General features: G+C 40.3%; 1 protein-coding gene across 1 annotated transcript; it reads left to right on the top strand.

The window, feature by feature from the left end:
- The first annotated feature begins 25,385 nt into the window (after positions 1–25,385).
- LOC127102719 (uncharacterized) lies at positions 25,386–125,284 on the top strand. The gene is made up of 5 exons (XM_051040063.1): positions 25,386–25,476; positions 119,846–119,905; positions 122,357–122,413; positions 124,824–125,047; positions 125,227–125,284. Exons 2-5 carry the CDS (start codon positions 119,891–119,893, stop codon positions 125,282–125,284), a joined length of 354 nt encoding a protein of 117 aa, XP_050896020.1. The 5' UTR covers positions 25,386–25,476; positions 119,846–119,890.
- The last annotated feature ends 3,442 nt before the right edge of the window (positions 125,285–128,726 follow it).

The following is a 128,726-nucleotide window of genomic DNA, read 5'->3' as shown; positions in this document are numbered from 1 at the left end:
CTCAAGTCCTCTCATCATGACGGTAAGAGTCACTTAATCACTGATTCTCTTACTCTCTTGAGTAGTGTATATGAAGACCTTGAAGACCTTCAAGGAAGGTTTGTTCTAAGGAGGTGGAACCAATGTTCTATGTGATGTTAGAACATGTTGTTCAACAAGTATGCAGCTACTGGTTGAAGAGCAGATGTATTAGGATTCAAACAAAGGGATAATTCTGTTTGGAACCTACTCCTGACCTGGAAGAGGAGACATCTGTGTGTGCTAAGTTGACAAGAGCAGGGTCAACTGGGTGTGTGCTCAAGAAGGTCATCCCTAGAAGTTGAGCTGGTTGAGATGTGACATTGTGCAATCTCCTGCTGTTAGGCATCTTCCTGCAATTTGATCAGGATTGAATAGTTGTTCCCTGAAGTACTATGATGTGTTGGAAGACAAGCCTCCTGGATGTTAGCAGTCAATAATGGGGTAACCTGATTGTGATATCATTTAAGGGGATTGGAACCATGAATCTTGTTATTCAAACACCACGTTCAGAAGTGGCAGTTCTTACTAGGAGTGAGAATATGAAGATTCAGAGGTTGGTTGAGGTAATATGCTCTGGCAATGCATATCTACTATTGACTGGTGTGTGTCTCACAAGTACTTATGATCAGCTGAAGCCTGATTGGTGTGATTGGAGGAGTTAGTTGCCACTGGTAAGGGATGGTGGATGTCATGTTGAGACATTTGTGTACAATGCATGGATATTGGTGTGGAGTTTCCATGATTGTTGATTTGAGGGGGAGTTTTGGTCAACCCCCTCACGTTTGGTCAGCCTAGGGTCAGGTTGGCTGTTGACCTGTGTCACATGGGTTCTGGTTGATGTGTGACACATTTGCAAGGAAGGATTCATCTCTCTCATTCCTAAGGGTGAATCTAATCTGAAAAGAGTCTCAAGACTGTTGAGGTGCTTGCAAGCAGAAGATGTTGACACTAGAAGAGTATTTTCAAAGTATTCTTATGGTGGAAGTATCTGAAAGGATAATTGGGAAAGGATTTAAGATCAATGTCTACTTGTGTCTAGTACAAGTATTTAATTGATTATCCTTGGAGCTCAAGACAACTGATGTTCTTAAAGATGTTGGAACATCTCTTCTTCAAGACCCTGTGAAGAATCACAGGAAGGATAGTACATTGAGTTATGATCTATCTCTTTGGTGGCAGCAAAAGCGTATGATCTCTGAAAAGGTCTCCTGGCAAGAAACATGTTCAGCCTTGGCATGTCCAAGAAGAAGAAGACATCAGAGCCTTGATGGTGGTTACTTGGATCAGTTTATTTCTGATCTAGGTAAGGAAGTGCATTGGCTAATGCACACTGTGGAGTCAAGAACAAGTGACAGCATTCTTGACATCATGGAAACAGCCTTGCTTTAGGAAGTGGAATCCTTGGCAGAGCTGAAGGGTTAGTTTCCAACTGGTCCTTCTGAAGACTCATACATCAGAGTGTCTGATGTCTTTGGAGAAGAAGCAGGGATTCATCAAGGTGTGAGCTTGGATGACTTAACTGCAAATCTACAGGATGGAGGTTGTTTGCTCAAACTTGGTTCCACAATCAAGTCTATGAGAACATTGAACTCTTGTTCTGTGAAGGGAGGAAGTTCTTTCAAGTGGCAGAAGAAGGAGCTGAATTCAACAGCTGGATGTCAAGCACAATGTTGTGACATTCGGTTCTGCATCAGATTCTTAGTTGATGAAGTGGCACATCAACTTGAGATAGAAGGATCTACAGGGCTGTAGATTGGACACTTCAAGTTCAAATCTCACTTGAAAGGTCAGAATATATTTGGGAGAAGTCTGATAAACTTGGGAAGGTCAAAAGGCAGCATTTGACCTTGGCATATGAGAATTCATGAAGGAGGTAATCAACCAGTGGCATTTGGTCTATCTCAGAAGTGAGTTCGAAGAATCAAGATAATCAACATAAGGCAGCAGATTATTCTTGAGGAAAGTCTAAGACAAATTACTTTTGGGCAGAAAAGTATTAAGTTGAAGACAAAAGGAGGTGGTTCCCATTCATCCCTTGGAGCTTGTGGTAGGAGTTCTGAGCTATCTATGGAAGACTGTCTCTGGTAGTGGGATGAGAGTGTATATATCCCAATGTATGTCTGGGTTCCTCTGGCCCAAGCTGAGGACTCAGTAATATCTGAAGTCTATCAGATAGTGCTCCCTGTGATGCTGTGAAGGAAGTCTCAGCTGATGTTCAAACATCTTGTGAAGTGGTCTTCTGTTCTGGTTAGAAGAGAAATTGACACAGAGTGTGGATGTGTTCAGCCAAGAGGGTTGGACAGAGGGTGCGCTCTTGAAAACATGAAGATGCGTCTTATGTTTTCCTTTCATCAAGTGGTCTGGAATCTCTTTGAATCAGGAAGTATGTGAAGGTCCAACCTTGGGATGTTGGATATGATCATGAGTGACCTCCAAGAGAGTAGGTTGTCCATGACAGGGGGAGTTGTGCCTTTGTGCTGCAAGCAATCACCAAGCTTGTGGTCTAGGTGTTCCCAGATGACTAGGTAGTTATCAGGATGCTGTGATGTGCAGCAAGGCTGAGTGAGCAGAAGAATGTCTGACCGGATGTCATGACATTGCCCTGGACAGTGCTGTTAATTCCTTCTGAATCTTAAAGTCATTAGGAATTATAAGGGTGATGTGGCTAAGTCTGATAAACCAGAATAAGCCTGTTGGCTACAGCTGTGTGGTACAGGGGGAGTAACCATCAACTGAAGTGTGAAAAGTTGGCTGTAGCAGTGCTAGGTGTCAAGTATCTACTGGAGGGATGACAGAGGTCTTGTTGAATACTGGCTGAATGCAGGAATGTTAAGACATCGCGTGCAACGTGTCTGACTGCATATATGGAATGGTCTCCATGCACTGGAACGGCTGTTTTGGAAAAGAAACAGTCAAGAGCTATAAAAGGTATTCAAAGATAGTCTGAGATTTTGTTGGTGATTCTCTGACTGTTTCTCAGCAAAAATAAATGCATCTTGACCAAGCATTTATTTCTACCGGAAATTCCTAGGCACGGGCTGGACTATTTAAAGGATGCAATAGCCCTCTTCCTCTCACAAGAAAAACACTCCATTCTCAGAATCATGGGGTATGTTAAGGTTTGGGCAAGCTGCGCCTGGATCTGGTTTTGTGAAGGGTGCCTTTACAAATGTTTAGCTAAAAAGGGGGAGAGAAAATATAGTCCTAGGGTTGAGAATGTACCAGAAGAAAGCCAACTGTGGATGTGGCAGCAAACAGAAGTTGGCATCAGGCACAAAATCCACCAACTGGGTTTACCACTTGTGTCTTGTGATCTGAGTTAAGAAGACAGTTGTGCCTTGTGATCTGAGTTACATTGTCTATGTACTCAGCATTACATATTCTTCTGGAAGCTCTCCGGTTGAGGGGAAGGGTTCTGGTACAACTGAGTATTGTCTCCCTTCTTCCCCATGTACACCAACTTTGGTGTTTGTGGTGGTGGAGCCAATGACGGAGATGAAGAGCATTCCCAAATTGGGATGTTTTGTCCAGTGTATTGTTTATTTGTTTTAGCTAAAATTTGCCAAAGGGGGAGATTGTTGATTCCTTAGGATTGGCATTAATTTTAGAAAACAAATAATGTAATCATCTCTGTTGTTTTAATATGTTGGGTTGAAGAAATTCAACATCTGGACCAACATGTCATGTACGATGTCACGACATCAGGTCTGTGACATCGCACATGTGTAGGAAACTGAATTAATTAATTCAGTATATGTCATGGGATCAGCAAGGATATCTGGTGAATATCCTAACTCCCATGTGGAGGTCTTGAAGACTAAATCAGAATATATATAGGCTCTAAACATGGAGATATATATGGAGAGAGTTTAGGAACTTGAAGACCTTGTTTGTAGCAGAATTTTTCTGCTGAAGTTGCAACAGCAAGGAACAAGTCTGCTGCAACTTTCTGAAGGCCCAAATCCAGTTGGGTGATTAGGTTATAAATAGCTGATTGTAATCTAGTTTTTGTAAGCCTCTTAGAATGAATTTTTAAGGGTGTGTGTAAGGTAAACCTCCCAATCTGTGGGAAGGTTACCATGTGTCTCTCAGTGGTAAACCTGAGAGTGTTTGTCACTCAAAGCCTGTAGGCAAGAGTGATTATGTTCTTGAATGAAGCTGTGAAGCAAGTTCAAGGTGTTTGCACATTACATTGTATTTGTAGTGATAGGAATGGAAACTGGAGGTTTCTATCTAGGAGTTCCTAGGTATAGATTGCATTGGGTAGGGATTAAGTGATGAGTTGTAAACGGGGGAGTTTAACTCTGAATTGATACTACTAATAGTGGATCTTCTTCCTGGCTTGGTAGCCCCCAGATGTAGGTCATGTTGGACTGAACTGGGTTAACAATTTCCTGTGTTTGTTTACCTACTGCATGTTATAATCATGTCTGCCATAATTCAGGTTGTGTTACAGTCTGCCAATCAAATTAATAACAAACCTGATACATAGCCTTCTGTTGGAATGTCAATCAGAATGTTTTGACATTCATCAACAACAGCACATACTGTTTATTAAGCTGATGAATTCAGTTCAGTATGTAGTGAAGTCTGGTTTTAAAAAGCATATCAGACCTGGCCAACAGAGCAGTGTGAAACTGTCAAACTGGATGTCTTGACAGTTCTTCCAGTAAGCTGATACGGAAGTAGAGACTGGTTGGTCTTTTACAGTACAGCAAATTTAGCAGTCTGTGTTCAAGAACTAAACAGACTGAGCATATGGTTCTGGGCTTGGATGTCAGACGGAATGTTGTGACATTCATTCCTGACAGCATATGCTATATTGTTGGATGGTTAGTTTTTCTGTTTCAGGATTTTTCTCAGGCTATTCTTCAGGAATCCACCAGCTGATCTAAAATCTAGGAAACTAACAACTAAGCTGCAATTAATGAACCTAACAAATAATCTATTTGTTAGCTCCTTAATAAGTGGAGATTAGTTTAACTTGTTACAACCTTAATCTAGGAAATACAAGTACAAGACCAACAAACTGGAACAAAGTAACAGATGATGTCCAAAACAGGATTGAGACATCGTGCTGACAACTGTGTAGGAAAACAACAGTAGTGAATGTTATGGTGCACATAACTAAGTGTTCCTCCTTTCTAGGATGACATAGAAGGAGAGGTCGTGACACTGTGATAAGGTGCTCATTAGTACAGAGTGTAATAACTGTCTTGCTGTAATAAGTACAATGTTAGATCAGATGTCATGACTTGGAGTAGAACATCTGAATACTGACTACGCCAGAATTTCAAAGAAGATGATGATGCTTCGCTCATTCTGGGTCGACCGTTCATGAAAACCGCGCGCATGATGATAGACGTTGATGACGGTTTGATGAAGGTGAGAGTCCAAAATGAAGAAGTTACATTCGATCTATTCGAAGCAATGAAGCATTCAAAAGATAGAAGTGATAGCTTTCGCATCGATGTGATCGAAGAGGCAATTTTGGAGGTTTCTAAGCATATTCATGAGATATCTCCTATGGAGTTAGCTCTTGACGACTCATTTGAAGTTTTCACAGCTGAAGAAGAGAAAGCTCTTGATGAATGCTTAAGGGAACTTGATGGTTTAAACGAACTACAACTGTAGGAAGTTGAGGAGGAAGACTTGAAGAAGGAGGTTAATGACGAAAAAGCGCCCATTGAATTGAAAATGTTACCTTCTACTTTGAAGTATGTATTCCTAGATGAGACCGAAGCAAAGCCGGTCATCATAAGCAACCTTTTGTCAAATGATGAAGAAGCCCGTTTGATCAATGTGCTAAAAAAAATCAAGAAGCCATGGGTTGGACTCTTTCCGATCTCAAAAGAATTAGTCCTTCCTATTGCATGCACAAGATCTTAATGGAAGAGGATTTTAAGCCGGTAGCTCAACCACAATGCCGCTTAAGTCCTATTATGAAGGAGGTTGCTAGAAAGGAAGTTGTCAAGTTGTTGGATGCGGGAATGATTTACCCGATTTCGGATAGTCCATGGGTTAGTCCTGTGCATGTGGTTCCGAAGAAAGGTGGAATTACCGTGATCCGAAATGACAAGGATGAGTTGATCCCTACTAAAGTTGCAACGGGGTGGCGAATGTGTATTGATTATAGGCGGTTGAATACCGCAACTTGAAAAGATCATTTTCCACTCCCGTTCATGGATCAAATGCTCGAAAGACTCTCGGGGCAACAATACTATTGTTTCTTGGATGGCTATTCCGGGTATAACCAAATTGCGGTTGACCCGGCCGATCATGAAAAGACGGCTTTCACATGTCTGTTTGGAGTTTTCGCATACCGAAAAATGCCCTTTGGGTTGTGCAATGCACCGGCGACTTTCCAAAGATGTGTGCAAGCCATTTTTGTCGACCTTATTGAGAAAACAATGGAAGTCTTCATGGATGACTTCTCGGTATTTGGTGGTTCCTTTAGTCTATGCTTGGCAAACTTGAAAACGGTGCTTGAAAGATGTGTGAAGACCAATCTTGTGCTTAATTGGGAGAAGTGCCACTTCATGGTGACCGAGGGGATAGTGCTTGGCCATAAAGTCTCTTCAAGAGGGCTTGAAGTTGATCGTGCTAAGGTTGAAGTGATTGAAAAGTTACCTCCTCCGGTGAATGTGAAGGGAATCCGAAGCTTTTTTGGGCACGCCGGGTTCTATCGGCGCTTTATCAAAGACTTCTCAAAGGTAGCTAAGCCTTTGAGTAATTTGCTAGCTAAGGACCAGGTATTTCTCTTAATCGATGAATGTTTGCAAGCTTTTGAAACTTTGAAAGAAAAATTGGTTACCGCTCCAATTATAGTCGCTCCAAATTGGAATTTAAATTTTGAGCTAATGTGTGATGCGAGCGACTATGCAATCGGAGCGGTATTAGGCCAAAGAAAAGAGAAAAAATTTCATGCGATACATTATGCAAGTAAAGTTCTTAATGAGGCTCAAATTAACTATGCCACCACTGAAAAAGAATTACTTGCGATAGTGTATGCGCTTGAAAAGTTTAGGTCTTATCTTATAGGGTCTAAAGTCGTAGTGTATACCGACCACTCGGCGATTAAATATTTGCTCACAAACCGGATTCGAAGCAAAGGCTCATCCATTGGATCCTCTTGTTGCAAGAATTTGATGTTGAAATCAAAGACAAGAAAGGATCGGAAAATTTGGTGGCGGATCATTTATCTCGCTTAGTTAATGTGGAGGTTACAGCTTCAGAGAAGGAAATCCGGGAAGAGTTTCCTGATGAAAAACTTTTCAAAATTCAAGTTAGGCCGTGGTTTGCAGACTTTGCGAACCACAAGGCTAGTGGTTTTGTGCCTCCCGACCTAACTTCGAACCAAAAAAGGAAGTTTCTTTCGGATGCCAAGTATTACGTATGGGATGACCCGTACTTGTTTAAGTTGGGTAGTGATAACCTTTTAAGGAGATACGTTACTGGCGATGAAGCACAGAGCATCCTTTGGCATTGTCACAACTCGCCTTACGGAGGACACTATAATGGGGTGAGAACGGCCACTAAAATCCTTCAGTCAGGATTTTATTGGCCCACTATTTTCAAAGGCGCACATACCCATGCGCAAAGTTGTGATAGTTTCCAGAGAAGCGGTGGGATTGGTAAGAGAGACGAAATACCTCTCCAAAACATCCAAGAGGTCGAAGTATTTGATTGTTGGGGCATCGATTTTGTAGGACCATTCCCACCCTCTTATGGTAACGAGTATATGCTTGTCGCAGTTGATTACATTTCTAAGTGGGTTGAGGCGATTGCCTCACCTCGGGCGGATGCGAAAACGGTAATAATTTTTTTGAAGAAAAACATATTTTCCCGTTTCGGAACCCCCTGAGTGTTGATAAGTGACGGAGGGTCACACTTTTGTAATGCACCGTTGGAAAGCATTTTAAAACATTACGGTGTATCACACAGAGTGGCAGCTCCGTATCACCCACAGGCTAATGGGCAAGCCGAGGTCTCTAATCGTGAGATTAAGAGAATTCTCGAAAAAACTGTGTCAAATTCGAAAAAAGAGTGGTCACAAAAATTGGATGAAGCGTTATGGGCATACCGTACCGCCTTTAAAGCGCCAATTGGGCTCACTCCTTTTCAATTGGTGTTTGGTAAAACTTGCCATTTGCCGGTCGAATTGGAGCACAAAGCCTTGTGGGCTCTGAAATTTTTAAATTTTGAAAAGGATTTGGCAGGTGAGAAAAGGAAGGTGCAACTGCTTGAGTTGGAAGAGATGCGCAATGCCGCATATCACTCAAGTTGGTTGTACAAAGAGAAGGTAAAAAAATATCATGACAAAAAGCTTCGAAAGAAAGAATTTGTGCCCGAACAGTTGGTCCTATTGTTCAATTCCAGGTTGAAGTTATTCCCCGGAAAGTTGAAATCAAAATGGTCTGGGTCATTTCGGGTCAAAGAAGTGAAGGAGTACGGAGCTATTGTCATTGAGGACATGGAAAAGAAGGAGAGTTGGACCGTTAATGGCCAACGTTTGAAGGTTTATCTCGGCGGTCATGTGGATCGCGAGAGCTGTGCTATTTCGTTGGATGCTCCTCTGTGAGCATCGCACCGTCGAGCTTATCCGACGTTAAACAAGCGCTTGTTGGGAGGCACCCCAACATTGTAAGTATTTACAGTTTTTCTGTGGTGTCGTATTGGGATTCCAATTGTTAAACCTTGCTGAATGTACCAGGAATGCTATTTTTGAAAAAGCAAATGTTGTCATGCTCGCTAGATGCTCGCTAGGCGAAGCAGTAGCGAGCGGATTCGCTAGCTGCTCGCTAGGCGAAGCAGCAGCGAGCGCTGCGTGGCAGCACTCACTTAATTATCAGCAGGCCACTCTTTTGGGCCCAAATGCACTTTTCTTTTTACAACTCTGAACTGAAGCACTAACACAACTCTCACAAACACTCTGTCACTTTTCATCTCATTCACAAACAACTCTCACAAACACTCAAACCCTAAACTGAAGCATTGCAAACTTCACTGCACTTCAAATCCAATCAATCTCTTTCACTAAGGTTTGCCCTAATTCCATTTCTTTATGTTTGAACTTTGTAAATTTCTGATTTGCATGTCATTTAGGGTGAATTTGGGGGAATGGGGTATATTAGGTTTTGCATGTGGGTGTAGATTTGCATGTACATTATAACGATGCTTTTCTTGATAGATCATTGTGTTCTGAAATAGATACCATGAGAACTTGGGTTTTGCCAAAATTTCACTGTAAACATTGTAGAACCCAAAAACCCGTAAGATTCGCTAGCAACTCGCTAGGCGAATCAGTGGCGAGCTTTCGCTGCCACTTCGCTAGGCGAACCTGTAGCGAAGCTTCGCTAGGTTCTCGCTAGGCGAAGCAGCAGCGACCATAACAGTAGTTGGAATTCTGGTTTTGCTTTCTAATCTGTTTTGTGTTTGTGTTGTTTCCTCTCTATGTCTGTGCAGATGGAATCCAGATCCGGAGCTTTAAAAAAGAGAAAGGGCGGGAACACTTCTCGTACCGTACCAATACAATTCGACACCGACAAGTTTGTCGGGCCAAAGCAAGCCACAAGATATATTGCTTTGGAAAAGCGAAAGATTTTGCCGGAAAAGAGATTTTTAATCAACCCTGAAGGCACGAACCGAACATTCGCCGGGTTGATTAACAACAAAAAATGGGACCGGTTAATTTCCCCTCTGGAGCATTACGATATCGCAACAGTGCGTGAGTTCTATGCGAACGCACTGCCGAACGATGACGAGCCATTCACATGGACGTCTAGAGTGTCCGGCCGTCCTGTTGCGTTCGATAGGGATGCAATTAACCGTGTCCTGGGTGAACCGCTCCATCTGGGAGCCGAGGAGAGAGACACCTACCACCAAGATTTAAGGCTTCACCGGGATACTTATGCGATCTCTGCTGCCCTGCTTCTGAGAGGGAAATCAGTTGAGCTGAACCCATCTGGGGTTCCCATGAGATACCATAGGGAGGACATGACTCCCTTGGCTCAACTGATTCTTTTGTTGGTTCTTACAAACATTGCACCCAAGTCTCATACTTCTACCGTGCCGATCCCAGTGGCACACTTGGTACACTGCATCCTCACGAACGTCCAGATTGATGTGGCGAGGATTATTGCTTTTGAGCTGAAGTCCGTGATTGAAAGCGGGCTAAAGTCGGGGGCACGAGTGAATTGTCCCCTGGCTTTCCCTTGCCTAATCATGGCTTTGTGCCTGCAAGCGAGGGTGAGGTTACCCTCTAGGGGTCAAGTAAGGATCCCGCCACCCATTGATGACCGGTACGTGGCCAAGTATTGCAAACCGAAGAATGTAAGAAGTAGTTCAGTTGCTGAGGTTACCGGGGCTTCTGATGGTCCTGGTACTTCTACCATAGGATCTGATCCTTTCCAGCAGGTGTCGCATCCGCGAAAAACAACCGGCGGGCTAAAACAAAACAACACAGAGCCGCCACCGTGCGTTATTTATCCCAAAAGAGGGAAAGGAAACGCTCGAAGTAAACCTGGGAAAAGCATGGTCTCGCGACCAAAGAGAACGGGATCGGGAGTCGGTTACGCGAGGGGAAGGTATTAGCACCCCTCACGTCCGTCGTACTCGACGGGATCCACGCTCAAAAGATAGAACAAGGTTGCTAAAACAAACATCACACACACACACTGAAGACAACACAGGTGGGGAAAAAGGGGAGAGCTCGATAAGATATCGCGTCCTATGCCTACGTATCTCGTCTGGAACGAGAATCAGAGCCATCGTAGTTCGGCCCACGCACGCCGAAACAAACACACGCACAAAAAGGCAAATATGGAACCCGAACGCCAATAGCTGGACTTACATTAGCTTCCAAACCAAACAAACCCACACTGGAAACCAGATGCCACTTGATGGACTTATACCGGACTCCAAGCACACAACAAGAGGATACGGAATGCCAATTGCTGGGCTTACATCCATCTCCTACACACACAAGAAGAAACAAGCAACAAGTTACTAAGGAGTCGGGAACTCGAGCCTAGCAACTGTCAAGCAAACACACACAAAAAAAAGAAAGGGTTTGCCCGGAGAGATCTCGTGCGATCTCCTGCCTACGTACCTCATCTGGTATGAGGATCAGGGCGACGTAGTTCCCCTTAACAGGGGAGATACTTTCTCCTAACCAGAGACCGGGAAATGACAAACTAAAAGGGAGACTGACTCGAGCCTAATAGTTATCATGTATTCCACAATGGTCCTAGGTTGAGTTTTCTATCTACTTGCACAGGCTGCAACCTAATCCTAACCAGGCAAAGCAAAGCATGCAAGCACAATCAAAACAAAGCAAACATTCACAGGTAGCACACACTATATACAGACAGATGTGGCTCAATCAAGGGTTAGGCTGCAAAAGCAAGCCACTGTATCAGGGTGAGGTTAGCTCTTAACCCTGACATTGAGAGTCAGGGTGAAGCTGATGAAAGGTGAGTGAAGATTAGACTTCACAGCTCTTATCCCTGGCCAGGGAGAGCTTCAGACAATGAAGTGTGGGTTCAGAAAGTGGGAACCCTTCTACACTTATGACACTGACTCAACTGTACAACTGTACAAGGATCTTGGGTTTCTATCCTCAAGGCATCAACATGTAATGTGAGCCAAGGGATGACTCAACAGAAGAGCAGGAGATGGATTGCACATCTCTTGTGTCTGCCAATTGCCTTATTCAAGGACTTTTCCTGCTTGGGGACAAAGATAAACAAGCACAATCATTGCCTCTTAAGGAGGACTTCAGACAGGTGCCTGGCCAAGTAACAGGCCAGGTCTTCCAGACTACATGGAGAAAAGAAATTCTACCTCAATTGGTTAACACAACCAAGCAACAGCACAAGCAAGTTCAAAATGAACTAGAGCAACTAAGGTACCTGAAATCAATCTAGCATGATCAGTACACAGCTCAAACAGTTAAACAGACAAACTCAAAGTCAACAGTTAACTGTACACAAGCAATGCATCAAGCAAAGCATAAGCCAATGCTCAACACAAATGAATTAGAAACCACCTACAAAACAGAATTAATGTTAATCAACATCATTCAAATGAGCAACTCAAGCCAAGTGAATTAATTCCTCCATGCCATTTGCCTTTTGTCCTGAAAACATAACTCAACCATGAGAAGCAAACCCCTAGGACAAAGCCTAGGGTCCAATAGGGATCAAAAATTCAAAACAGAACATGAAAATTATCAAAAATAAAGTTCAATCAATTAAGAATCATGTCCAATTGGTCTCATGTTCATATCATCAACCATTATCATTTCATGAAGCAAATAGTGCAAAACATGTCATTTCAAAGCTCATTGGACCAAACAGAATGAATCAATTCAAACTCAATCCAAAACAATTCAATAAATCTCCAAAAAATTCACAGCTAAACAGAATTCATTACATGTCAATCACACCAAATTTCAAGCCAATTGGACAATTGGAAGCAAGTCAATTAAATTCATCAAGTCAAGTCATGCTCATACAAGTCCAAACAAAGCACAATTTCATGTATCAACTTCAAGCAAGCATAAAACAGTGTAGGAACATGATAAATGCACCAAACCAAAACCATGACAAACTTTAATGTGTCTATAATCACTCCACAAAATTTCAAGTCCATCCAATACATATTAAGAATTTCACAAAACATTTAAAAACATGACTCACAAAAGGTCCACATTTGGTCAAATAGAAAGGAAATTCTCAATCAAATTGGAAACACATCCAAAAATTCCAGAAAAATTCACATGTGAACCTAACATCCAGAAGTATCAACATGCAAAATTTCAGCTCATTTCAAGTTCATATGGCATGGTAACAAAAATCATGAAGTTGCACAAGAAATGGTGTGACACAAATTGTCACACCTCTAATGATTAGGTCATATCTCACAATCCAGGAACTCAAAAATCACAAACTCAAAGCCAAAATGTCCATTAAGGTCTCTAGAATAAGCATGCAAAATTTCAGGAATTTCCAATTAAGCATCATCATTTCATGATCAAAACACCAAGCAATGTGCAACAAATGACACATCCAAACAAACCCTAGGCCATTCCAAAATTTACACGTTCACAATTTTATTAAAAATTTTCAAAAAAAAAGTAGAGATCACAAGGATCATTCCACAAAAAATCTCACATTATTTGGACAAAAATTGAATGAGATATGGATTTTCTAATGTTGAGAAAAAATAAAAAAATGTGAAATGGAGGCATGTGAATCATGTAAGCATGTGAAAATAAATGGAAAAGGCAAATTGAGAAATTGCTGTAGCACGGGATCGAAGCCTGTACAGGCTTGAAAACTAACGCGCGAACACCAATAATCATGTACAGTAAGCAAATTTTGGATCTAGCTCAAGTTTCTAGAAAATTTTAAAGTGTTCTTCATGTTCTTCATACACTCATAGGCTCAAGAACAAATCTCCACCAAATTGGACAAACCATATATCAATGGAAAGGTCTTTCCAAGCACATCATGAATCTCAAATTATTTTGTCCTAATTCTTCCTAAATTAAGAGAATCGAAGCCAAACATAATCATGCATGAAAGTTCAAATCAACATAACTCTCTCATTTCTCAACCAAATTTAGTGAAACAAATTGCAGAATTCTCTACTAAGAAAGACCTATCCAAATCATCAATCAATTTCAAGAATCATTGAATTCGAAAAATCACCTTCAATTTGAAGACAGTTGTGAATTGCGTGTTTTAGGCTTTGAAATGTGAAAACAGAACTTCTATGATGCTTGTAGAAGTGAATGGAACAAAGATTGGATGTTGATTGTACACGAACTTGATGAAATCTCAAATTTCCATGGATGAACCTCACTTTAACAGTCCAAAATCCAGCTTGAATTCCAATGGTTCTTGCTCCAATTAGCTTCAATAATGATTGTAGATGATGAAACAATGAAGATCTAAGCAAGGTCTTTGAAGAAAATTGCAAAAAAGTGAAGATGAAAAGTTGAGAGAATTGTGCAATTTTGGATCTAGATCTGAAATTCTGTTATGATTATGGTGAAAACAGTTACAATTATCCTTTTATATGTGATGTTAATCATGATTCTAATCCTAATTAGTGCTAATGAAATGGATTAGTGAAAATGCATTTTCATGCTAAATGCCAATTTGGTCAATTCACCCACACATGTGCAATGCAATGTAACAGTGAAATTTTCTGGTTTGAGCAAGTTTCAAATGGCATTTGTGAGCTGTTGCAAAAGGAATGGAGTGAAAACAATGCTTATTTTGCAAAATGCACTTTTTCCCTCCCTTTTTCAAAATTGGTCCACTTGAAAAATGGACTTTTTGTGTGATGAGTTTTCATGAAATGTAATGATGGATCATGATAGCTCATGTCAAATGAATTTTTCTCAAAGAAACCTCACTCAATTTGGCCTTGTGAATCAAAAGTTATGCCACTTTGAAATTCAACTTTTTTGGACAATGATCAATCCATAACTTGCCAACCATAAATGAGAAATTCATGTTCTTGGACTTTTTGGAAAGGTGAGAGCAAGATCTACAACGTTCATGTTGGACAAAATTTCATTTGAAGCATTTTTGGACATGTAATTTTGTGGAGAAAAACTTTCCATTTTTGGCAGTTTTCAATTACAAGTCACTTTCTATTTTTGGAAAGTTTCCATCTGACTTTATTTTCTTCATTCTTGATGTTTGAAATGTCAAATGAAACTTATTTAGACATGAACGAAGTGTCTCTAACCCTCTCCCACCTCCAAATCCATGAATTCAGGCACAGTTGACCACAATTGACTTTTCTGACTGATAGATGAATTTCAGCTTGACTGATCCACTTGAGCCTCAAATCCCTGATGAAATGGCTCAATGATGTAACCCTAGCTTCCATAAGCTCAAAATAATCATATGATGATCCCCATATCCATTGAAAACCTCATCTCCTTGCTAAGCCCTGATTGGCCCAATGCAGATGATTAGGGTTGACCAGAGGTCAAAACCCTAATCTCAAGGTATCTGATCAAGCATGATGAATCTCTTGGTGATGATAAAACCATGATGATGATGATGTATCATTTCAACCAAGATAAAGCTCAACCCTCCTTGAGGAACCATGAAACCCTAATTTGAATCACACATCCTCAGATGGTTAGTGATCAATTCAATTAAACCTTCAACTTGCATCTCAACCTCTTTATCTTCTGACCAAGATTTTGGAGAATGGCTTGCTTGTTGCCACATGATATGCAAATATGCAATGCCTAATGACCTAAGAAATGCAATGCAATATGTTAAGCTAATCCCAAGAGAGGAGGGCAAATTTTGAGGTGTTACAGCAGGCTGTCTGCAACTACAACTGGGACTGGATGGCGGCAACTCAGCGCGCCATGCTCGATATGCACGATACTATGCAGCTGTTACAGCTGCAGATGCGCGACCCCTCCGGAGAGCATTCTATGATGACACGTGAGCAGTTTCTGCAGCACGCGAGCTAGCCTGTGGACAGGCCTGTGTTTGGAGAGGGGGCGAGTGCTGGTGCTGGTTCTTCTGGTGCTGCTGCTGATGGAGATGATGATGATGATGATGATGATGATGAGGCTACCGGTTCTGAAGCCGGTACTGATGAGGGTTATGAGTCCGTGGAGGGCTAAGTTATTTTATTTTTCATATTATGTTTTATTTCTATTGTATTTTCAGACTTGTGTATTTTGATGTTGGTTATGTACTTTTGGGGTGTTTTGTCCCCCATGAACAATTTTAATTTTTGAAGTAATGTATTATTTATGTTTTAAATTTCGTTTGTTTTAATAAATTTTTGGTTGGTTAAGTGTCAAACCTTCTAGATTGGTTGCTCCTCAAAGAAGTATCCAATGAAGGTGCATCCGAGCTTGGATGGCAATGATAAAAATAAACAAGTGAATAATGCTAAGGTACATGGTTACCTCCGGCTAGAATTTTAGAATGCATTAAGAACTTTACTCTTTTTTGTAATTGAATATTGTCTTTTTGCAACACAATTGAATGAATGTTTCATCTAGGACTTAAAACCACAAATTATGAGGAAACCTCCATTGTACACTTAAATGCTGGATTCTAATAAGCCTTGTTGATTCATTTGATTCATGCTTTGTCTTTTATTATTGTGAATATGTGGAAGCAATTAGAAATGATCAAGGCACTTGTTTTCTATCGAGCACAACCAGTTCCAAATACAACTTACCTGTGAGCAGAGAGAGTATTCGTTAACCCCTTTGAGCTTAAACAGTTGAATCTCAGCTTGAAATAAAGCGAGATTTCAAAAATCTTTTTTTACAACCCGGAAAATTTTGATAATTGTTCTTTTGCCGTAAAAAGTCAAGAGCATTCACTTAGGGTGAGTAAGAAATAAGTTGGGGAGAACGAAAATGAGAATCGGTAAGTGCCACAACTCTTGAAAAACCGAGCAAGCATAAAAAAATATATATATAAAATATAGAAAAGAGAAACATCTGTTTTGTAAATAATGTGAAAGAAAAGAAAAAATAGAGAAAATGAAAATGAATGCTTGCTTGGAAGAAAAATAGTGAAAAACAAAAATTGAGTGGTGAAATAAGAGTTGTGAAGGTTTCAAATGAGAAATAAATGGAACGAAGTTGAGATGTGTGAATAATGTACAGTGAATGTCTCTTTTGCATCGGCAATTTCGTTTTCAATGGCCTTAAAAATGACCCTTGTTTGTTAACCTAACCAAGCTTCAACCGAAAAGTCCTTAGTGATCTTCGTGCTTCCACATTACCATTTATAATTGTTAGACATTGTATGAATTGAATTGATTTCTTCATTACTGTTGGAGAGTGAGATTATTCCCGCGGTTGCAAACGCGTAATTTCTTCAATCCTTATTCGAAGAGGAGAGATAGGATGATTCATTCAAGATAATATTGTTGTGGATAGATACATATTTCGCATTGCTACTAAGTTTAGTTCTTGTGTATTATTTTATTCTAACCGTTGGAAATTTGTATCTGCTGATTCGCTTGTGTTTGAGTCGTTTTATCCGATTTCGGAGAAACCTTTTTCTTAATGCAAATCCTCTTGTCCTTCAAGAGGCATACTTTGCTTGAGGACAAGCAAGAATCTAGTTGGGGAGAGTTGTTAGATACCCAAAAGTGCTTATTTGAGCTATCAAATATGGGCATCTTTCACTCCATTTCCTTGCTAAAGTGTTCGAAACCACCTTTGTTTTTTATGAATTGCAATACAATGATACACGATCTTGGTACCTTTGATTTGTGTGTTATTGTGCAGGAATTAGGCATGAAATAATAGAAAATGAAGGCACAAGAAAATGGCAAGGGACCAAGAAAAATAATGCATTCATCAGCTTGCTCGCTAGGCGAGGGCTGTGGCGAAGAGCTCGCTAGGCGAGCGCCCAGCGAGTACCCAGCGAAGAGCTCCAGTATTTTACAGTAGCAAACATCAACAAACTCGCTAGGCGAGCTGCCAGCGAAGGGTGTAACGAACACGTCCAGACTTGGCCAAAAGCGTAGCCAGCACTCACTCGCTAGGCGAGCCATTAGCGATCTCCCAGGGAGCAATTACAGTAGCAAAACCTCCTAAGCTCGCTGGAGCGAAAGGTGAAGCATGGGCTTCGCCTAGCGAAGGTTTTGTTCGCCTAGCGAACATGCCAATCTGGCAAAGGTCATTTCTTTGGGCGCAGGTGCCACAGGTGCCTCATTTTGGGGCTCGCTAGGCGAGTCATTCTGCTCGCCTAGCGAGCATGACAGCTCAGTAGCAGCTCTATAAGTAGCAAGGGCTACTTTTTGGAGCCATACTTTTACACCTCCATACTTTTGTACTTTTTAGATATTTTCCAGCATTGCTCTAGAGATCTTTTGTGACCTAGAAATCATTTCTCTTCATCTCTTAACAATCTTTCATAAAAAGAAGGTGGATTCCCATCCAATCTCGATTATTCGACTCGGATGTTGATCAACCTTCTTCCGAAACTTGTTGACCAAGCTACCATGAAAATGAGTAGCTAAGTTCTTCATTTTGTCAAGGTTAGATGTAGATGATCATTAGCTTTGTGTGTAAATGGGATGATCTTCATTTGTAAACTCTTTAATGGTGAATATATGGTGAAAACTTTGTTCTTATTGAAAACTCTTTGTGTTGGTTTATGATCGAGAGATGTTTACCAACTCTTTACCTAGGTTTTCATCCAATCTTGTTTGTTAGCTAGAGATAGTAATGAATGATTTTGTTCACCATAAGGTTGAACCAAAAAGTTGTCATTTTGATAGATTGTGTTAGAGATAAACAATGGATCAAAATGGGAAAACTCACAATGTGTGTTAGAGATAAACACATTGGGAGGACTTTGTGAAATAGTTTATCAACTAAAGGAGTTTATAAGTTTTGCTGATCGAACATATACATGCAAAGTGATTGTCGAACCCTAACTTTGGCAATATTTCTCAAATATTAAAACTAAATCTTTTACCGCATTTTATCACACTTTTATGCAAGATACTGTGACTAAAACCAAAAACCATTGTTACCTTAAGCTAAGAGTTAAAACAACTGTCGAAAGGCGGTGATATCTCACAATCCCTGTGGAGACGATAACAAAAACCCGACACTTAAAATTACACTCAACAAAGAACTGTATGAAAGGTTTTAAATAATCGTTTGCATCGTGTTCTCTTTAAGACTCTCACGATTTTGGTCAGTAATGTGTTCTCTTTGAAGCTCTTGTGATTTTGGTCTGTACGAATTGTAAATATGTAGATGCACTATTTTCTTTGTTTTGAATGACTTATAAGTTTTTAGATTTGTGTCTTAATAGTTTTTTTTACATATCTTATATCTTATACCTGTTGCTATAGATTTGTGTATTAAGGGTTCATGTATTGGTTACATTTGTTGAAGCTTATGAGAAACAAATTGATCTTGTTTGAATATGACAATTACTAAGTTTGTTGAATAGAAGATGGACAATGAGAGTAGATTTAAGGGGAAGAAGTCAAGACCAAAGTTTGTCTCAGTCTCCGAATTCCATTGAGTGCCAAAACATTGTTGGTGTTTATTCCGAAAAGAGAAAGACATCGATGGTGATGACTCTGGTATAAAAAGATTTAAGCCGGGAACTTTTATTCGATTGGGCTACTGATTTATTTAGAAATTTTCACAACATTTTTCTACCCCGCTAACAACACTATTCTTCGTTACAAACCTTATTATAAGGAGCATGTTGCTTTTAAATAAGGGTAATGCTAATCAGGATTCTCTTGGCCCAAGTTATATATATATATATATATATATATATATATATATATATATATATATATATATATATATATATATATATATATATATATATATATATATATATATATATATATATATATATATATATATAATTAAAAAATTTAATTAATTTTTTCAATACAAATTTTTTATAAATGAATTTCTTAATTTGTGTCCGCATAAGGTAGGAGCAAAAGTGGTTTGAAAATCTTAATACATGACAAAAAAGAATACATCATATTCGACCACTACAAATAGTTGTTAAACTTTGTTAGTTAGGATACTTGATTGATATCAAATGAATATCGTTGATCATTGGTATGAAAATCAAATGGTTTGATTTTATAAAATATTTTAGTTTATGCTTCATAGTACATTTTGCATATTCGAAAAAATACTATACAATTTAACATATTTCTTCGTGCTGTTGTAGGATGGAAAAAGATGTTATGAACTTTAGTATTGTTTCAATGATGATGTTCAATGTTTTACAGTTTAATTTAAGAGATAGTATTGGATAAGTTGACATGTTATCTTTTGAGTTTTATAATAATTACGTACTATTATATGTTTTATTTATGTTACTTTTCTTTTTATAAATGAATCACAATTGTAAGATTATATTAGTGTATGTTTGTAGTTCTCTATGTATTAACGGTCTTAAAATATAAATTCAAAGTTCGGGTTTGTTACAAGTATGTATAAAACGGTGTGCAAATAACCACTCCCTAGAAAAATTCCATACCATTGGGCCACAATCCACACGAGCAAGCCCAAATTATCATCCGTAACAAAAAAAAGCTCCTATCGCATTAAAAAAAAGCGATTCTTCTTCGTCGATACGAAGAGAAGCATGCATTCTCTGTTTTTCCACAGCGCAAACTCTGTCAACTTAACTTCTTCACTTCTTTTCCCAAATAATCACAAACTCTGCTCAAAACCCCGTTTCCAATCCTCCATCAAAATCAATACACCAATACCCAAACACGTCCCTAACAAAAAGGTTATAATCCTCTGGGACCTCGACAACAAACCTCCACGTGGACCTCCATATGATGCCGCACTCTCTCTCAAAACCCTCGCTGAACGCTTCGGCGACGTCGTTTCAATCTCCGCTTACACAAAACGACACTCCTTCTTCAATCTCCCTCAATGGAATACCAACCAAAACCCTAACCCTAATTCGATTCCCTGTCGTGTCTGCGGTCACGAATGTAAATCAATTTTCGATCTCAAAATTCATTTCAAGAGAGTTCATCTGTACCAGCGTAAGAAGTTAAGGGAAAATTGAAATCCATTAAGTTGAACCGGTCGAAGGTCTGGTTCGTTCGGAGAATCCATACTTATAATGAAGCTGCGGGGAATGTTGTTGCACCTAGGGTTGGATTTGGTTTGGGTTCGGAGTTGCGGCGCGCAGGGGTTTTCGTTAAAGTTGAGAAGGTCGGTGAGAAAGGGAATGCGGTGGAATTGTGGTTGAAGAGGGAGATGATGAGTGGAGAGGTTGGTTGGTTGGTTTTGGTTTCGGATGATCGGGAATTTGCGGAGATGTTGAGGAAGGTTAGGGAAGTGAATTTGAAGACTGTTGTTGTTGGAGATTATTGGGATAGGGATTTGGGGAAGAATGCTGATTTGTGGCTTCCTTGGAATGTTGTTGAGAATGGAAAGCTTAAGGAAATGGGTTTAATGGGAAAAACAAAGGGTTTGGATGATGAACTGGAAGGAGATCAGGATTTGGACTATGGTGAATATGTAACAGAGGAAGAACTGTATGAAAGGTTTTAAATAATTGTCTGCATCGTGTTCTCTTTAAGACTCTCACGATTTTGGTCAGTAATGTGTTCTCTTTGAAGCTCTTGCGATTTTGGTCTGTACGAATTGTAAATATGTAGATGCACTATTTTCTTTGTTTTGAATGACTTATAAGTTTTTAGATTTGTGTCTTAATAGTTTTTTTTTACATATCTTATATCTTATACCTGTTGCTATAGATTTGTGTATTAAGGGTTCATGTATTGGTTACATTTGTTGAAGCTTATGAGAAACAAATTGATCTTGTTTGAATATGACAATCACTAAGTTTGTTGAATTGAAGATGGACAATGAGAGTAGATTTAAAGGGAAGAAGTCAAGACCAAAGTTTGTCTCAGTCTCCGAATTCCATTAAGTGCCAAAACATTGTTGGTGTTGATTCCGAAAAGAGAAAGACATCGATGGTGATGACTCTGGTATAAAAAGATTTAAGCCGGGAACTTTTATTCGATTGGGCTACTGATTTATTTAGAAATTTTCACAACATTTTTCTTCCCCGCTAACAATACTATTCTTCGTTACAAACCTTATTATAAGGAGCATGTTGCTTTTAAATAAGGGTAATGCTAATCAGGATTCTCTTGGCCCAAGTTATATATATATAATTAAAAAATTTAATTAATTTTTTCAATACAAAATTTTTATAAATGAATTTCTTAATTTGTGTCCGCATAAGGTAGGAGCAAAAGTGGTTTGGAAATCTTAATACATGACAAAAAAGAATACATCATATTCGACTACTACAAATAGTTGTTAAACTTTGTTAGTTAGGATACTTGATTGATATCAAATGAATATCGTTGATCATTGGTATGAAATTCAAATGGTTTGATTTTACAAAATATTTTAGTTTATGCTTCATAGTACATTTTGCATATTCGAAAAAATACTATACAATTTAACCTATTTCTTCGTGCTGTTGTAGGATGGAAAAAGATGTTATGAACTTTTGTATTGTTTCACTGATGATGTTCAATGTTTTACAGTTTAATTTAAGAGATACTATTGGATAAGTTGACATGTTATCTTTTGAGTTTTATAATAATTACGTACTATTATATGTTTTATTTATGTTACTTTTCTTTTTATAAATGAATCACAATTGTAAGATTAAATTAGTGTATGTTTGTAGTTCTCTATGTATTAACGGTCTTAAAATATAAATTCAAAGTTCGGGTTTGTTACTAGTATGTATAAAACGGTGTGCAAATAACCACTCCCTAGAAAAATTCCACACCATTGGGCCACAATCCACACGAGCAAGCCCAAATTATCATCCGTAACAAAAAAAGAAGAAGCTCATATCGCATTAAAAAAAAGTGACTCTTCTTCGTCGATACGAAGAGAAGCATGCATTCTCTGTTTTTCCACAGTGCAAACTCTGTCAACTTAACTTCTTCACTTCTTTTCCCAAATAATCACAAACTCTGCTCAAAACCCCGTTTCCAATCCTCCATCAAAATCAATACACCAATCCCCAAACACGTCCCTAACAAAAAGGTTATAATCCTCTGGGACCTCGACAACAAACCTCCACGTGGACCTCCATACGACGCCGCACTCTCTCTCAAAACCCTCGCCGAACGCTTCGGCGACGTCGTTTCAATCTCCGCTTACTCAAAACGACACTCCTTCTTCAATCTCCCTCAATGGAATACCAACCAAAACCCTAACCCTAATTCGATTCCCTGTCGTGTCTACGGTCACGAATGTAAATCAATTTTCGATCTCAAAATTCATTTCAAGAGAGTTCATATGTACCAGCGTAAGAAGTTAAGGGAAAAATTGAAATCCATTAAGTTGAGCCGGTCGAAGGTCTGGTTCGTTTGGAGAATCCATACTTATAATGAAGCTGCGGGGAATGTTGTTGCACCTAGGGTTGAATTTGGTTTGGGTTCGGAGTTGCGGCGCGCAGGGTTTTCGTTAAAGTTGTGAAGGTCGGTGAGAAGGGGAATGCGGCGGAATTATGGTTGAAGAGGGAGATGATGAGTGGAGAGGTTGGTTGGTTGGTTTTGGTTTCGGATGATCGGGAATTTGCGAAGATGTTGAGGAAGGTTAGGAAAGTGAATTTGAAGACTGTTGTTGTTGGAGATTATTGGGATAGGGATTTGGGGAAGAATGTTGATTTGTGGCTTCCATGGAATGTTGTTGAGAATGGAAAGCTTGAGGGAATGAGTTTAATGGGAAAAACAGAAGGTTTGGATGATGAACTGGAAGGAGATCAGGATTTGGACTATGGTGAATATGTAACAGAGGAAGAACTGTATGAAAGGTTTTAAATAATTATCTGCATCGTGTTCTCTTTAAGACTCTCACGATTTTGGTCAGTAATGTGTTCTCTTTGAAGCTCTTGCGATTTTGGTCTGTACGAATTGTAAATATGTAGATGCACTATTTTCTTTGTTTTGAATGACTTATAAGTTTTTAGATTTGTGTCTTAATAGTTTTTTTTTACATATCTTATATCTTATACCTGTTGCTATAGATTTGTGTATTAAGGGTTCATGTATTGGTTACATTTGTTGAAGCTTATGAGAAACAAATTGATCTTGTTTGAATATGACAATCACTAAGTTTGTTGAATTGAAGATGGACAATGAGAGTAGATTTAATGGGAAGAAGTCAAGACCAAAGTTTGTCTCAGTCTCCGAATTCCATTGAGTGCCAAAACATTGTTGGTGTTGATTCCGAAAAGAGAAAGACATCGATGGTGATGACTCTGGTATAAAAAGATTTAAGTCGGGAACTTTTATTCGATTGGGCTACAGATTTATTTAGAAATTTTCACAACATTTTTCTACCCCGCTAACAATATTATTCTTCGTTACAAACCTTATTATAAGGAGCATGTTGCTTTTAAATAAGGGTAATGCTAATCAGGACTCTCTTGGCCCAAGTTATATATATATATATATATATATATATATATATATATATATATATATATATATATATATATATAATATATATATATATATATATATATATATATATATATATATATATAATTAAAAATTTTAATTAATGTTTTCAATACAAAATTTTTATAAATGAATTTCTTAATTTGTGTCCGCATAAGGTAGGAGCATAAGTGGTTTGAAAATCTTAATACATGACAAAAAAGAATACATCATATTCGACTACTACAAATAGTTGTTAAACTTTGTTAGTTAGGATACTTGATTGATATCAAATGAATATCGTTGATCATTGGTATGAAAATCAAATGGTTTGATTTTACAAAATATTTTAGTTTATGCTTCATAGTACATTTTGCATATTCGAAAAAATACTATACAATTTAACATATTTCTTCGTGCTGTTGTAGGATGGAAAAAGATGTTATGAACTTTAGTATTGTTTCAATGATGATGTTCAATGTTTTACAGTTTAATTTAAGAGATACTATTGGATAAGTTGACATGTTATCTTTTGAGTTTTATAATAATTACGTACTATTATATGCTTTATTTATGTTACTTTTCTTTTTATAAATGAATCACAATTGTAAGATTATATTAGTGTATGTTTGTAGTTCTCTATGTATTAACGGTCTTAAAATATAAATTCAAAGTTCGGGTTTGTTACAAGTATGTATAAAACGGTGTGCAAATAACCACTCCCTAGAAAAATTCCATACCATTGGGCCACAATCCACACGAGCAAGCCCATATTATCATCCGTAACAAAAAAAAAGCTCCTATCGCATTAAAAAAAAGCGATTCTTCTTCGTCGATACGAAGAGAAGCATGCATTCTCTGTTTTTCCACAGCGCAAACTCTGTCAACTTAACTTCTTCACTTCTTTTCCCAAATAATCACAAACTCTGCTCAAAACCCCGTTTCCAATCCTCCATCAAAATCAATACACCAATCCCCAAACACGTCCCTAACAAAAAGGTTATAATCCTCTGGGACCTCGACAACAAACCTCCACGTGGACCTCCATACGACGTCGCACTCTCTCTCAAAACCCTCGCCGAACGCTTTGGCGACGTCGTTTCAATCTCCGATTACACAAAACGACACTCCTTCTTCAATCTCCCTCAATGGAATACCAACCAAAACCCTAACCCTAATTCGATTCCCTGCCGTGTCTGTGGTCACGAATGTAAATCAACTTTCGATCTCAAAATTCATTTCAAGAGAGTTCATCTGTACCAGCGTAAGAAGTTAAGGGAAAAATTGAAATCCATTAAGTTGAGTCGTTCGAAGGTCTGGTTCGTTCGGAGAATCCATACTTATAATGAAGTTGCGGGGAATATTGTTGCACCTAGGGTTGGATTTGGTTTGGGTTCGGAGTTGCGGCGCGCAGGGGTTTTCGTTAAAGTTGTGAAGGTCGGTGAGAAGGGGAATGCGGCGGATTTGTGCTTGGAGAGGGAGATGATGAGCGGAGAGGTTGGTTGGTTTGTTATGGTTTCGGATGATCGGGAATTTGCAGAGATGTTGAGGAAGGTTAGGGAGGTCAATTTGAAGACTGTTGTTGTTGGAGATTATTGGGATAGGGATTTGGGGAAGAATGCTGATTTGTGGCTTCCTTGGAATGTTGTTGAGAATGGAAAGCTTGGGGGAATGGGTTTAATGGGAAGAACAGAGGGTTTGGATGATGAACTGGAAGGAGATCAGGATTTGGACTATGGTGAATATGTAATAGAGGAAGAACTATATGAAAGGTTTTAAATAATTGTCTGCATCGTGTTCTCTTTAAGACTCTCACGATTTTGGTCAGTAATGTGTTCTCTTTGAAGCTCTTGCGATTTTGGTCTGTACGAATTGTAAATATGTAGATGCACTATATTCTTTGTTTTGAATGACTTATAAGTATTTAGATTTGTGTCTTAATAGTTTTTTTTTACATATCTTATATCTTATACCTGTTGTTATAGATTTGTGTATTAAGGGTTCATGTATTGGTTACATTTGTTGAAGCTTATGAGAAACAAATTGATCTTGTTTGAATATGACAATCACTAAGTTTGTTGAATTGAAGATGGACAATGAGAGTAGATTTAAGGGGAAGAAGTCAAGACCAAAGTTTGTCTCAGTCTCCGAATTCCATTGAGTGCCAAAACATTGTTGGTGTTGATTCCGAAAAGAGAAAGACATCGATGGTGATGACTCTGGTATAAAAAGATTTAAGCCGGGAACTTTCATTCGATTGGGCTACTGATTTATTTAGAAATTTTCACAACATTTTCTACCCCGCTAACAATACTATTCTTCGTTACAAACCTTATTATAAGGAGCATGTTGCTTTTAAATAAGGGTAATGCTAATCAGGATTCTCTTGGCCCAAGTTATATATATATATATATATATATATATATATATATAATTAAAAATTTTAATTAATTTTTTCATTACAAATTTTTTATAAATGAATTTCTTAATTTGTGTCCACATAAGGTAGGAGCAAAAGTGGTTTGAAAATCTTAATACATGACAAAAAAGAATACATCATATTCGACTACTACAAATAGTTGTTAAACTTTGTTAGTTAGGATACTTGATTGATATCAAATGAATATCGTTGATCATTGGTATGAAAATCAAATGGTTTGATTTTACAAAATATTTTAGTTTATGTTTCATAGTACATTTTGCATATTCGAAAAAATACTATACAATTTAACATATTTCTTTGTGCTGTTGTAGGATGGAAAAAGATGTTATGAATTTTAGTATTGTTTCAATGATGATGTTCAATGTTTTACAGTTTAATTTAAGAGATACTATTGGATAAGTTGACATGTTATCTTTTGAGTTTTATAATAATTACGTACTATTATATGTTTTATTTATGTTACTTTTCTTTTTATAAATGAATCACAATTGTAAGATTATATTAGTGTATGTTTGTAGTTCTCTATGTATTAACGGTCTTAAAATATAAATTCAAAGTTCGGGTTTGTTACAAGTATGTATAAAACGGTGTGCAAATAGGAAAATTCCATACCATTGGGCCACAATCCACATGAGTGTCGCATCGCGCGAAAAACCGACGGGAAAAGAAAGAACAACAGAGCCGCCACCGTGCGTTATTTATCCCAAAAGAGGGAAAGGAAACGCTCAGAGTAAACCTAGGAAAGAACATGGTCTCGCGACCAAAGAGTATGGGTTCGGGAGTCGGTTATGCGAAGGGAAGGTATTAGCACCCCTACGCATCCGTCGTACTCGACGGGATCCACGCACAAAAGGAAGGAAAATGGTTGCTAAAACACTGCTCAAACACACACACGCACTGGCTGAAAGAGACACAAGAAAAACAGACAAGACTGACTCGGCAGGATGTCGCATCCTGGGCCTACTTAGTCTATCAGGCATAGACATCAGAGTCGAAGTAGTTCGGACTGGGGAGACGACACATGCTCGCTAGGATATCGCATCCTATGCATACGTATCTTCTCGGACGAGAGAAGAATCAGAGCATTCGTAGCTCGGCTGACACGCGCACAAACAAACACAGGCATAGGCAAACGTGGAGCCCGACTACCAATCACTGGACTTACATCAGCATCCGAACCAAAACGCACTCAAGAAGGCAAACGTGGAGCCTGAACGCCAATCACTGGACTTACATCAGCATCCGAACCAACAAACCCACACTGGAACCCAAATGCCACTCGATGGACTTACATCAGCTTCTAAGCATACAACAACACAACAAGTTAATAGGGAGTCGGGGACTCGAGCCTATAACTGTCAAACACGCACTCAAACAGACAGACAACAGATTGCTAAGGAGTCAGGCACTCGAGCCTAGCAACTGTCAGACAACTCACACAAAAAAGAAAAGGGCGCCCGGAGAGATCAGCTCAATCTCCTGCCTACATACTTCATCTGGTATGAAGATCAGGGCGATGTAGTTCCCCTACGGAGGGATAAAGGACTAGCCTAATCAGATAACAGAGGGAGACACAACTAGGGAGACTACGACTCGAGCCTAGATGTTATCATGCAAATCAACCCTAAGTTAAGGTTTCTAGCTAAATGGCACAAGGGCCAACCTATCCTAAGTATGGCTCACACAGGAAGCAAGCCACACACACTTAACTTGCCCAGGAAGCAAGCCAAGCAAAACCTAACTTGCACAGGAAGCAAGTCTAAACTGATCCTAACTTGCACAGGAAGCAAGTCAAAACAATCCTATCTTGCACAGGAAGCAAGTCAAACAAACCTAACTTGCACAGGAAGCAAGTCAAACAATCCTACAAGCACAGATAGCACACACTATACACAAACAAGTGGCTCAAACAAGGGTTAGGTTTTAGTCGAGGGGTCATGTCAACCTCAACAAACAAACCTCTGGAACTGGGTGAATATTGCTCTTAACCTTGCCATTGAGAGACTAAGGTGAAGCAGATGAAAGGATGAGTGAAGATAAGACTTCACAGCTCTTATCCCTGGCCTGGGAGAGCTCAAGACAAGAATGTGTGGGTTCAGAAAGTAGGAACCCTTCTACACATTAAGACTGACTCAACTGTACAATTGTACAAGATCTTGGGTTTTTATCTGTAATGCATCAACACAGTGGTGTGAGCAAAGCAGATGACACACTGAATAGTGGGGGATAGATTGCATATCCCTACCTTCCACCAATTGCCTCTTCACTTAGGAGGACTTTGACTCTATGCAAGGACAAAATTAAACAATCACAAACATTGCCTCTTAAGGAGGACTTCAGACAGTTGCCTGGCCAAGTAACAGGCCAGGTCTTCCAGACTACATGAAGTAAAAGAGACATACCTCAATGCAAATTGCTTATACAAGCAAAGCAAAGCAAAAAGTTCACAAGGAACTAAGCAACTAAAGCACCTGAAACAGTCAAGCAGATGTTAGTATGCAACCTCAAACAAAACAAACAGAAACAGACAACAACTGTCCATTAGAGGCACATGGATGTGCAAGGCACAAGGCTTAGGGCATGTGAGCCAAGCCACCTACAAAACAAAGAGGTTAGACAATGATACTTGAGTAAGCTCAATCAAAAGAATTGGTCTTAATGGCCATTTGATGGTCAACCTGAAAACACAAGCTCAAAGGTGAGTAACAAGACCACTAGGGCAAGCCTAGGGTCAAAAGTGAATGAGAAAGTTAAGACAGCAAAGGGCAAGCATCCCAAATCATGTTCAAACAATTAGGAAACACAAACAATTGGATTCACACTCATATCAATCATCATCATCATTTCATGAACCATTCAGGTCAAAACATGGCAAACAGAAGCTCATAGAAGTCAACAGCAAGACTTGCATCAAAAGCAATCTTAGACATTTCCAAAAATCACCAAATAAATCATGATCAAACCTAACACATAGAATGGTATACATGTCAAATTTCATCTCATTTGGACAAGTGGAAGACAGTCAATGAAAATCAGAAAGTCAAGGCAATTTTGAACATGCTTAAGGAAGTCAACCAAACATGCATCAACTTAGAAAAATCATAAGTCAAGAATGGTGTATGATAAATGAGTGGGATCAAAACCATGGCAAAGATGAGGATGTCTAGTTATCTCATGCAAAATTTCATGTCCATCCAATAGAGTATGAGAATTTCACAAATGAAATGGGAACATGTGTCACACAAAGTCAACATTTGTCTAGGCAGGGAAGAAAAATCTCAAACAAATGGAAAATTGTTCAAATAAATCCAAGAAAAATTCACAAGTCAACTAGACATACAAGAGTATGCTCATGCAAAATTTCAATCCATTTGGAGGTCAAGAAGCATGGTAATGAAAATCATGAAGTTGGACATCAATGGTGTGACACAAATTGTCACACCCTAATTCAAAAAATCATAACTCACAAACCACAAATGATAAATTCACAAACTCTACACCAAAATCACCATGAATGTGTCTAGTTTAAGCACAAAAAATTTGGGAGCCATTGGATACATTCTCATCATTTCACAATTGATTTGGCAAAGTGTACAAAATTTGGTCACATGTCACAAACCCTAAGGCCATTTAAAAACCATTCATCCAAAAATTCTGGAAAAATAATGATAAAAAAGTAGAGATCATGATGAACACAACACAAAAAATCCCATTCAATTTGGATCAAAAATGAGCAAGTTATGAATTTTGGAAGATTGATGAAATAATTGAAGAAATAAATTGGAATAAAATTGAAAGAATGGCATTTTTGTAAATAACCCTGTCACTTATCAAAACGACCGTGTTTTGGTCCAGAAAATGAAATATTTTCATTGGCTCTGGGGCGCGGGTACAGTAACACGTGAGACAAAGGAAAATCCTGGAAAATGCATTGGAAGGCTAGGGTTTCTGCTACAGGAAACAACACTCATCCCTCTCAAATTCGACCCAATCAATTCTTCTCCAAACAAAGCAATGGCATATACTAAAATGATCATCAAACAACAAGCAGTATGAATCCCACCATGGTTTTCATTAAATCGAGCTAGGCAATAAGAAATGATCAAGGACATATTCAAACATGAAGTTTAAGAATCAAAATTCTCACTCAATACAAGACCATTTCACACGATTCAAATATCAACAGAATCAGCATACAAGGAACTACAATAAGCATAGCATGGATTTTAGAATGGTGAAAATCGAATTTTACCAATTTTGAAGCAGAATGAGAAACAGTGTGGTTTTGGTCCTCTTAGCCTGAAACTGATGCTTTAGAAACTCCCCAATGATGAATGATGAAGGTTGTTTTGCTTGAGATGGCTTGTTTTGGCATCAATCTTGGACTGTCATGGATGAGTTTTTTGTGTTTTTGATGAATGATGAAGTTGGCCTTGAGTGAGTTTTTGTGTTTTTCTCTTGACCAAGTGACTGCTAGCAGTGTTTGGTAATGGTGAATGGATGGTCAAAGCAGTGCAAGGCTTAAGTCTTATGAAGTTTGGACAGGTTTGGAGAAATGCCAAAAGCTCAATGAAAGCAGTTTTGGGATTGGCTTTTCTTGATGGGCAAAAGCAAAGTCTTTTGGGAATGTGAAGTTGGTTGGGACTGTTTCATGTGACAGTACAAGGCCTGGCCATAGTGATGCTTGAGAGAATGTCCATTCCTTGTTATGTTGGTTTTGTGTTTGTTATGTTGGAAAATGCTGGAACAAAGTGCCTCAAACCAAGCCAACTTTTGTCCCCCTTCTGTTGGATATTGCTAGCAGGGTTTTGAAAATGCAAGTGGGAGGGTTTGAATGAGTGAGTGAGATTGGTTTTGAGTTTGACAGGTTTTTTGGAGTTTGGCCAAAGCAAGGTGAATGGTTGATCTTGGTTGGTCTGTTTTGTTTTTGACAGGATCCTTGGAATGCAAATAGCAGGGCCAGTTTTGAATGAGTGTTGTTATGCAGTGTGTTGGAACTGTGGAGTTTTTGGCAGAATTTTCAAATGCAAATAGCAGGTTGTGTTATGTTGGCAAAGTTTGGAAATGATGAAAAATAGAGATGAACCCAAACTGTCATGGTTGGCAAGGCAATGTTTGGAGTTGGACAGGAAAATGGGAATGCAGGGCAAGGCAAGGTTGGGTTTGGTGTTCTTATGTTGGACAGGGAATTTGAGATGCAAAGCCAATAGCTAGGTTAGTTTTTGAGAGAAGGTGTTGGTTTGTTGTGTTTGTACAGAAAAATAGCAAAATGAAGGCAAGGAGAAATCATGATTTTTCTGCTGCAGTGGCTTGTTCTTTTGTTATTTGATGACAGGAAAATGCAAATGGCAAGGTGGGATGCCTTTTTGAGAATGAATGAAGAGTGTTTGGTCTGTGGTCTTGTGCAGCCATTGTGCTTTTGACAGAGGAAATCCAATGCCAATAGCAGGGTTCCTTTTCTTTTTGATCTCAGCAGAATGAAAAATAAATGCCAATGTATCTTGTTTTCTTCATGGATGCTGTTGTCTTGTAATGTCTTGACAGCCTTAGTTTTGTTGTGTTGTATCTTGGATGCTTTTTGACAGCAAAAGAAATGCAAAGCAAGGGTTTTTTGTTGGAAAAATGAGTGAAGGTCCCCTTTGGTATGCTGCTTTGACAGTCCCCTTGAAATGCACAGCAGGGTGAGGTTTTGAGAGAGTCAGTGGTCTGCTGCTATGTGTGTGTCCAAACAGAAAATGATGGCCAAAAATTCTGCTATGTGTGAGTGGTACAAGGCAAGGTGGCAAGAGGTATGGTTGTTCTTGGCAGAAAATTAGGAATGCCAGTAGGAGAGATTCAACATGAGTGAGTTGTATGCCATGCTGCTGCTAATGCTCTTGTCCTTGACAGCAGAAAGGTGGATGAAAAATCTGCTATGGACAGTACAAATTATTGTTGGAAGTATGGTGAACACATGTACTTTTGCCCAATTTTTAGCAACTAAGCATGGCCTTCTATTGTTGTTGGGTTTAGGCTGCAAGATGAGGCTCTAATGACAGAAAAAATGTTGCATAATGCTGCTAGTACAAGGCATGGTTGTGGAAGCATGGACAAGTATGGTGAATTTGTACCTTTCTTACAATTCAAGCAACCAAGCAATGGCCTTATATACTGCATATTTTGACTTTGCAAACACATTCTAAATGACATTTATGAGCTGTTCCAATTGGCCAAATGTTGAAAAAATGTTTAAATCAAAAAGTCAACTCTTGGTCAAACTTACATTTAAATGAAAAAGGTCAAAATATGCCATTTTGACTGGTGAAGTTTTGGCACATGAAATTTATATTTTTGGAAAGAGGGGATCAAATGTGACTTGTAGGAAAAAACCCCACCAAAATTGGCCAAACGGTTTGGGAGATATGGCCCTCTGAAGTTCAAGATTTTCTGAAATCGATTCGATCATAACTTGCCAACCACACATGGGAATTGAGAGTTCTAGGACTTTTTGGAAATGGGAGAACAAGATCTTCAACTTTCATGTTGGGCAAAAATTCATTTGAGGCTTGTATCAAGATGTAAGTTTGAGGATCAAGACTTTCCATTTTTGGTAAGTTTCAGTTACAGGCCCAGTTTCCATTTTGGGAAGTTCATGATCTGGCTTCAAATTCTTCCATGATGGTGTTTGGCATGATACATGATGACTATTTGGACATGAATGAACTCTCACAACCCAATTCCAATCATCAAATCACTGATTAAATGGACAGTTGACCAACAGTTGACTTTTAGGGTTTCTGACTGATTATGCATTGACTGATGACTTCCAAACCCTAATTCTTTGAGGACTTGACTTCAAATGATGTCCCAAGTTGTATGAACTCTTGATTATTGACCATGGTGCCCAAATTCCACAAGAATGACCACCATCCACTGCTTTGACTGACAGTTGACTTTTTTAGGGTTTTTGACTGTCTGTGTATGAACTGATGATTTCCAAGTCTTCAACCCTTGACCAAAATACTTCAAATAGACCTCCAAGCCATGTGAACTTGTTGGACAAACCCCAAGGCCTTGGTTCAATGAGAAATTCCTTTGCTTGCTTGGTTGACTGATCAGGAGATTAGTTTGACCTAATTCTTGATTGCTTGCTCTTGAGGCAACTGAGGGACAATGCAAATGCTATGCAATGGATCATGATATGCCATGACCTAATATGAAAATGTATGCATAATGATAGGTGCAAATTTGAGGTGCTACAGCTGCCCCTATTCAATCAGCTGGGAACCCGAATGGATGAGAGCAACGGCTGTCAGACTTTCAGGGTAAACAGGGATTGAATACCAAGAACCGTAGAATTTGCACAATACAGGGATCCACCAATGGAAACGTCTACTGGGATTTGATATTTATTGCTGGGTATTTTGTTTTGTTTTTTTGGTTTTCAAAGGGTATGGCCACATCCAGACATCACAACGATGGGGAATGGGAACAAAAATCACAACTAGATGCCAACGGACAACTAGGAAAAACTCGACGTTTATCGGGACCAACGGAGAGGTAACCAAACATTAATGAATGAATGGAAGGGACACAACCATACGTCAACGGACGAAATGGGAAAAACTCAACGTTTACCAAGACCAACGGAGAGGTAACCAAACATTAATGAATGAATGGAAGGGATACAACCATACGTCAACGGACGAAATGGGAAAAACTCAACGTTTACCAAGACCAACGGAGAGGTAAATCCACATGGGGACAGGTACAACTAGACGTCATAGGACGAATAGGAAAAACTCGACGTTTATCGACACCAACGGAGAGGAGACTACTTCACTTGGGAAGGAGGACACAACCAAATCATCAACGGATGATCGGGAAAAACTCGACGTTTATCGACACCAACGGAGAGGAGAAAACTCTACTGGGGAGAGTGAACACAACCAAATCATCAACGGATGATCGGGAAAAACTCGACGTTTATCGACACCAACGGAGAGGAGGAAACTCTACTGGGGAGAGTGAACACAACCAAATCATCAACGGATGATCGGGAAAAACTCGACGTTTATCGACACCAACGGAGAGGAGGATACTTCTTCGGTCTGAATACCGGAAAATTGGCCTTGTGCCATGAGTACATCGACCTGATCGTCGGAAACTCCTTCGGTCTGAATACCGGAAAATTGGCCTTGTGCCATGAGTACATCGACCTGATCGTCGGAAACTCCTTCGGTCTGAATACTGGAAAATTGGCCTTGTGCCATGAGTACATCGACCTGATCGTCGGAAACTCCTTCGGTCTGAATACCGGAAAATTGGCCTTGTGCCATGAGTACATCGACCTGATCGTCGGAAACTCCTTCGGTCTGAATACCGGAAAATTGGCCTTGTGCCATGAGTACATCGACCTGATCGTCGGAAACTCCTTCGGTCTGAATACCGGGAAATCATAAGTACATATTATCTATAGCCGTCGAAACATAGATAATACACTCGCATGGAAGATTATCCATAACCGGGTTGTAGGTTGTTAAATGAATAATCGACCAAAAAGAAAGGCATCTGGGTACCAGACTAGGTATGCAAAAGATGACCAATCAACAGGGGATAAAGCTGCTAACTCGGAGCAAGTATCCAAAAGGAAGGGGAAGACCCAATGGGGACAATACTGCTTGATCAAAGCAAGTATCCAAAGGGGACAAGACCATTAATACCACAAAGAGGGGATGACATCTACCGGTTTGTAGGCAGAAAACCACGGAAAAGTAACCAGTCACCAATAGGATGAGCACAAACGGTCAACTCCAACAAGGGGATGAAAGTGGGATTTTACAACTACCAGCTAGTAGGTAGAAAACCACAAAGATAGGACTTACAACTACCGGTTTGGTGGTAGAAGCCACAAATTCCGCTGAGGATGAAATGAATGAGTGCCGGTTAGTGAGCGACTATTCATTTATGCCCCAGGGCAATACAAGAGATAGTCAACAAGAAGCCAATTTAGGATCGATCCAAAAAGGCAGACTGAATCAAGACTCATCCTAATGAGGAAAGAACTCAATAGGGAAAACCCATCCCATTAGGGAGGGAACGGAAGCAACCGTCATCCACGAGGATGTATCTCAGTGGGGAAATGGCAGGAAAAGATTGACACTTTCTGCTTAAGGGGTAGACTCTACATGGAGAGATCAGACACACCCATATCTGCTTAAGGAAAAAAGACCCAAGCTGGCAAGACGCTAACAATTGGGGAGTAACACTGCTGGGGATACCCACTCGACTGAGGAATCACTTGTTGGGAAAACACCAACCTCTCAACCATGCTGATGAACCCAATCCTGAAGCCGATCCAATGGCGCAATGCTAAACTCTTTCCAACAACCCAACCTCGGCTGGTCGCCACGGCCTAGGGTTAATGGATATGCTTGCAATGTTGATGCATGAGTTTTTTTCTTGCTTTACACAATGCCCCATGATCATGGAAATGCTATGCACTAATGATGCAATATGCTATGCTTATCTAAATGATGCATGCATAAACACACGTCTCCTTCAGAGACAACATCGGGGAACTCCGGGAACTGTGCTGGGGATCCTATAACCAAGTCAACTTCCATTCTGCTGGGGAAAGACAAACCTTGCTGGGGAAAAACCATCAACACAACCTCTGCTGGGAAGACAGCTTCAGACTTGGAAAATAGTCACAACTCCGCTGGGGATACAGATATCAGTCTACTACAGAAACTCGTCCAATCCACTGGTAGGATGAACTCTGCTGGAGAAATAAATGCTACTCCATTAGGGACGACCCAACCAATCCATATGTAGGAGAATCACTGCTGGAGATGTATTTCAGGAGACCTGCTCCACTCGGGGAACTTGCTGAGGAAAAACCACACCATTCTGCTGAGGAGAACGATCCTAGTGGAGAGAACAACAACCGTAGCAGTGAGAGTAACAACTCTGTTGAGGATGATAACACGTCATATCATACTGGAGATGAATTCCCACAAACCTGCTTGGGATGAACACTCACGGCCTTACTGGAGATAACAGCATCATAAACCCAATTGTTGAGGAACACACAAACAGTCTACTGATAAACTCCACTAGGGGACTCCCGGGGAAAATAGCTGCCAGGCGCTCAGCGGGGATTCTCAACTGGGGAAATTTGCAAGCATAAGCCTGCTGGGGATGAACAATCCTCAGATCTGCTGGGGAAAGAAGGTACTGTCTACAGGTATCTCTGCAGGGGAAATAACTCTGATAGCTTCAATACTGGCTTGGGCTGGGGACGTGATGACCTTCAGGCTTGCTGAGGAGACAACGATCTCGAATCTACCAGGGAGATCAAACTCTCAATCCACTAGTATCCATCATTCACCCATAGTGTTGACTTTCCACTTTTAAGAACTCCCAGACTCTTCTGGACTTTTCTGCTCCATCATCTTGTATTCCCAACTCGTCCGTACTTCACGGAGACCGAACCCTTGGGCTCATACATACTTTCCAATCATCAGACTTTGAAGGGTCTTCTTGATTAACTTTTCAGGATCGTTGTCGTAATCCTTCACCGTCTTTTCACGGTTCATCTATCCCTTGCCCCTGATTTGGCTCTGCACGAGAGATCGTCAGATAAAAACGTGCCCCAGGTATACCCCAGGTGTTCTGATATTTCAACACTTAGGTCATTCAAACTTTCAAGTAAGATTTCCAGATTTCAATCTCACAAGCATGCATCAGAAGGGACCTCTATGTTTCAAAAGGCAAATATTCTTATCAAAATGAATAGATGTTTTCGTAATCAAAACAGTAATGACACAAAAAACAAAATTTATTTGACCGGACATACGCTTTATTTGACTGAAATAAAAGATGGCTCACAATTGAGCAACACACAGGAAGCAAACCCTGGAAAGAGGTGATTGCACATAAAAGAAAAATCTATCCTAGTGGCAACGTGAAACTGCGATCTCGTCGGGTTCCAACTCAGTTACACCTCATATGTCCTCAGGACTTTCCGCACCTTCTGTCTTCTGAACAAGACGCTTCCGATCGGTCTCTGTCGGAGATTATCCAAGTCATCATGAGCACAAATGATCACGCTGGACGCAGTTGTTCGTTTCAATCCCTCTTTTGCCTGGACCGCCCTTTCGGGTTTCAGTCCACCGGGATACCCTTTTTTGCCCAAGTCGCCCTTGCGGGTTTTCAACTTGCCGGGTGTACAGTTCTTTTCTTTTATTTTTATCCCCAACTTTTGCCCGAACCTTTCTCTTTTTCTTGGTTCGCCGGGATGCCCATTTTTTGCCTGGACTCTTTATTCTTTTTTTTTGTCCAGCGGGTTTCTTTCACGAAGTATTTTCTAACTGCGTCCGCATTCACAGGGAATGGAAAATCGTCGTCATCCGTGGTCATAAATAACAAGGTTCTGTCAGATGGGAAACCTTCTTGACCACAAATGGACATTCATAACTGTTTGTCCATTTGCCCCACAATCGTCTTGAGGAGGAAGGATCCTTTTCAACCAATTCTTCCACGTGGTACGCGCGAGGTCACACTTCTTGGTTAACAACATGCTTCGTTCACTGGGTACAAATGCCCCATGCCAGGTAACTGTCAACGCTTTTTCCTCAATTGGACTTGACATGTCATTCCGAGTCCTTATCCATTCAGTCTTCTCTGATTTCTCATATATCTGTGAGGAAGCCACTGCCCCAAGTAGATGCACATCCCAAGGTTCAATATCCAGGATACAGACTTTATGTTCAGCCACCATTGTTGGTGTAACCAACTGTGATCCGGGAAGCACTAACTTATTCACCTCATCTCATTCCCCCTCAGACATCGGAATCCGTTCGGATTCGGGGTCAGACCCCTCCTCCGGGATCGGTCACTCTCAATCTTTCGATTTGAGTACCTCGAGATGTCCTCATCAGGGACCTCAAACTTCCTTGGTTGACAACCTTTCCATGGGTTGCTACTAGCTTCTCAAACACATATCTGATCAGATCCATTTTGGACATCCACAAAGTGGTATGAATCAACATATACTGTCTCAGTCGGCGAGCAGCCTATGCCGAAGTACATCAAGTTTTTTCGAACAATGAGTGTATTGTTTCACAGTCGATAAACTTTTTGCTTAGGTAAATTGCATACTCTTTTCGACAAGACTAGTCATGCTGACTCAATACGCACCTCGTAGACCCCTCGAGGGTTATCAAGTACCGGATTAACAGTTATTTCTTTCACTGAGGTATCGGAATCAGAGGTTCCTACAACTTACCCTCTTTTTTTTTTTTTTTTTTTTTTTTTTTTTTTTTTTTAGCAGGATCGACCTCGATTCCTCTGATTCGCTCTCAACAAGCCTCGGTAGCTTGATGGGCAACACTCCATAAGTGCACTGCTTCAGACTCAACAGTATGAGTTATCTCAAACGGTCAAACAACTTGCCTCAAGTCTACCGGATGCCCCTGTTCTGCTTGGGACTTTGCCATCATGTCATCAACATGGCATTTGCTTTCACCGTAGACCTCTGATACGTGGCACCGGCCTCATGTGACGGAACGACATCAACTTAGAACAAGAAGGTGCCCCTTGTGTGATGGATCTGGTTTACTTCATATCATCTGGAAACAATTCAATCTGGTCTTGGCCAAGAAGCCATCCATGAAGATAAACACTGAGACCTGAGCCATATAATCAACCAATACCTCATCGTGATGTACCGGGAATGCATCTTTCTGATTAGCTCTGCTCGCATCTTGATAGTCTATTCACACCTTCTCTCTTTCTCATCCTTTGTCGGCCTCAGCTTTTGCTTTCTAACCTCGGCGGAGCTTGGAGTAACAATCTTGAATCGCTCCTCGTGTGGTTGAATCACCTTCTCCTCTTGTTTCAATGACCTGGCTAATTCCAACAAAACACCATCTTCTTCGCCTTTTTCTCTGGCATGATAGGTCGAATTATCGAAGTCATACAGAGGTGTAACCAAATCGTTATCGGTGAGATCAGGAGAGTAATCACTTCGGAACGAAACAGAACCAAAAGGAAAGAGAAATGAAAAAAATGTTGCCATTTTTATTTGTTTTTTCTTCTTTTTTTTTTTTTTAAATTGCAAAATTAAATGAAAAACAGGGAACACCGCTTTTAACTACAAAAACATCCATTCATTACTGATGCAAAATGTTGCATAATGAAACACATGAGATGGCCCTTACAATGGACCATTACGTTTCGGGCAAAACGTATGGCTTTCATGCAAACAAAAATTGAAAAACAGAAATACTACTCTTCAGAATGAGTGACAGTGATGCTTTTGGAGGCCTTCCAGCTTCCTGGTACGCACGACTTTATCCACGCCTCAAGCTCGCGGTTGCTGTCGACATCTTCACCCACTGAACGGGTATGACCGGGATCCAACATTCCTGCACTGACGAAGGCGTATAGTGGACGACATCCTCTGTCTGGTCTAGACGACTCTAAATCCGGACGATAACCGACTCCAAACATGTCTGCTTTTGCCACGATATCGATGATCCTTCCCCAGCCTGGGGCCTCTTGGTTCTTCACCACCTCCAGAGCTTGTTTATAAGAAGAAATGGACAACTTCTTCTTTTTCTCAGCAGCAAGGGCATTCTCTACCTGGATGGTTTCAACTGTCAGACTGGGTGCTTTACATCTTTCATTGTCCATTTCTACTTTCTTTATCTTCTGGGTCGGGTCTTTCATCAATACACACCCTTTGGTAGTGACAGTCGCACAAGCATTATCAACAGCAGGGAAGGCTACATCCCGTAGCAGAAGTTTCGGGACCACAGACTTTGGAATCTTTAACTGACTCTCCTCAGCCACTTCCATTCCTCTCTTGTTCTTCTTCACCATCTTGACTTTTACTGGTCCTCTTCTGGGCGCAGGGCTGACATCCCCCTTCATAATCTGGGCCAAGTTAATGGTCTCGGAGTCCACCATGTCCTGGACGACATGCTTAAAAGCTCTACAGCCCTCAATGTTGTGTCCGGGTGCCCCAGAGTGAAACTCGCACTTGGCATTCTCATTATAGTTTGGTGGCCTCTTCTGCTGTTCTATGGGAATCAATATCCTTGGCCGTACTAAAGCAAGATCCATCAACCTTTGGAACAGAAGGGCGTAAGTCACGGGTGGTTCCTCAAACTGACGATCCTCTTTCTTCTTCTTTACCTGACTCTTAGCTCTCGGTGTCTTCTGTTGAGGTGGCTGTTGTTGCTGTTGAGCAGGCGGATTGTTGACAGGAGTGGTTACAGTGACAGCATAAGGATGATAACGATCTTTGCTACGTTCTTTCTTTGCAGGCACACCAACTGGCTCAACCTTCTTCTTGAATGGACCACTGTCGGAGGGTTTCTCTGCTACAGTACCAGAAGGTTTGTTCACTTCGGAGGACAGAGCCTTCTCCTGAACTTTCTCCACTATCAGCCATTTCTCAATCCTTTCCAATCTTTCAGACATGGCTTTCTGTCCCAAGGCAAGCCCTTGCACAACACTGAACAACTCCCTCATCATCTCTTTCAGCTCAAGGATGTCGGCGTTGGGAAGATCCATCAGCTTGGATTTGTTGACCCCCAGCAGGTTATCTGAACAGACGAGCTATGCGTACCGGTTGAATACTGAAACCTACAAAACAGCAAACGGGTTAGTATGACTCACACATGCAATGTCTGTCCATACTAGGAACATTCAGTCCTCTTTTTTTTTTGGTTTCATTGAGACAGGTAAAATTTAATCAACAACATTTTGACATCTGGATGTCTCTCAACCTGAGTCTTTAATTTAAAAATAACGGACCCTGAGTACGGACAGACATGAGTTGAATGCAGATGAATGCAAAATGGGATGATGCAAATGCATGAATGCAGGTCACTGCGCCACCAAGTCAACTGTAGACCCTCTGCTTTTCTGAATCAGTCAATCTGTGGGATCAAGTCACCATAAATCCAACTTGGGGGGTTCCGAAATAAACGGAACCGGAGATTATATCACTACCTTCACAGGAACAACCACTGAACGGGTGACAAACGGATCCTCTGAACAAGTACTCTCAACTCAGCCCGGGGATCCGAAATAAACGGAACCCGCTCATAAACCACGGACAGAACTCTGGCGTCCCAGAAATAAATGCCCCATAATTCACAGTCACCATCAGTACCAAGAGTCACCAACAAATCACCAATCAATCAGCAACTGTACCTGTAATGATCAAACCCTCCCCACTCACGGGTGTTATCTAGGCCAGGGTAAGGTCGAGAGAAACGCAGCATAAATAACCTTTCGTGGAATATCATCCTGTGCACACCCGATGTATGCACCGATAATATCCCACCAGGGTCTGAACTGCTCGTGATATCAATGTTCCGCTAAGTGGCGCCATACCACCCGCTTCCCATGAATCACTCTATTCCTAGGTTTCCTAGATTTCACTCATAGCCTGGGTATTGGGCCTTTTACCTCGAGTAACTCCCACCCCAAACAGAGAAACACAGCACAACCAGCAGATGAATATGAATAAATGCAAACATTAATGCAAACAATAAATGCAAACAGTAAATGCAAATATATACAAATGAATGCAATAAATAAACACAACACAAAGCAACCAAACCCTAACCTAGAGAGCGCTAGGAGAGACTCGCTCAGGGAAGATGGACCAGCACAGGTCAACTTCTCGGATTTCCCCAGCAGAGTCGCCAGCTGTCGCATCGCGCGAAAAACCGGCGGGAAAAGAAAGAACAACAGAGCCGCCACCGTGCGTTATTTATCCCAAAAGAGGGAAAGGAAACGCTCAGAGTAAACCTAGGAAAGAACATGGTCTCGCGACCAAAGAGTATGGGTTCGGGAGTCGGTTATGCGAAGGGAAGGTATTAGCACCCCTACGCATCCGTCGTACTCGACGGGATCCACGCACAAAAGGAAGGAAAATGGTTGCTAAAACACTGCTCAAACACACACACGCACTGGCTGAAAGAGACACAAGAAAAACAGACAAGACTGACTCGGCAGGATGTCGCATCCTGGGCCTACTTAGTCTATCAGGCATAGACATCAGAGTCGAAGTAGTTCGGACTGGGGAGACGACACATGCTCGCTAGGATATCGCATCCTATGCATACGTATCTTCTCGGACGAGAGAAGAATCAGAGCATTCGTAGCTCGGCTGACACGCGCACAAACAAACACAGGCATAGGCAAACGTGGAGCCCGACTACCAATCACTGGACTTACATCAGCATCCGAACCAAAACGCACTCAAGAAGGCAAACGTGGAGCCTGAACGCCAATCACTGGACTTACATCAGCATCCGAACCAACAAACCCACACTGGAACCCAAATGCCACTCGATGGACTTACATCAGCTTCCAAGCACACAACAACACAACAAGTTAATAGGGAGTCGGGGACTCGAGCCTATAACTGTCAAACACGCACTCAAACAGACAGACAACAGATTGCTAAGGAGTCAGGCACTCGAGCCTAGCAACTGTCAGACAACTCACACAAAAAAGAAAAGGGCGCCCGGAGAGATCAGCTCAATCTCCTGCCTACATACTTCATCTGGTATGAAGATCAGGGCGATGTAGTTCCCCTACGGAGGGATAAAGGACTAGCCTAATCAGATAACAGAGGGAGACACAACTAGGGAGACTACGACTCGAGCCTAGATGTTATCATGCAAATCAACCCTAAGTTAAGGTTTCTAGCTAAATGGCACAAGGGCCAACCTATCCTAAGTATGGCTCACACAGGAAGCAAGCCACACACACTTAACTTGCCCAGGAAGCAAGCCAAGCAAAACCTAACTTGCACAGGAAGCAAGTCTAAACTGATCCTAACTTGCACAGGAAGCAAGTCAAAACAATCCTATCTTGCACAGGAAGCAAGTCAAACAAACCTAACTTGCACAGGAAGCAAGTCAAACAATCCTACAAGCACAGATAGCACACACTATACACAAACAAGTGGCTCAAACAAGGGTTAGGTTTTAGTCGAGGGGTCATGTCAACCTCAACAAACAAACCTCTGGAACTGGGTGAATATTGCTCTTAACCTTGCCATTGAGAGACTAAGGTGAAGCAGATGAAAGGATGAGTGAAGATAAGACTTCACAGCTCTTATCCCTGGCCTGGGAGAGCTCAAGACAAGAATGTGTGGGTTCAGAAAGTAGGAACCCTTCTACACATTAAGACTGACTCAACTGTACAATTGTACAAGATCTTGGGTTTTTATCTGTAATGCATCAACACAGTGGTGTGAGCAAAGCAGATGACACACTGAATAGTGGGGGATAGATTGCATATCCCTACCTTCCACCAATTGCCTCTTCACTTAGGAGGACTTTGACTCTATGCAAGGACAAAATTAAACAATCACAAACATTGCCTCTTAAGGAGGACTTCAGACAGTTGCCTGGCCAAGTAACAGGCCAGGTCTTCCAGACTACATGAAGTAAAAGAGACATACCTCAATGCAAATTGCTTATACAAGCAAAGCAAAGCAAAAAGTTCACAAGGAACTAAGCAACTAAAGCACCTGAAACAGTCAAGCAGATGTTAGTATGCAACCTCAAACAAAACAAACAGAAACAGACAACAACTGTCCATTAGAGGCACATGGATGTGCAAGGCACAAGGCTTAGGGCATGTGAGCCAAGCCACCTACAAAACAAAGAGGTTAGACAATGATACTTGAGTAAGCTCAATCAAAAGAATTGGTCTTAATGGCCATTTGATGGTCAACCTGAAAACACAAGCTCAAAGGTGAGTAACAAGACCACTAGGGCAAGCCTAGGGTCAAAAGTGAATGAGAAAGTTAAGACAGCAAAGGGCAAGCATCCCAAATCATGTTCAAACAATTAGGAAACACAAACAATTGGATTCACACTCATATCAATCATCATCATCATTTCATGAACCATTCAGGTCAAAACATGGCAAACAGAAGCTCATAGAAGTCAACAGCAAGACTTGCATCAAAAGCAATCTTAGACATTTCCAAAAATCACCAAATAAATCATGATCAAACCTAACACATAGAATGGTATACATGTCAAATTTCATCTCATTTGGACAAGTGGAAGACAGTCAATGAAAATCAGAAAGTCAAGGCAATTTTGAACATGCTTAAGGAAGTCAACCAAACATGCATCAACTTAGAAAAATCATAAGTCAAGAATGGTGTATGATAAATGAGTGGGATCAAAACCATGGCAAAGATGAGGATGTCTAGTTATCTCATGCAAAATTTCATGTCCATCCAATAGAGTATGAGAATTTCACAAATGAAATGGGAACATGTGTCACACAAAGTCAACATTTGTCTAGGCAGGGAAGAAAAATCTCAAACAAATGGAAAATTGTTCAAATAAATCCAAGAAAAATTCACAAGTCAACTAGACATACAAGAGTATGCTCATGCAAAATTTCAATCCATTTGGAGGTCAAGAAGCATGGTAATGAAAATCATGAAGTTGGACATCAATGGTGTGACACAAATTGTCACACCCTAATTCAAAAAATCATAACTCACAAACCACAAATGATAAATTCACAAACTCTACACCAAAATCACCATGAATGTGTCTAGTTTAAGCACAAAAAATTTGGGAGCCATTGGATACATTCTCATCATTTCACAATTGATTTGGCAAAGTGTACAAAATTTGGTCACATGTCACAAACCCTAAGGCCATTTAAAAACCATTCATCCAAAAATTCTGGAAAAATAATGATAAAAAAGTAGAGATCATGATGAACACAACACAAAAAATCCCATTCAATTTGGATCAAAAATGAGCAAGTTATGAATTTTGGAAGATTGATGAAATAATTGAAGAAATAAATTGGAATAAAATTGAAAGAATGGCATTTTTGTAAATAACCCTGTCACTTATCAAAACGACCGTGTTTTGGTCCAGAAAATGAAATATTTTCATTGGCTCTGGGGCGCGGGTACAGTAACACGTGAGACAAAGGAAAATCCTGGAAAATGCATTGGAAGGCTAGGGTTTCTGCTACAGGAAACAACACTCATCCCTCTCAAATTCGACCCAATCAATTCTTCTCCAAACAAAGCAATGGCATATACTAAAATGATCATCAAACAACAAGCAGTATGAATCCCACCATGGTTTTCATTAAATCGAGCTAGGCAATAAGAAATGATCAAGGACATATTCAAACATGAAGTTTAAGAATCAAAATTCTCACTCAATACAAGACCATTTCACACGATTCAAATATCAACAGAATCAGCATACAAGGAACTACAATAAGCATAGCATGGATTTTAGAATGGTGAAAATCGAATTTTACCAATTTTGAAGCAGAATGAGAAACAGTGTGGTTTTGGTCCTCTTAGCCTGAAACTGATGCTTTAGAAACTCCCCAATGATGAATGATGAAGGTTGTTTTGCTTGAGATGGCTTGTTTTGGCATCAATCTTGGACTGTCATGGATGAGTTTTTTGTGTTTTTGATGAATGATGAAGTTGGCCTTGAGTGAGTTTTTGTGTTTTTCTCTTGACCAAGTGACTGCTAGCAGTGTTTGGTAATGGTGAATGGATGGTCAAAGCAGTGCAAGGCTTAAGTCTTATGAAGTTTGGACAGGTTTGGAGAAATGCCAAAAGCTCAATGAAAGCAGTTTTGGGATTGGCTTTTCTTGATGGGCAAAAGCAAAGTCTTTTGGGAATGTGAAGTTGGTTGGGACTGTTTCATGTGACAGTACAAGGCCTGGCCATAGTGATGCTTGAGAGAATGTCCATTCCTTGTTATGTTGGTTTTGTGTTTGTTATGTTGGAAAATGCTGGAACAAAGTGCCTCAAACCAAGCCAACTTTTGTCCCCCTTCTGTTGGATATTGCTAGCAGGGTTTTGAAAATGCAAGTGGGAGGGTTTGAATGAGTGAGTGAGATTGGTTTTGAGTTTGACAGGTTTTTTGGAGTTTGGCCAAAGCAAGGTGAATGGTTGATCTTGGTTGGTCTGTTTTGTTTTTGACAGGATCCTTGGAATGCAAATAGCAGGGCCAGTTTTGAATGAGTGTTGTTATGCAGTGTGTTGGAACTGTGGAGTTTTTGGCAGAATTTTCAAATGCAAATAGCAGGTTGTGTTATGTTGGCAAAGTTTGGAAATGATGAAAAATAGAGATGAACCCAAACTGTCATGGTTGGCAAGGCAATGTTTGGAGTTGGACAGGAAAATGGGAATGCAGGGCAAGGCAAGGTTGGGTTTGGTGTTCTTATGTTGGACAGGGAATTTGAGATGCAAAGCCAATAGCTAGGTTAGTTTTTGAGAGAAGGTGTTGGTTTGTTGTGTTTGTACAGAAAAATAGCAAAATGAAGGCAAGGAGAAATCATGATTTTTCTGCTGCAGTGGCTTGTTCTTTTGTTATTTGATGACAGGAAAATGCAAATGGCAAGGTGGGATGCCTTTTGAGAATGAATGAAGAGTGTTTGGTCTGTGGTCTTGTGCAGCCATTGTGCTTTTGACAGAGGAAATCCAATGCCAATAGCAGGGTTCCTTTTCTTTTTGATCTCAGCAGAATGAAAAATAAATGCCAATGTATCTTGTTTTCTTCATGGATGCTGTTGTCTTGTAATGTCTTGACAGCCTTAGTTTTGTTGTGTTGTATCTTGGATGCTTTTTGACAGCAAAAGAAATGCAAAGCAAGGGTTTTTTGTTGGAAAAATGAGTGAAGGTCCCCTTTGGTATGCTGCTTTGACAGTCCCCTTGAAATGCACAGCAGGGTGAGGTTTTGAGAGAGTCAGTGGTCTGCTGCTATGTGTGTGTCCAAACAGAAAATGATGGCCAAAAATTCTGCTATGTGTGAGTGGTACAAGGCAAGGTGGCAAGAGGTATGGTTGTTCTTGGCAGAAAATTAGGAATGCCAGTAGGAGAGATTCAACATGAGTGAGTTGTATGCCATGCTGCTGCTAATGCTCTTGTCCTTGACAGCAGAAAGGTGGATGAAAAATCTGCTATGGACAGTACAAATTATTGTTGGAAGTATGGTGAACACATGTACTTTTGCCCAATTTTTAGCAACTAAGCATGGCCTTCTATTGTTGTTGGGTTTAGGCTGCAAGATGAGGCTCTAATGACAGAAAAAATGTTGCATAATGCTGCTAGTACAAGGCATGGTTGTGGAAGCATGGACAAGTATGGTGAATTTGTACCTTTCTTACAATTCAAGCAACCAAGCAATGGCCTTATATACTGCATATTTTGACTTTGCAAACACATTCTAAATGACATTTATGAGCTGTTCCAATTGGCCAAATGTTGAAAAAATGTTTAAATCAAAAAGTCAACTCTTGGTCAAACTTACATTTAAATGAAAAAGGTCAAAATATGCCATTTTGACTGGTGAAGTTTTGGCACATGAAATTTATATTTTTGGAAAGAGGGGATCAAATGTGACTTGTAGGAAAAAACCCCACCAAAATTGGCCAAACGGTTTGGGAGATATGGCCCTCTGAAGTTCAAGATTTTCTGAAATCGATTCGATCATAACTTGCCAACCACACATGGGAATTGAGAGTTCTAGGACTTTTTGGAAATGGGAGAACAAGATCTTCAACTTTCATGTTGGGCAAAAATTCATTTGAGGCTTGTATCAAGATGTAAGTTTGAGGATCAAGACTTTCCATTTTTGGTAAGTTTCAGTTACAGGCCCAGTTTCCATTTTGGGAAGTTCATGATCTGGCTTCAAATTCTTCCATGATGGTGTTTGGCATGATACATGATGACTATTTGGACATGAATGAACTCTCACAACCCAATTCCAATCATCAAATCACTGATTAAATGGACAGTTGACCAACAGTTGACTTTTAGGGTTTCTGACTGATTATGCATTGACTGATGACTTCCAAACCCTAATTCTTTGAGGACTTGACTTCAAATGATGTCCCAAGTTGTATGAACTCTTGATTATTGACCATGGTGCCCAAATTCCACAAGAATGACCACCATCCACTGCTTTGACTGACAGTTGACTTTTTTAGGGTTTTTGACTGTCTGTGTATGAACTGATGATTTCCAAGTCTTCAACCCTTGACCAAAATACTTCAAATAGACCTCCAAGCCATGTGAACTTGTTGGACAAACCCCAAGGCCTTGGTTCAATGAGAAATTCCTTTGCTTGCTTGGTTGACTGATCAGGAGATTAGTTTGACCTAATTCTTGATTGCTTGCTCTTGAGGCAACTGAGGGACAATGCAAATGCTATGCAATGGATCATGATATGCCATGACCTAATATGAAAATGTATGCATAATGATAGGTGCAAATTTGAGGTGCTACAATGAGCAAGCCCAAATTATCATCCGTAACAAAAAAAAAGCTCATATCGCATTAAAAAAAAGCGACTCTTCTTCGTCGATACGAAGAGAAGCATGCATTCTCTGTTTTTCCACAGCGCAAACTCTATCAACTTAACTTCTTCACTTCTTTTCCCAAATAATTACAAACTCTGCTCAAAACCCCGTTTCCAATCCTCCATCAAAATCAATACACCAATCCCCAAACACGTCCCTAACAAAAAGGTTATAATCCTCTGGGACCTCGACAACAAACCTCCACGTGGACCTCCATTCGACGCTGCACTCTCTCTCAAAACCCTCGCCGAACGCTTCGGCGACGTCATTTCAATCTCCGCTTACACAAAATGACACTCCTTTTTCAATCTCCCTCAATGGAATACCAACCAAAACCCTAACCCTAATTTGATTCCCTGCCGTGTCTGCGGTCACGAATGTAAATCAATTTTCGATCTCAAAATTCATTTCAAGAGAGTTCATCTGTACCAGCGTAAGAAGTTAAGGGAAAAATTGAAATCCATTAAGTTGAGCCGGTCGAAGTGTCGCAACCTGAAAAATACAGTGCGCGAAAAAACAACCGGCGAAAGAAAAAGACAGAAGAGTCGCCACCGTGCGTTATTCATCCCGAAGGAGGGAAAGGAAATGCTCGAAGTAAACTTGAAAAAGGAAAGGACAAGACGGGGTCTCGCAACCAAATCTTGGGTTCGGGAGTCGGTTATGCGCAGGGAAGGTATTAGCACCCCTACGCATCCATAGTACTCTACGGGATCCACTTTTGTGGTTTTCGTCTAAAGGGTGTGGGTTTACCTAATGTGTTTATTTACTAAAAAGGTTAAGAGAAATGACTCACGCGGATGTCGCATCCACTGCATACGTATCTCATCTGAATATGAGAATCAGAGTCTTCGTAGCTCGGCTGACCTATGGGTTGGGGGTAATTGTGCTCGCTAAGACATCGCGTCTTATGCCTACGTATCTCATATGGAATGAGAATCAGAGCAAGCCGTAGTTCGGCTAACTACGGGGTTATGGATTGGGTTTTGGACGAACAACGTCACTACGCAATCTACCGGATGCTCGACCTTTGGAGACTTACTCGCCTGTAGTAGAAGGAGTAAACGTGTGTTATGGGTTTTAGGGTTTGGGATGCTCGAGGGCAAACAGGCAGTCCTTGACGAAGGAACCGCGCTACATGTGGGGATACAAATACAAAACATAAAACATGTATCTCAAAGTAAAATGCCACCAAGGGGCTCAAACATTGCCTCCTATCGAGGTCTTCCAGCTAAGAAAGCGATAAAGTACGAGAAAGGGAAAAAATTACCACACAGATAAAGATCCGAAGCTATAGCAGTTAAAGGAGCAAGAAACCCTGAAATCTCTCCAGCTGGACCGTCAAAGGAAATCAGTCAACACGAATAATCAGAATAAAACTTCAGGGGGTATCCCACAAATAAAGTGGGAAACCACGCGAGTGTCTCTGCAAAAGCCATATGAGCCCTCACAAAACTCGACAAAGGGTTAGACAAACAAGATGAGATCCAGGGAAAACAATGCCATGGCAACACAAAAACAGGTTAGAACAAAACAGAACAAAAAGCAGATACTGTCACGTTCGCGACTGCTTCGCCTAGCGAAGGCTTAGCGAAGCTTCGCTGCAGGCTCGCCTAGCGAAGCGGCTAGCGAAGGCCTGCGGGTTTTGGATTCCTCCTTGATAACAGTTCGATCTCTATGATCTGAAACCCTACGGTATCCATCTCATAAACGAAAATGATTAAAACATTCGAGGTATTGTTACACATATTTATACACAAACATAAACTCGTGGGCAACACCTGATGTTACCTCATACATTCATAATATTCAAATTTGAGGCGTAAAGTAGTAGGAACAAAGGCATACCTGATGAGAGAGATCGATCGAACGGCGTGGCTGGATTTGTAAAGCTCTGTGAGGCGGAGGCAAAAGAGCGTGTGAATCGGAGTGAACTTCTCAGAGCTGCCTGAAGGTTGCTGTAGAGTAATTCCTAGGTCTCCTCCTCTCAAGATCTCTCTCCCGTGGTTCTCCCAGTGTAACTCCTCTACTGAAACTTCAGTATTTATAGACTGATTTCGTGGGTAATGGGCTTGGAATGAGGTCAACTGAGGCCCAAAGCTTCCTGATTTTTTCTGAAATGCGCGCCCTTCGCCTAGCGAGCATGACAGCTCAGCAGCAGATTCTTGCTTCTTCAAGTCTGGCAATTTTCATGGTGAATAGGCCCCAATTAGACCTGTTGGTAGTACCTCAAGTCTATTCCTTACGTTGACTGGCCGTCTAAGTAGAACCCACAAAGTGTCCTGGATGATGTTCGAGCTTCTTGGAGCTAATTCTGATTGACGCGATGCAATATGGCATGAAATGCTAAATGACCTAAAAAGTGAATGCATGAATGAGGAGGGCAAATTTTGGGGTGTTACAGCTGCCCCTATTCAATCAACCGGGGACCCGAAAAGAAGATAGCGGCGGCTTTCGCACTTTCGTGGTATCAAGGGATTGAATACAATAAAAGCCCAAAAATTTGCACTGAAGTGAAGTGAAGTAACAATTCCTTGAAAGAAGAATCCGTCTGGTACGGTGAGAGTCAGTCCGAATACCGAAAAAGAATGCTAACCTGGATACCAAAGTAAATGGTAACACAGAAATAACCATGGCCTGAATGCCGCTCATCAGTCTGAATACTGGAGATGACTTCGATCTGAACATCGGGAAAACTGGCCTGAATGCCACTTCGGTCTGAATACCTGAACATTGGCCTGAATGCCACTTCGGTCTGAATACCGGGAAAACTGGCCTGAATGCTACTTCGATCTGAATATCGGAACACTGGCCTGAACGCCACAAGTTGCATCGACCTGATCGTCGGAAACTTCTTCGATCTGAACATCGGACAACTGGCCTGAACGCCACTTCGGTCTGGATACCGGAAAACTGGTTTGAATGCCACTTCGATCTGAATATCGGAACACTGGTCTGAACACCACAAGTTGCATCGACCTGATCGTCGGAAACTTCTTCGATCTGAACATCGGACAACTGGCCTGAACGCCACTTCGGTCTGGATACCGGAAAACTGGCCTGAATGCCACTTCGATCTGAATATTGGAACACTGGCCTGAACACCACAAGTTGCATCAACCTGATCGTCGGAAACTTCTTCGATCTGAACATCGGACAACTGGCCTGAACGCCACTTCGGTCTGGATACTGGAAAACTGGCCTGAATGCCACAAGTTGCATCGACCTGATCGTCGGAAACTTCTTCGATCTGAACATCGGACAACTGGCCTGAACGCCACTTTGGTCTAGATACCGGAAAACTGGCCTGAATGCCACTTCGATCTGAATATCGGAACACTGGCATGAATGCCACTTCGATCTGAACATCGGAAAATTGGCCTGAATGCCACTTCGATCTGAATATCGGAACACTGGCCTGAATGCCACTTCGGTCTGGATACCGGGAAAACTGGCCTGAATGCCACTTCGATCTGAACATCGGAAAATTCATGCGTGTCAGTATCGGCAGAGATAGAGAATGATGATAGAGGCGGCGCATGGGCCAATGACACTTGTTGGGGATAACAAAGGTAAGTCATGAACAATCTTCAGTCTGAGTACTGGAAACAACTTCTAGCTTATCACTTGGGATACCGAGAATGTTTTATGCTTACATGCGTATGTTTGAATTTTTCAATGGCGTAATGCTCCATGAAAATGGAAATGCTACGCGATCTGGAAAGATGCAATGCAATATGATTCTACATGCAGGGATGCGAAATGCTGGGTAGAATGCCAAGCTGAGGCAAGGGGATCTGCTGGGGAAATGATCACCATCTTCTGGATCCTGGCAAGGCTGTTGGAGATACACATTGCAATGAACTCTGCAGGGAGATGACTAGCCATGCGGTGTTCTGGCCATACCGAGACTCTGATCGGGGAAAGAATGGCATTGGAAGCCTGCTGCTGAGGAAAGCTACAATGGTTCTGGCAACCACGATTTGCGAGAGATGACTCAGCAGGGGGAGCAAACACTTATACGGTACCGAGGTTCTGCTTCAAGGAAAGAAACCATGGATCTGGCATTGGGATTATCGATCTGACATCGAACTCTAAGGAGCGGCCACTTCTGCTGGGAAGATACAGTCTGGCACTGTCAACTCCTCTGGGGATATATAGTCTGGCACTGTCAACTCTACTGGGGAGTGTATGTCCTGAAACAACCGCTTGGGGAAGTACGATGGTGAGAAACTGCTGGGGATTGAAGAATCCAACGCTCTGATCAGCTCTGCAGGGATAAGACACCGAATTTGTCTGTTGGTGACTTCACTGGGGAAGATATTCACGATCATCTGCAGGGAATTTTAAGGAAATGCCCCGAGGGTATTTGTTTTGAATAGACGATCCAAAGCACTTAAAGTTTACAACAATTTTAAATGTTTATTAAGCATGTACCTGTAAAGCCCTTATGTGTCATGATGCAATGTTTATCAAAAATTCGGACGTCATTTTTGCAAACAAAACAGTAAAATGAAAATGAAAACAGAGATATACTGAATAACATGATTTTATTGATTGAATGGCCTCTGAATAGGCATTTACATTAGGAAGCAATCCCTGGAAAGAGGTAATCGCACAAAAGATAAAAACAGAAATTAATCTAATGGCAATATGAAATGGATTTCTATTGGGTTCCAATTCTGCTATGACTTGCCCGTCTTCAAGATCCTCCAGATGATCAGCCTTCTGAAAAGGTGATTGGATTGTTTCCTACCTTTCGAAAATTTCCAGTCATTGGCACGAGATGAGATTTAGAACTAACTCAGAACGCAGTCATTCGCTTAATCCCTAACTTTTGCCTGGATCGCCCTTTTCGGGTTTTCAATCCACCGGGATACCCATTTTTGCCTAAGTTGCCTTTTCAGGTTTTCAACTTACCGGGTGTACGATCTTTTCATTTTTAATCCCTAATTTTTTCCCGAACCTTTTCATTTTCTTGGTTCGTCGGGATGCCCATTTTTTGCCTGGACTATTCTTTTTACTGTCCAGCGGGTCTATTTTATGCAAAGTATTTTTTAACTGCGTCTGAGTTCACAGGGGAAGTGAAGTTTTCACCATCCATAGTTGCAAGCATTAAGGCCCCACCATCAAAAACCTTGGTGACGATATACGGTCCATCATAGTTAGGAGTCCACTTGCCCCTGTGATCTGTCTGAGGAGGAAGGATCTTTTTCAAAACTAAATCTCCAACTTGGAAACAACGAGGACGCACTTTCTGATCAAAGGCTCTCTTCATCCGACTCTGATACAACTGCCCATGACAAATGGCTGCCATTCGCTTCTCTTCGATAAGACTCAACTCATTGAACCTTGTCCGAATCCATTCAGCTTCGTCTAGCTTGACATCCAACAAGACTCTTAGAGAAGGAATCTCCACTTCAACAGGTAGGACTGCTTCCATACCATACACAAGGGAGTAAGGGGTTGCCCCGGTCGATGTACGTACTGAAGTGCGGTACCCATGCAAGGCGAAAGGCAGCATCCCATGCCAATCTCTGTACGTGACGACCATCTTCTGCACAATCTTCTTTATGTTCTTATTTGCCGCCTCAACAGCGCCGTTCATCTTAGGGCGGTAAGGGGAAGAATTGTGATGCTGAATATTGAAGTTCTGACACAACTCCTTCATCATTTTGTTGTTGAGATTAGAACCATTATCAGTAATGATTCTTTCGGGAATCCCATAGCGACAGATGATTTCTTTCTTGATGAAACGGGCAACCACATGTCTGGTGACATTCGCGAACGACGCTGCTTCGACCCACTTGGTGAAATAGTCGATGGCAACAAGGATGAAGCGATGCCCATTGGAAGCAGTCGGCTCAATCTTTCCAATCATGTCAATGCCCCACATGGCAAACGGCCACGGCGAAGACATCACATTCAGAGGAGTCGGCGGTACATGCACCTTATCAGCATAAATCTGGCATTTATGACACTTCCGAGCATATTTGAAGCAATCTGACTCCATGGTCATCCAATAATAACCCGCTCTCAACAATTTCTTAGCCATTGCGTGTCCGCCGGCATGAGTACCGAAGGAACCTTCATGAACTTCCTGCATCAACATGTCCGCCTCGTGTCTGTCCACGCATCTGAGCAAAACCATGTCGAATTTCCTCTTATACAACACATCGTTTTTGTTCAAGAAGAAATTTCCTGCCAATCTTCTCAAAGTCTTTCTGTCATTGTTGGATGCCCCTGCAGGGTACTCTTGATTCTTCAGAAAGCACTTGATATCGTGATACCAGGGTGTAAGACCCCAATTTTGTCCCTAAGATCCCTCATAGCATCATATCATATCATTCATTGCCTCAAGGATCATTGTGCACCTTTGTTTCTCTCCTAGTGGGTGGCTATCTTGTGAGAGTGGTTCTTGATCACCAGGCATGTATTGCATTTGTATATCATTGCTTTTCATATGTTTACTAACCAAAAGTACAAAAATATTGTCATCTAACCTTGTTGCTTGCAGATGAAGCAAACTAGGTCAAGCCAGTTAAAATCAGCCATTGGGCAATGGATGGTGACCATTCTTGAAGAATTTGGGCACCATGATCATTCATCAAGAGTTCATATGAGTTGTGGTATCATTTGGTATCAAGATCTCATGTGAAAGAGGGTTGAAATTCATCAGAACATGGCTCAGTCAACCAAAACCCTAGCAAAGTCAACTGTGGTCAACTGTGCATTTAATCAAGGATTTGAAGGTGTGAGATGGTTGGAAAGGTCTCATTCATGTCCATATAAGCCTCATTTGGCATTTCAAAGATCAAGGTTGAAGGATTTGAGGTCAAACAAAAAGTTTCCAAAAATAGAAATGACCTGTAATTTTCACCTGCCAAAAATGGAAAGTTCTTCTCCTCAAAATTACATGTCCAAGAATGCTTCAAATGGAATTTTGCCCAACATGAAAGTTGAAGATCTTGCTCTCACCTTTCCAAAAAGTCCAAGAACACTCATTTCCCATGTGTGGTTGGCAAGTTATGATCAAATCATTTTCAGAAAAAGTTGAAATTCAAAGTGCCATAACTTTTGAATGGAAAGGCCAAATTGGTTGATTCTTTTTTGAGCAAACCACATTTAACATGTACTATCATAATGCATCATTACATTTCATCAAAAACTTTCACATAAAAAGGTCATTTTTCAAGTGATTTCATTTTGAATTTTGGTGGGAAAATATCATTTTTGAAAATATGCATCCTGTTCATGCCAAACCAATTCTAATTGCCTTGAAATTGAATTTGTGACTTGCTAGCACATGATTTCTGCACTGTTCCATTGATCACACTTACATAGGGGCATTTGTGCCAAATTGCATAACATGTGAAATTTGCTAATCCAATTCCATTTTGCTAAGCATGATTAGCACAGCTGATTAACAGGAGGTATATATACCTAACCATAACAGAAAATGCAGATCCACATTCACAATCTCAGATCAAAATCCAAAAAATCTCAAATTCTCTCAAGATTCTTCAAACTTTTTTTCAATTTTTCCTTCGAATTTCATGATCCTTTTTGGTTTCTCTTGTGATAATCATCATCAATAGGTACTATTGAAGATCTGTTTTAGGCAAAAATCGTGGAGAAGCTTTGAGAATTACAACTGTCGAAGCAAGCTCACTTCCATGGCAGTTAGGGATTTCGCGAAGCAGGAGCATTGTTGAGCTGAATTCTCACTTCTATTCATCTCCTGCATCATCCTAGTCCATCTGTTTTCACCATTGGAGCCTTGAGGAGCTCGATTTCACAGCTGTTGCTTCATAGAGGTAAGAATTCAACTCCTTCGATTCTTGAAATTGACATGTGGCTTAGGTAGATCGCACAACATATAGTAGAATGCAATTCGAATCATGTAAATTCATCAAGTAATCATGGAGAAATCTGGATTTAAAGTTCGGATGTCAAAACTTTTCTTGATCGAATCTTTTACTATGTTGAGTTCTGGATAAAATCATGATGATATTAGTGATCCTTGTTGAAAGACGAATCCATCCATATATAGTTTGTGCATTTCCATGAAGATTTGGTCATGAGCATGATTTCTGTTCAAGAACATGATGAACACTTCCATTTTCGTTCCAGAATGCGTATTTGATCTTCATGGCCTGGCTTTGTTTTAAATTCGCTGTTTCCCGCGCCTGTTGACCATTCACGCGTTGCCAGCTCGCTTAATGAAACTCAGCGTTTCATTAAGTGATCTCCATATTTACAAAATTGCCATCCGCGCCAATTAATTCATTTTAGGTTTTAAATATTTATTTCATTTCATCACCAAACTTCAAAAAATCATAAAAACCTCATGGATGATCCAAATTGATTGGGAATTTTTGCATTCATCTCCAATTTCTCTCTAGTTTTTTTTAGGTATGATAATAAAAGTTGTGCATGGATGGTTTTTATTTTGGTCTAGTGTCTTTGTTCATGTATGTTTCTTGCATATGTTTTGCCATTTCATTCATGAAATCTCGATGCTTGCTCCAAAATGCATGAAATTTTATATGCATGATCTAGACTCTTTCCTGGTAATTTTGGTATATGGTTTGCTAATTTTGCATTTCTGGATTAGGAGATATGATGTGATCTTTATGAGTGTGACAATGTGTGTCAGACTAGGTTATGTCCACTTCTTGAATTTTGTTTCCATGCTTATTGAATGCCATTTGCTCTGGATTTTTGCATGTGTTTACCCCTGTATGTCTAGTTTGAGCATGATTTTTTGTAGGATTTGTTGATCAATTTCCTATTTGATTGGGATTTTATTTTGCTGTTTAGTCATTTTTGGACTTTTCTTGAGTGATCAACTTACATGGCTTGTGAAATTCTCATGCCTTATCATATGAAGCTGAAATTTTGTGGATTGATTCTTAACATGCTTAAATTCATTTTGGCTTTGGAGTGACTCATTTATCTCATGTCATTTCTGTTTTACACTTGATTGAAGTTGATGCTCAATTTGATACCATGTATGAGCTTGTTTCTATATGCTTTGATTTGTTGATTTTCATTGACTTGGTTCCCATTATCCAAATAGCATGAAATTTGATATGCTGCTCATTGAATGTGTCCTGTTTAAGCTTGAATTTTTCTGGAATTTATTGAGCTGTTTTGATATTGGTTTGAGTGTGATCATTCTGTTAGCTCCAATGTGATTCCAAAGTGTATAGTTTGACATGTTTTGTGTATGAAATGGATTTGATGTATAGTTTTGACATGAGACCAATTAGACTTTGTTCTTATTTGATAAATCTTGGTTTTGATCAATTTTCACTTGCTGTTTTGAATTTTTTACCTCCTTTTGACCCTAGGCTTGTCCTAGTGGTCTTATTTCTCATGTTTGAGTTTGACTTTTCAGGTTAAGAAGCAAATGCTTTAAGGAGATCAATTCAAGTTGATTGATGTTGGTTTATTTGATTGTGATGAACTAACTTGTTTGTTTTGTAGGATGCTTAGCTCACTTGCTTTGAGCTTTGTGCTTTGCACATGTGAATAATTGTGTTAACTGTTGGTTCTTATATTGTTTGTTTTGACTTTGTGATTGGTACACTGATTATATTTGATTGATTTCAGGTACCATAGTTGCTAATAGTTCTTTGAGAACTTGCATTGCTTTGCTTGATAGCATTTGCATTGAGGTAGACTCTCTTGTCTTCATGTAGTCTGGAAGACCTGGCTTGTTATTTAGCCAGGCACCTGTCTGAAGTCCTCCTTAAGAGGCAATGTCTTTGTGTGTTTATTTTTGTCCCCAAGCAGGTGAAGTCCTTTTAATAAGGCAATTGGTAGACAAAAGAGATATGTAGCCTATCTCCTACTATTCTGTGAGTCTCTCACCTTGCTCACACTACTTGTGTTGATGCATAGTGAGTAAAAACCCAAGATCTATCGAGTCTTTAACTTGTGGAGAGAGTTCCCCCTTTCTGAACTCCCACACCTTCTGATATTCAATACTCTCCCTAACCAGGGATAAGAGTGATGAGGCACACCCCTCATATCCTTTCATCTGCTTCACCTTGGCTCTCAATGTCAAGGTTAAGAGCACCATTTACCCCATTCCAGTTGACTTTAAAGTCAAACCCTTTGATTGAGCCTGATTGCTTGGTTATAGTGTGTGATAAATGACCTTGTTTGATTATTTGCTTGATTCATATGTACATGTTTGCTTGCATGCTTTTGTGCATTTGTCATCATTGATTGTTCATTAGTGCATGATCATCATTGCATACCTTTGTGACACATTTGTGTTTGCCCATTGAGGACAATTGTAAGACCATGTTCTTTGGCCATTGTTCCTATGATGTGGAAGGGATAGAGTGTAAGACCAATTCATTGGTCACTCATATCCTCTTAGCCTTGTGCTTCTGTTTGTTTGTTGTATGTGAGGATGCAATTATAAGTCCATGTTGTTGGCCTTTGTACTCCTATGATCATCTTGTGGAGGTTGGAATAAGTCCAGATAGATTGGCATCTGACATCCCTACATTGTTTTGTTTTAGGAGATTGGTGTAAATCCATTTATTGGTATCCGGTATCCGCTTTTGTGTGTGAGATCGGAGTAAGTCCATTGATGGCATCCGGTATCACCTTGTCTTTTATTTTGCTAACTTGCTTTGTTGTTTTATTCCAAAGGACACACTTGAATCATCTTCTATATGATTTCAAGAGGTGAACTTCTAGGAAGTTTTACACTCCATCATCCATACCCTTTTGTTTCAAAATCCCTTCTCACATTGTTGACTTTTCAAACTTGTATATACATGTTGTGCAAACATTCTCACCTCTTTCAAATTAGAAACCTGGACCTTATGTCCTTGATTTTTCAAACTTCACTTTTGTTAATACTCCTTTTTGAATCAATCTTAATCATATTTTGATCATACTTTGTAAATACTCATAATCAATTAACTTCACCCATTCAATTGCTTTGTGGCTTTGTCCATTGTTAATATGTTTTCATACATTAGCCATAGGTTTCAATTCTCATAGTGGTTGATGTAAATCTCACCGCATCCTTAGTGAGTTGATTGTAAGTCTTCCATACTTATTATATGGTTAACCCCTCACTAGTGAGTTGAAGCTATCCTTGCATGGTGGATTGTTGGCATTGGTTGAGTTTTCTCCCGTTGAGAATGAAAAGCCTTAGTGCTCTTGTTTTAAAATTGAACCCACTGACAATTTGGAAATCTTTTAGCCGAACTACGGCGTTTTGATCCTTACCTTTGATGGAAGGTACGTAGGCAACGGGTTCATCCGTTCGAACACAAAAATAATTAACTTGTACATTCTTTCCTCATCATCCCATTCATGTTTGCACAATATGTCAAAAACAAATAAACATTTTTATACAACAAGTGTGAAAAGGGTTCCCTAGGAGTACCTAGGACGTGATGGGTGCCTAACACCTTCCCATTGCGTAATTTACCCCTTACCCAGATTCTCTGATCTTTTCATTAGTTTTCTACGTGTAAAACTTCTTAGGTTTTTGTTCGCTTTTTAACCAGTCCTTAGGATAAATAAAAGTGCGGTGGCGACTCGATTTCTTTGTATACTTTGCTTATGGTTTAATCAATAGATCATATAGTAACGAATACACCGCTACAGAAAAGTGGCGACTCCACTGGGGATAAAATGGTTCCTTGGTAGTATTGCCTACTTTTCACCCTTGTTGTATGATATTGTTATTTGTTATTTGACATATTTTTGTACAATTTGGGATAATTGTATTGATTGTAATGTTTGAATTGCTTGATATACAATTGTTGTTTGCTTTGGTGATCTCTGTGAGATGAGTTCTATACCCGAACTCGAGTGCACTCTAGGATAGGAGAATGACATAGTCTTGTTGACTGGTGTGGAGTATTCCTTAGCCAGTTGACTTGCGAGCCCATTCACTTGGTGGAGGTCATGTTGGATTAATAATGTCACACAAGTTATTTGTGGTTAGGCATTATTCTTTCAATCATGTGCCTTAGAAGCCAAGGACCTTAGTTTACCAAGCCCATCTTGGCCTATTTTTAGGACGTAGTGCGGAGGTCGTTCAGATGTCAGATCTGATGCGATTGTTACGCGATACTACACTCATAAGAGTCTCTCTTGAGAATATTTTTGGAATACGAGTATTCGTTCCTCCGATAATATCCGAAAGATGGGACGATGATTATGGGAACCTCTGGTAGAACATGTCTGGCAGGTTTAAACTCTAGTACACTCCCTTTGGGTGGTTCTTAACCGAGACTCCATGCTCGTGACTCTCAGCAAACCCGTGATTCATGGTTGAGTCGTTCAGACAACCTTAATATCAATGGAACTTGGGTGTTGATAAGGTGAAAACCTAAATCCACCAAAATGGATGATTGATATTAAGGATGTCAGAGCCGGTTCATGTACCGTTAATATCAATGGAACTTGGGTGTCGATAAGGTGAAAACCTAAATCCACCAAAATGGATGATTGATATTAGGGATACAATGAGCTTTCCCATGACCTTTGTTTGGTGTGACTTGCTTGATCCTTGAGTGTGATTGTTGCATTCATGCATTCATGCATTCATCTGCATTTCATGTCATCAGAAAAAGAGAAAATTTTCAAGGAACTTAAAAGGGTTTATTTGCAAAATTTTCAGACATGGAAAGACCAAAAAGGCATACAAAGAAGTACAGTTTCCGACAGCCTGATGTAAAAGAGTTAAGGAATCTGACATCTTATGTATTAGATCCCTTGGGTTTCAAAGCTTGGTATGGGAAGCTTTTGCCTCTACTCACTACTCAGGTCGATGAGGGTTTGATGAGTACTTTGGCTCAGTTTTATAATCCGTTGTATCATTGCTTCTTCTTTCCGGATTTCCAGTTATTGCCTACCTTGGAGGAGTATTCTCACCTCATTGGGATTCCGATTCTGGATCAGGTGTCGTTCAGTGGCTTGGAGAGTATTCCGACCGCTCGAGAGATTGCAAGTTTGTTGCACATAGACGAAGACTTGATTAGGGCTAATCTGACTACCAAAGGCGGAATTCAGGGTTTTCCTTCCGAGTTCCTCATCGCTCAAGCTACTTTCTATGGGAAGGCCAGGAGTGAGGATGTCTTTGAGGCTTTGTTTGTATTGCTCATCTATGGATTAGTGTTGTTTCCCAACTTCGACAAGTTTGTGGACATGAGTGCTATTAGGATCTTCTCAGTTCTTAATCCTGTTCCGACTTTGTTGGGTGATGCCTATGTCTCTTTGCACTCGAGGAATGCAAAGGGTGGAGGAGTTATCGTCTGCTGTCTACCTTTGCTGTACAAGTGGTTTATTTCGCACTTGCCGCAGCCAGTTGCTTTCAAGGAGAACAAGGGATGTCTACGGTGGTCTCAGAGACTTATGTCTCTCACCAATGATGATATCTCTTGGTATGATCGCGTGTATGATACCGTTCAGATCATTGATTATTGTGGTGAATTCCCTAATGTGCCTCTTCTTGGTACATGTGGTGGGATCAGCTACAATCCCATTCTAGCACGTCGTCAGCTTGGGTTCCCCCTAAAGGATAAACCTCATAACATTCTGTTAGAAGGTGTGTTCTTTCTGGAGGGTAAAGATCCCCAAGGCCTGAAAGCCAGATTTGTCCGCGCTTGGCGCAAGATCTGCAAGAAGAGTAGGAATGAGTTGGGTCCGAAGAACTGCATTGCTTTGGAACCCTATACCTCTTGGGTCAGACAGAGAGCTGCCGTCTACTTGATGCCATACGATCATCCGAGACCTACACCTTTGGACGTGGCTGGGCCTTCAACCCTCCCTATCCAACGTGTAGAGGAGTTGAGAGAGGAAGATCTTTCGCGTGCTTGGATCCGTGAAAGAGAGGAAGTGCTGCAGCAACTTAAGGAGAAAGACGCTCTGATTGAGTTTCTCGAGCATCGGGTGATCGACAATCCGAACGATACTTGGACTTCTTTGCTTCCTCAGTCTTCCAAGTTCTGGAAGAGGAGGTATGATCAGCTTGCAAAGGAGAAAGCGGATATGGAAGCATCCTATGAGCGAGAGATCAAGAAGCTGTGTACTTCTCGTCTTCCAGCATCCCGAGCTAATAGGGATCCATAGGATGTTGTTTTCCTTTTCTCTTTGTAATGATCAAAAAATGTTGTACTTCTTTGCAAAATATATTGAATGAGATGTTTTCCATATGAAATTAAAAATGCTCTAAATATTCAAAAGTTTGCGAATAATACCCTGAGGGTTCCTTGAAAATAAAACAAAGCATATGCATTAGCATTTCATGCATCATTTTGCATAAGCAGGTACCCCTTGTTTCTGGTCTTCTTGTCCTAACTCTGTGTTCTTCATTTATTTTGAAGACAAGCTGACTCACCGGTATTATACTCGAGCCAATTCTGCAAGAGTCATGGATCAGCTAGAACAAGAGAACCGTGAGTTGAAAGAAGAGGTCGTCAGACTTGGCGCTTTGATGGAGCAACTTCTTGCTGCTCAGAATCAACCTGCTCAACCGCCTGCAACTCCTGTTCAGAGGACAGTTATCTCAGAGATTGTCGCTTCTACTGTGCCTGCTGCCAGTGCTCATTATGTGCCCAACGCTATGCCAGCCGGGTTCCCTTGGGGTATGCCTCCAGGTTTCATGCCTGATATCCCTGCTCCAACTTTTGCTCACATGCCGGCATCTAGCCCGGTCCCTGCTGCTGCTCCTCCTGTCGTGCATACCATGCCCAGGGTAGACGACACCATCTATCATTCCGAGCCATCTGAGGGCCCGGACGTTAATGAAAAGATGGACGCCATGAACGACCAATTCCTTGAGCTGAGGAAGGAATTGAAGACCCTTCGAGGTAAAGATCTGTTCGGCAAGTCTGCTGCCGAATTATGCCTTGTTCCCGGTGTGAAGATACCGATCAAATTCAAAGTTCCTGACTTTGAAAAATACAAAGGGAACACCTGTCCTCTTGCTCACCTGGTCATGTACGCCAGGAAGATGTCAACCCAAACTGATAATGGTCAGCTTCTGATTCATTATTTTCAAGACAGTTTATCGGGTGCTGCGCTCAGATGGTATATGAGCTTGGATAGTGCTAATATCAGATACTTCAACGACCTTGGCGAGGCCTTCGTCAAACAATACAAATATAACGTCGATATGGCGCCTGACCGAGATCAACTCAGGTCCATGTCGCAGAAAGATAAAGAAACGTTCAAGGAGTACGCCCAGAGGTGGCGAGAGCTGGCAGCTCAGATTACTCCGCCGCTGGAGGAGAAAGAGATGACTAAGATCTTCTTGAAGACTCTTAGTTCTTTTTATTACGAGCGGATGGTCGCTAGTGCTCCCTCCGATTTCACCGAGATGGTGAATATGGGGATGAGGTTGGAAGAAGGTGTCCGTGAAGGACGTTTGGCGAAAGATGAAGGCTCTTCTAGCAAGCGGTATGGAGCATTTGCTAAGAAGAAAGATGGGGAAGCACATGCTGTGCAATCCCATGGCAAACCAAGGAAACCTCCTGTTCAGAGGAAACCCGCACGCCGTGCCGGTCATCAGCACCAGGTGGCTCATATAGCACCTGTTTTCAAAGATAATGCTCAGCAACATCAGTAATATCAGCAATATCAGCATCAGCAATATCAACAGCCTCAATATCAGCAACAGGCTTACCAGCCTCGTGGAAGCACAACCAATCAGGCCAACTTGAATTATGATAGGAAGAAGATCAACTTCGATCCGATTCCGATGACATATGCAGAGCTTTATCCTTCCTTATTGGAAAGGAAATTGGTTTCTCCCAGGGATCCTCCTGCTATTCCTGCAAACCCACAATGGTGGTATAAACCAGATCAGCATTGTGTGTATCACTCCGGAGCTCCGGGCCATAATATTGAAAATTGTTATCCATTCAAGACTAAGGTTCAAGACCTTATGAGGTGTGGGATTCTGAGCTTTGAAGATTCAGGCCCAAATGTCACTAAGAACCCATTGCCTTCGCATGGGAAATCTGTGAACATGGTCCAGGGATACCCTGGGAAATATAAGGTCAAATATGTAAGTCATATTCGACAGTCGTTGGTAGAATTACATCGGTTGTTGTGTCAGTACAGCCACATGGAGCATGACCACGACAAGTGCCGTATTTGCTCGGTGAACCGCTTGGGTTGCAACCAGGTCCGCAGAGAATTGCAAGAGTTATTAGACGAAGGAACCATTGAGATTCTGCAGAATCGAAATGTCGATGAGGACGAACCGGAGGTTAATGTTATATCCCCCGTGTTCAAGTTACCCGAGCCTGTTGTTATTCGCTATGATAGCAGCAAGCCGAAGGCTTCTCCCTCCTTGGTGATTAAACCTGCAGGCCCCGTGTCTTATTCGTCTGACCGAGCTGTGCTGTTCAGATACAACCCAGTGGCTGTGCAAGATGGGGTAGAAGTGCCTTTGCCCTCAACTGCTGTAACCAACATCGCTGATGTAAGCGGGCTGACCCGGAGTGGTCGTGTTTTTTCTGCACCTGCTAAGGCTCCTGTTGCTTCTGAATCTGCTGAGCGTCCGGTTGAGACCGCTGTTAATATTCAGAATCCGGCACTTGATGTTGCCAGACCCTCCTCCGTACAAAAGACTCCTGCTACTTCCGTTGGCCCGAGTGGCATTGCGAATGAAGAATCTGATGAGATGCTGAAGCTCATCAAGAAGAGTGAGTATAACGTTGTAGACCAGCTTCTACAAACGCCATCCAAAATCTCCATATTATCCTTGCTGTTGCATTCAGAACCCCATAGGGAGGCTCTGCAGAAAGTATTGGATCTGGCGTATGTTGATCATGACGTCACCGTTGAACAGTTTGACGGTATAGTTGCAAACATCACTGCTTGCAACACTCTGAGTTTTAGTGACGCTGATCTCCCCGAGGAGGGAAGAGACCACAACATGGCTTTACACATATCTCTAAACTGCAAATCTGATGCTATGTCCAACATGCTGGTGGACACTGGATCATCCTTAAATGTATTGCCAAAATCCACACTCTCCAGATTGTCATATCAAGGTCCTCCTATGAGGCAGAGTGGGGTCGTTGTGAAGGCTTTTGATGGGTCGCGTAAGACCGTGATTGGGGAAGTTGATCTCCCTATCAAAATTGGACCAAGCGATTTCCAGGTTACCTTCCAGGTAATGGATATCCACCCATCTTATAGCTGTCTCCTTGGCAGACCATGGATTCACGAGGCTGGCGCCGTGACATCCACCCTACACCAGAAGCTGAAATTTGTTAAGAATAAGAAACTGGTTGTGGTAGGGGGAGAAAAGGCTCTCCTGGTTAGCCACTTGTCTTCTTTCTCATACATTGACGCTGAGGACAAAGTTGGAACTCCGTTCCAAGCTTTATCTATTGATGAACCGATTGAGAAGAAGTCTCCATCATTCGTTTCCTACCGTGATGCAAAGCTGGCCATTGAATGTGGTGCAGTTGCTGGTTTAGGGAAGGTGATTGAGCTTGAAGACAATAGATCCCGGGCTGGCATTGGCTACTGTTCTGGGGCATTTAATGAGCAAGGTCTGTTCACAAGTGGAGGACTCATCCATGATGATCAGCCTGAAGAGGAAGCTGCTGCTATCTTGGAAGAGGATGCAGAGAATGTGAACAACTTCGTTATTCCTGGTGGTGTCTGCCACAACTGGGTCACTGTAGATGTTCCTACGGTCATCCATAGATCAGAGTAATTGTTCACTTTGTTTAAAACCCTTCTCCCATGCCAAAAGGAGAAGTGATGACATTGTTGGCAGCATATATACGATGATATTTTCATTCAATTAATGCATTATCAAACATTTGTTTTTCCATTTGTTTTCACTTTTTGCTTTTGCATGAAATCAGTGATCACAAAAAACCCATAAAAACAAGAATAAAAACACTTTTCATCTGCATAATGATTTGTTTGTTTAAATTCTAAAGTTTTCATTAACCAAAATCATTATGCAGGTTGATTCTAAAACCCATTGAACATAATGATCCAACGCCATCTCCCAATTTTGAATTCCCTGTATTTGAGGCAGAGGAAGATGATGTTGAAGGAATTCCTTATGAGATTACCCGTCTCCTTGAGCACGAAGAGAAGATCATTCAGCCGCACCTTGAAGATCTGGAAATAGTCAACTTGGGGTCTGAGGATTGTGTTCGTATGGTGAAGATTGGGGCACTTCTTGAAGAGTCTGTCAAGAAGAGTTTGATCAGTTTGCTACGAGAATATTCCGATATCTTTGCTTGGTCATATGAAGACATGCCGGGTCTAGATACAGATATTGTGCAACATTTCCTGCCTCTGAAACCTGAGTGCGTGCCTGTGAAGCAGAAGCTCAGAAGAACTCATCCAGATATGGCAGTGAAGATCAAAGAGGAAGTTCAGAAGCAAATTGATGCGGGGTTTCTGGTGACTTCTGTATATCCTCAATGGGTGGCCAATATTGTGCCTGTTCCTAAGAAGGACGGAAAAGTCCGTATGTGCGTTGATTACAGAGATTTGAATAAAGCTAGTCTGAAAGATGATTTTCCTCTACCACACATTGATATGTTGGTAGATAATACAGCTAAATTCAAAGTCTTTTCCTTTATGGACGGATTTTCCGGTTATAATCAAATCAAGATGGCACCCGAAGATATGGAGAAGACAACATTCATCACACCTTGGGGAACATTCTGTTATCGAGTGATGCCCTTCGGTTTGAAGAACGCCGGAGCCACGTATCAACGAGCCATGACTACCTTGTTTCATGATATGATGCACAAGGAGATAGAGGTCTATGTTGATGATATGATTGTTAAGTCCCGAGCGGAAGTTGAGCATGTTGAGCATTTGTTGAAGCTTTTTCAGCGTCTGAAGAAGTTTAGACTTCGTCTGAATCCGAACAAATGTACATTTGGAGTCCGTTCCGGCAAGTTGTTGGGTTTTGTGGTCAGCGAGAGAGGTATTGAAGTTGATCCTGCCAAGGTCAAAGCAATACAAGAGATGCCATCACCCAAAACTGAGAAGCAAGTCCGAGGTTTTCTTGGCCGCTTGAACTATATTTCCAGATTTATATCCCACATGACTGCCACATGTGCGCCGATATTCAAGCTCCTTCGGAAGGATCAGTCTCATGATTGGACCGAGGATTGCCAGAAAGCTTTCGACAGTATCAAGGAGTATCTGTCTGAACCTCCGATCTTGTCTCCGCCTGTGGAAGGAAGACCTCTGATTATGTATTTGACTGTTCTTGAAGACTCGATGGGTTGTGTACTCGGTCAACAAGATGAATCAGGGAAGAAAGAATCTGCTATATACTACCTCAGTAAGAAATTTACTGATTGTGAGTCTCGGTACTCTATGCTTGAGAAGACGTGCTGTGCTTTAGCTTGGGCTGCTAAGCGTTTGCGCCAGTACATGATAAATCATACAACTTGGTTGATATCCAGAATGGATCCAATTAAGTATATCTTCGAGAAGCCTGCTTTAACTGGGAGGATTGCCCGTTGGCAGATGTTGTTGTCTGAGTATGATATTGAGTATCGAGCTCAGAAAGCTATCAAAGGTAGTATCTTGGCTGACCATTTAGCGCACCAGCCTATTGAAGATCATCAGTCTGTTCAGTATGACTTCCCAGATGAGGAGATTCTGTATTTGAAAATGAAAGATTGTGACGAGCCTACACTTGATGAAGGTCCAGAACCTGGTTCCAGATGGACGATGGTGTTTGACGGCGCTGTAAATCAGTATGGAAATGGAATTGGGGCAGTGATTGTTACTCCTCATGGTACTCATATTTCGTTTACAGCAAGGCTAACTTTCAAATGCACGAATAATATGGCAGAGTACGAAGCTTGTATTATGGGACTTGAAGAATGTATTGATTTGAGAATCAAACATCTTGATGTGTATGGTGATTCGGCCCTAGTTGTTAATCAGATTAAGGGTGAATGGGAGACGAATCAGCCAAGTCTCATTCCGTACAGAGATTATGCAAGAAGGATTTCAACGTTCTTTACAGAAGTTGACTTTCATCATATTCCTCGAGAGGATAATCGGATGGCAGATGCTCTTGCTACACTTACTTCCATGATTGTTGTGAAGTATTAGAATAAAGTTCCCAATATTACCGTGATGCGCTTGGATAGACCAGCTCACATATTTGCAATTGAAGAAGTGAAAGATGACAAGCCTTGGTATTTTGATATCAAGAATTTCCTCCAGAACCAGGTCTACCCGCCTGGGGCATCTGTGAAAGACAGGAAAACTTTGAGAAGGTTGTCAGGCAGTTTCTACCTCAGTGGTGAAGTGCTGTACAAGAGAAATTTTGATATGGTTTTGCTCAGGTGCGTGGATAGACACGAAGCAAACCTGTTGATGACTGAGGTCCATGAGGGTTCATTTGGTACTCATTCCAATGGACATGCCATGGCTAGAAAGATGATGAGAGCAGGCTACTATTGGCTGACAATGGAGTCTGACTGCTGCAAATATGTGAAGAAATGCCACAAATGTCAGATTTATGCGGATAAGATTCATATTCCTCCGACACTTCTGAATGTGGGGAATTGACATGATCGGCATGATTGAGCCGAAAGCGTCCAACGGACACAGGTTTATTCTCATAGCAATTGATTACTTCACCAAATGGGTTGAAGCCGCTTCGTATGCTAATGTGACTAGACAGGTGGTTGTGAAGTTTATCAAGAACCAACTGATCTGCCGTTATGGTGTGCCAGAGAGGATCATTACTGATAATGGATCTAATCTGAATAATAAGATGATGGATGAGTTGTGCGCCGAATTCAAGATTGCACACCATAATTCCTCTCCTTACAGACCTAAGATGAATGGGGCTGTTGAAGCTGCTAATAAGAATATCAAGAAGATTATCCAGAAGATGACTGTCACATACAAAGATTGGCATGAGATGCTGCCATTTGCTTTGCATGGATATCGTACATCTGTACGCACTTCAACAGGGGCAACCCCTTTTTCTCTTGTTTACGGCATGGAAGCTGTTCTCCCAGTAGAGGTGGAGATCCCATTAATGCGAGTCTTGATGGAAGCCAAGTTGACTGATGCTGAATGGATTTAGAGTCGTTACGACCAGCTGAATTTGATTGAAGAGAAGCAATTGACTGCCATGTGTCATGGTCAGTTATATCAGCAGAGAATGAAGAAAGCATTCGATAAGAAGGTCAAGCCTCGTGTGTTCCGAGAAGGTGACCTCGTGCTCAAGAAAGTCTTGTCTTTCGCGCCCGATTCCAGGGGCAAGTGGACTCCAAACTACGAGGGTCCATATGTTGTTAAGAGAGCCTTTTCAGGCGGTGCTTTGATGCTTACAACAATGGATGGGGAGGATTTCACTCGTCCTGTGAATTCAGATGCAGTCAAGAAATACTTTGCCTAAAAAAAAGAGTATATGCAAATGAAAAACAGAATAACTCGCTAAGTTGAAAACCCGAAAGGGCGGCTTAGGCAAAAATGAGCGTCTCGGTGGAGAACCCGCAAGGGTGATCCAGGCAAAAATTAGAGACTAGAAAAAAAAAGGAGATATTTGCATCCCGCTAGATTGAGTACCTCACCCTGGGGCAATCTAGGCAAGAATTAGGGAATTGGCAAGTAACTGCATCCTGACAAGACTTTCTGGTCACCAGCTGTCTGTTCGTCAAAGATTCTCGATTCGTCGTCAACTAAAGCTTCGAATACATCGAGATTCAAATTGGTAGAGAAAGGATCATTATGTTCAATGTAGCCCTCTTCCAATATATATCACTGATTTCAAATTTGTACAGATCTATGGAGTCTTGCCATTTGCAGGCTACCATTCCATCAAATAAATTTGAGCTTTTATCCAATTATTTTCACTCTTATTTGTTTCAATTCAACAAATGTTTTGCATGTTTTAATTGATAAAATATCATTGTTTTAATCAAATCAAATTTTTTCAAAATTGTTGTTTTAAAACAAAGTGAATATCCGCAATGTTGAAAGGATACCTGAGGATGTCTCAGTGCTCTCCCAAGGGTGGTATGATTCCCAACAGGTAAGACTTTGGTTCATATTCCTGGTTTGGTTGTATCCTCTTCCTCCAGATCTCTATTGGGGTTGTTCCTCAAGCAGAGTTGTTGGTGGGGTTGTTCCCCAGTATAATCGCAAGCAGAGTGTTGTTGAAGACCCACTTTTTCTCCAGCAGCAGTTTCTCTCCAGCATGGATGTTGTTTTTGGAAGATTCAGTCAGTGGGTTAACATTCCCGCACTTTATTTGTCCCCTCAGCACAGTCGCTAGCAGAGTTGTTGTCACTCTCTCCAGTGCAGTTACCAGTAGAGTTGTTGATTTCTCTCTATCAGAATGTTTGTTCTCCTCAGCAGAGCAGGATTTATTTTCCTACTCCGTGGTTGATTGGGTTGATATCCCAGTATTTTCATCCATATCTCGCCAGCGTTGTCTGCAGAATGGTTGTTGTGGCAAGTGTTGCCCGTTGAACCTCCTTCAATCCCCAGTATGATTGGTTGATAGCTCCGTCATCCAGAGGTTGGATTGACTTCCTGATTACCTTTGATCCTCAGTAGAGTGGCTTCTATTGTAGAATCTACTGATATGATCTACCAGATATGCATGTTCTCCCCGAGTAGAGTGACTTGTTGCAGAATCTACTTGTGTGGTGCTTTCTCCTTCAGTGGGTTGTTCCCCAAGAGAGTAGCCGACAGTTTTCCCTAGTAGAGTTGCTTATGCAGTTAGATTCTACTTGGATGATTTTGTTCTCCTGCAGTGGGTTGTTCCCTGGAATTGTTTGGAGTTATTTTTTTTGAAGCAGTTCGTGTTGTGCTGTGAACTTTTGTTTCTCAGTTGATACTGGGATTCCCTGCAGATGTCTTGGGGTCTCTCTTCTTCCCCAACAGATTCGTCTTGGTGGCAGTTTTGCCCGTTGTGACTTTCTGTGCCCTGATTGGTTTGTTTCGCTGATCCATTACTCAGAGATTTGGTGTATCCTGATATCTCTGCTTCCCTGCAGTACCCGCAGATCCTTGCTTTTTAGCATGTAGATCTCCGCAGATTGGCTTTCCAGTTGGTTTTTCCCCTGGGAGTATAATACCGGGCGTTTGATTCCTGGGCCTGTTGTGTTAAATATGTCTGTTTTGTCAGCATTCATCAAACATAAACACGCATATTCATGCATATTCATAAAACATTCAGATAATCATGTTGCATTTTTTGCCATATATCTTTTGTTTGTTGTCTCATGCTATGGGTTTTATAGATCTCTTTATAGATCTTCCCAAGCGGATGTCGGGTTTTAAATCTCTCCATATAGAGTCAGCCCCGTAAGCAGAAAATGTTTGTCTTTCCTTCTGCAGTTCCCCACTGAGATATACCCTCGTGGATGACGGTTTCTTCCGTTTCCTCCCAACATATATATTGGGATGGATCTTCCTATTGAGTTATATTCTCATTAGGATGTGTCTTGATTCAGTCTGTCTTTTCGGAATATTCCCGAATTGGCGTTTTGTCAATTGTCTTTTGTGCTTCCCAGTGGGTTGTTCCCCCAGCGGAGTTTTCGGGCCTCTACCCTTATACCGGTAGTTGTAAGTCCTATTTTTCCTTGCCCTTTTGATGGAATTGGTGGTTATATACCTTTTATTCCTCGGCAAAGGTTGGTGGTTTGTTATAAACCCTATTTTGTTTCTCGTACGGATTTGTGATTTCTTTCATCCCCACGTGAATTCGTGGTTATCCCCACCAGAGTATGGCTACTACCCCGTATTCGGTAGATGTAAGCCCTATCTCTTTTCCCCTAGCAGAGGTAACCCTTTGTGGTTCGTTCTGGCTGTTGGTGAATTTTCTGTTGTTGTGGTTTCATCCCTAACAGAGTTGGTATCTCCCTGTGGTGATCTATATCCCCAGTTGAGTTTGTGGTCTTCTACCCCGTATTCGGTAGTGGTAAATCCCATGTTGTGGTTTTTCTCCCCAGTGGAGTTTGTGCCTTATGGTGCGCGTGGATAATTGCCGGATGCTTGCAGTTTTATCCCAATCAGATTTTTGGTATTCTACCCCGTATTCGGTAGATGTAAACCCTAATTTCTCCCTTTTGCAGAGTTAACCTTGTTGTTCATCCTAACCGATGTTGGTTGCTCGTTGTGGTTATCTTCATTCGTTGTTCGATGTTGATATTCCTCCTTTCTTCTAGGTAGTTGCTCTTGAGTAAGCACTTGTATCCCCAGCAAATCTTCTGGATCATTGCCATATGCTTGCAATGTTATCCCTTTTGAAGTCGTCGGTGGATCCTTTCACCGTTTGCTAGTGATTTGTTCTCCGGATCATTGATTGTTTATCAATGCATCCCCAGCTAGTCCCTGCGGATAATTGCCGGATGCTTGTAATTTATCTCCAGCGGGTCTTCTTTCATTTACCCTTTTGTTGGTAATGATTGTTGCTTCCTTTGATCGGTCATCTTTATATACCTAGTTGGTATCCCGATGCCTTTCTTTTCGGTCGATTTATCCTTTGTTAACCCAGTAACCGGTTGTGGATAATCTTCCATGCGAGTCTATTATTCACGGTCTGCCGGTAATGAATAATATACCTCATGCGCTCTTCAGTTGAAACCTTTTGTGTTTCCCTGGTCGAGTAAGATTCGTTATTTCCCTCTGCGGAGTCGAATGTTCTTTGTTGTTGGATAATTGCCGGATGCTCGCAATTTATCCTCTTTTGAGTTGTCTTTCGTTTACCCGGATGCTTGGTATCGATTGTCTCTCTTTTTGGCTAGTCACCTATTATATACTTCGGTATCTCTAGTGTCTTTTCCTTTCGAGTATATTATTCACGGTCTGCCGGTAATGAATAATATTTCTCATGCGCTCTTTAGTTGGAATCCTTTGTTGATTTTCCCCAGCCGAGCAAGATTCGTATTCTTTGTAGAATCGAATATCCATCCTTTAACCAGTTTGTGTTTCGGATGATGTGTTTTGGCATATATACCAATCCACGTTTTCGGTAGATCACCTATTATATACCTCGGTATCCTTGGTGTTTCTTACCATGCGAGTTTATTATCTACGGTCTGCCGGTAATAGATGATATATCTCATGCGAGTATTCTTATCCACGTTCTGACGGTAATGGATATTATATCTCATGCACTCTTTGGGTTTGTGTCCCTAGTTGAGTAAGATTCGTATTCTTTGTAGAATCGAATATCCATCCTTTAACCAGTTTGTCTTTTCGGATGGTGAGTGTTTTGGAATATATACCAATTCACGTTTTGGTCGGTCACCTATTATATACTTCGGTATCCCTGGTGTTCCTTTCTGCTCCCTATTATGACTTTGGTCCCCTGTGGAGTCAGATTTTTCCTGAGTTTATGTACCTTTTTCAGGTCTTTCTCAGATGTTTGGTTGATTGATATCTCTCACCCTTATACTGGTCTTAGATATTCATTCTTCCTGAGTTTGTTACTTATACCGGTAACACCTCATCCTTTGGCTTCCCCTGGAAACTCTTTTCTAGATTTCCCCAGCGGAGTTGTGTTTCTATTTGTGTTGCTGTATTGGTGTTCTCCCCAGTACATGCGTTTCGCGAGTCAGCTTGAGTCTTTCCAACGGGATTTGTTGTCCTTTGGAATTGCTTCTTTCCCCGACTTGAGTCCTTTACTTCCCCAGTGAGGTCTCCAGTCTGATTTCTGTTATGTCTCCTAATCAGAGTCGTGTCTTGTGCACGTCGTGTCAGTTTTGTTTTCCTAACTTAGAGTCGTGTCCTGCTCACGCACTCTTTTTCTTTATTATCCCAATAAGAGTCCGCAAGAGTCTTGTTAGAGTCTCTGCTCCTGGTGAGTGTATTACTCCGATGGATCGTCTATTCTTCTATGTGAATCATATTCCCCGCAGAGTTTGTGTCTTTTTGCACGCATACATTTGCATCATGAGGTCTCTTAGGGACCAAAATCTGTCTCATTACTGTTATTTAAGCCCATTCTACCGCGTCGAGATGAAGATTTCTAAACTTCACTTCTCCGGCTAGAATGACCTTAAATAGGGGCATCTGTAAGACCCCAATTTTGTCCCTAAGATCCCTCATAGCATCATATCATATCATTCATTGCCTCAAGGATCATTGTGCACCTTTGTTTCTCTCCTAGTGGGTGGCTATCTTGTGAGAGTGGTTCTTGATCACCAGGCATGTATTGCATTTGTATATCATTGCTTTTCATATGTTTACTAACCAAAAGTACAAAAATATTGTCATCTAACCTTGTTGCTTGCAGATGAAGCAAACTAGGTCAAGCCAGTTAAAATCAGCCATTGGGCAATGGATGGTGACCATTCTTGAAGAATTTGGGCACCATGATCATTCATCAAGAGTTCATATGAGTTGTGGTATCATTTGGTATCAAGATCTCATGTGAAAGAGGGTTGAAATTCATCAGAACATGGCTCAGTCAACCAAAACCCTAGCAAAGTCAACTGTGGTCAACTGTGCATTTAATCAAGGATTTGAAGGTGTGAGATGGTTGGAAAGGTCTCATTCATGTCCATATAAGCCTCATTTGGCATTTCAAAGATCAAGGTTGAAGGATTTGAGGTCAAACAAAAAGTTTCCAAAAATAGAAATGACCTGTAATTTTCACCTGCCAAAAATGGAAAGTTCTTCTCCTCAAAATTACATGTCCAAGAATGCTTCAAATGGAATTTTGCCCAACATGAAAGTTGAAGATCTTGCTCTCACCTTTCCAAAAAGTCCAAGAACACTCATTTCCCATGTGTGGTTGGCAAGTTATGATCAAATCATTTTCAGAAAAAGTTGAAATTCAAAGTGCCATAACTTTTGAATGGAAAGGCCAAATTGGTTGATTCTTTTTTGAGCAAACCACATTTAACATGTGTCGCATCACGCGAAAAACCGGCGGGAAAAGAAAGAACACAACAGAGCCGCCACCGTGCGTTATTTATCCCAAAAGAGGGAAAGGAAATGCTCGAAGTAAACCTGGGAAAGAACATGGTCTCGCGACCAAAGAGAATAGGTTCGGGAATCGGTTATGCGAAGGGAAGGTATTAGCACCCCTACGCATCCGTAGTACTCTACGGGATCCACGCACAATAGAAAGGAAAATGGTTGCTAAACACTGCTCACACTCACACACACTGGCTGAAAAGAGACAAAAGAAACTGACTGAAACTGACTCGGCAGGATGTCGCATCCTGGGCCTACTTAGTCTATCAGGCATAGACATCAGAGTCGAAGTAGTTCGGACTGGGGAGACGACACATGCTCGCTAGGATGTCGCATCCTATGCATACGTATCTTCTCGGACGAGAGAAGAATCAGAGCATTCGTAGCTCGACTGACACGCACACAAACAAACAAGACACAGGCAAACATGGAGCCCGACTGCCAATCCCTGGACTTATATCAACATCCGAACCTAAACACACACACACTGGAACCCAAATGCCACTCGATGGACTTACATCAGCTTCCAAGCACACAACAACACGACAAGTTAATAGGGAGTCGGGGACTCGAGCCTATAACTGTCAAGCACACACTCAAACAAACAGACAACAAATTGCTAGGGAGTCAGGCACTCGAGCCTAGCAACTGTCAAACAACACACACAAAAAAGAAAAAAAGGGCCCCCGGAGAGATCAGCTCAATCTCCTGCCTACATACTTCATCTGGTATGAAGATCAGGGCGATGTAGTTCCCCTACAGAGGGATAAAAGACTAGCCTAACCAGATAACAGAGGGAGACACAACTAGGGAGACTACGACTCGAGCCTAGATGTTATCATGCAAAATCGTCCCTAAGTTAAGGTTTCTAGCTAACTGGCACAGGGAGCCAGCCTATCCTAATCATGACTTGCACAGGGAGCAAGCCACACACACACTTAACTTGCACAGGAAGCAAGCCAAGCAAAACCTAACTTGCACAGGAAGCAAGTCTAAACTAATCCTAACTTGCACAGGAAGCAAGTCAAACAATCCTAACTTGCACAGGAAGCAAGTCAAACAATCCTAACTTGCACAGGAAGCAAGTCAAACAATCCTAACTTGCACAGGAAGCAAGTCAAACAATCCTACAAGCACAGATAGCACACACTATACACAAGCAAGGGGCTCAAACAAGGCTAGGTTTTAGTCGAGGGGTCATATCAACCTCAACAAACAAACCTCTGGAACTGGGTGAATGTGCTCTTAACCTTGCCATTGAGGGGCTAAGGTGAAGCAGATGAAGGGTGAGTGAAGATAAGACTTCACAGCTCTTATCCCTGGCCTGGGAGAGCTTAAGACAAGAATGTGTGGGTTCAGAAAGTGGGAACCCTTCTACACATTTGAAACTGACTCAATTGTACAATTGTACAAGATCTTGGGTTTGTATCTGCAATGCATCAACACAGCGGTGTGAGCAAAGCAGATGACACAACATGAATAGTGGGGGATAGATTGCATATCCCTACCTTCCACCAATTGCCTCTTCACTTAGGAGGACTTTGACTCTATGCAAGGACAAAAGTAAACAGTCACAAACATTGCCTCTTAAGGAGGACTTCAGACAGTTGCCTGGCCAAGTAACAGGCCAGGTCTTCCAGACTACATGGAGATGAGAAATTATACCTCAAGCAAATTGCTCTTAAGCAAAGCAAAGCAAAGTTCACAGGGAACTAAAAGCAACTAAAGTACCTGAAATCAGTCAAGCACAGTTAGTATACAGGTCAAAGTTAAATCAAGATGAAACAGATGTCAACCGGTCAACACAAGCAAGTGAATGTGCAAGGCACAAGGCTTAAGGCATGTGAGCCAAGCCACCTACAAAACAAACATGTTAGACAATGATATTTAGGCAAGCTCAATCAAAAAGAAGTGGTTTCATTGGTCATTTGTTGGTCAACCTGAAAACATGAACTCAAAGGTGAGTAACAGGACCACTAGGTCAAGCCTAGGGTCAAAAAGGAATGAGAAAGTCAAAACAGCAAAGGGCAAGCATCCAAAATCATGTTCAAAACATTAAGAAACAAACCCAATTGGTTTTACATTCATATCAATCATCATCATCATTTCATGAACCAATTAGGTCAAAACATGGCATTTAGAAGCTCATAGAAGTCAACAGCAAGACTCAACTCAAAAGCAATCTTAAACATTTCCAAAAATCACCAAATAAATCATGATCAATCCTAACACATATCATGGTAAGCATGTCAAATTTCATCTCATTTGGACAAATGGAAGGCAGTCAATGAAAATCAGAAAGTCAAAGCAATTTTGAACATGCTCAAAGTAGTCAACCAAACATGCATCAACTTAGAAAAATCATAAGTCAGAGATGGTGTATGATAAATGAATGGGACTAAAACCATGGCAAAGATGAGGATGTCTAGTTATCTCATGTAAAATTTCATGTCCATTTAATAAAGTATGAGAATTTCACAAATGAAATGGGAACATGTGTCACACAAGGTCAACATTTTGGTCAACAGGGGAGAAAATCTCAAACAATTAGGAAATGCCACAAATAATTCCAAGAAAATTCACATGTAAACTAGACATACAAGAGTAGGTTCATGCAAAAAATCAGATCAATTGGAGGTCAAGAAGCATGGTAATGAAAATCATGAAGTTGGACATCAATGGTGTGACACAAATTGTCACACCCTAATTCAAAAAATCATATCTCACAAACCAGCAATGATAAATTCACAAACTCTACACCAAAATCACCATGAGTGTGTCTAGTTTAAGCACAAAAAATTTGGGAGCCATTGGATAAAGTATCATCATTTCACAAATGTTTTGGCAAGATGTACAAAAATTGGTCACATGTCACAAACCCTAGCACCAATTAAAAACCAATCATCCAAAAATTCTGGAAAAAAATGTGATAAAAAACTAGAGATGGAGATGAACACCACACAAAAATTCCCATGAAATTTGGATTTGAAATAAATAAGTTATGATTTTTGCAAGTTTGTGGGACAAAGTGAAATAATTATTGAAATGAATTTATTTAAATGAATTAAAGTGGATTAGGAATTAAAAAGAGAAAAAAACACAGCCACCCATTAATCCTAGGTGGCGGTTGGCTTTGCTGAAAAAACAAAACTCAGCGCTCCTTTTTAATACATATTTTATAGAAGGCGTTAAATAAATGAATTGGCATTGCGCCCCAGTGGTAAAACACTTGGTATTTGAAGCTTTGAGGCAAAGGTCTGGGGTTTGAATCCCCCTCGCCCCAGGCCTTTTGGCATTTATTTAATGGCTTGGCTACAGTAAAAAAGCAAAAATCCAGCATTCATATTGCAGTATTCATATTGTAGAAAAAAAAACTACAGTAGCAGCGTTTCAACAACTACAAACCCAGGTCGAATTTTTTTTTTCTCCAAATTCAAAAACAGATATATCAATACGTGCATCTTCCCTCACACATTCACAATCCAACAACCATTTACATTAATTCGAACTCATATGGAAGAATCAAACGAAACATCATTCACATGTGAAACTTTAAAACAACATAACTTGCTAAATACTAAACCATTTTCAACCATTCAAAGCTCATAATGATCAGGGAAAGGAGATCTACAAAGTGTATATCATGATTTTGGGAAAGGTGAGAGTCGAAATTTTACCGAGTTGGAAGAGCAGTGCTGATTCGGTTGTTATTCGGCCATGTTAACGCGAAACAGGTGCTTTAAAACCCTCCTAATGATGAATGGTGAAGATGCTTTGGCTTGCAATAGCTTGGAATGGCTTCAAACTTGGACTGCCATGGATGATGCTTGAAGAAAAACAGTCATGGAAATGGCCTTCCAGCTGGAGAATGATGGTTGAAACAGGTCCACAATGTTGTATGGATGTTGTTTTAGGCAAGGCAATGCTCAGTCCTTTGAGAGTTTTTGACAGGTTTTGGAAAAATGCAAAAATGTAGTTTTTTGAGAGAATGAGTGAAGTTGGTTTGTGTCTGCTGTCAAATGTGGCTTGGGGCTGCTATTACTCATTTCACTTGACAGAAAATCAATACAAAATCTGCTATTTGATGGTGCAAAGTATGGTTCATGGATATGTGGGATAGATTTGGTGAAAATTGTACTTTTCTTTCCAAGTTTCAAGCAAGTTGGCATGGGCTATGTACTTCATGGGAATGGGCTTGCAAACATATTTTAAATAACATTTCTGAACATATTCCAATGGCCAAGTGGTAAAAAAATGATTATATCAAAAAGTCAACCCTTGGTCAAACTTGAATTTAAATGAGACAAGTCAAAAAATGCCATTTTGATTGGCAAGGTTTTGGTGTATGAAATTTATATTTTTGGAAAGAGGGGAACAAATGTGACTTGTAGGAAAAAACCCCACCCAAATTGGCCAAATGGTTTGAGAGATATGGCCTTTTGAAGTTCAAGAATTTTTGAAAATGAATTGATCATAACTTGCCAACCACACATGGGAATTGAGTGTTCTTGGACTTTTTGGAAATGGGAGAACAAGATCTTCAACTTTCATGTTGGGCAAAAATTCATTTGAAGCTTGTATCATGATGTAAGTTTGAGGATCAAGACTTTCCATTTTTGGTAAGTTTCAGTTATAGGTCCAGTTTCCATTTTTAGAAATTTTTGATCTGGCTTCAAATTCTTCCATGATGGTGTTTGACATGTTGTATGAAGACTATTTGGCCATGAATGAGCTCTCTCAAACCAATTTCCATCATCAAATCACTGATTAAATGGACAGTTGACCAACAGTTGACTTTTAGGGTTTCCGACCGACTGTGCATTGACTGATGACTTCCAAACCCTAATTCCTTGAGACCTTGACTTCAAATGATGTCCCAAGTTGTATGGACTCTTGATTATTGATCATGGTGCCCAAATTCCACAAGAATGGCCACCATCCACTGCTTTGACTGACTGTTAACTGTCTTTGATTTTCTAGGGTTTTTGACTGTCTGTGTATGAACTGATGACCTCCAAGCCTTCAACCCTTGACTTGAACACTTCAAATGGACCTCCAAGTCGTGTGAACTTGTTGGACAAACCCTAAGGCCTTGGCTCAGTGAAAATTGTGCTTGCTTGCTTGACTGACTGATCTCCTGATCAGTTTGACCTAATTCTTCTGATTGGCTTGCACTTGAGGCAAAAGGGACAATGCAATGCTATGCAATGGACCATGATATGCTATGACCTAATATGAAAATGTATGTACAATGATAGGTGCAAATTTGAGGTGCTACAACATGTACTATCATAATGCATCATTACATTTCATCAAAAACTTTCACATAAAAAGGTCATTTTTCAAGTGATTTCATTTTGAATTTTGGTGGGAAAATATCATTTTTGAAAATATGCATCCTGTTCATGCCAAACCAATTCTAATTGCCTTGAAATTGAATTTGTGACTTGCTAGCACATGATTTCTGCACTGTTCCATTGATCACACTTACATAGGGGCATTTGTGCCAAATTGCATAACATGTGAAATTTGCTAATCCAATTCCATTTTGCTAAGCATGATTAGCACAGCTGATTAACAGGAGGTATATATACCTAACCATAACAGAAAATGCAGATCCACATTCACAATCTCAGATCAAAATCCAAAAAATCTCAAATTCTCTTAAGATTCTTCAAACTTTTTTTCAATTTTTCCTTCGAATTTCATGATCCTTTTTGGTTTCTCTTGTGATAATCATCATCAATAGGTACTATTGAAGATCTGTTTTAGGCAAAAATCGTGGAGAAGCTTTGAGAATTACAACTGTCGAAGCAAGCTCACTTCCATGGCAGTTAGGGATTTCGCGAAGCTGGAGCATTGTTGAGCTGAATTCTCACTTCTATTCATCTCCTGCATCATCCTAGTCCATCTGTTTTCACCATTGGAGCCTTGAGGAGCTCGATTTCACAGTTGTTGCTTCATAGAGGTAAGAATTCAACTCCTTCGATTCTTGAAATTGACATGTGGCTTAGGTAGATCGCACAACATAGAGTAGAATGCAATTCGAATCATGTAAATTCATCAAGTAATCATGGAGAAATCTGGATTTAAAGTTCGGATGTCAAAACTTTTCTTGATCGAATCTTTTACTATGTTGAGTTCTGGATAAAATCATGATGATATTAGTGATCCTTGTTGAAAGACGAATCCATCCATATATAGTTTGTGCATTTCCATGAAGATTTGGTCATGAGCATGATTTCTGTTCAAGAACATGATGAACACTTCCATTTTCGTTCCAGAATGCGTATTTGATCTTCATGGCCTGGCTTTATTTTAAATTCGCTGTTTCCCGCGCCTGTTGACCATTCACGCGTTGCCAGCTCGCTTAATGAAACTCAGCGTTTCATTAAGTGATCTCCATATTTACAAAATTGCCATCCGCGCCAATTAATTCATTTTAGGTTTTAAATATTTATTTCATTTCATCACCAAACTTCAAAAAATCATAAAAACCTCATGGATGATCCAAATTGATTGGGAATTTTTGCATTCATCTACAATTTCTCTCTAGTTTTTTTTAGGTATGATAATAAAAGTTGTGCATGGATGGTTTTTATTTTGGTCTAGTGTCTTTGTTCATGTATGTTTCTTGCATATGTTTTGCCATTTCATTCATGAAATCTTGATGCTTGCTCCAAAATGCATGAAATTTTATATGCATGATCTAGACTCTTTCCTAGTGATTTTGGTATATGGTTTGCTAATTTTGCATTTCTGGATTAGGAGATATGATGTGATCTTTATGAGTGTGACAATGTGTGTCACACTAGGTTATGTCCACTTCTTGAATTTTGTTTCCATGCTTATTGAATGCCATTTGCTCTAGATTTTTGCATGTGTTTACCCCTGTATGTCTAGTTTGAGCATGATTTTTTGTAGGATTTGTTGATCAGTGTCCTATTTGATTGGGATTTTATTTTGCTGTTTAGTCATTTTTGGACTTTTCTTGAGTGATCAACTTACATGGCTTGTGAAATTCTCATGCCTTATCATATGAAGCTGAAATTTTGTGGATTGATTCTTAACATGTTTAACTTCATTTTGGCTTTGGAGTGACTCATTTATCTCATGTCATTTCTGCTTTACACTTGATTGAAGTTGATGCTCAATTTGATACCATGTATGAGCTTGTTTCTATATGCTTTGATTTGTTGATTTTCATTGACATCGTTCCCATTATCCAAATAGCATGAAATTTGATATGCTGCTCATTGAATGTGTCTTGTTTAAGCTTGAATTTTTCTGGAATTTATTGAGCAGTTTTGATATTGGTTTGTGTGTGATCATTCTGTTAGCTCCAATGTGATTCCAAAGTGTATAGTTTGACATGTTTTGTGTATGAAATGGATTTGATGTATAGTTTTGACATGATACCAATTAGACTTTGTTCTTATTTGATAAATCTTGGTTTTGATCAATTTTCACTTGCTGTTTTGAATTTTTCACCTCCTTTTGACCCTAGGCTTGTCCTAGTGGTCTTATTTCTCATGTTTGAGTTTGACTTTTCAGGTTAAGAAGCAAATGCTTTAAGGAGATCAATTCAAGTTGATTGATGTTGGTTTATTTGATTGTGATGAACTAACTTGTTTGTTTTGTAGGATGCTTAGCTCACTTGCTTTGAGCTTTGTGCTTTGCACATGTGAATAATTGTGTTAACTGTTGGTTCTTATATTGTTTGTTTTGACTTTGTGATTGGTACACTGATTATATTTGATTGATTTCAGGTACCATAGTTGCTAATAGTTCTTTGAGAACTTGCATTGCTTTGCTTGATAGCATTTGCATTGAGGTAGACTCTCTTGTCTCCATGTATTCTGGAAGACCTGGCTTGTTATTTAGCCAGGCACCTGTCTGAAGTCCTCCTTAAGAGGCAATGTCTTTGTGTGTTTATTTTTGTCCCCAAGCAGGTGAAGTCCTTTTAATAAGGCAATTGGTAGACAAAAGAGATATGTAGCCTATCTCCTACTATTCTGTGAGTCTCTCACCTTGCTCACACTACTTGTGTTGATGCATAGTGAGTAAAAACCCAAGATCTATCGAGTCTTTAACTTGTGGAGAGAGTTCCCCCTTTCTGAACTCCCACACCTTCTGATATTCAATACTCTCCCTAACCAGGGATAAGAGTGATGAGGCACACCCCTCATATCCTTTCATCTGCTTCACCTTGGCTCTCAATGTCAAGGTTAAGAGCACCATTTACCCCATTCCAGTTGACTTTAAAGTCAAACCCTTTGATTGAGCCTGATTGCTTGGTTATAGTGTGTGATAAATGACCTTGTTTGATTATTTGCTTGATTCATATGTACATGTTTGCTTGCATGCTTTTGTGCATTTGCCATCATTGATTGTTCATTAGTGCATGATCATCATTGCATATCTTTGTGACACATTTGTGTTTGCCCATTGAGGACAATTGTAAGACCATGTTCTTTGGCCATTGTTCCTATGATGTGGAAGGGATAGAGTGTAAGACCAATTCATTGGTCACTCATATCCTCTTAGCCTTGTGCTTCTGTTTGTTTGTTGTATGTGAGGATGCAATTATAAGTCCATGTTGTTGGCCTTTGTACTCCTATGATCATCTTGTGGAGGTTGGAATAAGTCCAGATAGATTGGCATCTGACATCCCTACATTGTTTTGTTTTAGGAGATTGGTGTAAATCCATTTATTGGTATCCGATATCCGCTTTTGTGTGTGAGATCGGAGTAAGTCCATTGATGGCATCCGGTATCACCTTGTCTTTTATTTTGCTAACTTGCTTTGTTGTTTTATTCCAAAGGACACACTTGAATCATCTTCTATATGATTTCAAGAGGTGAACTTCTAGGAAGTTTTACACTCCATCATCCATACCCTTTTGTTTCAAAATCCCTTCTCACATTGTTGACTTTTCAAACTTGTATATACATGTTGTGCAAACATTCTCACCTCTTTCAAATTAGAAACCTGGACCTTATGTCCTTGATTTTTCAAACTTCACTTTTGTTAATACTCCTTTTTGAATCAATCTTAATCATATTTTGATCATACTTTGTAAATACTCATAATCAATTAACTTCACCCATTCAATTGTTTTGTGGCTTTGTCCATTGTTAATATGTTTTCATACATTAGCCATAGGTTTCAATTCTCATAGTGGTTGATGTAAATCTCACCGCATCCTTAGTGAGTTGATTGTAAGTCTTCCATACTTATTATAGGGTTAACCCCTCACTAGTATGTTGAAGCTATCCTTGCATGGTGGATTGTTGGCATTGGTTGAGTTTTCTCCCGTTGAGAATGAAAAGCCTTAGTGCTCTTGTTTTAAAATTGAACCCACTGACAATTTGGAAATCTTTTAGCCGAACTACGGCGTTTTGATCCTTACCTTTGATGGAAGGTACGTAGGCAACGGGTTCATCCGTTCGAACACAAAAATAATTAACTTGTACATTCTTTCCTCATCATCCCATTCATGTTTGCACAATATGTCAAAAATAAATAAACATTTTTATACAACAAGTGTGAAAAGGGTTCCCTAGGAGTACCTAGGACGTGATGGGTGCCTAACACCTTCCCATTGCGTAATTTACCCCTTACCCAGATTCTCTGATCTTTTCATTAGTTTTCTACGTGTAAAACTTCTTAGGTTTTTGTTCGCTTTTTAACCAGTCCTTAGGATAAATAAAAGTGCGGTGGCGACTCGATTTCTTTGTATACTTTGCTTATGGTTTAATCAATAGATCATATAGTAACGAATACACCGCTACACAGGGCTTGTCATCGACTACCAGTTCAGCAGCAAACACATACGCGGCCCTGTCAAGGCGCATCACATCGATCCTGGGAGCATGGTTCCAACGAATTACCTTGATCATGGAGGATAGAGTAGCAAGTGCGTCTGCCATCTGGTTCTCATCACGAGGTATATGATACAATTTTACTGTTGTGAAGAAAGTCAACAGTCTTCTCGTGTAGTCTCTGTAGGGGACCAGAGTGGGCTGAAGAGTATTCCAATCACCATTCACTTGATTGATCACCAGAGCTGAATCTCCGAAGATGTCCAGAGTCTTGATTCTCAAATCAATGGCTTGCTCAATACCCAAAATACATGCCTCGTACTCAGCTTCATTATTTGTGCACTCAAAAGTCAAACGAGCGGTGAAAGGTATGTGGGCACCTTTCGGAGTTGTAATGACATCACCAATTCCACTTCCTCTAGCATTGACAGCCCCATCAAACAAAAAAGTCTACTTTTCGTTTGGATCAGGTCCCTCCTCAACAACTGGCTCTTCACAGTCTTTCATCTTGAGGAACATGATGTCTTCATCAGGGAATTCAAACTTCATCGGCTCATAATCATCAATCGGCTGCTCGGCAAGGTAGTCTGACAGAATACTACCTTTGATGGCCTTCTGTGACGTGTACTGAATATCATACTCTGTTAAAATCATCTGCCATTGGGCAACACGTCCGGTGAGAGTTGGCTTCTCGAATATGTATTTCACTGGATCCATCTTAGAAATCAACAAGGTAGTATGGTTCAACATATACTGCCTCAGTCGGCGAGCAGCCCAGGCCAAAGCACAACAAGTTTTCTCAAGCTGCGAATATTTGACTTCACAGTCGGTAAACTTTTTGCTAAGGTAGTATATGGCATGCTCTTTTCGACCAGACTCGTCATGCTGTCCCAATACACACCCCATCGAGTTCTCAGTCACTGATAGGTACATTATCAGAGGTCTCCCAGGAACTGGAGGTATAAGGATCGGAGGTTTCTGTAGATACTCTTTTATCTTCTCGAAAGCCCTTTGACAATCTTCATTCCACCTGATAGCCTGATCTTTCCTCAGCAATTTGAAAATTGGCTCACACGTGGTTGTTAGGTGAGAGATGAACCTTGCAATGTAGTTCAACCTCCCTAAGAAACTACGGACTTGCTTCTCTGTTCTTGGCTCTGGCATTTCCTGTATCGCTTTTACTTTGTCGGGATCCACCTCAATCCCTTTTCCGCTAACAATAAAACCCAGTAATTTTCCAGATCTAACCCCAAAAGTACACTTGTTCGGAGTAAGCCTCAGTTTGAATTTTCTCAAACGCTTAAACAATTTCTGCAGATTCACCAAATGTTCTTCTTCTGTCTGAGATTTGGCAATCATATCATCCACATAAACCTCGATTTCATGATGAATCATATCATGGAACAGAGTTACCATAGCTCGTTGATATGTTGCTCCGGCATTTTTCAGACCAAACGGCATCACCTTGTAGCAGAAGGTGCCCCATGGGGTTATGAAAGTTGTCTTTTCCATGTCCTCTGGTGCCATCTTGATTTGGTTATAGCCAGAAAAGCCATCCATGAAGGAGAATACCGAGAACTGAGCTGTATTATCTACCAAAACGTCGATGTGAGGTAATGGGAAATCATCTTTAGGGCTAGCTCTGTTCAGATCCCGGTAGTCGACACACATCCGTACCTTTCCATCCTTCTTAGGTACTGGGACGATGTTCGCAACCCATGGCGGATAATTGGTGACTGCTAGAAACCCTGCATCCAACTGCTTTTGCACTTCCTCCTTTATCTTGACAGCCATCTCTGGTCTTGTTCTTCTGAGCTTCTGCTTGACCGGAGGACAACCTTCTTTGAGGGGCAAGCGGTGTACCACGATGTCTGTGTCCAGCCCAGGCATGTCCTGATAAGACCAGGCGAAGATGTCAACGTATTCTTGCAGCAATTCAATCAGCCTTTTCTTCACATCATCTCTCAAAACAGCCCCTATCTTGATTTCTCTCTTGGCGTCCTTGGTACCGAGATTAATCACTTCAACAGACTCTCGATGCGGTTGAATAACCCTTTCCTCTTGTTTTAATAACCTGGTAAGCTCTTCAGGGAGTTCACAGTCTTCATCATCCTCTTCTTCAGCTTGAAAGATTGGATTTTCAAAGTCGAAGCGAGCCGTAGAAGAACTGTTATCAATAGGATCCGGTGACGTGCATCTGCATGAGTGATGGTATGTGCTTATGAGTGTGAACAAGAAGTGAAAACTAAACAAAACATTGCCATTTTTTTTATTTTGAAAAACTGCAAAAATAGAAAGACAGTGAACGAAATATTTGAATGCAAAAAGACGTCCTTTATTTATGATAAAAATGCAAGTGTCACATAGACGGGCCCTACAATGAGTCATTACGCCCTGGGCGGAACGTAAGACTTGGATATGCATGAATAAACAAAGAAAATTACTCTTCAAGAAGAGTGACTTGGATAATCTCTTCAGAAGACCAATTGTTGATGACTTCACCCGGGATCCTCGGACGCACCCAGTTGTCGATGTCACAATCACTATCCCCATCTTCTTCGTTGACTGTAGAGACTTGACCATACTGAACGATGCCAGCACTGGAGAAAGTGATCGGCCCCTGAAGTGTTGTAGAAGTCAGAGCTGGCTGATATCCAATCCCGAATCTATCTTCTTTCACTGGTAATTCCAACAGACGCCCCCAACCGGGAGCAACACCTGAATCCACCACGGCCCGTGCCTGCTTAAAGGATGAGATAGAGGCACCCGCTTTAACCTCTTCCACCGGAGCTACATCCTTGATTTGAACTGACTCAAAAGCCTGACACAGAGTCTCATGAATTTCACCTTCTACCTCTACATACTTGAATGTAGACAGGTTACTGACCAGGATGTCTTCCTCACCACAGACGGTGATAATTCGTCCGTTGACCGGAAACTTAATCTTCTGGTGTAGAGTTGAAGAGACTGCCCCAGCATTATGGATCCAAGGACGACCCAGCAGGCAACTGTAGGAAGGACTGATATCCATCACGTAGAAGACAGTGTTGAAGGTTTGTGATCCAATCAGAATTGGCAATTCTACCTCTCCAAACACCGATCTCTTAGAGCCATCGAAGGCTCTCACAATAAGATCTGAAGGTTTCAAGACCAAACCCTCTACTTCTAACTTCGACAGGGCCCTCTTGGGTAGCACATTGAGAGAGGAGCCTGTATCCACCAGAACATGCGATAGCACGGTGTCTCTGCATTCCATCGAGATGTGCAGAGCCTTGTTATGATTGCGTCCGGCTGGCGTTAAGTCAGAATCAGTAAAACCTAACCCGTTGCTTGTATGCACATTGGCAACGATCCCTTCTAGTTGGCTTACCGAGATCTCTTGAGGTACATAAGCAGCATTAAGAACCTTCAGAAGTGCCTCCATGTGTGCCTCCGAGCACAATAGGAGTGAGAGAATGGATATCTTGGACGGAGTCTGAATCAACTGATCGACTACCTTGTAATCGCTCTTCTTTATGATTCTCAGAAGCTCGTCCACATCCTTTGCAAAAGTGGGCTCAGAACCTCCCTGGGGTGCAGAGGTACCCTCATTCACGACTTGCTTGCCTTTGGCTTTCAACGCAGCATCAGCACTATTAGCTTGAATAGCGGGTGGTGAGAATAGTCTACCACTCCTGGTGAATCGCCCGATTCCTCCAATATTATCCACTGTGGGACCGTTAAGTTCAGGCTTCTGACCCTCTTCTACTTTCAGTGGCCGTTCCACCCTATGATCGTGCGTATACACGCTTCCCCCATATTGCCACGGAATGGCCCTTTCACTGGTGAAAGGTAAAGGACCAGGGGTTGTGATGGTCATAGTAGATCGTCGCACTGGTGGCACGGGTTGCGCTTCTGGCACACTGATCTGATTAGTTGGGTAGAAAATAGTGATAGTAGCAACATCACAGTCGTACTCGGAAATCTTATTCATTGAAATGCAAGCATCCGAAACATCGGGATCAAGTTTAATTACATCGGGATCATCCACATTGGAAAAAATAAATACATCATCATGGATTACATAATCAGTAGGAACAACATCTGCGAATTCATCAGTAGCATCTTCAAACCCTTCTTTCTCAACCCCTTCCACAAACCCTTGGACAGACAAATCTTCAACCTGGAGGATACCTTTGTCGAGCAAGGCCTGGATACCCTGCTGTAGCTTCAAACAACCTCTACTCTGAGTGGCACAATCCAAACAACCCTTCCCACAACCGGGGAAAACATCGGCCTTCAGCAAGCATCCTTTGATATCCAACAATGGAGTCTTCAACTTCAACACATCCTTAATGGACTTGGCTTTTCCCTCTATCAAATTAACGTTCGCACCACCATGTTGGGGCATGGGATTATTAACGACATTCGGAGCCGGTGCAAGGTCGATGGCCTTTGAATCTATGAGGTCCTGAACTACGTGCTTAAAAGCTTTGCAGTTCTCAATATTATGGCAGGTGCCCCAGAGTGGAAGCTACACCTAGCGTTGGCGTCGTAACCCACCGGAAGTCTACCAACAGGAGGAGCCAGAGTGCGCAGTTGCACAAGTTGTAGTTGTTGAAGACTAGAAAGCATCTGAGCGTACGACATTGGAAGGGTGTCGAAACGCCGGTCCATCATCCTTTGCCTCTGTTGATAAGCGGGTCTGTTACCCGGTTGTTGCTGCTGTTGATACTGAGCTGGTTGACGTTGTGATTGTTGTTGTTGTAGTGGCGCTGCAGCTGGAATGGTCACAACCGCAACATACGGTTGCTGATGATAATTCTGAAAGTTATTCCTCCGGTTATCCCTGTTCTGATAAGAAGATATGGCATTTGCATCCTGTAACACCTCAAAATTTGCCCTCCTCTCTTGGGACTAGCTTAGCATGTTGCATATCATTTTTTAGGTCATTAGGCATTTGCATATTGCATATCATGTGGAAACATTGTGCAAGTCATCCTCCTAAGTCTTGATCAGAGGATGAAGAGGTTGAGACGCAAGCTGAGGGTTTCATTGATTGAATTGATCACTAGCCATCTGAGGGTGTGTGATTCAAATTAGGGTTTCATGGTTCCTCAAGGGGGTTGGTCTTCATCTTGGTTGAAATGATACATCATCATCATCATCATCATGGTTTCATCATCTCCAAGAGATTGATCAGATACCTTGAGATTAGGGTTTTGACCACTGGTCAACCCTAATCATCTGCATTGGGCCAATCAGGGCTTGTCAAGGAGATGGGGTCTACAGTGAATATGGGGATCATTTCATGATTATATTGAGCTCATGGAATCTAGGGTTTCATCATTGAGCCATTTCATCAGAAGTTTGAGGCTCAACTTGATCAGTGCATAGCCAAATTCATCTATCAGTCAGAAAAGTCAATTGTGGTCAACTGTGCCTGAAATGGTGGATTTGGAGGTGGGAGAGAGTTGGATACACTTCATTCATGTCTAAACAAGTTTCATTTGACATTTCAAACATCAAGAATGAAGAAAATAAAGTCAGGAGGAAACTTTCCAAAAATAGAAAGTGACCTATAATTGAAAGTTTCCAAAAATGGAAAGTTTTTCATCTCAAAAATACATGTCCAAAAATGCTTCAAATGAAATTTTGTCCAACATGAAAGTTGTAGATCTTGCTCTCACCTTTCCAAAAAGTCCAAGAACACTCATTTCTCATGTGTGGTTGGCAAGTTATGGTCCAATCATTTTCAGAAAATGCCTAAATTCAAAGTGGCATAACTTTCACATGGAATGGCCAAATTGAGTGATCTTTCTTTGAGCAAACCACATTTTACATGTACTTTCATAATGCATCATCACATTTCATCAAAATTCATCACATAAAAAGTCCATTTTTCAAGTGGATTAATTTGCATTTTTGGCATGAAAAGGTGATTTTGAGAATTACATGGATTTTGCATACAGTGCTCATTCTAGCACATTCCAAATACCATTTAGAACTTGTTTGCATTGCCATTCTACTGTTACATTGGCTGGTTTGGAAAAGGCTATTTTGGTTATTTCAATTGAAAATGCATTTCCTAATTCATTTTGATTTTGCTAATTGTGATTAAGAAATGGATTAGGAGAGGGTATAAAGTGTTAATTGTAACAGAATTGATAATCACACTTCACATTTTCAGATCTAACAAACTTTCCCTCCAATTCTCTCCAAATTCTCCAAAAAATTTCACACTTTTTTTCATCATTTCACACTGAATTCTTCATCCATTGCAATGGTTCTTGTTTGATCCACACTCTACAAGTGTTGGTGCACAACTGTTTCATCCAAATCGTGGCAAAGGAGTGAAGAATTTGGACTGTCCTCATAGTGATCTTCCATGGCAAATTGAAGAATCTTTGAGCTGGAGCTGTTTTGAGCTAAACTACTTGTTGCAATCACTTTCCACATCATTGAACCGCTTCTGTTTTGGTGTTATGGACATTGAAGAGCACGAATTCACAAACTGCCATCTCCATAAGGTCAGATTTCGATCTCTTTAATTGCTCCAATTATCATATGGTTCTTGTAGATCTTTCAACATAGAATAGCATGTTGCTCGTGGTTTTGAATTTGATTGAGTATCGAGAGAGAAATCTTGATTGGAAGTTTGATGTGCAAACCTATTTTCGATCGATCTGGTTGATATGTTGAGAATTAGGTCTAATGCTTGTTAGTTTCATGATCCTTGTTGAACGGTGATTCCAGTGATATATGATTTGTTGCATTTGGTTGAGAAATGCTCATCTGCATTTTCTGGAATTTCGTTGGTGTTCTTGAGCAAGAACACGTCCAGAAGCGTGTTCAATCCGTGCGCCTGGTTTTGGATTTTCAAAATGTGTTTCCCGCTAGCGTAGGCCAATCACAAGCTGCCACCAAATTAATGAGAAACGCCGCGTTTTGCTGTACTGAAGCTTAATTACGCAATTGCCATTTTCATTTTAATTTCATGTTTATTTCATTTCTTTTTTCATTTTTCATTTCATTTTCATCACATAACTTCAAAAAATCATAAGTTCCTCATTTCTTGTCCAAATTTGATGAGACTTTTTTCATTATTCTCCTTGTGATGTGTAGTTTTTTATGGTGATTTTTATTATTTTTGTGCACGTGTGGAAAAATAAATTGCCTAGGGATTGTTTGGATGTGTGCCAATTTGTGTATGCCATGCCATTTCACTCATAAAATGATGATGCTTCCATAGAAATTCATGAAATTTTGCATGCCTATTCTTGACTCTTTGCTGGTGATTTTGATGTATGGTTTGCAATTTTTGGATCCCTGGTTGATGAGATATGAATTTTTGATTAGAGGTGTGACAATTTGTGTCACACCATGCTTGGTGAATTTCATGATTTTATTTGATGTGCTTAGGAACATTGGATTGAGCTAATTTTTTGCATGTCTGAGCATATAGATGTTAAGAACACATGTGAATTTTTCTGGATTTATTGATGGCATTTCCTATTTGATTGGAATTTTCTCCTCTGTTTGGTCATTTGTTGATTTTTTGTGACACTTGTTGGTATTGGCTTTGTGAAATCCTTATGGTTTATTGGATGAATGTGAAATTTGACATGTGTATTCTAGACACATTATAGGTCATTATGGTTTTGATCCCATTCATTTATCATGTTTTGTCACTGTTTTATGATTGATGGAAGTTGATGTTTGTTTTGATGCCTTGTGTTGGCTTGCTTGAATTTGTCTGGACTTTTTGATTTTCATTGACCTACTTCCCTTAATCCAAATGAGCTGAAATTTGATATGCTATTCATTGAATGTGTTCTGTTTAGACTTGAATTTTTGTGGAATTTATTGAAATGTTTTGATGTTGATTTGATTGAGATCATTTTGTTTGGTCTTTTGAGGTTCCAATTTGCATGTTTGATGCCTTTTCTTTCATGAAATGATAATGATGAATGATATGAGCATGGGACCAATTGGAGTTGTTTCTAAATTGTTTGATTGTGATTTTGGATAATTTTCACTTGCTGTTTTGGATTTTTCATCTCCTTTTGACCCTAGGCTTGTCCTAGTGGTCTTGTTTCTCATATTTGAGTTTGGCTTTTCAGGTTGAGATGCAAATGCCTTAAGGAGATTGCTTCAAGTTAATTGAGTTTGATTTGGTCAATTGTTATGGACTAACTTGTTTTGTTTTGTAGGATGCTTGGCTCACTTGAGTTGATTGTGCATTGCACATTGCATTGTTTGATTGTACAGATTAACTATTGACTTGTGCTGTTTAATGTTGGCTTTTGATTGGTATACTGATTGTATTTGATTGATTTCAGGTACATTAGTTGCTAATAGTTCCTTGAGAACTTGCTTGCTGTGCTTGGTTGTATAAACCAATTGAGGTAGACTCTCTTGTCTCCATGTAGTCTGGAAGACCTGGCCTGTTACTTGGCCAGGCAACTGTCTGAAGTCCTCCTTAAGAGGCGATGTTTGTGATTGTTTAACTTTGTCCCCAAGCAGGTAAAGACCTTGATTAAGGCAATTGGCAGAACCCAAGGGATGTGCAATCCATCCCCTGCTATTCTTGTTGAGTCGTCCCTCTGCTCACACCACTATGTTGATGCATTGGGACATTAACCCAAGATCTTGTACAGTTGTACAGTTGAGTCAGAGTCATGAGTGTAGAAGGGTTCCTCCTTTCTGAACCCACACTCCTTTGTCTGAAGCTCTCCCTGGCCAGGGATAAGAGCTGTGAAGTCTAATCTTCACTCTCCTTTCATCAGCTTCACCCTGACTCTCAATGTCAGGGTTAAGAGCTAACACCACCCTTGTACAGATGACTTGCTTTGGCAGTCTGACCCTTTGTTTGAGCCCACTTTGACTGGATATAGTGTGTGCTATTTGAAATGTTTGCTTTGCTTTGTTTATGCTTGCATGCTTTGCTTTTTCCTGGTTAGGATTAGCTTGCTGTTGTGCGAGTAGATAGTGAACCTTAACATAGGGCAATGATGCATGATAACATCTAGGCTCGAGTCCAGCTCCCTAGTAGTGTGTCTCCCTTTGTATCTGGTTAGTCTTTCTTCCCGTTCGGGGGAACTACGTCGCCCTGATCCTCATACCAGATGAGGTACGTAGGCAGGAGACCGTGCGAGGTCTCTCCGGGCACTTTGTTTTCTTTTTGTGTGTGTGCTTGACAGTTATAGGCTCGAGTTCCCGACTCCCTATTAACTTGGTTGGTTGTTGTGTGCTTGGAAGCTGATATAAGTCCAGTGATTGGCCATCGGGTTCCAGTGTGGGTTTGTTTGGTTCGGAAGCCGATGTAAGTCCAGCGATTGGCGTTCGGGTTCCATGTTTGCCGGTGTTTGTGTGTGTCTTGTTTGGCGTGCGTGAGCCGAACTACGGCAGCTCTGATTCTCGTTCCAGACGAGATACGTAGGCATAGGACGCGATGTCCTAGCGAGCCCTCTTCCTCTTACCCCACCTGTGTTGTTTTCGGTGTGTGTGTGTGATGTGTTTGTTTTAGCAACCTTTTTCTGTCTTTGAGCGTGGATCCCGTCGAGTACGACGGACGTGAGGGGTGCTAATACCTTCCCCTTGCGTAACCGACTCCCGATCCCATCTCTTTGGTCGCGAGACCATGCTTTTTCCAGGTTTACTTCGAGCGTTTCCTTTCCCTCTTTTGGGATAAATAACGCATGGTGGCGGCTCTGTTTGTTTTTGTTTTAGCCCGCCGGTTGTTTTTCGCGGATGCGACACATCCCCTTCTCTCCTCTTCTGTCCTTGAATGAACGGCTTCTTCACTCCTGATGAGGATCCACCTCCACTCTGGCTTTTATAGGTCTTTAGGTAATTCTCCACCCTTTCTCCAGTAGAGACCACATCAGCAAAGTTGGAAGCATTGCACCCCACCAGACGCTCCAGATAAGGTCCAGGCAGCGTATTCATGAACATGTTGGCCATTACCTTTTCCAACATAGGAGGATGAACACGGGAAGCTGTATCCCTCTAGCGTTGAGTGTATTCCCTGAAGCACTCATTGCTTTTAAGAGACAGATTCTGAAGTTGAGTTCTGTCCGGAGCCATGTCTGCATTATACTGATACTGCTTCACGAAAGCTTCTGCCAAATCCCTCCAGCAACGGATGTGGGCTCTGTCCAGCCTCATATACCATTCCAAGGATGCCCCAGCTAGGCTATCCTGGAAGAAGTACATAAGTAGCTTCTCGTCATCAGAGTATGCAACCATTTTACGGAAATAGGCTTGCACGTGAGTTTTGGGGCAAGAACTGCCATTGTATTTGTCAAATATCGGGACCTTGAATTTCGGTGGCACTCTCACACCTGGGACCAGCCCCAAGTCAGCAACATCTACTCCCAAAAGATTCTGTCCTTCCACTACTTTCAACCTCTCTTCCAATCTTCTAAACATGGGGTCCATGCCAAAGTCTTCCTGAAGCAAGGGGAACTGATCATCCTGACCATCCTGAATAGGTTGTTGATCTAGGTTGACATGCGGGATCGGGATAGGCCCCGGTCCATTGGGACCATTAGCCTCTCCAGCTGGAGGATTAACTAACGTCTCCGGTTGAGTAATAGGAGGATCCCTCTGCACCAACAATCTAAGCTCCTGCTGTCCTTGAGCCACCCCTTGAACCAAATCCATGAACTGATTCATGCGAATCTTCATCTCGGCGAGCTCTGCTTGTAGGCTCTCCATCACTCTTTGTTGATTCCTTCGGGTACCGTATCGGTGAATGCCTGAGTCAGCTATCCTGCTAGTGGGACACCAAACAAACTGAGAACACTGTGGCGGTACTGTCGCATCCTGCGAAAAATCAACCGGCGAGCCTAAAAAATAAAAACACACAGAGCCGCCACTAAACGTTATTTATCCCAAGATAGGGAAAGGAAACGCTCAGAGAAACCTGGAAAGACATGGTCTCGCGACCAGAGAGAAAAGGTTCGGGAGTCGGTTACGCGAGGGGAAGGTATTAGCACCCCTCACGTCCTAGGTACTCCTAGGGATCCACGTCCTAGAATAAAGAAAAGGTTGCTAAACATCACACACACACAGGGAACGCAGGTGGGGTTAAGAGGAACGAGCTCGATAAGGTATCGCACCTTATGCCTACATATCTTGTCTGGAACAAGAATCAGAGCCACTGTAGTTCGGCTTACGCACGCCAAACAACATAAAACATACAAACAAGCAAGGGTGGCAAACATGGAGCCCGACAACCACTGGATGGAATTACGTCGGCATCCGAACCAAAACGCACTCAAAAGGGCAAACATGGATCCCGACAGCCAATCCTGGACTTACGTCAGCATCCGAACCCAAACAATCAATAGCATACAACAAACAAACATACAAACACACGCAAAAAAGAAAAAAAGGCGCCCGGAGTGGTCTCGCACGACCACCTGCCTACATACCTCGTCTGGCACGAGGATCAGGGCGATGTAGTTCCCCTGAAAGGGACTAAATTGCTAACCAGAAACCGGGGAAAGACACACAACTAGGGAGCTGAGACTCGAGCCTAATGTTGTCATGCATCGTTAACCCTAAGTTCGGTTTTCTATCCTACTTGCATAAGCAACTAACCTAACCAGGAAAGAAGCTAGCACACAAGCATACAATCATATATCAAATGAGAACAGGCATCTCAATCAACACAAGCATAACAATCAGATATCCACGTAGCATGCACTATAGCCAAACAAGGGGCTCACACAATAGGTTTGACTGCCTCAGCAAGTCGTCTGTACGGGCTGTGTTTGCTCTTAACCTTGCCATTACGAGGCTAAGGTGAAGCAGATGATGGGTGAAGTGAGGATCAGACCTCACAGCTCTTATCCCTAACCAGGGAGAGCTGACAAATGAGCATGGGTCCAGAATAGGGGAACCCTTCTATACTCGATGACTCTGACACGACAGATCTTGGGCTTTTGATCTCAACGCTACAACCATGTAATGGGAGCAAGGAGAAGACTCACTGAATAGTGGGGGACAGGTTGCTTGTCCCTACCTTCCACCAATTGCCTTACTTGAAGGGCTTTTCCTGCTTGGCTTGAAAAATAAACATACACAAGCATTGCCTCTTAAGGAGGACTTCAGACAATTTGCCCGGCCCGGTAACAGCCGGGTCTCCAGACTACATGAAGTAAGAAGGTTATACCTCAAATGCAAGTTGCTTAAGCAAAGCAAAGCAATAGTTCACAAGGAACTGAGCAACTAAAGTACCTGGAAACAATCAAACTCAATCAGTAATCAATCAGACAAACTATACAGCAAACAATCAAACAGTTTAAACAATACAACACAAAGCAAGCTCAAGGCTTAAGCCCCAGCTCCAACACCTACAAAACAATGTTATGTTAGTGTACAAACATCCACAACATCAATTAAAATCAACTTGTATCATTCTCCGTGTACATTGCTTTTTTGATCCTGAAAAATCAAGCAAACATTAGCAACTAGACCACTAGGCCAAGCCTAGGGTCCAAAAGCAAGAGAAAATTCAAAACAGCAAGGTATCCACCATCCAACATCAAATTAACATCAAACAAGAGCAAACATCATTGGTCTCATGTTTATATCATCCATCATGTTCAATTCATGCACAAAAGAAGTCAAATGATGCCAAATGAACCACCAAGCATACAAACAGAAGTATTGCATTCAAATCTATACCAAAACACATCCAAAAATTCTCAAATTAATTACACCTAAACAGGGGTCAATCAAGGTCTACCATGTCAAATTTGAGCTCAATTGGGCAAATGGAACCATGTCAATGAAAATCAACAAAAACAGACACAATTACATGCTTCAATTCACACCATCAATGCATACATCCACTTCAAAAATTAATATCTCATTGAAAACTAAAAAGAAATGGATGAGACCAAAACAGGGAGGTCCTAACATGGGTCTAGTTCATGCATATCAAATTTCATGACCATACAATACAATATGAGGATTTCCCAATCAATCTACCAACATGTATCACATGAGCTTGCAATTTCAACAACCAGAAATGAAAAATCATGATCAATTAGAAAAGGCAGTGAAAAATTCTACAAAAATTCATACAACATCCTAACATATCAACAAGTCATCAAGCAAAATTTCAGCCAATTCCAACATGCATAGGTCATCCAATTAAATTCAACAAGTTGACATCAAGAGGTGTGACACAAATTGTCACACCTAAGTTCCAGAATTTGCTGCTCTCTAACCAGGTATCAAAAATTCATGAAATTTACATATAAATAATCCTCAATGAGTCAAGAACCACCACAAAAATTTTCAGCCATTTATTTTATGATATGAGTATTTCATGATCAAATTGCCAAAATGTATCAAAATGTGACATACATTAGAAAAGCCTATGCCAAATAAAATATTTGCCAAGCACAACTTTGACCAATAGGTCAAAAAAATCCTACACTCAAAGACAAAGTCAACACAATTTTTTCCATATTTTTCTGATTTTTTTTCTATTTTTTCTGAATTTTTTAATGTGTTAAATATTTTCTAATAATTAAATGAAATTAACTAAAAATCATCAATGGCATTTTTGTAAATCTTTTGGCGCCGGCGGGAAACAGTTTTTTTGAATTTTTAAACTGAAATTTGGATCAAACACCTTCTTCTTCTTCGTTCTCACCACAGAATTTCCAGAAAATTGAAAAAAATGATGAACATCAAAAGTTAACGAAAATGGACATGGCCATATCCGTTCGAACCGTCTCTTCAAGAGGAACATGAATATCATACTATTACATCCTAAAAGTTCCTAAATCTCTCGAATCGACTCACTTAGGGTTTGCATTCATAATTTCAAATCGCGATTTCTTAAGCTACAGTCAACCATTCTATAAACCGCAAGCACCATTGGATTCTACAAGAAATGCACTACACAAAGCACCTATCAATCGAACAAAACAGGAGATTCAAAATTTCGACATACCGGCAACGGCAGTGCGTAGATCGCGGCTTTAAGCTCCAACTCTTCAAAACAGTTGTACTAGAGCCTTGTGGAAGATGAATGACGTGTCCAGTTCCAATTGCTTCGACCTCTACTGCTCTTAATTCGAATTTGCCATTGTTGAGGTGTTCTTGAACAGTTGCGATGCAAGGCTTGATTGATGATGAATCATGAAAACAGTCCTAGTACATGTTGAAACAAGATCACAGCAAAAAGAAAATCAAGTTTTGGTTGAAGATTGAGGAAGAAATTTGGATTTGAAGATTGGTGTGTTCTTGAGCAAAATGGAGAGAATGAGAGGTTTCTAGATCTGTTCTTGGTAATTGTGAGAGTTAGTTATGATTAGGAGATGATTTGGAATTTATATGCACCCTTAATCCAAGCTCTAATCTTGTTAATTATCATTTGGCTTAATTAAGTGATAATGTAATTTTTGCAAATGAGGGCAAATTGGTCAATACACAATGACAGCACATGCCAGCTCACAATTGGTTTCAACATGTCCAAAACACCATATGTGAAGTGTAGAAACAATTCCCATTGCAATTGGTCATGTATTTCTCAAACTCACCATGTATTTGCAAAATGTCCATTTTTGTCATTTCCATTTTTCAAGACAAAACTCAAACCATGTGCATTAACCATGAAATGAATATTCAAACACACTTAAAATGCCATTCCTGAGGTGTTGGAAAAAGTCCCATTCAAAAATTCCCAATATTTTGACATTTGGACAATTTTGCCCCTGGTCCAATTCAGCTGTCCAGTTGAAAAGTGACTTTTTGCCTGGGCCATTTTTGGGAAAATCCAATGATGCACCCTCAAAGTACATGTCAAATGGAGTTTGTGCATATAAAGAACTTGCAATTTGGACAAAGTATGTGGTAGTTATGGCCTCCTGATTACGGGTCTTTTCTGAAATTCACTGAGCCATATCTTGCAAACCACACATTGGATTTTCAAGTTCTTGGACTTTTTGGAAAGGTGAGAACAAGATCTACATCTGTCATGTTGAACAATTTTTCATTTGAAGCTTCCTTGGACTTCTGTTTTTGAGGTCAAAAACTTTCCATTTTTGGAAACTTCAGTTACCAGTCACCTGCTATTTTTGGCAGTTTTTGTCCTGACTTGATTTTCTTCATTTTTAAGCTTTGCAATGTCATTCAACACTTGTTCCAACATGAATGAAGTGTGTCTAACTTGTTTCCACCTCCAAATCCACCAGATCATGTACAGTTGACCACAGTTGACTTTTCATCTGATAGATGAATCTGGCAATGCATAGATCAAACTGAGCCCCAATCTTCAACTGAAATGGCTCAAGGGTGATACCCTAGCCTCCATAAGCACCATATAGTCACAAAATGAACCTCATAACCATCAGAAACCTCATCTCCTGATTATGCCCTGATTGGCCCAATGCAACTGATTAGGGTTGACCAGTGGTCAAAACCCTAATCTCAAGGAATCTTCTTCAATCTTCTGATGACATCCAAACATGATGATGATGATGCATCAATTCAATCAACATGGAGACCAATACCCTTGGGAATCACAAAACCCTAATTCACAGTCCAATCCTCAGATGGCCCATGATCAGTCATTAAACCCTAGCTTGCACCTTTGAACTTCCTCATCTCCTGATCAAGACTTGGGAAGATAGCTTGCACTATGTAACCACATGCTATGCAATATGAGATGCCTAATGTCCTAAAATGATATGTAAATATGTTAATGCTAGTCCCAAGAGAGGAGGGCAAATTTTGAGGTGTTACAGTTGCCCCTATTCAATCCACTGTGAACCTGTCGATACGAAATAGCCTCGGCTTTCGGATGATCAGGATGAAGAGTGATTGAATACCAAGAACAGACGAACAATTTGCACTCTGATGGGATAATAATTAACAACGCCTGTCAGCATCGGCGAAGAAAAACTTGAAAAACCGACGACCTGGATGCCAAAATAAATGGTAACGCAGGGATAACCATGGTCTGATCACCACACATCCACGCGGGATTATCATCTCTTCTTTTCTCTATTCTTTTCTTGAACCCCGAAATTTTCTTTTGCGTAAACGATCCTCAGATCTCTGCATTTGAACCCCGGAAAATGCCTCAGCATCTCTTTTTGCCAACATAATGAACCCCGATCTCCAATTTGAACCCCAGTCGCCTGACGATAACTCGCGATCGCCAATATGAACCCCGTTCTCCAGAAAATGTCGCAACATCTCCTTTTCTCCATTTGAACCCCGTCTCCAGAAAATGTATCCACATTTCCTTTTCTCCATTTGAACCCCAGAAAATGCCTCAGCACCTCCTTTTCTCCAATCTCTCGTGATAATTCCGCTGGCAACGACGGAACTAACACCAAACCACTCTGAGGGCGACATGTCAGAGGGTAACCCTTCACAAAGGAAGGTAGCATGTGTATCTCTTCCTCAGAAGACACCTATAACAACCTCCATTGGCATCCGCCAAGGCCTAAGGTGACACATGAATAGAAGACACTCCTAAGGACCTCATCCCGGATACAATCTTCAACTCCAATCTCCATTTGAACCCCAGAAAATGCCGCAACACTTCCTTTTCTCCAGTTGAACCCCGAAATTGCGCTGACCGCAAAACGTCCTTTGACTTTATTTCCATCTCTGTCCGACGGAAACATCTCCTCCAATATCGCACTACTGGGGAACATTGTTGATCTGACGTCGTGATGCTAAACTCCTCAGAGTAACATCTTCACCCTCCAGCGAAACCAAAACTCCAAGCGGTAACCACGGCTTGAATTGCGCTGATCGCATAACCTTTCCATCTCTGTTCGACGGAAAACAATTACTCCAGTATCGCACCACTGGGGAAATACCTTTGATTCAATCACGATGCTGAACTCCTCGGAGTAACACCTCTTCACCTTTGGGCAAAACCACCTCTCAAACGGTAACCACGGCTTGAGACTAGCTTATGCTTGCCATGATGAATGATTGATTTTTTCAGCGTAATGCTCCACAATTATGGAAATGCTACGCGATTATTTATTTTTCTATGCAATATGCCATGCTTATTCTACATGATGAATGCATAAAAATATCCCCCTCAAGGGAATTTTCTGGGGAAAACGAGACTCTCTGCTGAGGAACTCGCCACTGCTCCGATTTCCACCCTGCCGGGGATAGCACTGCTGCTAGGAAATAGACAACCCTTGCTGGGGATACAGATCCTTTGCACCCAACCCTCTCGAGGACATGCTGGGGAATACCTCCTTTGCACCCCACCCTCTCGAGGACATGCTGGGGATACAGATCCTTCACTGCACTCTGTGGGAATACCACAGTCTTTGACTTGCTGGGGATATAGATCCCAACTCTGCTTTGGGAACCCTCACAGATACTCCCGCTGGGGAAAAGAGCAATCTTCAACCTGCTGGGGGAATACCATCCAGACCCTGCTAGGGGAACGACAACTACTCCGCTGGGGAGGACCCAATCAATCCACATGTAGGATACCCTCGGCTGGGGATGCAGATATTCGTCTGCTACGGAAACTCGTTCAATCCACTGGTAGAATGAACACTGTTGGAGAGATATGTCATTGAAAAAACCCGCTCCACTCGGGGAACTGCAACCTTCTGGCCTGGCTGCTGAGGAAACAACGTTGTAACCTGTCCGGGATAACCATCCCGACTCGGCTGGAGAAGTTCACAGACCTTGAATCTGCTGGGGAGCTAATCCTATAACTCTGCTTGGGGACTTAGCTGGGAAATGAGAAAAGTTGGTATAAAAACACCCGTCAACTCGTCGAACCATGGTGTCTACCTCCAATACTCATATCGGCTTTCCACTTTTGAGAGTTCCCAGACTCGTCTGGACCTTTTCTGCTCCATCATCTTATATTCCAAATCGCCCCGCGCTCGACGAGAAACGTACTCCTGGGATTTATACAGAAATTTCAATTTTCCGACTTTGAAGAGTCTTCTTGGTTAATTTCAAGGGTCGTCGGACGTCTCTCGTCGCCTCTTCGTCGCCCTCCTTTGTGCACTCGTCCCTGATCGAACTCTGCGGGGAATTACAAACTTTCAAGTCTTCTGACTTTGAAGAGTCTTCTTGATTACCATCAAGGATCGTCGTACGCCGCAACGTCTTCGTCATTCTTCATTCGTTTATCCCTGAGCGAACTCTCTGGGGATCTATTACAAAGCTTCCACATCACAACCTGCAAGTGAGTGAAGAATATCTAACAGTACCTGCAAAACAGATCGTCAGATAAAACCGTGCCCCAGGCGTGTCAAGATTTCAACACTTGGGTCACTCAACCTTCCAAATAAGATTTCCAGCATTCAATCTTATAAACATGCATTGGAAGGAACCTGTATGTCTTAAAATGCAAAGATTCTTTATCAAAATAATCGGATGTTTTTGCAATCAAAGCGGTAATGAAAAACAAAAACAAAATTATTTGACTGAATATGCATTTTATTGATTGGAAAAGTGTGGCTCAAATGAGTAATACAAAAGGAAGCAATTCCTGAAAAGAGGTAATTGCACAAAAGGAAAAATCTATCCTAATGGCAATGTGAAACCCGTGATCTCATCGAGTTCCAACTCGGTTACACCCCATATGTCCTCAGACTCTCCGTGCTTTCTGCATTCTGAATAAGACAATTCTGATTGATCCCCACCGGGTATTATCCATGATGCTTTAACCAAAGCGCAAACGATCATGCTAGACGCAGTTGTTCGTTTCAATCCCTCTTTTGCCTGGACCGCCCTTTCGGGTTTTCAGTCCACCGGGATACCCATTTTTGCCCAAGTCGCCTCTTCAGGTTTTCGACTTGCCGGGTGTACAGTTTTTTTTCATCTTTATCCCTAATTTTTGCCCGAACCTTTCTTTCTGTTTTTGGTTCGCCGGGATGCCCCTTTTTGCCTGGACTATTTTGTTCTTTTCGTCCAGCGGGTCTTTTTATACGAAGTATTTTTTAACTGCGTCCGCATTCACAGGGGATGGAAAATCCTCGCCATCCATGGTCGTTAACAACAAGGCTCCGCCAGAGAAAACCTTCTTGACCATGCTGGGGATTCATGACTGAGTGTCCGTTTGCCCCTTCGATCGTTTTGAGGAGGAAGGATCCTTTTCATCACCATATCACCCACGTGATATATCCGAGGTCGCACCTTCTTGTCAAAAGCACGTTTCATCCTTTGCTGGTATAACTGCCCATGACAGATGGCTGTCAGCCTCTTGCAATTTCACGTCCACCAGGACTCTCAAAGAGGGAATCTGAACCTCAACAGGTAATACAGCCTCCATCCCATATACCAATGAGAAAGGAATTGCCCCAGTAGACGCACCGAGGCTTGATACCCAGGATACAAGTTTCATACTCAGCCACCCTGCTGGTGCCTTCAAGCGTTATCCTGGCAGCAAAAGCTTATTCACCTTAACCTCCCCATCAGACATCAGAATCCGTTCGGATTTGGGGTCAGGCCCCTCCTCCGGGATCGGTTACACTCAATCTTTCGATTGGAGCACCTCGAGATGTCCTCATCAGGGAACTCAAACTTCATCGGTTGATGATTCTCCATGGGTTGCGGGGCGATGTAATCAGACACTACACCCCTTTTTGATTGCTTTCTGAGAGGTATACTGTATATCATATTCTGTCAAAATCATTTGCCACCTCGCAACCCGCCCGGTCAATGCTGGCTTCTCAAAAATGTACTTGATCGGATCCATCTTGGAAATCCACAAAGTGGCATGAATCAGCATATACTGTCTCAGTCGGCGAGCAGCCTATGCCAAAGTACAGCAAGTTTTCTCGAACAGTGAATGTATTGTTTCACAGTCGGTAAACTTTTTGCTAAGGTAAATTGCATGCTCTTTTCGACAAGACTTGTCATGCTGACCCAATACACCTTGTGGATCCCTCGAAGGCCGTCAAGTACAGAACTGACAATTGCTCCTCCCACAGGAGATATCAGAATCAGAGGTTCCTGCAACTTATTCCTTTATTTCTTTCAATGCCCCTTGGCAATCATTATTTCACCTGACCGTTTGATCTTTCTTTTTTCAACATCTTGAATATGGGTTCGCACGTGGCTGTTAGATGAGATGTGAACCATGACAGGTAGTTCAATCTTTCTAAGAAACCACGAACCTCTCTTTTTCTTTCTCGGTTCAGGCGTTTCTCTCTTTGTTCTTTTTTTTTTTTTTTTTTTTTTTTTTTGCAGGATGAACCTCGATTCCTCCCTTACAATGAACCCCAACATCTTACCGGACCGCACTCTGATAGTGCACTTACTTGAATTCAACCTCAGTTTGAATTGTCTCAACCGGTCAAACTCAACTTGGTCAGATCCACCAGATGCCCCTCTTCTGTTTCGGGACTTTGCTATCATGTCATAGCATAACATTCAACTTCATGATGAATTATATCATGAAACAAAGTCACCATGGCTCTCTGATAAGTAGCACTGGCGTTCTGCTTCTTTAGAGGACGGTCTTCTCTCCCTGGTAGCTTGTGCGCAACGACATCGGTATCCGACCCTGGCATATCCTGACATGACCAGGCGAAGGTATCCACATGCTCCTTCAACAAGGCTACCATTCTGCTCTCGACTCGCCTCTGAAGCGGCCTCAATTTCCTTCCTTTCTGACCTCGGTGCTTGGAATAACGATCTTGCATCGCTCCTCGGGCGACTGAATCACCTTCTCCTCTTGTCTCAACAACCTGGTTAATTCCAGTAGATCACAGTCTTCTTCGTCTTCTTCTTCAGCCTGATTGCTCGGTTTGTCGAAGTCATATGAGGGGTAACCAAATTGTTATCAACGAGATCCGGAGAATTATTTTTCGACTTTGGGACGAGACAAATCAAAAAGGAAAAATGAAAATAAACATTGCCATTTTTATTTGTTTTTAAACTGCAAAAATAAATGAAAAACAGGGAACACCGCTTTTTGACTGAAAAACATCCATTTATTAATGATGCAGAAAATGCAAATTTAAACATGAGGTGGCCCTTACAATGGACCATTACGTGTCGGGCAACACATATGGCTTTCATGCAAATAAAATTGAAAACAAAAAATCATTACTCTTCCGGACGAGTGTCAGTGCTGATCTTTTTTTAAGCCTTCCAGCTTCCTAGTACGCATGATTTTATCCATTGATCAATCTCCCAGTCACTGTCAGTTTCTTTACCCACTGTATAGGCGTGATCTGAATCTAGCATTCCGGCACTTACAAAGGTGAACGACGGACGACGTCCTCTGTTCTGCTCAGACGAGTCTTGACCTGGACGATAACCAATCCCAAACATATCCGCCTTTACCACAATGCCTATGATCTGTCCCCAGCCTGGGATCCCTCCATTTCTCACCACTTCCAATGCCTGCTTGTAAGAAGAAATGAATGGCTTTTTCTCTTTCTCAACACCAATGGCATTTTCCACCTTGACGGTTTCAGCTGCCAGACTGAGTGCTTTACACCTCACCTCGTCCATTTCTACTTTCATCCTTCTCTGGACCAATTCCCCAATTACTACATGCTCTTTTGTAGCAATAGCGGCACAACAATCATCCATACAAGGGAAAACTCCGCTCTTTGTCGGACGTTTTGGGACCACAGACATTGGCATTCTCAACTGATCATTCTCAGTCACCTCTATCCCTTTCTTGTCCTTTGACACCATTTTCACTTTTACAGGACCATGTTTTGACACGGGGTTAGCACTATCATCTGCCATCGGTGCAAAGCTGATTGCCTTAGAATCTACCAAGTCCTGGACCACATGCTTAAAAGCTTTGCAATCCTCAACATGATGTCCGGGTGCCCCAGCATGGAACTCGCACCTGACATTCTCATCGTAACCGGCAGGCCTCTGATCTGTTCTTATCGGAACCATCGCCCTCGGCTGGACCAACCCCAAATCCCTCAACTTTTTGAACAGCACGGCATATGACACGGGCGGCTTGTCGAAGTGACGATCAACTCCTTTCCCTTTCACCTGGTACCCGGCTCTCGATTGCGGTGGCTGACGTTGCTGTCTGGCTGACTGATTACCAACAGGGATGTTTACCGCAGCAGTGTGCTGGTAGTAACGACCCCTACCGTGTCCTCTCTAGGCGTACACAGCACTCGATCCACCCTCATCCTTGCGCTGGTTATTACCAAAGGATTTCTTCAGTCCAGATGACGAAGCATTTCCTTGCATGTTCCCCATCTTCAGCCAGTCTTCAATCCTCCTCACCTTTTCGGCAAGTACTTTCTGCTCTAAGGCGAACTCTTGCATGACACTGATCAGTTCTCCCATCTTCTCTTTCAGCTCGAGAATGTCAGCGTTGGACGGATCCATCAGTTTGGATTTGTGCCGGGTGAAGTATCTGTGAGGACGGGTCGAGTGCAAAGGTACAGTTCTGCGAGCACGAGCAATGATTCCTGCAAAGCAGCAAACAGGTTAATATGCATGGATGCAACGTCTATCCATATGAGGAACACTTCTGTCTTGTGATTCTGGTTTCATCGAGACAGATAATATTTTGACATCCACATTCTGACATCCGGATGTCTCTCAACCAGATTCTCAATCCATAATATTCCCCATATGACTAGACGTGGGTTTGGTGCAGATGAATGCAAAATGAGAATGATGCAGATGTATGCAATGTACTGGGCCATCCTCCAAGTCATCTGATCATCAACTGTACAGAAGCCTCTGATCTTTGGACTGATCACAACCATCTGAGGGAACATGTAACCATACATCCATCTCAAGGGTTCCGAAATAAACGGAAGACGGATACACCATCATCATCATCATCAGTCTCTGAGCAGACACCCACAATCATCTGAAACGGCCCGGGGAATCCTGAAATAAACGGATCCCCACTGATAAATAACTCGGCCCGGGGAATCCTGAAATAAACGGATCCCCACTGATAAATTACGGACAGCACTCCGACGTCTCGGCAATAAATGACCATAAATCCACCTTATAAAAAGGACTCTGATCCACGGAACAATTAGTCACCATCTGATTATGCATCTGAACGAATCATCCTCCCCTCACAGGTAAATTCTAAACAGGTCATCCTAAGGCGGATAATAGTCTCGACAATCGGGCAGAGATACTCAATGGGTTTGCCCTTTCGGGTGTGCCATTGTAGCTCTCCTGAGATCGTCTAAACCAAAGATCCGGGAAATGATCGGTCACCAGAGTCAATAGCTCAGAAGACGTAACTAAACCAAAGTGGATACTCCACAGAGGAAAGCACTATCAAATGAACCTCGTCTGGCTTGTGGTATGTCACGTTGCAACAATATGCTGATCCAGCAAATGAGGAACATGAGACCACACTAATCCTAGGTGTATACTCGGGCCTGGGTTTTAGCCCCACTCAGAACACCCACCCCAAACAGAGGAACCACCTGCACAGAGGACGGCAACAACATGATAGTATGATGCATGCAGACATTAATGCAAATATAGATACACACTGGTTAGAATAATAAACGCAATAATCAACACATACAAGCAACCTAAACCAATCCTAGAACGCTAGGAAGGACTCGCTTAGGGACGATGGACCAGCACAGGTCTACATCAGTACGTCCCCAGCAGAGTCGCCAGTTGTCGCATCCTGCGAAAAATCAACCGGCGAGCCTAAAAAATAAAAACACACAGAGCCGCCACTAAACGTTATTTATCCCAAGATAGGGAAAGGAAACGCTCAGAGAAACCTGGAAAGACATGGTCTCGCGACCAGAGAGAAAAGGTTCGGGAGTCGGTTACGCGAGGGGAAGGTATTAGCACCCCTCACGTCCTAGGTACTCCTAGGGATCCACGTCCTAGAATAAAGAAAAGGTTGCTAAACATCACACACACACACAGGGAACGCAGGTGGGGTTAAGAGGAACGAGCTCGATAAGGTATCGCACCTTATGCCTACATATCTTGTCTGGAACAAGAATCAGAGCCACTGTAGTTCGGCTTACGCACGCCAAACAACATAAAACATACAAACAAGCAAGGGTGGCAAACATGGAGCCCGACAACCACTGGATGGAATTACGTCGGCATCCGAACCAAAACGCACTCAAAAGGGCAAACATGGATCCCGACAGCCAATCCTGGACTTACGTCAGCATCCGAACCCAAACAATCAATAGCATACAACAAACAAACATACAAACACACGCAAAAAAGAAAAAAAGGCGCCCGGAGTGGTCTCGCACGACCACCTGCCTACATACCTCGTCTGGCACGAGGATCAGGGCGATGTAGTTCCCCTGAAAGGGACTAAATTGCTAACCAGAAACCGGGGAAAGACACACAACTAGGGAGCTGAGACTCGAGCCTAATGTTGTCATGCATCGTTAACCCTAAGTTCGGTTTTCTATCCTACTTGCATAAGCAACTAACCTAACCAGGAAAGAAGCTAGCACACAAGCATACAATCATATATCAAATGAGAACAGGCATCTCAATCAACACAAGCATAACAATCAGATATCCACGTAGCATGCACTATAGCCAAACAAGGGGCTCACACAATAGGTTTGACTGCCTCAGCAAGTCGTCTGTACGGGCTGTGTTTGCTCTTAACCTTGCCATTACGAGGCTAAGGTGAAGCAGATGATGGGTGAAGTGAGGATCAGACCTCACAGCTCTTATCCCTAACCAGGGAGAGCTGACAAATGAGCATGGGTCCAGAATAGGGGAACCCTTCTATACTCGATGACTCTGACACGACAGATCTTGGGCTTTTGATCTCAACGCTACAACCATGTAATGGGAGCAAGGAGAAGACTCACTGAATAGTGGGGGACAGGTTGCTTGTCCCTACCTTCCACCAATTGCCTTACTTGAAGGGCTTTTCCTGCTTGGCTTGAAAAATAAACATACACAAGCATTGCCTCTTAAGGAGGACTTCAGACAATTTGCCCGGCCCGGTAACAGCCGGGTCTCCAGACTACATGAAGTAAGAAGGTTATACCTCAAATGCAAGTTGCTTAAGCAAAGCAAAGCAATAGTTCACAAGGAACTGAGCAACTAAAGTACCTGGAAACAATCAAACTCAATCAGTAATCAATCAGACAAACTATACAGCAAACAATCAAACAGTTTAAACAATACAACACAAAGCAAGCTCAAGGCTTAAGCCCCAGCTCCAACACCTACAAAACAATGTTATGTTAGTGTACAAACATCCACAACATCAATTAAAATCAACTTGTATCATTCTCCGTGTACATTGCTTTTTTGATCCTGAAAAATCAAGCAAACATTAGCAACTAGACCACTAGGCCAAGCCTAGGGTCCAAAAGCAAGAGAAAATTCAAAACAGCAAGGTATCCACCATCCAACATCAAATTAACATCAAACAAGAGCAAACATCATTGGTCTCATGTTTATATCATCCATCATGTTCAATTCATGCACAAAAGAAGTCAAATGATGCCAAATGAACCACCAAGCATACAAACAGAAGTATTGCATTCAAATCTATACCAAAACACATCCAAAAATTCTCAAATTAATTACACCTAAACAGGGGTCAATCAAGGTCTACCATGTCAAATTTGAGCTCAATTGGGCAAATGGAACCATGTCAATGAAAATCAACAAAAACAGACACAATTACATGCTTCAATTCACACCATCAATGCATACATCCACTTCAAAAATTAATATCTCATTGAAAACTAAAAAGAAATGGATGAGACCAAAACAGGGAGGTCCTAACATGGGTCTAGTTCATGCATATCAAATTTCATGACCATACAATACAATATGAGGATTTCCCAATCAATCTACCAACATGTATCACATGAGCTTGCAATTTCAACAACCAGAAATGAAAAATCATGATCAATTAGAAAAGGCAGTGAAAAATTCTACAAAAATTCATACAACATCCTAACATATCAACAAGTCATCAAGCAAAATTTCAGCCAATTCCAACATGCATAGGTCATCCAATTAAATTCAACAAGTTGACATCAAGAGGTGTGACACAAATTGTCACACCTAAGTTCCAGAATTTGCTGCTCTCTAACCAGGTATCAAAAATTCATGAAATTTACATATAAATAATCCTCAATGAGTCAAGAACCACCACAAAAATTTTCAGCCATTTATTTTATGATATGAGTATTTCATGATCAAATTGCCAAAATGTATCAAAATGTGACATACATTAGAAAAGCCTATGCCAAATAAAATATTTGCCAAGCACAACTTTGACCAATAGGTCAAAAAAATCCTACACTCAAAGACAAAGTCAACACAATTTTTTCCATATTTTTCTGATTTTTTTTCTATTTTTTCTGAATTTTTTAATGTGTTAAATATTTTCTAATAATTAAATGAAATTAACTAAAAATCATCAATGGCATTTTTGTAAATCTTTTGGCGCCGGCGGGAAACAGTTTTTTTGAATTTTTAAACTGAAATTTGGATCAAACACCTTCTTCTTCTTCGTTCTCACCACAGAATTTCCAGAAAATTGAAAAAAATGATGAACATCAAAAGTTAACGAAAATGGACATGGCCATATCCGTTCGAACCGTCTCTTCAAGAGGAACATGAATATCATACTATTACATCCTAAAAGTTCCTAAATCTCTCGAATCGACTCACTTAGGGTTTGCATTCATAATTTCAAATCGCGATTTCTTAAGCTACAGTCAACCATTCTATAAACCGCAAGCACCATTGGATTCTACAAGAAATGCACTACACAAAGCACCTATCAATCGAACAAAACAGGAGATTCAAAATTTCGACATACCGGCAACGGCAGTGCGTAGATCGCGGCTTTAAGCTCCAACTCTTCAAAACAGTTGTACTAGAGCCTTGTGGAAGATGAATGACGTGTCCAGTTCCAATTGCTTCGACCTCTACTGCTCTTAATTCGAATTTGCCATTGTTGAGGTGTTCTTGAACAGTTGCGATGCAAGGCTTGATTGATGATGAATCATGAAAACAGTCCTAGTACATGTTGAAACAAGATCACAGCAAAAAGAAAATCAAGTTTTGGTTGAAGATTGAGGAAGAAATTTGGATTTGAAGATTGGTGTGTTCTTGAGCAAAATGGAGAGAATGAGAGGTTTCTAGATCTGTTCTTGGTAATTGTGAGAGTTAGTTATGATTAGGAGATGATTTGGAATTTATATGCACCCTTAATCCAAGCTCTAATCTTGTTAATTATCATTTGGCTTAATTAAGTGATAATGTAATTTTTGCAAATGAGGGCAAATTGGTCAATACACAATGACAGCACATGCCAGCTCACAATTGGTTTCAACATGTCCAAAACACCATATGTGAAGTGTAGAAACAATTCCCATTGCAATTGGTCATGTATTTCTCAAACTCACCATGTATTTGCAAAATGTCCATTTTTGTCATTTCCATTTTTCAAGACAAAACTCAAACCATGTGCATTAACCATGAAATGAATATTCAAACACACTTAAAATGCCATTCCTGAGGTGTTGGAAAAAGTCCCATTCAAAAATTCCCAATATTTTGACATTTGGACAATTTTGCCCCTGGTCCAATTCAGCTGTCCAGTTGAAAAGTGACTTTTTGCCTGGGCCATTTTTGGGAAAATCCAATGATGCACCCTCAAAGTACATGTCAAATGGAGTTTGTGCATATAAAGAACTTGCAATTTGGACAAAGTATGTGGTAGTTATGGCCTCCTGATTACGGGTCTTTTCTGAAATTCACTGAGCCATATCTTGCAAACCACACATTGGATTTTCAAGTTCTTGGACTTTTTGGAAAGGTGAGAACAAGATCTACATCTGTCATGTTGAACAATTTTTCATTTGAAGCTTCCTTGGACTTCTGTTTTTGAGGTCAAAAACTTTCCATTTTTGGAAACTTCAGTTACCAGTCACCTGCTATTTTTGGCAGTTTTTGTCCTGACTTGATTTTCTTCATTTTTAAGCTTTGCAATGTCATTCAACACTTGTTCCAACATGAATGAAGTGTGTCTAACTTGTTTCCACCTCCAAATCCACCAGATCATGTACAGTTGACCACAGTTGACTTTTCATCTGATAGATGAATCTGGCAATGCATAGATCAAACTGAGCCCCAATCTTCAACTGAAATGGCTCAAGGGTGATACCCTAGCCTCCATAAGCACCATATAGTCACAAAATGAACCTCATAACCATCAGAAACCTCATCTCCTGATTATGCCCTGATTGGCCCAATGCAACTGATTAGGGTTGACCAGTGGTCAAAACCCTAATCTCAAGGAATCTTCTTCAATCTTCTGATGACATCCAAACATGATGATGATGATGCATCAATTCAATCAACATGGAGACCAATACCCTTGGGAATCACAAAACCCTAATTCACAGTCCAATCCTCAGATGGCCCATGATCAGTCATTAAACCCTAGCTTGCACCTTTGAACTTCCTCATCTCCTGATCAAGACTTGGGAAGATAGCTTGCACTATGTAACCACATGCTATGCAATATGAGATGCCTAATGTCCTAAAATGATATGTAAATATGTTAATGCTAGTCCCAAGAGAGGAGGGCAAATTTTGAGGTGTTACAGGTACCTGTTATGCAAGACATGCGGATGACTATGCAAATGCAATGACATGTTTATCAATTCCAAAAGTATTCTACCCCCTTGATTCCAGTCTCACATTTGATAAACAGTGTAAGAAGAAAACCCCGACTAGAATCAAGAAGAAGATTTAAACCCCCTTGAAAAGGATAAACATGTGTTAAGTGATGTGAATGCAAATGATGTGATGATATGAATGCAATGCAGTGGCATGTCAATCAGGATTGCTGTATCTGCTTGAACATCTGTCAGGTTGCACTGTCTGGAGAGAAATCAAGAGCACACCAAACAAAGGTCATGGGATGGGTCACGTTATCCTTAATATCAACCACCCATTTTGGTGGATTATGGTTTACACCTTATCAACACCCGAGTTTCATTGATATTAAGGATGCCTGATCGGATCAACCATGAATCAAGGGTTTGTCGCAAGTCACGAGCATGGAGTTTAAGTTAAGAACCACCCAAAAGGAGTGTACTAAGGTTTAAACCTGCCAAACATGTTCTACAAAAGGTTCCCATAGTCATAATCCCATCTTTCGGATATTATCAGAGGAACGACTACTCGTATTCCAACAATATTCTCAAGAAGAGACTCTTATGAGTGTAGTATCGCGTAACAATCGTATCAAATCTTACACTTGAACGACTTTTGCACTACGTCCTACAAATAGGCCAATATGGGTTTGGTAAACTAAGGTCCTTGGCTTCTTAGGTCTATATTGGAACAAGTAATGTCTAACCACAACTTACTTATGTGACATTATTGATCTCAACATGACCTCCACCAAGTGAATGGGCTTGCAAGTCAACTCGCTAAGGAATAACTCCACACAAGTTGACAGGACTATGCCATTCTCCTATCTTAAGTGCACTCGAGTTCGGGTATAGAACTCATCTCACAAAGATCACCAAGCAGCCATAGCTAGCCAACAGATACAGCAATGATATGTACACAATGCAATAAGGTGAAGCAGGTAAATAAATAACTGTACAAAAGCATGAACACCCAATAAACAAACAAACTACAAAAGCTAGGAGGGACTCGCTTAGGGAAGGTGGACCAGAAAGAGGTCAACTTCTTAGCGTCCCCAGCAGAGTCGCCAGCTGGCGCAACCTGAAAAATATAGTGCGCGAAAAAACAACCGACGAAAGAAAAAGACAGAAGAGTCGCCACCGTGCGTTATTCATCCCGAAGGAGGGAAAGGAAACGCTCGAAGTAAACCTGAAAAAGGAAAGGACAAGACGGGGTCTCGCAACCAAATCTTGGGTTCGGGAGTCGGTTATGCGAAGGGAAGGTATTAGCACCCCTACGCATCCATAGTACTCTACGGGATCCACTTTTGTGGTTTTCGTCTAAAGGGTGTGGGTTTACCTAATGTGTTTATTTACTAAAAAGGTTAAGAGAAATGACTCGCGCGGATGTCGCATCCACTGCATACGTATCTCATCTGAATATGAGAATCAGAGTCTTCGTAGCTCGGCTGACCTATGGGTTGGGGGTAATTGTGCTCGCTAAGACATCGCGTCTTATGCCTACGTATCTCATCTGGAATGAGAATCAGAGCAAGCCGTAGTTCGGCTAACTACGGGGTTATGGATTGGGTTTTGGACGAACAACGTCACTACGCAATCTACCGGATGCTCGACCTTTGGAGACTTACTCGCCTGTAGTAGAAGGAGTAAACGTGTGTTATGGGTTTTAGGGTTTGGGATGCTCGAGGGCAAACAGGCAGTCCTTGACGAAGGAACCGCGCTACATGTGGGGATACGAATACAAAACACAAAACATGTATCTCAAAGTAAAATGCCACCAAGGGGCTCAAACATTGCCTCCTATCGAGGTCTTCAAGCTAAGAAAGCGATAAAGTACGAGAAAGGGAAAAAATTACCACACGGATAAAGATCCGAAGCTATAGCAGTTAAAGGAGCAAGAAACCCTGAAATCTCTCCAGCTGGACCGTCAAAGGAAATCAGTCAACACGAATAATCAGAATAAAACTTCAGGGGGTATCCCACAAATAAAGTGGGAAACCACGCGAGTGTCTCTGCAAAAGCCATATGAGCCCTCACAAAACTCGACAAAGGGTTAGACAAACAAGATGAGATCCAGGGAAAACAATGCCATGGCAACACAAAAACAGGTTAGAACAAAACAAAACAAAAAGCAGATACTGTCACGTTCGCGACTGCTTCGCCTAGCGAAGGCTTAGCGAAGCTTCGCTACAGGCTCGCCTAGCGAAGCGGCTAGCGAAGGCCTGCGGGTTTTGGATTCCTCCTTGATAACAGTTCGATCTCTATGATCCGAAACCCTGTGGTATCCATCTCATAAACGAAAATGATTAAAACATTCGAGGTATTGTTACACATATTTATACACAAACATAAACCCGTGGGCAACACCTGATGTTACCTCATACATTCATAATATTCAAATTCGAGGCGTAAAGTAGTAGGAACAAAGGCATACCTGATGAGAGAGATCGATCGAACGGCGTGGCTGGATTTGTAAAGCTCTGTGAGGCGGAGGCAAAAGAGTGTGTGAATCGGAGTGAACTTCTCAGAGCTGCCTGAAGGTTGCTGCAGAGTAATTCCTAGGTCTCCTCCTCTCAAGATCTTTCTCCCGTGGTTCTCCCAGTGTAACTCCTCTACTGAAACTTCAGTATTTATAGACTGATTTCGTGGGTAATGGGCTTGGAATGAGGTCAACTGAGGCCCAAAGCTTCCTGATTTTTTCTGAAATGCGCGCCCTTCGCCTAGCGAGCATGACAGCTCAGCAGCAGATTCTTGCTTCTTCAAGTCTGGCAATTTGCACGGTGAATAGGCCCCAATTAGACCTGTTGGTAGTACCTCAAGTCTATTCCTTACGTTGACTGACCGTCTAAGTAGAACCCACAAAGTGTCCTGGATGATGTTCGAGCTTCTTGGAGCTAATTCTGATTGACGCGATGCAATATGGCATGAAATGCTAAATGACCTAAAAAGTGAATGCATGAATGAGGAGGGCAAATTTTGGGGTGTTACACGAAGGTCTGGTTCGTTCGGAGAATCCATACTTATAATGAAGCTGCGGGGAATGTTGTTGCACCTAGGGTTGGATTTGGTTTGGGTTCGGAGTTGCGGCGCGCAGGGGTTTTCGTTAAAGTTGTAAAGGTCGGTGAGAAGGGGAATGCGGCGGAATTGTGGTTGAAGAGGGAGATGATGAGTGGAGAGGTTGGTTGGTTGGTTTTGGTTTCGGATGATCGGGAATTTGCGGATATGTTGAGGAAGGTTAGGGAAGTGAATTTGAAGACTGTTGTTGTTGGAGATTATTGGGATAGGGATTTGGGGAAGAATGCTGATTTGTGGCTTCCTTGGAATGTTGTTGAGAATGGAAAGCTTGAGGGAATGGGTTTAATGGGAAAAACAGAGGGTTTGGATGATGAACTGGAAGGAGATCAGGATTTGGACTATAGTGAATATGTAACAGAGGAAGAACTGTATGAAAGGTTTTAAATAATTGTCTGCATCGTGTTCTCTTTAAGACTCTCACGATTTTGGTCAGTAATGTGTTCTCTTTGAAGCTCTTGCGATTTTGGTCTGTACGAATTGTAAATATGTAGATGCACTATTTTCTTTGTTTTGAATGACTTATAAGTTTTTAGATTTGTGTCTTAATAGTTTTTTTTTACATATCTTATATCTTATACCTGTTGCTATAGATTTGTGTATTAAGGGTTCATGTATTGGTTACATTTGTTGAAGCTTATGAGAAACAAATTGATCTTGTTTGAATATGACAATCACTAAGTTTGTTGAATTGAAGATGGACAATGAGAGTAGATTTAAGGGGAAGAAGTCAAGACCAAAGTTTGTCTTAGTCTTCGAATTCCATTGAGTGCCAAAACATTGTTGGTGTTGATTCCGAAAAGAGAAAGACATCGATGGTGATGACTCTAGTATAAAAAGATTTAAGCCGGGAACTTTTATTCGATTGGGCTACTGATTTATTTAAAAATTTTCACAACATTTTTCTACCCCGCTAACAATACTATTCTTCGTTACAAACCTTATTATAAGGAGCATGTTGCTTTTAAATAAGGGTAATGCTAATCAGGACTCTCTTGGCCCAAGTTATATATATATATATATATATATATATATATATATATATATATGTATATATATATATATATATATATAAATATATATATATATATATATATATATATATATATATATATAATATATATATATATATATATATATATATATATATATATATATATATATATATATATATATATAAATTAAAAATTTTAATTAATTTTTTCAATACAAAATTTTTATAAATGAATTTCTTAATTTGTGTCCGCATAAGGTAGGAGCAAAAGTGGTTTGAAAATCTTAATACATGACAAAAAAGAATACATCATATTCGACTACTACAAATAGTTGTTAAACTTTGTTAGTTAGGATACTTGATTGATATCAAATGAATATCGTTGATCATTGGTATGAAAATCAAATGGTTTGATTTTACAAAATATTTTAGTTTATGCTTCATAGTACATTTTCCATATTCGAAAAAATACTATACAATTTAACATATTTCTTCGTGCTGTTGTAGGATGGAAAAAGATGTTATGAACTTTAGTATTGTTTCAATGATGATGTTCAATGTTTTACAGTTTAATTTAAGAGATACTATTGGATAAGTTGACATGTTATCTTTTGAGTTTTATAATATCTACGTACTATTATATGTTTTATTTATGTTACTTTTCTTTTTATAAATGAATCACAATTGTAAGATTATATTAGTGTATGTTTGTAGTTCTCTATGTATTAACGGTCTTAAAATATAAATTCAAAGTTCGGGTTTGTTACAAGTATGTATAAAACGGTGTGCAAATAACCACTCCCTAGAAAAATTCCATACCATTGGGCCACAATCCACACGAGCAAGCCCAAATTATCATCTGTAACAAAAAAAAAAGCTCCTATCGCATTAAAAAAAAAGCGATTCTTCTTTGTCGATACGAAGAGAAGCATGCATTCTCTGTTTTTCCACAACGCAAACTCTGTCAACTTAACTTCTTCACTTCTTTTCCCAAATAATCACAAACTCTGCTCAAAACCCCATTTCCAATCCTCCATCAAAATCAATACACCAATCCCTAAACACGTCCCTAACAAAAAGGTTATAATCCTCTGGGACCTCGACAACAAACCTCCACGTGGACCTCCATACGACGCCGCACTCTCTCTCAAAACCCTCGCCGAACGCTTCGGCGACGTCGTTTCAATCTCCGCTTACACAAAACGACACTCCTTCTTCAATCTCCCTCAATGGAATACCAACCAAAACCCTAACCCTAATTCGATTCCCTGTCGTGTCTGCGGTCACGAATGTAAATCAATTTTCGATCTCAAAATTCATTTCAAGAGAGTTCATCTGTACCAGCGTAAGAAGTTAAGGGAAAAATTGAAATCCATTAAGTTGAGCCGATCGAAGGTCTGGTTCGTTCGGAGAATCCATACTTATAATGAAGCTGCGGGGAATGTTGTTGCACCTAGGGTTGGATTTGGTTTGGGTTCGGAGTTACAGCGCACAGGGGTTTTCGTTAAAGTTGTGAAGGTCGGTGAGAAGGGGAATGCGGCGGATTTGTGGTTGGAGAGGGAGATGATGAGTGGAGAGGTTGGTTGGTTGGTTATGGTTTCGGATGATCGGGAATTTGCAGAGATGTTGAGGAAGGTTAAGGAGGTCAATTTGAAGACTGTTGTTGTTGGAGATTATTGGGATAGGGATTTGGGGAAGAATGCTGATTTGTGGCTTCCTTGGAATGTTGTTGAGAATGGAAAGCTTGAGGGAATGGGTTTAATGGGAAGAACAAAGGGTTCGGATGATGAAGTGGAAGGAGATCAGGATTTGGACTATGGTGAATATGTAACAGAGGAAGAACTATATGAAAGGTTTTAAATAATTGTCTGCATCGTGTTCTTTTTAAGACTCTCACGATTTTGGTCAGTAATGTGTTCTCTTAGAAGCTCTTGCGATTTTGGTCTGTACGAATTGTAAATATGTAGATGCACTATTTTCTTTGTTTTGAATGACTTATAAGTTTTTAGATTTGTGTCTTCATAGTTTTTTTTACATATCTTATATCTTATACCTGTTGTTATAGATTTGTGTATTAAAGGTTCATGTATTGGTTACATTTGTTGAAGCTTATGAGAAACAAATTGATCTTGTTTGAATATGACAATCACTAAGTTTGTTGAATTGAAGATGGACAATGAGAGTAGATTTAAGGGGAAGAAGTCAAGACCAAAGTTTGTCTCAGTCTCCAAATTCCATTGAGTGCCAAAACATTGTTGGTGTTGATTCCGAAAAGAGAAAGACATCGATGGTGATGACTCTGGTATAAAAAGATTTAAGCCGAGAACTTTTATTCGATTGGGCTACGGATTTATTTAGAAATTTTCACAACATTTTTCTACCCCGCTAACAATACTATTCTTCGTTACAAACCTTATTATAAGGAGCATGTTACTTTTAAATAAGGGTAATGCTAATCAGGATTCTCTTGGCCCAAGTTATATATATATATATATATATATATATATATATATATATATATATATATATATATATATATATATATATATATATATATATATATATATATATATATATATATATATATATATATATATATATATATATATATATATATATATATATATATATATAATTAAAAATTTTAATTAATTTTTTCATTACAAATTTTTTATAAATGAATTTCTTAATTTGTGTCCGCATAAGGTAGGAGCAAAAGTGATTTGAAAATCTTAATACATGACAAAAAAGAATACATCATATTCGACTACTACAAATAGTTGTTAAACTTTGTTAGTTAGGATACTTGATTGATATCAAATGAATATCGTTGATCATTGGTATGAAAATCAAATGGTTTGATTTTACAAAATATTTTAGTTTATGCTTCATAGTACATTTTGCATATTCAAAAAAATACTATACAATTTAACATATTTCTTCGTGCTGTTGTAGGATGGAAAAAGATGTTATGAACTTTAGTATTGTTTCAATGATGATGTTCAATGTTTTACAGTTTAATTTAAGAGATACTATTGGATAAGTTGACATGTTATCTTTTGAGTTTTATAATAATTACGTACTATTATATGTTTTATTTATGTTACTTTTCTTTTTATAAATGAATCACAATTGTAAGATTATATTAGTGTATGTTTGTAGTTCTCTATGTATTAACGGTCTTAAAATATAAATTCAAAGTTCGGGTTTGTTACTAGTATGTATAAAACGGTGTGCAAATAACCACTCCCTAGAAAAATTCCATACCATTGGGCCACAATCCACACGAGCAAGCCCAAATTATCATCCGTAACAAAAAAAAAGCTCCTATCGCATTAAAAAAACAAGCGACTCTTCTTCGTCGATACGAAGAGAAGCATGCATTCTCTGTTTTTCCACAGCGCAAACTCTGTCAACTTAACTTCTTCACTTCTTTTCCCAAATAATCACAAACTCCGCTCAAAACCCCGTTTCCAATCCTCCATCAAAATCAATACACCAATCCCTAAACACGTCCCTAACAAAAAGGTTATAATCCTCTGGGACCTCGACAACAAACCTCCACGTGGACCTCCATACGACGCCGCACTCTCTCTCAAAACCCTCGCCGAACGCTTCGGCGACGTCGTTTCAATCTCCGCTTACACAAAACGACACTCCTTCTTCAATCTCCCTCAATGGAATACCAACCAAAACCCTAACCCTAATTCGATTCCCTGTCGTGTCTGCGGTCACGAATGTAAATCAATTTTCGATCTCAAAATTCATTTCAAGAGAGTTCATCTGTACCAGCGTAAGAAGTTAAGGGAAAAATTGAAATCCATTAAGTTGAGCCGGTCGAAGGTCTGGTTCGTTCGGAGAATCCATACTTATAATGAAGCTGCGGGGAATGTTGTTGTTGCACCTAGGGTTGGATTTGGTTTGGGTTCGGAGTTGCGGCGCGCAAGGGTTTTCGTTAAAGTTGTGAAGGTCGGTGAGAAGGGGAATGCGGCGGAATTGTGGTTGAAGAGGGAGATGATGAGTGGAAAGGTTGGTTGGTTGGTTTTGGTTTCGGATGATCGGGAATTTGCGGAGATGTTGAGGAAGGTTAGGGAAGTGAATTTGAAGACTGTTGTTGTTGGAGATTATTGGGATAGGGATTTGGGGAAGAATGCTGATTTGTGGCTTCCTTGGAATGTTGTTGAGAATGGAAAGCTTGAAGGAATGGGTTTAATGGGAAAAACAGAGGGTTTGGATGATGAACTGGAAGGAGATCAGGATTTGGACTATGGTGAATATGTAACAGAGGAAGAACTGTATGAGAGGTTTTAAATAATTGTCTGCATCGTGTTCTCTTTAAAACTCTCACGATTTTGGTCAGTAATGTGTTCTCTTTGAAGCTCTTGCGATTTTGGTCTGTACGAATTGTAAATATGTAGATGCACTATTTTCTTTGTTTTGAATGACTTATAAGTTTTTAGATTTGTGTCTTAATAGTTTTTTTTTACATATCTTATATCTTATACATGTTGCTATAGATTTGTGTATTAAGGGTTCATGTATTGGTTACATTTGTTGAAGCTTATGAGAAACAAATTGATCTTGTTTGAATATGACAATCACTAAGTTTGTTGAATTGAAGATGGACAATGAGAGTAGATTTAAGGGGAAGAAGTCAAGACCAAAGTTTGTCTCAGTCTCCGAATTCCATTGAGTGCCAAAACATTGTTGGTGTTGATTCCGAAAAGAGAAAGACATCGATGGTGATGACTCTGGTATAAAAAGATTTAAGCCGGGAACTTTTATTCGATTGGGCTACTGATTTATTTAGAAATTTTCAGAACATTTTTCTACCCCGCTAACAATACTATTCTTCGTTACAAACCTTATTATAAGGAGCATGTTGCTTTTAAATAAGGGTAATGCTAATCAGGATTCTCTTGGCCCAAGTTATATATATATATATATATATATATATATATATATATATATATATATATATATATATATATATATATATATATATATATATATATATATATATATATATATATATATATATATATATAATTAAAATTTTTAATTAATTTTTTCAATACAAATTTTTTATAAATGAATTTCTTAATTTGTGTCCGCATAAGGTAGGAGCAAAAGTGGTTTGAAAATCTTAATACATGACAAAAAAGAATACATCATATTCGACTACTACAAATAGTTGTTAAACTTTGTTAGTTAGGATACTTGATTGATATCAAATGAATATCGTTGATCATTGGTATGAAAATCAAATGGTTTGATTTTACAAAATATTTTAGTTTATGCTCCATAGTACATTTTGCATATTCGAAAAAATACTATACAATTTAACATATTTCTTCGTGCTGTTGTAGGAGGGAAAAAGATGTTATGAACTTTAGTATTGTTTCAATGATGATGTTCAATGTTTTACAGTTTAATTTAAGAGATACTATTGGATAAGTTGACATGTTATCTTTTGAGTTTTATAATAATTACGTACTATTATATGTTTTATTTATGTTACTTTTCTTTTTATAAATGAATCACAATTGTAAGATTATATTAGTGTATGTTTGTAGTTCTCTATGTATTAACGGTCTTAAAATATAAATTCAAAGTTCGGGTTTGTTACTAGTATGTATAAAACGGTGTGCAAATAACCACTCCCTAGAAAAATTCCATACCATTGGGCCACAATCCACACGAGCAAGCCCAAATTATCATCCGTAACAAAAAAAAAAACTCCTATCGCATTAAAAAAAAAGCGACTCTTCTTCGTTGATACGAAGAGAAGCATGCATTCTCTATTTTTCCACAGCGCAAACTCTGTCAACTTAACTTCTTCACTTCTTTTCCCAAATAATCACAAACTCTGCTAAAAACCCCATTTCCAATCCTCCATCAAAATCAATACACCAATCCCCAAACACGTCCCTAACAAAAAGGTTATAATCCTCTGGGACCTCGACAACAAACCTCCACGTGGACCTCCATACGACGCCGCACTCTCTCTCAAAACCCTCGCCGAACGCTTCGGCGACGTCATTTCAATCTCCGCTTACACAAAACGACACTCCTTTTTCAATCTCCCTCAATGGAATACCAACCAAAACCCTAACCCTAATTCGATTCCCTGCCGTGTCTGCGGTCACGAATGTAAATCAATTTTCGATCTCAAAATTCATTTCAAGAGAGTTCATCTGTACAACGTAAGAAGTTAAGGGAAAAATTGAAATCCATTAAGTTGAGCTGGTCGAAGGTCTGGTTCGTTCGGAGAATCCATACTTATAATGAAGCTGCGGGAAATATTGTTGCGCCTAGGGTTGGATTTGGTTTGGGTTCGGAGTTGCGGCGCACATGGGTTTTCGTTAAAGTTGTGAAGGTTGGTGAGAAGGGGAATGCGGCGGATTTGTGGTTGGAGAGGGAGATGATGAGTGGAGAGGTTGGTTGGTTGGTTTTGGTTTCGGATGATCGGGAATTTGCGGAAATGTTGAGGAAGGTTAGGGAAGCGAATTTGAAGACTGTTGTTGTTGGAGATTATTGGGATAGGGATTTGGGGAAGAATGCTGATTTGTGGCTTCCTTGGAATGTTGTTGCGAATGGAAAGGTTGAGGGAATGGGTTTAATGGGAAGAACAGAGGGTTCGGATGATGAATTGGAAGGAGATCAGAATCTGGGCTATGATGAATATGTAACCGAGGAAGAACTATTAGATGATGAAAGGTTTTAAATAACTATCGCATTGTGTTATATTTAAGGCTCTCGCGATTCAGGTCAAGTTGTAAATTTGTAGATGCACTGTTTTCTTTGTTTTGAATGACTTATAAGTTTTTAGATTTGTGTCTTAATAGCTTTTTGTTTTTACATATCTTATACCTGTTGCTATAGATTTGTGTCTTAAGGATTCATGTATTGGTTACATTTGTTGAAGCTTATGAGAAACAAATTGATCTTGTTTGAATATGACAATCACTAAGTTTGTTGAATTGAAGATGGACAATGAGAGTAGATTTAAGGGGAAGAAGTCAAGACCAAAGTTTGTCTCAATCTCCGAATTCCATTGAGTGCCATGACATTGTTGGTGTTGATTCCGAAAAGAGAAAGACATCGATGGTGATGACTCTGGTATAAAAAGATTTAGGGTAATGATAACTTGTGCCCCAAGGGCATAAGTTATGAGATGAATATAGAAATAAATTTTTGATAATTGGATATTGAATTTATTAGAATTTTATATTTAATAATTTTATTTATTTTTTCAATACAAATTTTCTATTTTTGAATTTCTTAACATGTGCTCTTGGGGTACAAGTTAGCATTACCCAAAGATTTAAGCCGGAAACTTTTATTCCATTGGGCTACTGTTTTATTTAGAAAATTTCACAAGACATTTTTCTACCCCGCCAACAATACTATTCTTCGTTACAAACCTTATTATAAGGAGCACGTTGCTTTTAAACGAGGGTAACGTTAATTAGTATCCTATCCTCTTGGCACAAGTTAAATATGTAATTAAAGTTTTTAATTAATTTTTTTAATATAAATTTTTATAAATGAATTTTTTAATTTGTGTTTCGGACACAAATTAGTATTATCCTTTAAATAAGAGGGAAACATATATGGTTCTATGTTTTGATAGTTAAAAGTTAAAATTAGTTAAAAGTTTAAATTTAATCGATAATTCCATCTACAATATTTGGAGTGGATAAAAAAATCGATAATTCAAATTAAAAGAAATAAAAAAATTGATTGTTTTTTGTTTGTTTTAAAAATCGAACTAAATCAAATAAAAATAAAAGTGGTTTGGTTCAATTCTTAATTTTAATTTTTAAAAAATTTCAAATCGTTAAACCGAAATAATAATTATAAATATTTACTTTTTATTTAATCCTCGGTAAAATTAACCTTCAAATATAAAAAATAAAAATTATAAGTTAGAGCTAAAATCAAACTTCAAATATAAAAAATAAAAATTATAAACTAGAGAAACTTTTCAACAAACTATTACTCGGGTTATCTTTGTTTCTCTCGACAATATCATTTTTTTTATAGATTATGGTTGTTTTATGTTCAAGTTTTTTTGATTAGTTTTTATTTTTTATATTTTTTTTCTTCATCAGCAATTTTGAATTTAGTTTGTTACACGATAGTTTTAATGTGTTTTTTAAAATGTGATACATGTTAATAATTCTCATATTAATCATATTAAGTGTCAACTTTTATATTCAATTGTTAATTTATTTCATGATACAGTCATGTTTCGTATGAATTATATATTATATGAAATGTCTTATTTGAAAAAAATAATAATATAAAATACACCAAAAAATATAATAATAGAAAATACACATATAAATATAATATTTAAAAAAATATTCTAAAAAATTGATCAACCAAATCAAATTGATTATTTTATAAAAATATAAAAACTATCGATGGATATATTATCGGTTCTGACGATTAATTTAACCCGTTCAAATCGAAAAAGATAACACAATAAGTTAAAAATGAGATAAAGGTGAAATAATTCATTGTCCGACAAATGATGGATATTAGTATTACGGAGGTTGGACCTGTAAATACTGTGCAAATAATGGTAGATAATGTATCAGTTTGTAAGCAGAAATAGTCTCAATTGTAATCTTATTTTTAGCAGCTCACAGAATTGACCTCCATTTTAAAATTCTTTAGTTGTGATCTCTTTCGGTATGTTTTGATTTTATTTAAAAAAGAGTGACGATATATGTTTTAATAATGTAACATAAGACCTCATGATGCATAATCATTCAAATAGATTATTTTCATTTGTCATCTAAATTATTAAAATGAATAATTTCCAAAGTTGAAAATAAATTTTTAAAGACTTGTTTGAAATTTAGGACTATTTATTTCAGTCTTTGTAAAATAATTTTGTGTTACATTTTTTTGTTTTAAAAATTTTTTAAATGATAAATTAGATTAAATAGTTTTTCTTAAAATATTACTCTAAGTATTTTATTCTTTTGCTTTAAAAAATTTTAAATTTTTTATAAATCATGTAAATTTGAATTTATTAAGAATATTTTTTTATAAAAGCTATTTATAAAATATATATTTTTAAAATAGTTTGTAATTTTCACTATGTTTTAATCTTTAATAATATAAAATTGATATTTTAATTTAAAATATGATTTTTTTAAAGAATTTTAAAATTATTTTAGAAAAATTATGGTCTTTTATGCTAAATTGATATGCTAAAACAAATCTCTTAATAAGTGTTAATAGTCCCATATCATTTTGTTATATGTTACGTTATGATAAATATATTAAATCGTTATTATAAATATATTAAACATTACCATTTAGTCTATGAACTTGAGAGTCAATTAAAAAAGAAATTTTTTAATTTAAACATAATAACGTAATTATTTGTCATCCATCGATGGTATTTTTATGAACGGGCAAAAAATGGAAAGAAATTTAATCTCAATTATTAAATCATCTTTCTTGCAAACAGGTAGAATTTCTCAAAAGAAAAGAAGAGCAGATTTTAGTGTATAAATATCAAATTATTCAAAATATGTAATATATTTCAAAACTATATGCATTATATACCATTATGTGTTTTATTTATGTTACTTTTATTTTTTACTTTTATTTTTTGGATAAATGAATCACAAATGTAAGATTATATTAATGTATGTTTGTAGTTCTCTACGTATTAACGGTCTTAAAATATAAATTCAAAGTTCGGGTTTGTTACTAGTATGTATAAAACGGTGTGCAAATAACCACTCCCTAGAAAAATTCCATACCATTGGGCCACAATCCACACGAGCAAGCCCAAATTATCATCCGTAACAAAAAAAAAAGCTCCTATCGCATTTAAAAAAAAGCATTCTTCTTCGTCGATACGAAGAGAAGCATGCATTCTCTGTTTTTCCACAGCGCAAACGTAACAACACTACACTCTCTCAACTTAACTTCTTCACTTCTTTTCCCAAATAATCACAAACTCTACTCAAAACCCCGTTTCCAATCCTCCATCAAAATCAATACACCAATCCCCAAACACGTCCCTAACAAAAAGGTTATAATCCTCTGGGACCTCGACAACAAACCTCCACGTGGACCTCCATACGACGCCACACTCTCTCTCAAAACCCTCGCTGAACGCTTCGGCGACGTCGTTTCAACCTCCGCTTACACAAAACGACACTCCTTCTTCAATCTCCCTCAATGGAATACCAACCAAAACCCTAACCCTAATTCGATTCCCTGCCGTGTCTGCGGTCACGAATGTAAATCAATTTTCGATCTCAAAATTCATTTCAAGAGAGTTCATCTGTACCAGCGTAAGAAGTTAAGGGAAAAATTGAAATCCATTAAGTTGAGCCGGTCGAAGGTCTGGTTCGTTCGGAGA

This window comes from Lathyrus oleraceus, chromosome 7, assembly GCF_024323335.1.
Source record: "Lathyrus oleraceus cultivar Zhongwan6 chromosome 7, CAAS_Psat_ZW6_1.0, whole genome shotgun sequence".
NCBI lineage: Eukaryota > Viridiplantae > Streptophyta > Magnoliopsida > Fabales > Fabaceae > Lathyrus > Lathyrus oleraceus.
The sequence above is the reverse complement of the archived record's forward strand: the minus strand, read 5'-3'. Positions and strand labels throughout refer to the sequence as shown.

Coding starts and splice junctions, on each gene's coding strand:
- LOC127102719 (XM_051040063.1), top strand. Junction 122,414..124,823: donor TTGCGGAGATGTTGAGGAAG/GTTAGGGAAGTG, acceptor ATGTTGAGGAAG/GTTAGGGAAGCGAATTTGAA. Junction 125,048..125,226: donor GAACTATTAGATGATGAAAG/GTTTTAAATAAC, acceptor TTGTGTCTTAAG/GATTCATGTATTGGTTACAT.